At 48.9% G+C, this 144,179-nt stretch overlaps 1 non-coding gene across 1 annotated transcript; it reads left to right on the top strand.

Moving 5' to 3' along the window:
* The first annotated feature begins 11,154 nt into the window (after positions 1 to 11,154).
* TRNAK-CUU (transfer RNA lysine (anticodon CUU)) lies at positions 11,155 to 11,230 on the top strand. Its single transcript has one exon. It is a non-coding gene; the product is annotated as a tRNA-Lys (tRNA).
* Positions 11,231 to 144,179: the final 132,949 nt, after the last annotated feature.

The raw sequence follows: 144,179 nt of genomic DNA on the forward strand, positions 1-144,179 counted from the left end.
CCGCTTCACGCCTCCTACCTACAACCCTTGGCGCACGGCTGACAATCGACCGATATGCTACGCCTGCGGTCTTCCGCGCCACGTCGCGCGCCTCTGTCGACGTACTCTGCATGCGCCTGTCCACCCTCTGCCAAACTACCCTGATGCAGACCGTACCTTTCGCCCACGTTTCGGAACACAACCTCAGGAGACCTCTCCTGACCGCGAGCACGGTCGCCAGCCCTACGTTTCCCACCGCTCGCCTTCGCCTCGCCGCCGCTCATTGTCGCCCATGAGGCGTCGCAACGTCCGCGCCGATTCGGAAAACTAGCAGTCGCAGTTCCGGGGGCACGAACTGCGCACTCATCTCCCTGCTTAAGTCCTCGCCTTTCCCCGCCGAACTTTCTTGACGTTTTTGTCGACGGAGTCAAGACACTTGCGCTTTTGGACACTGGGGCCACCGTTTCTGTTATTCACGAAAACATCTGCCGCTCGCTTCGCAAAGTTACAACCCCATATTCTGGACTCTCACTCCGTACTGCCAGCGCCGATACCTTCTTCCCTCTGCCGCTTGCACAGCACGCGTCGTCATCGCCGATGTTATGTATGTTGACGAATTTTTAGTCCTCCGTGCCAGCTCCCATGACGTCATCCTTGGATGGGATTTTCTCTCCCTGCACAGTGCCGTCATTGACTGTGCCCGTGCGCATGTCGTCTTCTCTCCACTCTGCGATGCGCTCCTCGACGAGCCTCCGATTCGTTGTGCTGCTAAGCTTGTTGTCGCCGAGGACACTGACATTCCCCCTAACAGTGCCGTGCTTGTCCCTGTTTGCGCCGCCTCAGTTTTTGACGCCACAGTTCTCTTCATGCCTTCCCCTGTACTCGCCTCTCGCAGACACCTATGTCTTCCCTTCGCCGTCATCGTCAATCACCACGGTGCTGCCGCCATCCTCGTCTCTAACACCTCATTCTCCGCGCTCTCCCTGCTCCGTGGCGAGTGCCTCGGCCATTTTGAAACCGCTGCTTTGATCTCTTCCTTCGACACTGATGTAACCTCCTGCAGTGCCGAAGTCGCTGCCCTCACCCCACGTGGTGCTACTCCAGCTTTGTCATCGGACATTTTCGACCGCTGCATTGACCGCGCTCTCGACACTGCTCACCGCGCGCAGCTCCTTGCCCTGCTCAACCAGTTTCGCTCATCGTTCGACCACCAGTCGACATCTTTGGACCGTGCGACCACTGTCGAGCACCACATTGACACCGGAACCCATACTCCTCTCTGTCAGCGCCCCTACCGTGTGTCGCCTCCCAAGCGCCGCGTCATAACTGAGCAAGTTGACGACATGCTACAACGCGGCATTATTCAACCTTCCGCCAGTCTTTGGTCGTCCCCAGTCGTCCTGGATAAAAAGAAGTATGGCTCGATACAATTTTGCGTGGACTATCGCCGGCTCAACAAAATTACGCGCAAAGACGTCTACCCGCTACCACGTATTGACGACGCCCTTGACTGCTTGCAAGGCGCCGAGTTCTCCTCCCTGGATCTCCGTTCCGGCTATTGGCAAGTCCCGATGGCTGAGTCCGACAGTCCTAAAACGGCGTTCGTCACCCCTGACGGACTCTGAGTTCAACGTGATGCCATTCGGCCTCTGTAACGCTCCCGCAACGTTTGAACGAATGATGGACAACATCTTGCGCGGCCTGAAGTGGACTGTTTGGCTCTGCTATTTAGATGATGTTGTCGTGTTTTCGCGCGATTTTCCGACGCATCTCAAGCGCTTGCGCCAGATACTGAGCTTCCTCACCAATGCTGGCCTTCAACTTAATCTCAAAAAATGTCACTTTGGTGCCCAGCAGCTGACAATACTCGGCCACCTCGTCTCCAAATACGGCGTCCTGCCCGATCCTGACAAACTCCGTGCTGTCGCTGACTTCCCTAAACCGACTTCTACAAAACAAGTGCGCCGATTTGTGGGTCTCTGCTCCTATTTTCGGCGATTGGTTCCCAATTTCGCCTCCATCGTCGCGCCCCTGACGAAACTTATTAATGGTCCCGCCGACCTGTCTATGTGGGACTCGGCCTGCGACGACGCTTTTGCTGCGCTCCGTCGTTTTCTCACCTCACCACCTATCCTTCGACACTACTACCCCAGTGCCCCTACTGAAGTGCACACCGACGCAAGCGGAATCGGCCTCGGGGCTGTCCTTGCCCAGCGCAAGCCCGAATTTCCTGAATACGTCGTTGCGTACGCCAGCCGTGCCCTCACCAAGGCTGCGTCGAACTACACCGTGACGGAAAAGCAGTGTCTCGCCGTAGTGTGGGCTCTAACAAAATTCCGCCCATACTTATATGGCCGCCCATTCACCGTCGTCACCGATCATCACGCTTTGTGCTGGTTGGCTTCACTCAAAGATCTCTCAGGGCGCCTAGGCCGCTGGGCCCTCCGTCTTCAGGAATTCGATATCACCGTAGTTTACCGATCGGGCCGCAAGCACTCCGACGGCGACGCCTTGTCCCGCTCCCCACTGCCCTCTCCTGCGCCCTCTTCGCCAATATCTGCATCCCTACTCGCAGCGCTCACTACCATGGACATGTCCTATCAACAACGCCAAGATCCATGGATTTCATCGTTGCTCGACGTACTTCGTGCACCCTCTACGGCCTCCTTCCCTCGAGCACTTCGTCGCCAGGCTTCCCATTTTGCCCTTCGCGACGGTCTTCTGTACCGGCGCAACTATCGTCCAGATGGCCGCAATTGGCTTCTCGTGATTCCCCGACATCTCCGCACTGAGATTTGTGAACACCACCATGCCGATCCTCAGAGCGCTCACGCTGGCTCGCTGAAAACGTACGAGCGACTACGCCAGAGGTACTATTGGCGGGGCATGTACAACTTCGTTCGTCACTACGTTCGCTCCTGCACGGCCTGTCAGCAGCGGAAGTCGACACCTCGCCCTTCGACTGCCCCGTTACAGCCAATACCGTGTCCGGCTCGCCCTTTTGATCGTGTGGGCATCGACCTATATGGGTCACTTCCCTTCACGACCGCTGGGAATCGCTGGATCATAGTCGCCGTGGACCACCTCACTCGGTATGCTGAGACCGCTGCCCTACCTGCGGCTACTGCTCGCGATGTAGCCTTCTTCCTTCTTCATCACTTTGTCCTGCGTCACGGCGCTCCTCGCGAACTTCTCAGTGACCGCGGCCGTGTTTTCTTGTCTGAAGTTCTTCACGAGCTTCTTGCTGCGTACCACACAGTCCACAGCACCACTGCTGCTTACCCCCCTCAAACCAACGGCCTCACCGAACGCTTCAACCGTACTCTTGGGGACATGATCGCCATGTACATTCACTCCGACAGCTCCAATTGGGATCAGGTTCTTCCGTTCGTCACCTATGCATATAACACCGCCTCTCAAGCAACCACCGGCTTTTCCCCATTCTTTCTTATATTCGGACGCGAACCTTCTTGTATGTTGGATACAATCCTTCCCTACAACCCCGACAGCTCGGAATATGCTTCCCTCTCTGACATCACCCGCCATGCTCAGCAGTGCCGCCAGTTGGCTCGCTCCTTCACCGTCAAGGTCTCCGTACCCATGCTTCCGATCAAGACGCGCCCGCGGTTCACTTCTCCACTGGCTCACTGGTCTGGCTCTCTGTTCCGAATACGTCCAAATTTTCGGCCAAGCACATCGCCCTTACCGCGTCTTGGAGCGTACGTCACCGGTCAACTACATTATCGAACCGGTGACACCTTCTTCGGACCATCGCCGCCGTAGCCGCGACGTCGTCCACGTCAGCCGCTTGAAGCCGTATTATAGCCCACTCGTAGTCTCCTCTCCTTGAGTCGCCAGGATGGCTCCCTCTTTCCGCCGGGGCACTTGGAATGAAGAAGATGAACCAGCCCCGAAGCCAACGACGACGAAGCGCTCGCGCCGCCGGTTGGATGCACGTGCTGGATGGAACACTGCCGCTTGTGTCTGGTCTCTCGGCTCTCTGCCTCGTAGATTGCCTGTGCCAAGGTCTTCGTAGCCGGCGCTTCCATCGTGCCAATAAACCGCTCTACACCAGTATCAGTTGAAAAAGCTGTGGTAATGACAGTCAGCAGTACATTTCCGACAAGAAGGACGCTTGCTTCGTTTTTTGGAGTAAGAAAATCGGTAAAAGGAACCAATCCTGTATAATACTCGTACAACTCCTTCCAATCTTTTCGAGAATGCCTTAGCTAGCATTCTATGAGTAGACACATCAGTTACTGTGTTGATAAAAGCGCAATTCTATTTTTACTTTGTTGTTTTCATTGTATGTCTGTAACTGTTCCTCTCTCTAATGCCTATGGCCCCGAGGGTACATGAAACAAAATATGAAATAAAAGTCCTACCCCAAGCTTAGTTATTACTCTTACAGCCGGTAGCGAGCGCACTTTGCTCTGATCGCTTTAATAATAATAATAATTGGCTTTTGGGGGAAAGGAAATGGCGCAGTATCTGTCTCATATATCGTTGGACACCTGAACCGCGCCGTAAGGGAAGGGATAAAGGAGGGAGTGAAAGAAGAGAGGAACAATGAGGTCCCGCAGTGGAGGGCTCCGGAATAATTTCGACCACCTGGGGATCTTTAACGTGCACTGACATCGCACAGCACACGGGCGCCTTAGCGTTTTTCCTCCATAAAAACGCAGCCGCCGCGGTCGGGTTCGAACCCGGGAACTCCGGATCAGTAGTCGAGCACCCTAACCACTGAGCCACCGCGGCGGGTCTGATCGCTTTCGCAAAACGCTATTTATCGAAGCACTGCCGCGTGCTTCCAGTAAGCAAAAGGCCATAACGACACTGCGGCTACTTTTTCATCTATGTACTGACAATCCTGGAGGTTAACAAAGCATGTTTACTGGCACTACATCGCAAGGTCATATACTGGTAGGTTTACCGCTGTCAGGCACATTAGTTTACATCGCGCTACCTGTGGCGCTCTGCAAAAGCGAATTACAAGTCTCATTTCCCCGGTGACCGCAGACAAACTTCGAAGCTGTGACTCGCTCTGCAGATACTTGCAATTAAATGATAAATTTCTGACGATTTAGGTCAGTAATTTGCTGGACTAACGAATGGCGAATAGTAAGGCTTAATAAAGAAGAGCACGCAAGCGCAGCTGTCTCCGTTATGGCACCACAAAATTACTGCTCGCCCCACTGCTTTTCAGTTTGCAACATGCATGAAACGATTCTTGCAAGTGCAAGTGACTTAAAAAGTCACTGTTACGGTGTGGGGACCTGCCCTGCAGCCCCCTGAGTTTGCTTTCCCGCGAGGCACCGTGCAGCGGCGGTCTCACCTCGAGGCTGAGCGCATTCCCTTGTGAGTTACATTAATTGGCAAGAGAGGGCGCCAGCATCGCTGCGCGGAGACTGCTAAAGCCCGCGCGCGGGAGAGGGGCTTCGGCTGGTATCGTCGGCCCGAGCGGACGTGTGGCTCGCGGCTCCGGGAGACAGGCTCCTGTACTCGTCCCGTCCGGCCTTCGGAGGATATATCCCTTGCCCTAGCGCTGGCGAACATTCGCTCGGGACCTTGCTGGTGAGTCGGACGACCTCGATTCATTAGCGTACCTTGTTGCTAGCTGGCGTTATTGTTTCTGTAGCAATAAATGCCTGTTTGTGTCAGCCAATGTGTCGTTCCTTTGTTCCCCCAGAGCAAGGCCCGCCGTGGTCGGCGAGCGCTCGGTAGCGTACGCGATCACGGGGTGGGGTCCGGGCGGCTTTGAACCGTGTCAGCCGCGATTGAGTGGGGATAACGTACTTATCTCCCCAATTCAAACCCCACATCTGGACGCCCAACGTGGGGCCTGCTCTTGGAACATTGGTCGACTGTCGGTTCGGTTCGAGGAACGCTCTTTGTCCGGACTTGACAAGTGGTAGGCCTAGAGTGAATTTTGATCTCTAGGACCTGCGGCATGCTTTCTTGAGTGCGAGGTGTATTGCGCTGCAGCATGTTTGAACTTATCGACATGCTCAGCACATTTTTTTCCCTGGAGTTTCTTTGTGAGAATCACTTGGTCCGCATCGAGGGAGCGCGAGGCCTAGCGCCTGCGGAGTCGCCGAGCCCGAAGCGAGTGAGTACGGAATCCGCGTGGGTGGTCCGAATTTCTGTATATATTTTCTCTACTGTCTCTTTTTCGAGTCTCGGAGCCGCGGCTCCGGGAGCCTTGTGGCCTGGGGCCACGGGTGCCGCTACGAGCTCGCTGGCATTGCAGCTCGGCACCGGGCGCTCCGACACCGTCCGATACGGTGGGCGCCGACCGCTTAGAAGCTGCTTTGTGCAGTGACCGGGGTAGGACCACCCCACAAAGCTGATGTCTCCTCGTGGCTGCGCGCACATAAAAGGCGGTTCACATGCAAGCGAATTGGCGAACAGAGCGAACAGCGTCGCTGCGAAGCGGTTCGCGAGCTTTCGTTTCACATGCATCGCCGCTGCGCGTTTCCCACCGCTTCGAAAACCAACGTTGCTGGCAAAATATATGCGCCTACAACCGGTTTTGGTGGCCTGCAAACACAAAAAAGCGTAATATAAAAGCATTACTTTGTCAATTCTTTTTACATTTTCTTTAAATAAATATAATTCTTGCATTTTAAGCATTAAACAGCACTTTATAGAACTTATTTTTTGAACAAAATTTCGTACGTGCGGCGTACAAACTCGCGTGGCAACGCCGGGCCGTCATAGGTTGAGATGCGGTGCTGCCGCGTCGCCGCCGCGAAAATTTCCAACTTGCCCCAACCTCGCCGCTCCAGCCGCTGGAGCTTTCTCCGCCGCTTGAGAGAGGGTGTACTCGCCGCCGCGGCGGAGTTCGCGAGCGGTTCGCTTGCATGTGAAACAGGCATAACCCGTTTCGGGTCTTTGTTGTGGTCACGGTCGTTGTCGGAGTGGTTGTTAGGCCTGAGGCTTTTCGGAGCTGCCTGCACCACGTTAAAAGAGACACGACCACCGGACCGTGTCGTTGAGAGGGGTGCACTTTGATGCCCGCTCGTTTTTTTAACCTTGCACGAACTGAGCAGTCTCGTTCAACTCAAGAAAGGGCTTTGTTCACTCGAACTTTGCGTTTGCACAGCCGCCGACAAGTTTTGCTAGCGAGTTAGGCATTGTGCCACGAGGCCCTTGCGGATACCGTTTTCCCTCCCGTGACCTACGTTAAAGGCACGCCGAGAGTGTTTTGGCAATTTTGCAGATCCGGTGGAGCCACCCAGGCTTGCTGACCGGTGCACATCGTCTCGCTGACACCTGCTGCGACGGAGCGGCCTGTATCCTGTTCGCCGCATCCATCCGGGGCAGCTGTGGCGAGACCAGTCAGCAGTCACCTCCGGCTGCTGCTGCCCTGGCGACTACTGCCGGATCCTGGCCTGCAGGTTTCCCACCGGCCTTCGATTCGCGGGCCTGCGGACACGGTAGTCCGCGGGCCATACGAGTCGTCCCAGCGGAGACCTTCACGCCGCTTTCGGAATACCGCGGAAGTCGGCGGGGACGCTATCGGCGTGACCTCCGCTGCAAGACGTGCCTCAAGGACATCAAGACCAGGAGACTCCTCCATAGCATGTTCCTTCAGGCGCGTGGGTCTATTTAAGTTTGGTGGATGTGGGGACCCGCCCTGCAGCCCCCTGAGTTTGCTTTCCCGCGAGGCACCATGCAGCGGCGGTCTCACCTCGGGGCTGAGCTACATTAACTGGCAAGAGAGGGCGCCAGACGCTGCGCGGAGACTGCCTTTACTTTTTAGTCAAGTTGTGTGGTTGTGCGGTATCTTTCTCTCATGCTTATTTTGTGTTGTTACTCGTGCCATTTCATTTATATGCTGCCTCACCTATAGCAATGAACCATTTGGTTGTTAGTCAGCGCTGGTGTTTTGTGCTTCTCTTGTGTCTCGTCTTTGATTGCGCTGTTTTTCCAATTCGTAAAACATGTACCAACCAGCACGTATTTGCCCTCTTCTGGAATTCATTTCTTCTACATCGGGCACTTTTCTACCCTCTATATGCCTCCGCTGTTCAGTTATATGTGTCAATCTTTTGGCCGCAACCACATGCCGGGCTCGTCTTCTCACGTTTTCAACCAAGAACTCTTATCTGCGTCCTGATATTCTCAGCTTATTTGGGGGACTCGCACCCTCAGATGGTCATGCAAAGCGTGTCTGCCGCATTCTGCGATCTGAGACATGGAGGCAAGCCAGGTTCTACACCGAGTGCCTGAGCATCGCGTGCAGAAGCGAGGTATCTATACAAGCCGGGAACAAAAGATTTGGACAAGACCTCCGTTTGGCATCTAATACAGCAGAATTCATGTGGCGCCAGATAGTTCCCTGGCTTCCACGGAAAAGGAGACCTCCAGGGCCCGTCCAACAGGAAGTGGTTGTGCTTGGCAACGTCAACATCGCTACGAAAGTCAACAGCCTTCTCAAGCAGGGACCGAAGTTCTATGAACATCCGCGTCTGGACAAAACTGAGCTACGTTCTCTTGTGCGGACGGCTGCAAAAAGGGCCACCATAGATGACGCCAACAGGTGCATCTTGGAAGAAGTTGAGTGCCTCCCAAAAGACGTCAAGAAAGGAAACACACGTCTTCTCACCTCCGCTGCGGAAGCCCTCAGAGATGCAAAGGTGAAGCTGCTACAGTCAGACAAGGAAGGTGGCTTTGTCATCGTGTCTAATGGCCTGTACAAAGAAAAGGCTCAAGAAGCAGTCCAAGCCAAATTCAAGGAATTAAAGTCCGTCAAACCTTCCAAGGTGCAAGAAAAAGCGGTCCAGCTTTGTGAACAATCCGGCCTCTCGAGGCTGGCTTCGTCTGTAGGGGCATCGAAAGGATCCTGCCTTTCTATGCTCTTCAGTGCGAAGACACACAAGGATCAGTGGCCATTCCGCGCAATCGTGTCTGAAAGAGGCACGTGACAACGTGAAGTCGCTGTTTTCTTGCAGAAGTGCCTTTCTCACCTGGAGGTGGACGACCCATTCCTCATCAGGAAGCCCGAGACTGTTTCAGACTTCCTTCGGGAAGAGTGCCCACCACATGTAAGCGCTTTCTCGATTGACGTGAAGGACATTTACTATTCCTTGCCTCAGCGCTCTGTGACCGCGGAAGTCAGCCTTTGCATCGACCGCTTTGGCGTAACAAAATTCTAAAACGCATGTCGAATGGACGTTAGCAGGTTTTTAGAATTGCTAAGTTTTTACATGAGATCAACCTTTGTCACTATAGACAGCAAGTTTTTTATCCAAAAACAAGGAGTCTGCATTGGCTCGAGCATCGCTCCTGTACTAAGCGATTTACTTCTAGCAAGTTATGACAGGCGTCTTCGAACTAAGCTCGATGACGCGCCCATTGTTAAGATAATGCGATATTTTGATGACTTTCTAATTTTATATCGCACTAATGACGCACAGCAAATGGCTGCAGAGATTTTTGACGTGTTCTGTTATGAACTTAATGACCTCCAATTGACTTCAGAGCTCCCCTCTAATAATAGGCTCAGGTTTTTAGACATGGAACTGACAATTTCTAACAACCATATTTGTTGAGCATACTCGCCGCGGTCCAGGAAGAGCCTTCTCCCTTTCCGGTCAGCTCACTCGAAGATTGTTAAGCGCGGTATTACTAAGGCGTGCCTAAGAGCCGCACTGCAAAGATCATGTCTGCATCAGACAAAAGGCAGTTTCCACGCACAGGTGAACAGGCTATCTGCAGCAGGATACCCCACGAAGATGGTGTCAAATGTTGCTGAGTCCCTGCTTGCAGAATGTAGTCTGCGAAAGATCAAGGGCACCGATGCGGGTCTGGCAAAAAGAAAAAGAACAGTGTGCATCCCGTATGTGCCCAAAGTTTCGCACAATCTAAAGAAGATAGTGAGCAAAGGAGGCATTAGGCTGGTTTTTTCAGCCAGGAATAAACTTAGCGGATTGTGCAAGCGTGTTACTGAGGATAGAAGCAGAAAAGGCTGCCAGAAGAAGGATAAGCGGAAGGTCGTTCAGTGTCGTGTTGGTGTCGTTTACAAGATCCCGACCTCTTGTGGCAGTTTCTACATCGGTGAGACGGGACGATGCATCAATGATAGACTGCGTGAACATGCAAAAGATATAGAGAACAAGTCTCGCAGAAACCATCTTGCTGTGCACTGTGCTGAGTGTGATGATTGCGAAGCGCACCTCAATAAGACCACTATCATCGCCCGTTATAAAGATGAGACCACAAGGCTCATTTCGGAGGCTTGCCATATCAGAAAGCTCGGTAACTCCTGTATCAGGAGCCCATCGATAAATCTACTATCAAAGGAACTTGCGTATCTCAATCAGTGACGTGCCCCTTTTTTAGTCAAGTTGTGTGGTTGTGCGGTGTCTGTCATGCTTATTTTGTGTTGTTACTCGTGCCAATAAACCATTTGGTTGTTAGTCAGCGCTGGTGTTTTGTGCTTCTCTTGTGTCTCGTCTTTGATTGCGCTGTTTTTCCAATTCCTAAAACTGCCAAAGCCCGCTCGCGGGAGAGGGGGGCTTCGGCTGGGATCGTAGGCCTGAGCGGATGTGTCGCTCGAGGCTCCGCTCTTCGCCGGCGGGGCGAGGAAGCGACGGGGAGACAGGCTCCCTACTTGTCCCGTCCGGCCTTCGGAGTATATATCCCTTGCCCTAGCGCGGGCGAACATTCGCTCGGAACCTTGCTGGTGAGCCGGACGTCCTCGATTCATTAGCATACCTTGTTGCTAGCTGTCGTTATTGTTTCTGTAGCAATAAATGCCTGTTTGTGTCAGCCAATGTGTCGTTCCTTTGTTCCCTCAGAGCAAGGCTCGCCGTGATCGGCGAGCGCTCGGTAGCGTACGCGATCACGGGGTGGGGTCCGGGCGGCTTTGAACCGTGTCAGCTGCGATTGAGTGGGGAGAACGTACTTATCTCCCCAATTCAAACCCCACATCTGTCCTCGCACCGCCGGCGAAGAGCGGAGCCCCGAGCGACACGTCCGCGCGGGCCGAAGATCCCAGCCGAAGCCCCCCTGCCCCCTCTCCCGCGCGCGGGCTTTGGCAGTCTCCGCGCAGCGATGCTAGCGCCCTCTCTTGCCAGTTAATGTAACTCACAAGGGAATGCGCTCAGCCTCGAGGTGAGACCACTGCTGCATGGTGCCTCGCGGGAAAGCAAACTCAGGGGGCTGCAGGGCAGGCTAGCTCAGTCGGTAGAGCATGAGACTCTTAATCTCAGGGTCGTGGGTTCGAGCCCCACGTTGGGCGCCAGATGTGGGGTTTGTATTGGGAAGTACGTTCTCCCCACTCAATCACGGCTGACACGGTTCAAAGCCGCCCGGACCGCACCCCGTGATCGCTTACGCTACTGAGCGCTCGCCGATCACGGCAGGCTTTGCTCTGAGGGAACAAAGGAACGACACATTGGCTGACACAAACAGGCATTTATTGCTACAGAAACAATAACGCCAGCTAGCAACAAGGTACGCTAATGAATCGAGGACGTCCGACTCACCAGCAAGGTTCCGAGCGAATGTTCGCCCGTGCTAGGGCAAGGGATATATACTCCGAAGGCCGGACGGGACGAGTACGGGAGCCTGTCTCCCCGTCGCTTCCTCGCCCCGCCGGCGAAGAGCGGAGCCGCGAGCGACACGTCCGCTCAGGCCGACGATCCCAGCCGAAGCACCCCTGCCCCCTCTCCCGCGCGTGGGCTTGGCAGTCTGCGCGCAGCGATGCTGGCGCCCTCTCTTGGCAGTTAATGTAACTCACAAGGGAATGCGCTCAGCCTCGAGGTGAGACCACCGCTGCACGGTGCCTCGCGGGAAAGCAAACTCAGGGGGCTGCAGGGCAGGTCCCCACAACGGATATTACAGATGGCCGAGTATATCTCAATTATCGGAGCGTCGTCTTCGCGGATGGCCTGACGACAAAAAACAGTAAGCACTGGCATCGTACAGCCGATAGAATATCGTCCACTGGGGGCCCATTCTCAACCTGGGGGAGCCTGATTTCGTTATAGCCCTTGCACAAGACCTTTCGGCATGTCGCATAAAATAGGGAGTCTGAAATAAAGGTATGAACGAAAGAGGTTTTAAGAAGACGACGAGGGTGGCGATAAGGACGACGTGGATTAACGGAAGGGTAAAGAAGATGAAGAAGGAGTATAGACGGGTGGAAATCGCAATAGACGGGTGTAAATCAAAGAAAACGGGCACCAAGGTCAAGCTCGTGCACGATATATTTATATGTGTAAGATGTGTTGTATTTCGTACAACCCAAACATCTGTAAAGCGAAAAGGCCGCTCAGAATTTAGCGGCGCATTAAATAGAACACCCCGTTAGAGCGACTACCATGACTTGTTGTAGTGTTGAACCCGGGGTAAGGGTGACGTGCCAGAATTTTGAGTGTGCTTCAACAGTCATCTCTAGTTACCAGTGCCCCAGCTGCAAACAATAGCAGGTATCTCCGATACATTACAAAGGAAAACACCGATGAGCACAGGTAAAAAGAGGGATGTGTTCAACACACCAATGGACCTACAAAGAACTTTATCGGCATGGTCAGAGTCCGTAAGTAGCTCGGAAATTTGCTCGAAAACAGGCGTTTTCAGATAACCTTAAAATCTTGGAGGGGACCTTTGGAGCCTCCTAGACATTTATGTAAATTCCAATATCAAATACAGCTTTCAAGGCTTCTACCTCATGCAGCATAGTGCTGACAATTCAATACCACTGTGGGATTTTAGATGCGTAGTACATCCCGTTGATTTTCTCAGCCATCGGTAACAGGTGGTATGAGTGGAAGAAACACTTTATCGGTCACATTTGGCAGTGATGCTGTAGTGTCGGCCACGGCAGCCATTATGTTCATGCAGAATGCCCCGTGAGTATACAGATTGGTCGAAATTACAAGTTAATAAATTGTCACTGAATTGCCCGTTGTTTGCTGCTGGCGGCCAACAAATGCGCCATTTGCTGAATATCTAAGAAAGCTGGGCATAGCAGAGTTCATGAATAATGAACGGTGGAGTTACAGGTAAACCAATGAAAATACGGCGGGCCTATTTCCTGAGATCGCCATTCACACTTGCGTGTGTTTCGGGTACACAGAAAATAAAAGAGGGGTAATTGGTGAAAAAAAGAAGAGGACGTGAAAAGTGGTGAAAAGGTTAGGAGCGACCCGCAGTCAATTTTATTGCGTCTGCCGTTCCAAAACAAACCGAATTTGTAAATAAGTAAAAAAGACATGCGCTCTTCTCCCGTGATTCCAACTTATTTCCGGTGCCACCTTTTACAACTTGTTTCACAAGTGGTAGTTGCGGCTTCTACCCAGCAAAACAGCAAGCAACTCGCAATTCGGAGCCACCGGCAAGCTTCCCACAAGCGAGCGGTACTGGGAGAACTCGATACCGGTTACCTGAAAGTAAATCACTTCGGGCAATGCACAACGCTCGCCAGGGCTACGAAATCCTACTGAATTTCATTGCGCATACTTTGCCGGCGATTCGGTATGTATAATGAGCTCGTTGCAGAATGAAAAAAAAACAATCTCTCTAAGCGTGAAGGCATCACGCGACCACTCAGTGTCCGCGGATGGGTCTCCACCATGGGCAGAAACGAGCCGGCTACGAAAATCACCCCATTACAACTCCACCCGCCGCCTCCTGAGCGGGACATGGAGTTTGCTCCAAGAGTGCGTGCAAGTGGCATAGCCGTCTTGTACAGCTCCAGAATGCGCTTTCGAAGGAGAAACAGCAGCGCTTGGGGGGTACGGCCTCTCCTGCTTGGAATCACCCGAGATCGTTCATCCATAGCTGCTCTTTTGCCGAGCGGTTTACTTCCTGCAAATAGCGGAACACAACCTGCTATTATGACCGCCATGGGAAACAGCGAATATAGGGGGCTTCGAGCCGACCGCCCTCTGAAAGGATTATGGTGGCTGCCTGTTTGCTTGAGGTCCGGTTGATCTCTGTTAACCGTGATGGCTTTTGACGGAAGGTGCACACAGAGGTATGCTTACAAGTACACCACTTCTCAGTTTTTAACGCCTGGAAAGCTTTTCCACTGAAGGCGCACGCGACTGTCTTTGAGCGAGGCACGTTTCGTAAAACCTGTAGTTTCATTCACAAAAGCTTTCTTTATATGTTCCTCCACAGCAGATATGCTTTACATCGTGTTGCTAAAATGCAAATGGCGCGGGGTATTATACGTAAAGTGTACAGAGGGCGGACCTGGCACCTTTCTAAGGGAAAAAGAATTTGCTTTCACGTATCATAGCCGGAGTGTCCAACGCCACCTGCACATACAGGAATAATTAAAGGTCTTGAAAGGGGGTTTGTACACATATAAGTCAGGAGAAAGGGTTCACGGCGGGCGACACAAAACGACGAGCAGGACTGCGAGCAGCGCCGACGGCCAGTCTCTCACATATATTAAGGAGCCTAAATTAAATTTTAAAGGAAAAACGGGTACCCGCCGCGGTGGCTCAGTGGTTAGGGCGCTCGACTACTGATCCGGAGTTCCCGTGTTTGAACCCGACCGCGGCGGCTGCGATTTGAGGAGGAAAAACGCTAAGGCGCCCGTGTGCTGTGCGATGTCAGTGCACGTTAAAGATCCCCAGGTGGTCGAAATTATTCCGGAGCCCTCCACTACGGCACCTCTTCTTCCTTTCTTCTTTCACTCCCTCCTTTATACCTTCCTTGACGGCGCGGTTCACGTGTCCAACGATATATGAGACAGATACTGCGCCATTTCTTTTCCCCCCAAAACCAATTATTATTGAAAGGAATAAGTGGTGAAGAAGATGACGCGAGTTAACCGAAGAATAAAAAAAAGGAAGAAGAAGCATTTGTTGAGATGGGGAGAGATTATTGGTGGAGAAGCATACGGTGACGTGGAGAGAGATGATTGGTGGAGAAGAGAAGACGACGACAAGGCTTACGTGGACTAACACCCAGGCTATAAAAGGGGGAGTGAGAGCGAGGCCCGGGGGGAACAGCAGAGAAGCGGAGGCTCTGGCGGGTCAGGGACGCATCGGCTGGAAGAGAGCGACGCCGGCTACTGCTCCGGTGAGCTCGCGTTCTATGACATCGCATCGTGGACTTCCTGCCGTGTCTGAGCCCGTTCCGGGGAGTCAACGGAGGACGCTACCACCTGCTACGGTCAGGGGTGTCTCCAGCGCTGTTGCCACCTATCCGGGTGGTGCCCCCCGCCAACAACACCGGCATCACCTCCACAGGCGCTTGGACCTGGAGCTTGTACGACGCAGCCAGCGACGCCAGCCCGAGCACGTCGAACACTGCCAGCGACGCCAGCCCGAGCACGGCGAACGCCGCCTCGACGCCGCCTACTGGATCCATACAACGCCGCAGCCAAACCGAACCAACCGTGAGCACGAACGCCGACCGCTAATAGTAGAACACTAGTAGTAGACGCTAGTAGCAGTGTGCCCGGGTCGTATGTATCTATAGCTTTTGTGTGTTGTGTTAGTTTTGTGTTCTAGTGTGTGTGTCGCGTAGGGTGTATTAAATGTTCGTTTGTGCGGGTACACACGTCGCCTAGTCCATTCTTTCGGTCCGAGTGTTCTCCGGAGAGATCCGTGGCAAAGATAAGTGGCGAGCCTGTGCCAGGATACATTTCCTTTTTTTTGCTTTGTCTCGGATTTTTCCGGTCTCTCGACGGCAGAAAGTATGGACTTAGCGAAAACCTTAGAGCTGGCGCTCAAGCTAGGGTTAAGCAAGGAAGAGGCGATGCGTCTCTGTGACGAGGAGAAAGAAGAGGCAAAAAGGCAGAGAGAAGAAAGGGCGCAAGCACGCGCAGACGCTCGTGAAGCAGAAGAACGCGAGGCGAAAAGAGCTCGTGAGGCAGAAGAGCGAGAAGAGAAAAGAGCTCGCGAGGCAGAAGAACAGGAGAAAAGAAGGATAGAACGGGAGAAGGTGTTTATTTTGTGGAAACAGGCGCATGTGGCGAGAGGATATCAGGAGATCACGGACAATGATCAGCGTTCTTTAGCGGGTACAGAATCTCCTAGACCAGCCAGAGTTTGCCCAAGGAAGCTGATGGCTCCTTTTGATGACACAGGAGATGATTTGAATGCATATCTGCAACGATTCGAGCGGATAGCTTTGAGGCAAGGCTGGGAGCGCAGTGAATGGGCCACGGCATTAAGCATGTGTTTAGTTGGAGAGGCGCTGAATATGTTTGGAAGAATGCCCGCTGCTCATTCCATGGACTACGAGAAAGTAAAAAAGGCGCTCCTACAAAGATTCAGGCTTACGGCAGAGGGTTTTCGTGCGATTTCGCACCGCGAAACCTGAGGATTCGGAAACCGCGAAGCAGTTTTCCTGCAGGCTGACCGACTATTTTGACAGGTGGCTTGATATGTCAAACACAGAAAAGAGCTTTGAAGGGGTTGGTCACAGAGGAATTTTTAGCGTGTTGCATCTCACAGCTGGCGCTATTCCTAAAGGAAAGAAAGTTGTGTTCATTAGAAGAGTTCGCCGACACTGCAGACCAATTCCTCGAGGCTCAAGGGCTAAGAAATTTGAGTAAGGGAAAGGAGGACACCCAAAATGTCCTGGAGACAGATGCGGCAAAACCAAGAGCTTATGGCGGTGCGTCTAAGGCGCCAGTAAGGTGTTTTCTCTGCAGCAAGGTGGAACACCATGCAGCTGACTGTCGGACTAGTAGCGCTGCCCAGAAAACACAGGTTGTGTGTCAAGGTTGTAAGAGGAGGGGTCATACTCTGGACGAGTGCCGATACAGAACGCAGGACCGAGCTGCATGCTTTGTCGACTCAATGGTAGAACTTGTCACGCCACCCGAAGTTCCAGAGCTGAAAGGAGAGCAAACGCCGCTGGAAAATGAGGCAGTGAGTGGAACACCCAAGTCGAAAGCAGCAATGCCAGTGGTGGTTGGGCAAATAGGGGACCATCCTATATTGGTGCTTAGAGACAGCGGAGCTAATACAGTCTTGGTTCGTAGAAGCCTGGTGAACGACGAGGATCTTACAGGGGAAGCGTTGGCCGTCACTCTGGTAGACAGCACAATAAGGTACCTTCATAAAGCCAGGATTTTAGTGTCCACGCCATATTATACTTGGCAGGTAGCGGCAAAATGCGTACACCAACCCATCTACGATCTCATCTTGGGGAACATTACGGGTGCAAGAGGTGTCGAAGACCCCGATCCCGAATGGAGGATGCTCGACGTTGAAGAACATCCAAAGGAGGAATGGCCTGCGACAGCTCTGACGGGTGCAGTCAGTTTCTCGTCGGCAGTGGAGACAAGAGCTCAAGCGACAGCCCGAGCAATGCAGCGTCCGCTCTCTGCTCCTGTTACGATGTGCCTGAGCGTAACACCGGGAGAAATTGCAATTAGGCAAAAGGAAGACCCGAGCTTGAAGGCTTGCTTCTAAAGAGTCGGGGAAAAGGTGAAAAGAAAGAAGAGTCGGTCGTCATTCGAGTATCAATTGGTAAATGGTCTTTTGCACAGGGAATGCGTATTTAGTTCAGGAAGGCGTGTCCAACAGCTGGTGTTACCAAGAGATATGCGAGAGACCGTGCTACGCTTAGGACATGACGCCATTATGGCCGGACACCAGGGTGTTCAAAAAACGGTGTCTAGGATCACCGAGGAGTTCTTTTGGCCGGGTGTTCAGAGTGATGTTAAGCGGTTTGTTCGCTCATGTGACATGTGCCAGCGCACAGTTCCGAAGAGAGGAGTTGGTCCTGCACCTCTGGGAAAGATGGCAGCCATCGACCTACCGTTTCAGCGAGTGGCAGTTGACATTGTGGGGCCAATCTATCCAGTATCCGCCAAAGGCAGTAGATATGTGCTTACTCTGGTTGACGTGGCCACTCGTTATCCTGACGCTATTCCTCTGAGAACTATTAACAGTATCCAAGTGGCGGAGGTTGTTGTGGAAATGTTTTCGCGTTATGGGTTCCCTAGGGAAATTTTGAGTGACCGGGGCTCGAACTTCACTTCGGAACTAATGAAGGAGGTTAACCGCCTTTTGTCAGTGAGGCAGTTACTGACGACGCCTTACCATCCCATGTGTAATGGCCTTGTAGAGTGGTTCAACGGCACTCTCAAAAATATGATCAAGAAAATGTGCCAGGAGAGACCTACTGATTGGGATAGATATCTCCCAGCTCTTTTGTTCGCTTACCGCGAAGTACCACAAACGAGTCTTGGATTCTCGCCCTTCGATATGTTGTATGGGAGAACCGTTAGAAGTCCACTTGCAATACTCAAGGAGATTTGAGCTATTAAAGAGATTGCGTCAGATCTCAAGACAACTTACACATACGTGTTTGAGAAGCGGGATAGATTGAAGGAAACATGCAGGCTTGCACACAAAAACCTGGAAAAGGCGCGTGAATGCCACAAAGGATGTTATGAAAAGAAAGACTTTAACAGAAATTCGAAGCCGGGCGACAGGGTTCTTGTGTTGCTACCCATGCATCATGATAAGCTAATGATGCAATGGAAGGGCCCGTACCTTGTGACGCGGAAGAAAAAGGATGTCGATTATGAGATATTGATAGATGGCATTAAGAGGGTTTTCCATGTTAATATGTTGAAGAAATATGAAGAACGAGGTCCCGTATGGCGGTACGCCCCCAGGGAAACTTGTTCGGTAGTGGCCGAGGAGACAGGTGATGCTGCCGAGGTGTCCACGTTCAGTGGGAAGAAAAACGCAGGAGGGGATGAGGTACTGAAGAAGCCCAATTTGAATGCAGACAGAGGATTACAGCCCTACTCGAAATCAAGAGGGAGACGTTTTGGGATGGGCCAAGCCAAATTGAGGTCATATGTCACAAATTAGACTTGTATAGAGATAGAACTGAATGGTCAGCTCTGGGTGCCTCGGATATATCATGTTGTTGCTGTGTTAATGTGTCTCTGGGTTTTGCCTTGTTGTTGATGTTATTGTTGTTGTTGTTGTTGCCATTGTTGGTGTTATGTGATTATGTAAGGGAGTGTGTTGTGGACACGAACATGTTTATTAAGGACTCTGTGCGGACAGCGGCAGTGGTGTGTTCTGAAAACGCAATTTGGTGTGCTGTGTTAGTGGTGTGCTTTTGGTGTGTGATGGACATCTGCGGTGTGGTGTGTGCTGAGTCCAGAATCGCCACAGAAGATAGTCGGCCTGCTGGATGGCTTGAAGATGAGGATGACGTGAGCAGTTTTTCATGGCAAAACTCTTGAGGGAGGGGCCCTTGTCACATATATTAAGGAGCCTAAATTAAATTTTAAAGGAAAAAGGGGTGATGAAGACGACGCGAATTAACCGAAGAATAAACAGGAAGAAGCATTCGTTGAGGTGGAGAGAGATGATTGGTGGAGAAGCATACGGTGACGTAAAGAGAGATGATTGGTGGAGAAGAGAGGAAGACGACAAGGCTTACGTGGACTAACACCGAGGCTATAAAAGGGGGAGTGAGAGCGAGGCCCGGGTGGAACAGCAGAGAAGCGGAGGCTCCGGCGGGTCAGGGACGCATCGGCTGGAAGAGAGCGACGCCGGCTACTGCTCCGGTGAGCTCGCGTTCTACGACATCACATCGTGGACTTCATGCCGTGCCTGAGCCCGTTCCGGGGAGTCAACGGAGGACGCTACCACCTGCTACGGTCAGGGGTGTCTCCAGCGCTGTTGCCACCCATCCGGGTGGTGCCCCCACGCCAACAACACCGGCATCACCTCCACGGGCGCTTGAACCTGGAGCTTATACGACGCAGCCAGCGACGCCAGCCCGAGCACGTCGAACACCGCCAGCGACGCCAGCCCAAGCACGGCGAACGCCGCCTCGACGCCACCTACTAGATCCATACTACGCTCTAGCCCCACCGAACCAACCGTGAGCACGAACGCCGACCGCTAATAGTAGAACACTAGTAGCAGACGCTAGTAGCAGTGTGCCTGGGTCGTGTGTATTTATAGCCTTTGTGTGTTGTGTTAGTTTTGTCTTCTAGTGTATGTGTCGCGTAGGGTGCAATAAATGTTCGTTTGTTCGGGTACACCCGTCCCCTAGTCCATTCTTTCGGTCCGAGTGTTCTCCGGAGAGATCCGTGACACAGTCCAAAACAACCAAGCGATCTCGTGCAGCGCGGCGAAACTTCGTCTTTCAGAGGCGCCTCGTCTTCATCGGCGCTTGGTCAATGATCTGCTTATGCGGCATCAGGCGCGGCCGTCATGGTTCGCTACAACTGCCCCGGGAATGAAGAGCCACCCTGGCGATCTATGGCGAGGACAAGATGAGCGGGTCGTAGTAGGTCTTCAGGCGGCTGACGTGGACGGTTTTTCGGTCGCGATGGCGCAAGTCCGAAGAGTGGTTGAGCGGCTCCCTGATTGTGTTCACAGGCGACGTTTGCTGGACGACGCGATAAGGGCCGTGGTATTGTGTACGGAATTTCGACGACAATACTGGTGGTGTGCCTGGAACCCAGAGCCAAACTAGGGATCCTATCAGAAAAATGTGTTGCCTGCTATCGTGATCGTGACGATGCTTTTGGCGGCCTTGGGATGCCGAGGTAAAAGAGCGCGCCAACTGGCGGCATTCCTCCGCATGCTTTGCGACTTCGGAGAGGGGCGCCCACTCGGAGGCGTTAGAAGTATATGGCAAGATGGTATCCATCGTGGACGACGGCTCACGCACATACAGCAGGAAGAAAGGGGTAAAACTGGTGGTTGACTGCGTGGCGGTGTTGTACGCGTACGTCACGAAAGGAAGGACAGCGTCCCAGTTGGTCTGATCCACTGCAACGTACATCGTGAGCATATCTCCGAGAGTACGATTTAAGCGCTGGGTTAGCCCGTTAGTTTGGGGATGGTAGGCAGTGGTGGTCCGATGGACGATGCGACATTCGGTAAGCAGAGCTTCAATGACGTGGGAAAGGAAGACGCGGCCTCTGTCACTTAGGATCTCGCGCGGCGCGCCGTGACGAAGAGCAGAGTAGCAGAATAATGCAGCAGGAACATCGCAACTTCGCGGGCAGTAACAGCAGGAAGGGCGGCTGTCTCGGCATACGGGGTGAGGTGGTCGACGCCGACGATAATCCAGCGGTTCCCAGAGACCGCAGAGGGAAGCGGGCCGTAATGGTCAACGCCAACACGATCGAAGGGACGTGCCGGGCAAGGGAGCGGTTTCAATGGGCCGGTCACACGAGGAGCCGAGGTGTTCCGCCGCTGACAGGCGATGCACGATCGGACGTATTTCAGAACATAGGCGTACATGCCGCGCCAATAGTGGCGCTGAGAAAGTCTTTTGAAAGTTTTCAGAACACCAGTGTGCGTACACTGAGGGTCGGTGTCGTAAGAGGCGCAAATTTGAGATCGTAAACTGCGGTGAATTGCGAGAAGCCACCGCCGACCATCAGGCATGTAGTTGCGGCGGTATAGAATGCCGTCCTGGAGGGCAAAGTGCGGTGCTTGACGCCGGAATGTTCTTGAAGGCGCAACGTTTTGTGATTGAGACATGGCGTCTATTAGGGAAGCAAGCCACTGGTCTTTCCGCTGCTTCGCAAGCATATCAGCGACGATAAGAGACGAAAGCACGGGATCTGTCGCCGAGGAGCAGGCAGCGTCGCTGGGAATGGGAGACCGAAACAAAGCATCGGCGTCCATGTGCTTACGGCCGGAACGGTAGATGACGCGAATGTCAAACTCTTGAAGGCGAAGAGCCCATCGAGCGAGGCGACCGGGTGAGTCTTTAATAGACGATAACCAGCAGAGCGCATGGTGGTCCGTGACGACGTCAAACCAGCGACCGTACAGATAGGGCCAGAATTTTGTTAGTGCCCATACAATAGCTAAGCATTCCTTCTCCGTGACGGAATAGTTGGATTCAGCTTTGATGAGCACGCGACTCGCATACGCAACTACGTATTCTTCAAACCCATCTTTTCGCTGAGCCAAGACAGCTCCAAGGCCAACGCCACTCGCATCCGTATGGACCTCGGTAGGTGCTGTTGGGTCAGAGTGCCGGAGTATGGGCGGCGAAGTCAAAAGATGGCGCAGGGTAGTGAACGCTTCATCGCACTCGGCCGACCAGCCCAACATGTCATTGTTTCCGCCACGTAGCTTGGTCAGTGGCACAATGATCGACGCGAAATTGCGTACGAAGAGCCGGAAATAGGAGCACAAACATATGAAGCTTCGAAGTTGCTTGAGCAACAGAGTTTTAGAAAATTGCGATAGAGCACGATGCTTGGCCGGGTCAGGGAGAATGCCTTCTTTGGAGACGATGTGCCCCAAGATGATCAACTTCCGAACGGGGAAGTGGCACTTCTTGAGATTCAGCTGCCGGCCTCAGTCAGGCAAGTCAAAACCTGTCGTAAGCGTGCGAGGTGCGTGGTGAAATCGGCGGAAAAGACAACAATGTCGTCCAAGTAGCAGAGGCATATCTGCCACTTGAACTAATAGTAGTAATCATAATTGGTTTTTGGGGAAAGGAATGGCGCAGTATCTGTCTCATATATCGTTGGACACCTGAACCGCGCCGTAAAGGAAGGGGTAAAGGAGGGAGTGAAAGAGGAAAGGATAATAGGTTCTGTAGTGGAGGGCTCCGGAATAATTTCAACCACCTGGGAATCTTTAACGTGCACTGACATCGCACAGCACACGGGAGCCTTACCGTTTTTCCTCCATAAAAACGAAGCCGCCGCGGTCGGGTTTGAACCCGGGAACTCCGGATCAGTAGTCGAGCGCCCTAACCACTGAGCAACTGCGGCGGGAACTTACCCAAGATGTTATCCATCATCCTTTCGAATGTGGCGGGTGCGTTGCACAGACCGAATGGCATCACAGTGAACTCATAGGGGCCGTCGGGTGTAACAAATGCTGTCTTTTCTCTGTCAGGTACAGCCATCGGTACTTGCCAGTAGCCGGAACGTAGGTCAAGGGAAGGAAATTACTCAGCGCCTTGGAGGCAATCAAACCCGTCGTCGATGCGGGGAAGAGGCTAATTGTCCTTGTGGATAATTTTGTTGAGGCGGCGGTAGTCGACACAAAATCGGATTGAGCCATTTTTCTTCTTTACAAGTACCACCGGCGAAGACCAAGGGCTGTGAGACGGACGGATGACACCACGGTGTAGCATGTCCTCAACTTCTTCACTAATCACGCGGCGCTCTGCTGCCGACACACAATATGGCCGCTGTCGAAAAGGCGGGTGAGAACCAGTCTCTATGCGATGAGCGACGATGGAAGTCCGGCCTAGAGGAGTGTAGGCGACGTCTAAAGCGGAGCGAAACGTGCGCAGAAGGGCTGATAGCTGCGTCTGGTGGGCGGAAGGAAGAGCGTCGCGATGGTGGCTTGGAAAGCGGCGTCGGGCAATGGATCAGGTGACGAATCGGAATGAAGAGCGTTGATGAAGGGACGGCGGGAGGTAACGGGGGCATCCAGGTCAGAGAATGTGGACAGGTTGAATTGAACCACGAGATTCGCCACGTAGCAGGGTAAGCGGGCAAGAAGATGGATTTTTGATAAGCATCTTCGTGAGACCTCCGTGAACATCAAGAACCGCAGATGGCAGCGGCAGGTTTTTGTGGTCGACAAAGGAAGAAGACGGCGTAAATAAACCGGTGACGGCCGGCGTGGCAGGGCACGAGAGGGATACAAGCGCTGAAGCCTCCGGAGCGACATGGACGTCTTCAGTGACGGTGAGCTGCTGCGGACACACGAAATGGAGGTCGTCGGCCAGTTCGTCGCACAATGCAGAAAATTCTACCTCAGCGCGGGCGCAATTGATCACGGCGTTATTTTTTGACAGGAAGTCATACCCGAGAAGCACGTCGTGGGAACAAGACGGCAAGACCAAGAATTCCACACTGTACAAAATGTCGGCGATGACAACCCGCGCTGTGCATGTGGCCAAAGGTGCTTTCCGCTCTTCGGTTGCAGTGCAAAGCGACAAACCAGAAAATGGCGTCGTCACTTTCCGTAGGCGACGGCACAGTGTCTCATCAATCACTGACACAGCAGCACCCGTGTCGCCAAGCGCGGACACACACAGACCGTCGACAGACACCACTAGAATGTTCGTGGAAGAAAGACGAGGCCTTGAACTGTTCGAACAGCACGCAGTTCTTGCCTCTGGGACTGCGGAACTTAGTTTCCCTCGTCAGCGGACGTAGGGCGACGGCGCATAGGCTACAGTGAACAGCGACGTGGGGTCGCGGATCGACGGGTCGTATACGGACGCTGGTCGCTGGCATACGCTTCCAGAGGTGGAGCAGCCCGAAGCAGCTGGGGTGAGCCGGCAGAAGGCGCAAACGCTGGAGGGGCGACCATGCGGCGACGACAGTGGAGTGCCACGCGGCCGGAGAAAACGCACCAAAAGCATATAGGCCGATTGTCCGGTGTGCGCCAAGGGTTGTAATGTGGCGAAGAGGGAGGATGAAGCGGGACCGCTGGTGGGACCGGTGCCGGACGCAGGACAGGCGGACTGGGTGAAAACGCCACAGGCCGATGCTGCGCAGCCACGGCGGCGTATACGTCAATGGCGCCGCCACAGGAGTGGAAGGGCTATAATGTGCCGCGGCTTCAGCGTACGACAAAGGAGGGATGGAAGCAACTTTAGGCAGGGTAGGAAGAGCCTCGGCGACTTGTTCTCGGATGACGCGCGGAAGCGAAGGCTTAAGAGAGAGGCAGCGTCAGGACTCGGGTGGACGAGAGAGAGCTGACGAGCAACTTCTTCGCGAACAAACTGCTTTATCTGGGGTAACAGTGGCGTCAAAACCCCCAGAGGCTCTGGGTTCGAGAGTGGACAGCGAGTGAGAAGACGGCGCTTGCGTAGTTCGTCGTAGCTTTGGCATTGGGTAAAGATGTCGACGACGGTTGCTGGATTTTTGCCCAGAAGCATCTCAAACGCGTCGTCGTCGATGCCCTTCGGGATGTGATCGATCTTGGTGCGCTCCGACATCGAAGAATCCACACGCCTACACAGGTCCACCAAATCCTCAATGTAGCTGGTGAATTTTTCACCAGGCAGCTTAGCCCGAGCATGTAGGCGTTGCTCGGCGCGCAACTTGCGCACCGCAGGCCGGCCGAAGACGTCGGCGAAATTCTGCTTGAAGGCGGACCACGATGTGATGTCAGCCTCGTGGTTGCGGTACCACAGATTCGCAACGTCCGTAAGATAGATGATGATGTTGTTCAGTTTGAGGACATTGTCCCATTTGTTATGGGTGCTTACCCGCTCGTACGAGGTTAACCAGTCTTCGACGTCATGGTCCCCGGTTCCACTGAACACAGCAGGATTGCGCTGGCGCAATGCTCCAGCGTAGACGTCGGTCGGAGGCAGGGCGGCAAAAGTGGGGCTGGAATCTTTGGGCATGGTGATGACCGGAAGCATACGACTTCGAAGCTGCAGGGTGTCAGCAAATCCGCACCTCCACGAAGTGAAAGGGGGTTTGTACACAAATAAGTCAGGGGAAAGAGTTCACGGCGGGCGACACAAAACGACGAGCAGGACAGCGGGCAGCGCCGACAACCAGTCCAAAAAAACCAAGCGATCTCGTGCAGCGCGGAGGAACTTCGTCTTTCACTGGCGCCTCGTCTTCATCGGCGCTTGATCAACGATCTGCTTATGCGGCATCAGGCGCGGCCGTCATGGTTTGCTACAGTTTAAATGAACTGAGAAAATGCTGACTGTTCCGGCGTCGCTAATTTATTTTAGGCATCGGTGGATGTGGCGAGTCTAAAAGCACACTGAAAAATTCTGATAGGCGACTGTGTAATCTGTCATGCGAAAATGGTGTGAAATTGTGCGTGTTAGCATAAATTTATAACCGTCTCTTTCCCTCGAAAGCTAAAACCGTTTCGCACTCATTAGCGACTGAGGGTTCGCATTCGATTTAATTTTGCCTGCTTTTATGAAATTTTATGTTTTACTCATGAATGACTAATTCAGAATCATTGTTTGGTTCTGTGATGAAATTAAAACGGCACCTTTCGCGCAACACTCGATCTAAAATAATTATTATTATTTACCGGAGTCAACTTACCGGATTTACTTACTTATTTACCGGAGCTCAATAACTCAATATTGCCGGAGCTCATGGAACTTTTACTTTCCCGGACACTGTCTCGATCAATGAACTAGCTTCACATATTCTGCGAATGACATGTTGCTTTCGCCGAATTTTCGTGTTTCCACATTTTGCCCTTTTTAGAGGTATGGGGATTTAAACGGAATCTTCACTGCTTCATCAGTCGGCGGCTGAGCATTTCATCCACAATCACATTGAGGTTGTTTATGCAATGTGGTCACAGTCACTTGGAGGATTTAGTAATTGAGGTGATAATAATTGGTTTTTGGGGAAAGGCTATGGCGCAGTACCTGTCTCGTATATCGTTCGACACTTGAACCGCGCCGTAAAGGAAGGGATAAAGCAGGGAGTGAAAGAAGAAAGGAAGACGGAGGTGCCGTAGTGGAAGGCTCCGGAATAATTTCGACCACCTGGGGATATTTAACGTGCACTGACATCGCACAGCACAAGGGCGCCTTAGCGAGTTTCCTCCTTAAAAACGCAGCAGCCGCGGTCAGGTTGGAATCCGGGAACTCCGGACCAGTAGTCGAGCGCCCTAATCACTGAGCCACTGCGGCGGGTAGTGTAATTGAGGTACAAAACTTGATTTCAGTCAATAAAACTTATTGAATATATTTCCGTTGACGACAAATCTTCAGATTTGTCATATCACCAGCACATGGCATGAATACCGCAAACCAGCTAGAAAGTTACTTTTCATTTTCTCCTGCTGCGACACTGACGTCTGCGCGAGAATTTCGTTGCTCCGGGTGAACCTGCTAGCATCAGACGCAGGTGTAGATGCGGGTGGAACACTTTTTCACGGATTAAAATGAAACCGAGGCGCCATAAACCGCGAACACTGGTTTCTTGCACAAAGCTTTCGTAACTGAGAGGTTACAATTATCTAGACGCTTCTAAAGCGTTGCCCACACTAGCGACAAAAACGCTCGCGACACACCGCACGCGGAGAGCGCCCGCGCGGCAGACGCGCACGCGGGCAAGTCCACAGTCGCGTTTTGCGGCACGCGGCAACGGCGCGTAAAGTCACGCGCTGTCTCGTTCCATTCGATACTTCTCGTGACAACGCGCTCTCCGTACTGCCGATTTCGTTCCATCGGAAGTGTCTCTGTTTTCTTGCGCCACTGCCGACCACGCTTAGGCATGTCGGATACAGACGCGGAGCTACTCGTGACTGCACGGATAATCACGAACAGTTTCCAAAAACGCTTCCATTGCGACTTCTTCGACGACGTCTCGGTCAATGTTACTAGACCAGGTTAGTTTTCAAACTCCGTTGTGGTGCGCGGAACTGCCACCGCATGTGCGAGTCAGTGGCGCTGCAGTCGTATCAGGCTACAGGAATCCAGGCAAAACAACTCGCCGTTGCCGCCGTCCAAGCAGTGCGAGCTCCCGACGTCGTGGCCGCGGCGTCACATTGTGAAAGTGTCGTGTCTGTTCGGTGCAAGTGTGATGATTTGTGGGCTGTGCTCTTAAGAGGAACCATGCCGACGTGCTGCGTGCCCGGCTGCACGAGTGGCTATCGAAACGACAAGAGCAGTTCAGGCACTTTTCACCTCCGAGCGACGAAGGAACTTTGGCTGCGTGGAATAGAGCCATTCCACGTGTGGACAAGGACCTCTCAGCAAAGTCGAGAGTGTGCGACCTTCATTTCCACGAGCAAGATGTGCTGAAAACGTTCACACACGTAATTGAGGGCAAAACCGTGGAAATTCCGCGAGGGAAGTGGAGCCTCACGAAAAATGCGGTACCGAGAATTTTTCCCAATCTCCCGTCATATTTATCTAAGCCGCCAGAAAAAAGGCGCAGAGAAAGGCGGGAAAAACTTGCGCCTAAAGTGCATGAAGAGCACTACGTCGAATGCACTGAAGGACAAGAATCTCCAGGTGGATATGAGCATTTTTTCCCAGAATCTTCGGGCGTTGACCCACCTGCTATTGATGAACTGAAACATGTGCAGTTGCCTCCCCGCTGGCGCGTGATAGTGCTCCACAGCGGTGACAACGAGCAGGTTGCATTTTTCTCTTTGAAGCTTTCTGACAAAACTTTGACAATTGAAAAATGTGTAGTCGTAGGCTGTGACAGGCTGGCGACAGCAAGCGCTTACGGTCGTAGAGCGACTGCTTTCCTGAATGTGCCCGTCCCCACGCCGGATGTCCTGTCCGATTTCTTGAAAAAAGTTGACAAGCTTCATGCTTGCCAAGAAAGTCAAGGCCATTCTCTCCACTGGAATTCAGAAAAGTGCAAAGTGCCTTCTCCACAAGAGATTTGTACCTCCTGCAGGGTTCACAAAAAGAAACTGCTCAGAGAAGGAATGCGGAAAAAAAAAATGTAGCTGCCCGAAGGAATAACAAAGTAAAGAATCTGCAGAAAAAGCTTATGAGAGCTGCAGCCAGGAAAACTTCATTCATGGAAAACATCAAGGCTTTGAAAACGCAGCTCACAGATGAAAGGACCAACAAGATTGCCACAGCAGTGAGTTCTCTTCCTCCTCTTCAGCAACTGGCATTTCAAATGTCACTGAAGCAGCTACAAGCCAAAAGTCCAAAAGGAGTCAGATACTCCAGAACATGGTCACTGAACTGCCTTCTCCTCCGTATAGCAAGTCCAAAAGCATACAACATGATAAGAAATATGAAACTGCTTCCCTTGCCTACTTCCAGCCGACTAAGTCAGATTATTTCAGGAGTGCCATGTGACTACGGCTACAATGAAGTTGCCTTGAAAACAATTCAAGCCTTCTTAAAAGACAAATCAACTGTTGAGAGGCTTGGTACACTTATCCTGGATGAAATAAAGCTGAGACAGTCAGTTGATTTCAATAAGTCAACGTATAAATTTGACGGCTTCGTTGATTTTGGAACTCATGGAAATCATGTTCGTGCCACTATTTCATAAATGGGTGCAGCCAATTGCATGTTTTGCAACTAGAGGGGCTGCTCCTGGCTTCGTTCTGGCAAAGTTAGTTTTAGAATCTGTACTGCAGCTAGAGCGTCATAGTGCTTCAATTATTGCAGTAGTTAGTGACGGAGCTGGCAACAACAGGTCAATGTGGACGCATGTGGGAGTGTCCGGAAAAATAGACAGAGTAGTCAACAAAATTCAACACCCTTCCCTCGAAGATGGACGTTTTTTGCACTTCCTCTGTGATGTGCCGCACATTGTGAAGTGTGTGAGAAATAACCTACTGAGTCACACATTTGCAAAGGTATGAAATACTTTCTTCTCATTCACTTCTTTATTTTACTGTATATTCATTAGTACCGTTGCCCCTGGAGGTTTCAATGCTTTATTAATTTTTCTCAGGCTGGCTCAGATCTGATAAACTTCGGCCATTATCGGCTGCTTCACAACACGGAAAAGGACCAGCAGTTGAAAATTGTGCCCAAACTTACAGCATCTCATGTAAATCCGGGAAAGCTCGAAAAAATGAATGTGCGGCTGGCAACTCAGGTACGGTACCACTGCCTTTTTATGCTAGTCGTGAAGGGTCGTGACGTATTTTTCTGTATGCAAAAAGCTTTATTTACTAAGCTTTTGATGCATCCAAAAAGATCCTTCTTTATGTTTTACTTTCAGTTGTTCAGCAGGAGCGTGGCCATTGGCCTGAAGTTCTATCGAGAACAACAACACCCAGAGTTTCATGACACCCTGATAGTTTTACTCTCCGCATGAACAACTTGTTTGATACGCTTAATGCAAGGTGTCCAGCTGAAGGTATCCGAAAAGGTTCTGCCAAAATCAAGGTGAGACAAATTTAATTTCTTGTTTACATTTTACAGAAGACCAAATTATCCTGACAAGCATACTTTGATTTATTGCAGGTGATTAAAGACTTCCTTGAGATGCTTGATTCCACTGAGAGGAGCAGCATAGTGCAAAATACTAAAATGTTTGCCTCACAAATGACTATGGAGTCGCTCAGAGTGACACTGTTGTCAGTCTTAGACATAATTGCTCTCCTCCATAACCAAGGTGTTCCATATGTTCTGACTGCAAAACTAAATCAGGACCCTCTGGAGGTACGTGTACTTTTTTCTTTGTTGTATGGGCCTTTTTCTTTGTTGTGAATGTATTTCATACAACCATTTGGATGTCACTCATATCATGAAAAAGCTAATATTATAGAATCTCTGACATCCAAACCAATTAGATGGCCTTCTTAACCTCAAAAGTTTGCATGCACACTTTCCATGTTGTCAGTGCTGTTTTTGACCTTTGGTAATTGCTTTGAACTGTGCAACATGCCTAAAAGTGTTTTTGTTTTTGGATTTCTAGCGCTTCTTTGGAGTGGTGAGATGTTTCGGAGGTCACGAAGATCACCCAACAATCACTCACTTCGGGCAGATTTTTAGGCTTCTCAGCCTCTGCACACCTCTCAAGGTGGCAATAAAAGGCAACTGCACAGGTGAAGTGGACCCAGTCCTTGTGGCTGTTGATGAAAACTTGAACAGTATGAGCCTTGATGCACTTTCCAAGAAGGAAGCCCGTGAGGAAGAACAGAAGAAGATCATCAGTCAGAGTGACTTGCGTGAACCAGCGATGGACGACAGGCTCCAGCACAGTTACAGCCGCCCCACTGCCAAAGAGAGTGCCCTGTATTATCTTGCAGGGTACGTTGTGAAGAAAATCCAGAAGTTCACCAATTGTGACGATTGCCTAATAGACTGTGTGTCAACGCAGCATGTGCCGCCAGCAGCTGTACTGACCGAGATGAGGTCATTCAAGCCTGGCGCTCTGCAGCACCCATCAGGTGCTTTGGCTGATATGATCAATGTCATTGAATGTGTCATTGAAAAAAAGACGAAGACCAATGAGGTTTTCGGAGATTTGTTTTGGTCTATTCTACAGGAGCTTTCAAAAACCGCTCTAGTTCGAGTAGGATGCAGCCTTCATTATGAAGAGCTGAGTGCTCGCGTTATCAAATTTTATTTAACCACCCGCATGTATTTTATTTAAAGTTTCTACACCAGCGTCAAAGCTCTAGTGTGAATGTTAAGCAAGCTAGGAAGAGAGCCAAACTCTTGTAGCGCTAATTGGAAAGTGCTGTGAAGGCAGCCTAATAAAAAGATGAATTTTCAAAAGCTTATGCTGTTGGAGTCTGGACCACATGTTATGCCTGATTTCTTTTATGGCAAATGCGTACTATGTGCAACCATCGGCTGTAGTCCTATATCGCCCTAGAACGCTTGAGCGCACAAAAAAAAAACGGGAGGGAAGCTGCGAGCCGCTGAACCCCTCATCGTTACTTTCTCCTGGCTTTTATCATTTCTATACGTCTGATATACTATCTGCATCGGCCCATCTAGCAGAAAATACCTTGCAGCTGCATCACTAAAAACTTTGCTATAAAGATTTCTAGAAACATCGCCGAGGGCTTCAAAATTGTTGCGCTTGTTTTATTATTGGTGGCTGACAACTTGAATCACATTAAAGGTGCTCAAAGCTCTACATAATGCGCGACCCACTGCTGTCGCGCTGCTAGACCCGAGATCGCGGGTGGGCTTCGTTGCTGGCCGCATTTCGAGAAAGCGGCATACAAAGCACGCGCGTGTGATACGTGAGCCCAGCGCAACATATTCGCGGAATTACTCAGGGAGATAAGCATTGGGTGTCGCTCCATTCTCTTTACCTGCGTAGTTAATTTTTCCGCCGAAAATGTGTGGTTTCATAGCATCTATTCTATGAAACGGAGCGGAAAATAAGGCTCACACGCAGCGAAACTACGCCTCCGCGAGCAGACGACGCGAGGGACTTGGAGCCTGATACGACGCCACTGCCACCTGGCGACGGAGAAGGAAAATGTGCCATCTCCAATGCATGGCTCGAAAGGGAAGTTTGAAAACTAACCTGGTCTAGTAACATTGGTCTCGGTGGTAGTGTGGGATGGCTTAACAAAAACAGCCCCCTTGACTGGAAATGGCCTCAGATTTTACGGCGTGCGTGTCTGAGATTTACGAGGGGAGTGTCACGGAGCCCATAGATTATGATTCTTAGCTTATGCCACAGGTGGCGCCACAACAGCGCGGCTCGTAAAGCGGCTCGCTTCTGATTGGTGGTCGTTTTGCGGCTGCCGCGAAAAATTGGTCTCGCGCGTTTGCCGCGCGTTGCTGCCGCTTTTCGTGAATCTTGCCGCGCGCGGCGTGTAGAGCGCGTTTTTGTCGCTAGTGTGGGCGTACCATTAGAGACACGTCCGGAATTCTGATCATGAAATAAATGCGAATATTGCAAATTCTGGCAGACAAAATTTCACAGACTATCTCGTCGTCAAGAGATGTAAGCATAAAATTCACTGCAGGATAGCCGTACCGCAATATAGGACCGCTCATTGGTAATGATAACCGCATAGGGACTTGAGAGATAGAGAGAGACGCCCTTTAAAGAAAAAAAGGAGTGTTGATCAATAGCCACTCTCCTTCCTTTATCTTTTCTTCCCTTGCGAAAGTGCGCACGTTTTTTTTGTACCTTTTTATGCATGCCCGCGACCAGCGTCCGCCATGCGCTCAGGAAGAGGGGATGGAGCCAGCACGTGCTACGCAGAATATGTGGAACATTCACCTCAGCAGGACGGCGCCTTCACCACCTCCGCCGACCACCACGTCGAAGAGCAATTATTTTGAGCTGGTAGATGGCCATGCTCTGCCGCAATGTTTTTTCGTTGTAAAGCGTGGCACATGACAGTGTGCTTTGCCGATGGACGAATTAGTGCACCGTGCGACTTTGGATGCGGCCACACAGTAAGATGGTGGAGTGATTTTTTGTTGTAGTTGTTTTTGCATCGAGTCGAGGTGGTCCGCGTGGTTCTTCTGAAGCCCTGCCACGCAAGGACATCCTAACTCTTCTCGAGACCCCCTGCTGAGTTTTAGCACCGGGCCGATGATTTCGGAGGAGGGGGCTCTTGACGCAAGCGCTCTTCTAAAGGGACGCGCGAATCAAGAAAAGAAAGAAGTGTTGCATATGCGCTCGCCCAGGTCTATGCCGCTGGTGACCCCTAAAGCATAGTTTTTCCTGATTAGTTATTTTTTTAGTGTACCCAAATTTCCTGTCAAAATTCTGCTGAACCGTCTGTCGGCACCGCTGGTAGAACCTCGCTGACGGCGCTGAAGGGCTTCGAGCACTCGGAGACCCGGGTCGGCGTTCCTTCGTCGTCGCTAAGCTTCATTCCTCTTCTCTCGACTGGCCTCCTCGTAACGGCGTTGTGCGTCGACTTGCCTCGCTTTAGCCTCGGGGTTCGTCGCAATCCTTTCGTGCCGGACTTCTCTCCCTCGAAACTCGGGACCTTCCACCCTCCGCTTGCGTATGGCTTCAGTATCCATCGGGAGGACTTCTGAATTAGCCCGACGACGCCGTGCCCGTTGGCGCGCCGACTCTGGCTAGCGCTCCCGACGGGCAGCCTAGAGCGCGCGACTTTAGCCATTTTTCGAACATTCCAGAAATGACCGCCGAGCGCGCTCCTCCGAACCATCTGTTGGGCGCGCGCTCTCCGATTAGCCGACTCCTCTCCTCCTCCTCTTGACTCTGTCCACCTGCGCCTGGCGCCCGCTCCCCTTCTCTTCTCTACGCTGCACCTGTGCTTGACGATTGCTCTCCCCTCCCCCTTACGCTACACTTGTGCTTGGCGTTTGCTCTCGCCGTTGCTAGGCTATGCCCTTTTCAGATCGCTGAGCCCGCATTACTACGCCTTGTCTCACGAAAGCGTCGTTCAGGAACAGCTTCGAAGTCGAAAATTTTCAGAAAATAAATCTACAAATAGAAAGGGCGTCCGCAGCGAAGACACTCACAAGCTGTTGTGCCGTGCAGTCTCATTCGGATCATGCATCGATAAAAAAGTGCACATAAATTGTCGACTTGGGCGCTCAAAAACAACGTATCTCCTTGTCAGCGACACGCTTCGTTTCTCTCCATCTTTCGAGTTTTTAGCACACCAGATTTGCGGACGCAGTGCTAAAGACATCGAAGGTGAAGTACGTTCCTTCATCTCTTAGTGTTGTACAGTACCGCCTTAGCCTTTAAATCTTAGCCTTTAAGTCCACCACAAAGAGCAAAAGGCCTCCAAAGGTGAGGGGAACGGTTCTCCTAACCCTGCTGAAGTTTGCAGTATCAAGAGTTACCATAAGTGCCCTGCAAGACAACTAAGAAGGAAAACCCTTTGTGTGGCTACTTTTTCAAATGACAGCCCAGTTAGAGGTTATTTTCCTCCTCGCTGCTTTTGCCTAGCAAGGTCAGGCGATCTCATTGTCATTAGGGCCTGTTCTTGTGGTTGGCATTTGCGCGAAGGATGATGCCGACGACTTCCATTGGAAAACGAAAAACTTTATGTATATTAGAGTACCATAGATGATACAGTCAGGACAGAAAGAAGAAAGGGAAAGCAGCAACATGGTGGAGAAGCCCTGTCCAAAGCTCCTGGCGAGAGCCCCCAGGTTCCCGCCAACACCTCTTAGAACATAAAAAATGCCGGCGGTTTAGCTTTGGTTAAACCTGGAGTGACGCGAGAGCTACAGATGGCCGAGTGGACCTTGGTCCCGTGACCAACCACGCGACGAACCACGTGATCAACCACGGCGCCGCGTCACCGGCAGCTGCTCCGCAACACGTGACCAACCACCTGACAGCGTGGCGGCGTAGCCACAGCGTGGCGCCGCCGCCACCGCCAGGTCGGAGGCATGCTGAAGGCTCGAAATGCTACCATAATGTAGTTATCGCTACAAAAACAGGCCGCCACCGTCTGGAAGACGTTGAAGTAACGAGCGTTAGATGTTTGGTTTACAACATGAAGAAAGTGAAGAAAAACATGCCGCTCGTCTCGAGAAACGGAATGTCATAAATACCATTCGGAACGGGGTGGATTGCCACCATGCTCGGCTGCGCGTGCACGCACGCCGCCTAGCGAAACGATAGCCACCTAGCGCCATCTCTCAGAGAAATTACGATGCACGTCCACCCATTGTCGAGTTGCGAGTGACGTGTGTGACGGATGCGGTGCAGTGGAAACACTAGAACACCTGCTCCTTCACTGTGCCGCGTTCGCCGATGCTCGTCGCGATATGGTCGCGGCCTATAGGGCGCATGGCATACTATTAGACTCCATCAAGACGCTATTGTGGCCGCAGGGCAATGCGCGCACTCGTGAGCGAACTTTGGTGAGCCTCTGTGCATTGCATGAACACACGGGCTTGACGTCCCGCCTGTTCTCCGTCAGGTAGTTACACGCAGTGACCGAACGCTCCGCGAGTTCTACCTTGAACGATTAATAACTGGACGCCCCACTCCAGTTGTAACCAACACAGTGCTGTGCGCCTGTGTGATTTAAATCTCTAAAATGAACTTATCACGCGCACAACCTGGACAAATTTCTTATTGTGTAAAGAGTTTGTGCATATTACTTCTCCCCCTATCCTCTCTTCCTGTCCCCTCACCTCTTTCATTTCAATTCTCCATTCTGCCTGCTATACTTTACTTCCGCTGCCCCACCTCAGGTGCTTCACTATCGATGGAAGATGCTGGGGCTAGCAAAAATATTTTCCTTCCTTTTTACAATTATTTTTAATAAAACCACTACCACCACCCCCTCAAGATCCGTCCGAAACGGAATTGGGGGTTCAAGGTAGGCCTAGAATTCGGCTTGCGGTGCGATATGGTAACGCTTCAGTTAGTAATTCTATGTATAAAATGTCTACCTATTAATTATTTGTGGTTTTATTTCTATTCCACGACCCATAAGCTTCTATTTGTCTACCAAATTCGGTATACGGTATACAACAGTCCTCGGATGGGTGCCCGTTGTCGGAGTATATATAGCGGAACGAATGTATATAAGTATAGCGGTCCCGTAACAGGACAGTTGTCCTACCCATTTTAGAACATGTGTTGGTGAGGAGGGGAGGAAAAGAGATGAGATGAGAGCACCACCAGTTTTAACGGCAGCCATCTTGGATTGCAAAAACAGAACCTATGCCGCCATTTCATCCCCTGACGTCATATTCACCTAGTTCCACCCCTGTGCATCATATTGGACCGTGACACCATCAATGGCACGTTGAATTTGGTTCTACAATGCACTAAAATGCTATTGTGCTCTACAATGCTATTGCTATGCCACAATGCTATTGCATTCTACAATGCACTACAATGATATTGTAGATCGCGCTTGAAGTCGCAATGCGAGATTCGCCGTTTTCAATTTGCAGCCACAGATGGCGCTTTGATATCAGGATGGTAGGAGGCCTTACGAAATTTCGAAACGTGATGAGGATTTGCAGCCACAGATGGCGCTGTAATCAAGGGTGCAGCAGACCCCCCGAAATCTCTAAACGTGATGAGTAAGAGCTAACGCTCTTAAAACGCAACGGAATCGTAGCATAGCATCTTCCCCTCAGGAAATCAGACTGCGTTGACGAAAGGTGGCAGGAATAGACGGTCATTTGCCCTGTGTTCTTCGAAACGGCGCCAGCGAGCAGAAACAAAAACACATGGCCAAACGAAAAATCGTCTCGGCGCCGCCGTTAGACTGCAGGTTCATGCAATGAGCGTAGCTGAGTTGTATAAATTTCCGAGCAGCTCTGGAACTATGTCACACCGCCCCCGAAGCGGCCGGTTGCCTTAAAGACACGAAACCGTAGGCCAGATTTCGAAGGCGCGGCACTGACACTGACCAGGCACAATTCGTGTTCCCGTCTTTACGCACGTCGCACAGAAGCGGCGCCGTTTCCCAGACGTTGAATACGTGGCGTTGGCACACACCCGCACAAACAAAACAAAAAAGAGCGTTTCCCTGAGAAGCTGTGTGGGTGAAAGTGCCGTTCAGCGTTTCCTGAGGCAGGGATCCTCCAACGGATCGCTGTAACTCACGTAACGTGCACCTGTATACCCATTCGGCGCGGGCATTCGTCGGCGCTCCCATGCCGACCGCGTCGACAAGCGGCTCGCAGGCCGGTGGGAACACATATATTTCGACTGCTGCGTAGCGGTCTTGAGCTCAATGGCTCTACGGGCGCCTAGCAGCAGAATGGAATAAGGCGAAAACAAGTGCGGGCTTCTAGCAATCACAGGAGCATTTATTTCAACAGAAGTAATGTCCTTCAGCGCTAAAGCGCCTTGTGAACCTAAGAAAACTAGCAGCGGAATAAATAAAGTGCAGTAGCACTAGTTACATGCTAAAGGCATTTGACCTAAAGGTCTCTACCATAAATGCTTTGTCCTAGAGGCACAGAAGGTAGTTGTCATGGAGGCTTTCATCCTAAATTTATGTGACCTAAAAGCCTTTAACGATATGGCTTTACCAGGCCAAAGGCCTTTAGCAAAATGTCGAGCATACACATGAACTTCGGAATTCTTAAAAATCGCCTAGTAGTTCTACCGCACTAAACCTAAGTGCCAAAACAAACACAGCTGCTTTGTTTGACACTTTCGTGTAAATAAATTCTTGGGCAAACGTGGAGTGACCACTGAAATGGAGGTTATTGCGATTTTTCTAGCTATAATCCGCGCTTGCAGAAGTCTCTGTGTAGGCAGGCTACAGCTACAGCCACACTATGCATTTCTTTTAAATAGGCGCTGGACAGTGAGGAAGTGCTGGCACGCATTCTGTCATTTCGCGTCGTCTGTGCACATTTGCGCGGGAGCGCAGTACAAGTGCACAGCGATATCTCAATGTAGGCGCCGGTAAAAGTAACGGGCATGCATGATTACTTCGCGGAGTATGGCCGGCCTCGCTTACAGTGCCTTGTTACAATGGTACGCGACAGCGGGCTTCCGGTTGGTAAAGTGCTTAATTGTAATGCTTGGATATTCGTGCACGTGAATCGCTGTATTCTTCCAACATAATTTGCCGACTGCGGCACTCAGGAATGCTGCGCTACTGAAAATAGTCTGCAGATCATTTAAAAATGCCGGGAGGAGCGGCTGCTTCAGCCCCACTCCGCACTCAGTACACGATTCCAAGCGTTTTCCAACTGCTTTACAGACTGCCTCTTCAATTAACGTCTCTTTGCAATGACTCGAATTTCAAGCAAATAAGTTGAGACGGAAAAGTAGAAAAGCAACGAAATGTAAACAATACTGAAGTCTGTTGTTATCCACCTAAATAGTCACGTCACATGCGTTCAACACCCACAAGAACGATAAAGTTCTTATCGGGCGGGCTTGTCAGAAATTGCTCTACCGAAGTGGCTCGTCAATGAACTAAAATCTCAGTTGGGGTATCTTGCATGAATGATTTTTTTTTGCTGCGGGCGTAATTACGCGAGTATCGAATACCTTCTGTATAAAACTAAAGCACGCGTGCACACATTGTATCATTGTATACTATTGCTTGCACTTCCAGTTATTTCAAGAGAACAACAATCAACAGCGCTGAGAGTTTGCAGAAATCGAATTAGCCACATTTTCCTACATTCTGAATAAATCGACAAAATATTGTGCAAAAGCAATACCGTGACAGACAACAGCCTAGCATTCTCGGCACGTAAGCTAGCTACTGTAAATACGACAATGTTTATTAATTACAAAAAATCGCATGTTTGCAAAACTTTTACTCGCTTACTATCTTTTCAGCCCGAAACCGCAATCACTAAAGCCCACACTGAAGCTTGCAAAAAAAAAAAATTTCTCTATGTATAAGGTGTCATTCAAGCAGCATATTCACGCCATGCACCAACAAAAGGACGACAAAAAAGAAACGTTCAGCTCTCTTCAATAAAGACAAGTTCCTAGAGGCTGAATGCAAGAGCTTAACTTTGGAACCTGTTTCGAGTGAAAGAAATCTGGTCGATTGGGCAACTTTATTTCAGGATATAAAATTTCAAACGCTGAAAGCCACGCAGTCGGGAGCTACAAGATGTTTTCACGAACTCTATAAGAAGAACACAGGGAACCAAAAACAAAGGCAAATGCGCCAACAGCGAAGATGAAAATAAAAAAAAACACCTTCACTAGTTTGTACCATCGCTTAGGTACAGGTTTGGAGAAAAGTTCCCAGGCCACAGGGTTCGTTTTCAGCGGTCTATTCTGCCACTTATGATAGCAGTAGAGCTATCACGGCTCACAGAGTGAGATTAATACCCCTGCTACTCTCTACAGATATTTTGGGCTTTGGGAGTGTCGTAACTACCCTACTTTAGCGCTAGAAAGCAGACGCTGTAGCCTGAGAACTTTTGACCAACCCTGTACCTGTGGTGTTTCAATCCTAAAGCTCAGACAACTGACGCTGACTTTTAAACACCAGTATTGATAAACCATTGCCTGCGTTATTTATTTCCCGATATTTTACTCATTTCACTGATGAAGTTGCATTATTCACATGATGGACCAGACTGTGTACAGTAGTGATTTATTATTAGTGCTGTTGCCAGCACCATAAGAAAGCTGTTTTCAGCGTACATTAACCTGCCTTAGCACTTCGTTAGGAATCACGGTTTTTGTGGAGTTTAACGTCCCAAAGCGACTTAAGCTATGAGGGACGCCGTAGTGCACGGCTCCGGATAATTTTTACCACATGAGCTTCTTTAAATTACACTGATATCACACAGTGCACGGGGCTGTAGAATTTCGCCTCCATCGTGATGCGACCATCGCGGCTTGTACCGAACCGATTTCATGAGCGTTAGCAGCCGAGCGCCATAACCACCGGACTCCAGCAGCGGGTACTTTCCTTGTGTACAGACTTCTGCTCTCTTTGGTTCTGTAAACGAAACAACATCTTTTTGGATGTGACTTTAGTGCAACAGTCTCGGTTAAGAAAACAATAGACTTGACGGCCGCTATTTCAAATGGAAGAACCTCTTTTCTTTAATAACAGGCGGTGTTCTCACTGAACAAGAGCAGCTGCCTATCAATTATAGCAATGAAAAAAGTCGTCCATCCAAACACTGCTAAGAACCACGGTTTTCCTTCCTCATCGGGTGTCAGTAAGGTTGATGAATTGTCTAGCTTAATCTAATGGAGCGGCGAACACATGTTCTTGATATATTAGGCATCAGTTCATTTTTTTCTTCCTACCTCCGAGCAAGCGACCTGCCAAGGCAGGGGAGAGAGCGAAACAAGAGCGGAGGGCAGTGGTTCATGCAAGGCCGCCAGGGTTATCGATCCCTCGGGGCTCTCCGAAACATTATGAGCGCCGGGTGGCAGATGGAACGCTCCTCTTTAATCGTTTCGCTAAATTGATTTCTCACTGTCTGGGCGCACCCTCGTTCGTATTTCACGACCGCTCCCCCTGCAACATAATTGCTGGATCATTAAGCCTTGCAGGGCTTGCCCTTCAATCAAGGCACAGAAACTACGACCGCAAATCGTGCATGTGTAGGGACGTAGGGAAGCACGTGGGTGAATGAAGGAAATAGCTTTGAGATTTTTTTCCGCCTTTTGACCTGCACTGTGCTGCTTAGGTGCGAGCGAAAAAAAATCATTCTCTTTTTCTTTAGTAACAAACTCTTACAACCTTGTGAGAAAAGCGCGGTATTACCTTACGTGGTTCCTCCCTTGACACCGATTTTTCTTGGCAACCGAACTTTTTGAGGGGGCGTAAAATTCATAAAGCTCATGAGATCAAATACACGTCCGGTGAACATAGTGGCATAAAACAAATATGAGATTGAGATGAGAGACATTATATTGCTCCACGCAGATGAAGTGAAACATGCCTTAAGGATATGAGCCTCTTGGTAATATACTTCACTCTAACAAGCTGAATTCACTTATTTTCTTGGGCTGCCCTTACATGTTCAATTCTGTAAAGGCAAGACCTGACGTATTTTCTCGAAACAAATGTCTGTAAGACGATATGTTGAGTTCTTTTCCTACTTTATCTCTGTCCTGCTCAAGCCTCTACGATTATGCTAGCAGTACGTTGTAAAGAAAAATAAGAAAGTAAATAAATACAAGTTTTAGTTTTCAGCACAAACATCGACTATCTGACAACGTTCTGTTTGGCGGTTTATCACTACTGGACTTGCCACTTCATAGAATTGAATAGGTAACACATCTTTACACCTAATCCACAAGGACGCAAGAAAACATTGAACTTTACTGATAATAACTCTGTTCACAGTGGTTTAAAATTGATTGTGTGCATCCTAACCGTACAATCTGACATGTAGAACCACACTTCTAACCCAATAAAATAGAGCAAGCGAAACCGCAATTTTTTCACATTCTGCGCACAAATTTCGTAGGACGGAGTGGGTATGTTCGACTCAACACACTCTTTTTTTATTTTATTTACATAATACTGCATACCTCATGTGGTCCATCCAGGAAGGGCAGATAACAAAGCATATTTACAAACGCCATAAAGTTATTACTTAGACAAAATGTTTGACACATGACGCAAATGAACGAAACAAGTCAAAGGAAATACATTGCACATCAATCTGCACATCAAAATTCATTACTAAGATTTCTTTCAAAACTATCACTTGATAAAATCTGTTCAGGCAGTGCAATCCATTCGGTTATTATGCGCGGAAAGTATGAGTATTTAAACACGGTTGTTTTCGCAAAATATGGTGTAGGGGGATGGGTATGTTGGTAACGGGTTTTTCGTGTAGTAGAAGGTGTAACATAAAGTGAAGAAGAAATTCCAAACTTTCCCTGTATGAGTGAATGAAGAAACGTGAATCGAGCAATTTTTCGTCTTATATGAAAAGGTTAAATTTCGTTGGAGGCCATTAAAGCAGATGGGGAATCAGTTCTCTTGAATTTATTGTAAATGAAGCGCACAGCCCGCCTTTGCACGTTTTCTATTTTTGCTATATCTTTATTTGTGTACGGGTCCCACACTATAGCCGCATACTCATGTTTGGGCCGAATAAGAGAGTTATAGACTAATAGCTTGACTTGACTGGGTGCTCCTTTGAGTTTGTGTTTCAAAAATCCAATTTTTTTTTAACGCAGATGAACCGATGTAATCAACATGGTCGCTCCAGTTATGCTGTGAATTTATTAAAACGCCTAAATATTTGTATTTTTCGACTTTCGAGATAGTGGTGCCGCAAGCAGGGTAATTAAAGTGTATAGGACGTTTTTTTCTTGTCAAGCGCAAAAGCAGTCTTATCAGAATTGAAGACCATTCCTTATCTGTCACACAAGGCCACAATTTCGAGGAAAGCATCATTCAATAATATTTGGTCAGCCACAGAACTTATTGGGGTGTACAGCATGCAGTCATCGGCAAATAGACCAATTTTAACATTTCTCTCAATGGAACAGACAATGTAGTTTACATAAACCAAAAATACCAGTGGACCTAGTACACTTCCTTGGAGCACTCCAGATGTCACTGGAAGTAACGTGGAAGAGATGCCGCCAATATCCACAAACTGTGTTCGATTTTTTAGGTAGGAAGCAATCCAGTTTACTAAGGTCAAGGTCACGCCTATTAATTTCAGTTTTTCAAGAAGTTTATTATGGGGAACTTTATCAAACGCTTTGCTGAAGTCTAAAAAAGTTATGTCCAGTTGTCCAGATTTATCTAATACGGAACTAAAGTTATGGATAGCAGTAACCAACTGCGTGACAGTTGAAAATCCTTTCCTGAAGCCGTGTTGAAATGGAGACAAGCATCCTTTAGAGTTTAATATTTCAAGTATGTGGTTAGCGATAATGTGTTCGATTAGTTTGCAGCAGGTACTCGTCAAAAAAATCGGACGGTAATTGCTTAAACACGCGCGGTGCCCCTTTTTATGCACAGGCACAACTCTGGCTGTTAGCCAGTCGGGGGGCAATGAAAAAGACGATAAGGATAAACAGAAAATTTTTGTTAAGAAATGAGCTAATGATTCAGCATAACGGCGGAAGAAGGCGTTTGGTATGTCATCTGGACCATGCGAACTTTTGGTATCTAACCAGAGTAGGGGATATAACACGCGCGCCTTCGTAGGATACAGTGATTGATTCTTCAGGTGGAAGGTCAAACACATGTTCATTGGCACTTTCGTCAGAAAATACAGAATGAAAGTAGTAATTGAAATGCGTAGCAATTGATTGAGGACACGTAATCACGTTGTTATGCACAGTGATTTGATTTATTTGCTTGTGGGAAGTTCGAAGGTGATCCCAAAATTTATGGGGATCATTTCGTATAAATTGTTGAAGACTCTGTAAAGCAATGTTTTTTTCCTGATTTAATGCTAGAAGAAAGCTCTTCTCTTAAAATAGCTAACGGACTAGAACTGGCGTTCTTAGCTTTTTTCAGCCGTTTAAGCCTTCGTTTTAGGTTAATAATGTGCCGATTTATCCAGGGATTTGCTTTCTTTAAGCTCTTCTTCTTATCGGGTATGAAGCTATTGATACAATATTTACAGAGTTCCTAGAACGTGTTCCGTAACTGTGATACACTGGTTCCCTCAAAGCTTTCATAAGCCAATTCCAAGTAATCAAGGGTGGATTCATCCAGTGCTTTTGAATAATCTTTTACGTTCTTATGCTTTGCTTTTTCTATACGTCCGTGGGCTACAGGTAAAGATATGACTACTAACCTGTGATCAGATATCCTGTCATGAACAGATACTGTGTAATCACAATAAGAGCGTTTTATGAATACTAAATCTAAGATTGACTCAGTAGAACCATCTATTCTTGTTGGTTCGGTGACTATTTGCTGAAGGTTGTGAGACAACATTATATCAAAGATAGCGTCACCATTATCGAACATCCAAGGTTTTCGTTAGACCAATTTATGGTTGACACATTGAAATCCCCTGCAAGTATCAAATTTTTATTTCTGTAATTGAACAAGAAATCTTTCAGCTTATGGAGATAGTCCAGGTCTGAATTATGGCCCTATACAGTGCACATAAGATGAAAGTGTAGCCAAGATACGTGATTTTAAGAGCAAGGCTTTCATAGTTTTCTGGTGAATTTAGAACTATATCGGAAACATTCGGTTTTAATAAAATGGCTACGCCACCTCCTCGTGACCCCCTATCACGCCTAAATACAGTGTATGGTGGAGGAATGTTGCAATCATTAGGGATATCACGGTGAAACCAAGTCTCGGTAATAACAACTATATCAGGGCTGTGAGTAAACAGAGCGATCTCAAGGGCAGTTGCCTTGTTCACTAAGCTTTGGTCATTTATGCTTAAGATAACAAGGTCGCGAAGAGCAGGTTTATGTAAGGTGGTCTGTCAATCAGAGTTACTAGAAGAGAGAGGAGAAACGCTAATCCGTTGTTAAGTTGAATCATTCCAAGCATACATACTGTTGCCGATTTTGAGCTTGTCATGAACGAGATAAGCCTTCTTTCCATCCTTCCTTTCGGTTTTGCAAGATTCCCAGAGCAATTTTCGTTTTCTTAGTGTCTGCTTAGAATAATCATTTTGTATGGAAAAAGCGAACCTTTAAGTTTACTAACATTTGCATACAGGGCCTTTTTTCATTAAAATCTTGGAAGAATGCGATTACAGGACGGTTTGAGTTGTTATTTGCTTTTCCTATTCTATGTATACGGGCAATGGATGACGTTGAGACACCAAGGTGTCTTTCAAAGACCCCAGAAATCACCTTATTTCAAAGGTCCTCTTAAGTTTCAGAGGTATCTTCCATTATGCCATGTATAATCAAATTTGAGCGACGACTCTATCCTCCAGGTCAGTGAGCTTTTGGTGTTGCCTGGAAAATGACTGCTTTATCGTGTGGGATACACTGCTATCCCCTCCTCGTCCCCCGCGCTAGCGGCGATCGTGACTTACACGGGTGCGCTGGCCACCAGGCATGTGGGGAGTAGGCACCCCAGCGACTCTGCTCATCTCCGCCCCAGCACTGACGTGACGTCACGGCAGCGCGCTGCCTTCTGCGGAGAGGGTAGCACGGCTAAGCTTGACGGCAACGATTTGCTGCCAGGGAGGCAATGACCGTGGGGATAAAAGGGAGGAACGCGCGGCGGGAAGGGACTCTCGCTGCCGGACCGTACCTAAGTGCCCCACGGACCCCTCCGCTGCCCGCCGGCCCCCGAACACCAACGCCAGACGCCGTCAACGACCTGGTGAGCTGCTGAACAACTATTTTAGGGATAGAACATTATTCCGCAGTGTGCTTTACCTCGCGTTAGGATAATAAACTGTTTCCTAGCGTGCCCTGCCGTAGCCTATTTCGTCCGGAAATGCCGTGGCTGTGACTCTGCGCCACGGGTTGGGGAAACGTGTTGCGTTACTGAATAACGCCTGCGTGTAGCTTGCACGGAAGCTCGCCTTCCCGGCCGGCTGGACGCAGAGTGACCCCATAATCGAATTCATATGCTGTTCGATTGCAGCAAGTGGTTCTATAACGGCCTTGAAGTCGCCAAAAAGATGTTCTATGCGATCTAGTTTAGTTGCTAAGGAGCTGAGAGATATATCTAGCTTACTTTGGAAAGCTTTCAGATCCGAAATTTGCTCCTGCATGATGGTTTGGGATTCCATGATTTCATCGAACATTTCCTGAACAGGTGGGCCGGGGTAGCTTTCTACATCACCGCATAAGAACAGTTTGCAAACAATTAAGCATTCATATGCAATGCACATCAAACGCCGTGGGCACGGCAGGACCAGCAATATACGGTTATCGCTTTTGCATGAGGAGTAGCAACCAACCTGGATAAGCAGAAGGGGAGGCATGCTTAGAGCCGGTTTTCCGTGTGGTCCGCCGTGCCCAGTGAATTCGAAGCGCTGGGCATCTGCTCTCATACCGGTTGTTGAGGATGTCGTCACTCCTTAACTGAAGTGGCCGGCAGGGGGCCGGATGAGCCTTGCTGCGTCATGGACAAGTGGATCGGTGAAAGTTGTACCAGTTGATACTGGCAAGTGGGTGTGGTTGTAGCACGAGTCGTTTTCATCGGCGAAGCCAAGCAGCAGACCATGGATAAGCAGAAGGGAGGCATGCTTAGAGCCAGTTTTCCGTGTGGTCTGCCGTGCCCAGTGAAGTCGAAGCGCTGGGGATCTGCTCTTATACCGGTTGTTGAGGACGACGTCACTCCCCAACCGAAGTGGCCGGCAGGGGGCCGGATGAGCCTTGCTGTGTCACGGACAAGTGGATCGGTGAAAGTTGTACCAGTTGATACTGGCAAGCGGGTGTGGTTGTAGCACGTGTCGTTTTCATCGGCGAAGCCAAGCAGCAGAACCTGGATAAGCAGAAGGGGAGGCATGCTTAGAGCCAGTTTTCCGTGTGATCCGTCGTGCCCATGCGGACCACACGGACCACAGATGCATCTGGGAAGAGCACCCTCCGAGATTCGACCAAATGGCCATTGAAAACTGCAGAATAAATGCACAACTGCGGCAAATACTGCTATAGAAAAAAATTCGACATCACTTCGGCGTGACCAGTAAAATCTAAGATCCTCTCATCTTCATTGTTAACAGGATTGCATATTTTACTGCTGTATGCACGTCCACCCGCCGCAGTGGCTCAATGGTTATGGCGCTCGGCTGCTGATCTTGGCTGTAGTGGTGATTTTGATGAAGGGTAAATGCTATATCGCTCCTTTATTGTGCGGCGTAAGTGCTCAGTAAAGAACCCACGGCAGTCGAAATTTCCGGAGCCCTTCACTACGGCGTCCCTCATAGCCCGAGTCGCTTTGGGACGTTAAGCCCCTATAAAGCATGAAGCGTATTGCAGGTCCAGACCTGAGAGGACGCCATATACCCCTTGAATGCATGCGGGCCAGGTAGTTCTTAATTTGTGAATTTTTGAAACGAAAGCTTCACTACCCAAGGGAAAGCCAACTTCGCCATGGGTTGCCGGTTGAGCCAGAGGTCAGTTGTGGGTATTGGCCTTACCATATGTTGTCCACCTTGGTGTCGCATGACTTGGCCTTTTACCTTTCGATTCGCCGGTAGAGGGCGGTAGCATAGGCCTCAGCGTTCATGGGGTGACCAACCTCTCGCAACTAACCATTAATTTAACTGGCACCTGCCAGTGCGGCAGAGTCGGCGCGCCGTCTGTCCAGTATGCGGAACGCACTCAACGTTACAGATGCCAAGCTGCGTCTACTTGCCCGATACACTGTCGCGTTCGCTGTCTAACCAAGTTCAGCCGTAGTTAAACCGCAGCTATCTATTTTTTGTACATCTCTAGAATTTACCCAATCAGCAAGCTTTTCATAAAACCTTTGGAAACCGTGTGCATGTTTCTATAATATTAGGGATCTGCGTATTATTTTAAAACGGAGAGCTTAACTAGTTGTATTGTTAGGCTACAAACCAGGGACGATGAGGCAATTCGTCTCTTCTCGTCGCGCTGTGTTTGTAGTCAAAGAGTCCATTGTTTTCAAGCATGACACAGTTTTTGCGAACGCCAGCGTGCCCGGTAGTTAAATGCTCTACCGTGAGTGGAACACGTCTGGGGGGCTAGTTGGTGCGTACCCCAACGCCCATGCACAAAAATGGGCCCAAAGTGTTTATAATGAGCGATATGCTCTTTAAACTGCTCCTACTCGATTGACATGCTCATTACATTTCCATAGCCCTCATCCGCCATCACACAAAAGAACAGATCCGATAGGCATATTATGCATTGCATGGTTAGCATTTCCTAACGCGTATCTCGACCGAATTGCCGAAGTATAGTCGAACACTCTTCTATCCCATAGGAATCAAACGTTCCTAAACGGACGCCCTAGCGCATCGTCGCGAAGCGAGGACGCTGCAGCACTCTGCTCGGGTAAGCGCACATAGCCTGGCATACTTATTGTGCTAAAAACGACAAAAAAAGTAGCAAGCATCCATTTCAAGGAGGGCTGCCGTCGCTCAGAGAGCCGGATTTACAGTGTTTTGGATGCACTTCCCGAAGTGCTGTTCCTAGTTTTCTCGCATCTTCCTCGACGGAAAAGGGTTCAACGTTCTATCGGGCTACTCAAAGCATACCCAATCGGTGCCGTGTGTTCCATGTCAAAGATATTCAGTCAGCTGCTTCTTCAGCAACTTCCCTCGACTAAGCTGCCACCTTACCTTTTGTTCTTCCACAATACGATAAAAGGAAAACCACGAAAGTCGAGTGCCGTTTCATCATGCCCTCGGACCGGTCGATATGGAACAGGCGTTCGACATTTCCTTCGGGTTTCATGAAGCACGCCACTCATGGAACATTCATTTCACGCAAGTGGACATTTCTGGACAATCTCTTTCGAGCACAAAACCGAAACATTTTTTACTGATAAGCGTCTCCTGGCCTACATACTTTTGCACGTCTGCACAGCATTAATATAGACCATTTCAATGTTTATGGCTTGATTGAGCACATGGGGGTGTTGGACCATGCCGCGCATGCGCAGTAGATATCTGTATAAAATCTACCAATCCGAACGCTGCTGACGGAGCCCCTTAAAAATATGGCTGCGCCCAAAAAAGGCAAATGAGAAAAGGTGTATATGTCATTAGCACTGTAATATAAGATGCAAAATGATAGTTGGAGCCGCAGCAACATGCTATCTGCATGTTCATTCTACGAGAATTAATTTAGAAAGCACAAAGTACCTTTATGTAGCACTCTAAAAGGATATCATTTACAGCATTCCAATGATTGTGAGCATAATAAAGAAGTGAACATGATCAAAGGATCAAAATTGTTTAGAAGAGCAAATGGGAGTTCTATGGAGTATTTAAGTGACCGGTTATTGAAAGAATATACACTTATTTTTGTTGGCATGTTTTCATCTCTAAAATGATGCAGAAGACACTACTGTGCATGAATCACCAGGTGGTATAATTTGTACGTGAATTTTTCTGTCATGCTGTTTCTGTTTCGACAGCTGAACAATGATTGTGACGTTTAACTGCTTATAGGCCACATGAGGCCTGAAAAAACAGCAAATCGCCGACATTAGTTCTGATTCCAGATGTTGAGTTCGGCTGCTTTTAGCATCGCAGCGAATTAAAATGACAAAGAAGCTATTACATTGCAGTTTCTTCATGTCTCCCGTGACCTATAAGCATAGTTTGATATCACAGTCATCGTTCGGCTGTTGAAACCGAGACAGCGTGAGAAATAAATTCTATTATAAATTATTTAGCAGTTGTACCAGAATACCACGCGGTAATCCATGTACAACAAAGCATAATGCATCATTACAAAGCAGAAAACATTCTCCCATACGTTAGGTCCATTAAGCAGCAGGAATAAGACCAAGACACAAAATACAAGAGTGAAAAAAAGTACAATATTCGTTCCTACTCTACATGACAAAAATTGTCCCATGAGAATGCAAATTTAAAGGAGTACATAATATTTGACACTGAGCAGTAATGAGACAGTTACCTATAACGCATATTACTGTTCACAAAAGGGTGGACATTGGTTGTCATTTCAATTCTGACCGTTTTGCATTGCCTGCTATTTACCACAAAAAAGCTTTACACCAAATCCGTGACTCTCCCAAACAAAAGGACTGGTTTTTCTTATTACATAATTGCCACCTGTCTTTTCCTGCACTGCTTTCCATGCACAGCTTGGACCACCCATAGGAAATAGAGAGCGGTCAGAATAGGACGCTTTAGAGTTGGCTGTTCGACAATCCTTGTTCGGTAACAACATAAGCTGTGAATGTCATCTTTTGCAGCCCCCTTCACTGAACTGCTACTGCCAAAATGCAACTAAATTTATACCTATGCACATGCTCTCCTGAGCTGTGTGTAAGTGTTACCTGGATTCACAATAGGCAGCTTGCTTCTAACAATCTAAGACATCATCAGAAGCAGGCTGCCAAATTCAGTTCTCAAGAAAGGTATGCTGTGGTGTAGAAATTGAGTGAATAATAATATTGCGAAGAAAAGCCATATCCGGTTTACAGGAGAAACAAAAGAAATATTTCTAAAACTAAATGGTTTCATGCTACATTCTTTTATAGTAAAAAGTAAGTGGGATAAACGTGGTGGGATATTAACCCATTAGAGATCAAGAAAAATCTACACGACCAATTCTGTTTAATTTTGATGTACGATGTCTTTTTAGTAGATAGAAGACATTCCTTCAAAATCAAGAAAATATCTTTATTCCTTCAAAACTTACAGAGGTGTAATTTTTATAGTACGCTGAGTTCTCCCCATTGCAAAACAAACACTTGCTCCATGCTGCTACTTAGGTGCATGAAACTTGTTGAAGCACTCGTTATTCAAAGAAAGTGTTACATTGCACTTCACACATGCTCACATGGACCTTTTACGGTAATATTGGCACCGCAGCTGCTTTTTTAATTTATTTCGAAAGTGGCCTCCCTTGTCAAGTACATTATCAACTATGATGGAGGCTGGCCGTCTGCGAGTGGCGTTATGTTTTGTGCCGAGACACAGGTAATAAATACTACGTGATGTTTCCTTGAAAGGCAAGGAGGTCGATTTGCTCATCTGCAACCTCTTGATAAATTTTACATGCATTCCCCACGGCTACGTTTGGCATCTGCTTAAACAAAAGCCAACATCACTTCTTGCCGCGAATGCGAACTCTATAGTTGTTTACGGCATGATCTAAGAGGTCTACGCCTCCCATGCCGCTGTTATAGCTGCTGAACAGCTTCGGTTGCGGAACATTCACCCTTTCGTGAACTGCAGACGACCACCGCTTTACAAAAGACGTGGGTTCAATACCGTCGTAGTTCGTAGCCATTGTTACAACACTGCTGTCCTTCCACTTTACGAGAACCTCACTGACAGGGTCGAAACAATAAAAAATTCTCCTCTCTGCTTTTTTCCCTTTCTTTTTCAGCTGGAAGAGGGGACTTCATATGCCGGTTCTCGTGAAGAGTGCCTGTTACCCTAAACCCCTTTTCGCGCAGAGTAACAAGGAGATTCCGACTTGTAAGAAAATTGTCGAAAAAGACTACGTGGTCACTAGGATCAGAGGTTGCCTCAGGCAGACAGAGAACAGCGCGAGTTCCCAGTGGATTCTTATCAGAGTTGAGAGATTTTCCACAGTAGGTATGAAAACCATAACAGTAGCCGTCAGAACTGCACACCATCCAGTTCTTGTACCAAAAGCGAATTGGCTTGCCACGCATAAATTCTTTGAAGAATGGTGTCCAAAATATTTTACCATAGACTTGTCTACAAAAACGTTTCCGCGGAAGATACCATGCTGATGAAAACGCTCGTTCAGTAGGTTAATGTGGGGACGTATTTTGAACATCCGATCAGTCGTCTCCCTTATCAAGTCATTGTTGGCGAGGTGCAAAATATTTTTTTATCTCAAGAAATCTATTTCGGCTCATGCACTTAGCTACGCAAGGCACTCCAAAATCTTCATCAACGCACCATTAAAGTTTCTGACGAGGGAGGCTTTGGTAGCCAGACAGCAAAAGAATACCAATGAACCTGTTCAGATCATCCAAGTCGAGAGCAAAGCCGTGTTCATTTTTCTGCATTGCGTAGTTGTGAGTCTGTATTATTACATGAGTGAGTATTTGATCATCAAGAATGGTGCTGAATGCTTGACTCGTAGAATAACCGCTGTAGAGAGACCGCAACATGGATTTGTGCTCCGCTGCCCCGTCAGTTGAATTCTCCCAGATATATTAAGGTTTATTCCTGGTCCAGTTCACGGCAAGAACCTTTACGCGCTTCAACGCAAGGGCGCACTCGTCATCTTCTCCATTTCGACACCAATGAACTTCGAGTTTCCCTGCAAAAAATGGTTTGATGTAAACGACTTACACGGCTTCGAAGGCTATGTCTTATAGACTGTTTCACTGAAAACAGGAAGCAGTGACATTGGTAAAAACCTGCTCCCGCGTAGGGTGAACTGCACCTCGAAGGTCACTTGGAGACATCTGCGCAAACTGATGCAAATATTCACAGTGCACACTTCCTCCCCTTCCACACTGAATCGCCAACCTTCGTGTATTCCAAACCCTGTCCGATTCTCCCCGCTTCAGCCCCGCTACATACCGTAGAGGCTACTACTGATGTAAATAACGAAGAATAATAGTGTTTGTTGGTGTCGCGGTCATTGACGCCGAACAAGGAGAATACGCAAAGTGCCTAACTAGGCGCTACCATACTAAACAGAAAAAAACCGTTCGTACCAGAAACATCATTCACTGACATAGCACCCATAGAGTCTTCCTTGCCTTCCTCTTCATCTGTTTCTGCTGATCGGTCTGGAGGGATTTTGACCACATACACATCATCCCCAGCTTTCTGAGCAATGTCTGCTGCAGCCTCGAGTGCTTCGCTGAGCCGACAGAACGGTTTCTTGCCGAAGAAAACACCTGGATCTATAGTATCGGCTGCCTGCAAGAGCGACTGCCAATGTGGACACACGAAGTCCCGCTGTACTATATATAGTACAGCAATGTTTACTCTTATGAAACACAAAAATCGCGAAATATATTAAAATTTCACAGCACTCAATGCTTACTACTGCTCTTCTTGAAGCTATATACAACGAAATTTTATGAAATATTGATTATTCTAGCCAGAAGAACAAGTTTACAAAGCACTTACCTGTTCGGCTGGTGGGAATGAAGATTGGCGATAGTGGATCGTAGACATATACTCCGAGGAGCGCTACGAACACGCTTGCTTGATTTGGGAGTGTTGCCGGTTCCCCTGCCGGCGGATTGGCGAACTACTCAGAACGAAATACTCATATTCCAATTAAAAAGAAATGGAATTGTAGCTGCACTTTTAAAACTACAGCGGTCCCAAATGGGTTAACAACCAACTGAAAGCATACACTTGAATTATGCAAACGCTTGATATGAGACCTGCCTTTGTAAACATTCTGGTGTAACCATATTTAGCTTGTAATTCAGATCTTTTAACTGATTGCATTATTCTGAAAATAAAAATTTGCAAAAGGAGGAGGTTAGTTCATGTCGGCAATTCCAGCTATTCTGTGGATCTGATCTTCATTTTGCATATCCCGCAGTAAAATAATTCACTCGCATAGAAAGCAGTATTTTCTATCATAAATATGCTCATGACTTGGGGCAAGCCAATGGTGTTACCTGGCTGGCAGATTATGAGGTTGTCTGTGCAGAGATGAGGAGGTATCGGGTAGGCGCCACCCATCCTTGCCAGTCTGAAGTACACAGATGTCTGTGTATAGACTAATAGTAAATCGGTCAGTGAGACCGAGCACACCACTGCTTTCACACTAATGAAAACAGAAGCAGCAATCATGTCGGTATCTTTAAAGAGTAGCACTCTGGTAATCTAGCTTTGAAAAGATTGCTAACCGCAAAATACAGACAGTATGACTTTAAAACAAATGCAATGTACAATTTGAAAAGAACTGTAAACACCATCCAGCTCTGACACATACCCCTGCCAAATTGAAATATTTCATGACAATGGATTTACTGTTACATTAGCCTGTAACGATATTATTCTAATACATAATATTTATTGCCAATATAATGCACGACATTCACAACCGCTTCTTTTTATAGAACTAATTCACATTCTGTGTTTTACAAGTGGCTTGTAATTGCAGTCAGAAAAATAGGTGCAGTGAAAACTGAGAACAGCTGTCACTCCACCTCGATAGCTGATAGGCAGCACAGAATATCTACATCTGGTTCTCTCGGACTGGTACCTCAAACACAGTATTTGCAATCACGAAACATCCGACAAGAGGGTGATGCCGACAACCCCTTTTGTTAAGGAGGAGAGCACTTCGTGAATTCTGATCGTGCTCCATTTAGAAAAATTTTCGCTTTCCTGCTCTAATAACCGCTTGGTTGATAGTGCTGAAATTGTTGTAAAAAGACAGTAGGTGTATTAACAATGCCAAATTACTTTTCAAGCTGCTCACCAGCATAATCATTTGCCTGCATATAAATGACACCATTCAGTTACACGCACATTAAAAACTCACGATATTCTAGTGCTCTGGTATTGACATCCCTAAAGCATTGTTTCAGTTGCTGCAGAAAAACAATGAGATTACAGCCAGACGAATGAATCAGCGCCAATACCACACGCATGACAAAACACATTGTAAAATAGTAAGCTCTTTACGGCACTACCCTACAGCGCAAGTGAAAGCCCCTATTACATATCTCGGCGAAATTTAAGAGCCAGTACTTTTTTCATTGAAAAAATTTGGCGAAACTGCATGTGTCACCATTGAACACATAAAGTCCTTTGAAATACAATTATTTAAAAGCACAGCCGGAAAAACATGCGCAGTTTGCGATGGTACAGCCGGATGTGTGCAATTAAAAAACGAAAGCATTCTTAGGACAGTGCAGCGACATGCTGGAAGCTGTAAAGGTGTGTTACTATTTTTTCCTTTCTAGAGATTCATTACTATAGCAGTCCAGTGCCTAAAACGCTTAATGCTCACTGTGAGCGAGCAACGCCGGGAAAGGAATTCAGAAAAATGATTTTCGTGGCGATAGTCACCGGCAACATTTCTTGTGCCTTTGACGTGCGCAACTCAGACAGCTGTAGCTACATTGCCATTTCTCTACCAGGCGCAAAACGGCTGCGTACTGTGTGCATTTGTAACGTGGAATAGGCAGGTCATGTTTTGTTGTGCTTGGAATTCTACCCTATACACACACGCACACGCGCGCACAGACCCACACGCATACACACACGCACACACAAAAGCACGAAAAGCTAAACGCCGAGAACTACTGCCACTAGAAGCATACGTTGTTCCAACATAGTGCTTTCCACACGTTGGTCCCATTCATCACAATATAACTGTCGCTCCTGGAACTTTGTGCAGCGAGATCCTGAGTTCCTAAGGGTAGTGACTGCTCCTAAAGGCTCTGGATGTTGCTGCTGCGTTGCAACGCGCATGTTGTAAAGAAGGCCGATGTCTACATGTAACCGGTAGCAGTAAAGTAATATAGCTCAGACCGAGGAGTTAAAATCAGTGGCTTGTGTCTGTAGTGGCTCATTTTCTGGTTACTGGGGCACAAGAGTACGTATGCGCGGAATTTCACACACGCGGGACACAACAGTGACGCACCGCTGCCGCGATACTCATGTGAGGAAGTGGCGGCCGGCAGCAGCAGCTTATTTGTATTCATCCTAAGATACGAAGGTGCATGAAAGGTTATTACCTGAGCTTTGCTCTGCATATAACAGCGCGATATACAGCGCACTGTCTCGGTAGCGATAAGCAATAAGAGCAGAGAGGGGGGGAGGGGGGGGGGGGAGGGAGCATGTTCCAGTACAGGGGGAGAGTACATCACATGAGAGAGACAGGGTGCCTGCAGGGTGCTGCGTAGGCACCTCGAAGGGGCAACAATAATCATCAATGACGACTGCAGTAAATTAACGCGAAACTCTGGAAATACGCTGAGTGTTTCGAGCGCATTTGGTTGCTAGCCAGACGCAGATGAGTCCCGGAGCCAACAAGGGTTCGAAACACGTGGGTTATTTGCGTCGCAACCGCTGCTCTAGCTCTCTCAGACGAAGCGGCCTAATGGTAGAGGCGTTCTCGTGCGATCTGCCTTATCAAGGCCGTGGTCTGTGCATTCCGAAATGCCCGCTCACTACACAGGGCGCGACCATCCGACACGATCATCATCAGCACGACACAGACGCTGGCCGCATGCTAGTCAAGTGGAGCAATGAGAGGGTCGCATCCGTTGGAGGCCTGCACATGCGCGTGGCGCCACTGTCGGTCTCGAGGGAGCGCGCGCCGGCGCCGTCTTCGAGACCGGCCTAAGTCAATTTTGAGCTTTCGGCCGGCTGGACTATGCAACGCTCACACGCACTTTTATCTCGTGCGGTGCGCTCCGTTTGCTTCAGTACACATATGTACGCAAGCGACGCAAATGTCCTAACCTTAAGAGGCTATGCCTCAAACACAGGCTCCTACATTTTCATTCCTGGGCATCGGCTGAAAAGTGGCGGTTCAAGTAAAATCGAGGCCACCAGCTCTGCCTCAGCGCCAAGTGTGAGGGGGCGAGGAGAGGTTTTGAATACGCGCCAGTGGGCGCGTGCTGCTGGTTCGCGTTCGCGCGCACATCAATATCTCTGCCGCGCGTTGGTTGTCTGCGATGCGAGCGCCTCATCGCAACCAGTGGCAAAACTAAGCGCGCCGCGATGAACCAGACGATGAAAGAGGTTTCTAGTAGGTCTTCTCGGATGAGAGCGCCTGATCGTGGCGAACGCCTCATTCGTCGCCGCACGCCTACTTTTGCCGATCGCCAAGAAGCGGCGCTGGCAGCCTTGACGAAATGCGAGACGGTCGGCATCCAATGACCTTTGCGCCGCTGAACAGGAATGGAGAATACAGGAGGCGATGCCTCAACATAAAAATTCGAATCTCACGTACGCCCGTGAGACTCACCCAGACCTTTTGCGCACTGCGCATGCGTACTGGCACTCGTAAGAGCTCTATGTACATGAAGCTTCTAAGTACGTGCAACTAAAACTGTCTGCAGTCGATACAACTTAAGAGCGCAGCGGCTTTTCCCCTACAAATGACCCCCTTCCAGCCAATGGCGTCGGCCGATACTCATGACCCCGCTAGCGTGACAATGCAGAGTGCGGCGCCACAGTGGAGAGGGAGGTCTATCCCTGACCATAAAGGGAAGAAATTATCTCCCTTCATCTACCACTCCATCCTATGTCCCAGCAGCAGGGTGATGAGAATCGACCGACGTCAATGGTAGGAAGGGGGCCTTTTGAAGGGGAAAGCCGCTGTGTTGTTAAGCTTTATCGAAATATAGTGCATCGGCATTTCAAGTTTCAAACGAAACGCGGTAAGTTTAACACAAAGCTATACTGTGGTTTCATTTTCTCTACCGAAATAACATGGCGGGCTTAATTCTTGGACCATCAGGAGATAGCGCTGTCCATTTCGAATATCGTCCACGGGATCCATTTGTCTTCCAATTGGATCCGAAGGGGTCCAATTTGAAATCGCAACTGGACTCACTAGTTTTTCCTTTTTTTTACTTGGAGCCGCTATGCGAAGAGCTGTCGAAAGCGTCAAGGTGGATCCCTACAGCAAATGTCTCTCCCGAACTTGCAGAAAGGCGACGCCAGTTATACATTGGGCGCGTATCATTTCTTCTGACGGGGCATGTTGGGAGTGTTGACTGTCTCGGAGGGCTGCAATATACTCGGAGACTGTTTCTCCCTGTGCGTGTCCTTTTCCCTGAAATCACTAACCTTAAGGATAATAATCTAAGATGTGACAAATTCTATTTTAAGGAGAGCCATCGTATACTGATACGCATCCGAGGCATACACGCCCATTGTATTTGTCGCGATCGGTAGGCGGATTGAATCCGTACATAATAAATGTGGTTGGCCGTCACCTATGAGGCGCAAATAAGGAAATAGATTTCCTGCTCTGCTGATAGCCGGGATAATCCTTGTAGCAACAAATGCGTCTGAAATTTCTGATACTATGGAAGCAATGAGACTTCGGGTCGGCCCGGCCTTAGCAACAGAGGTGTGGCTGCGTGAATGTTGAACACGGATGCAACCTATCTGGGCAAAAAAAAGTCGAAGTCTTTGTTTTCTTTATGAATGATAGATTTTCTAGCGTACAGCTTCACGAAGGCTGGTTTACCTTATAGGCCGTGCTGGAAAAGGCGTTTTTGCGGTCAGACCACCATGTGCTTCCTCCTCTTCGGGAAGCGGACGCCATCGCTGTACACTTGGATATTGATTCTTCAATTTTCGTTTGCTTCTCTACAGAACTATCGTATGCTAGACACTTTCGTTCAAAATTTCTGTAATGTCTATCGATGAGCATGGATTGCATAACTAGAGTTTCGCACGCCTGCTACGATGAGACGCCATACGCTCCCTCTCCTGTGGGGACGCCGATGTTCCGTTATACCCCACATTGGGATGTAGATGTGGCGGCAATCCGCCATTCAGGAAGACGGCGAAAAGGGATTCCAGAAGACCGTGGCGTGGGCGTATGTAGACATCGAAGAAGTCAGGGTAGGGAAGTACCGCGTACCGAGGCAATTGCCGATTTTGACCGTAGATAGAGTAAAAAGGCTTGTAGTTAAGCGCCGGCATCATTGCAGGAGATGTATGCGAACGCAGCATACGGGAAAGCGATATCCCTACCACGATGATCCGGCCAAATGTACATTGATGGCGTTTAGGTGGCAATACGGTTGAGGCGCTCGGAAAGGCCGTTTGTATTGGGGCGATAAAAAGCGGTTACCTTATGTTTATTGCATACCAGGCGCGGACACGATGACCTGTTAGCTTCCAGCAATAGGGGACGCGACGGACGACGCGATCCGGCCCACTATCAGGATACATCTACTTCTTTTATCTACTTAGCGTGTGGCTCCAGAAGTGGGCGCAAGGGTGTTCAGCGAGGTGGCGCACCGCCCATGGTGGATATAGCGCCCCTCAGGACTACACCCACCGGAAGTAAGATAAGTCAGGTGTTTATTGCCTTAAAATCTGCCCTAGGCGCATAACATAAGAGATGGATTTTAATATAAATAGCACAAATATCGGCGTGATTACTCTGAATAAAATTATTAGTTACAAGTTGTAAAAATAGGGATGGGCTTGTGGCAGAAGTGATGCTGCGGGGAAGGCTGTTCCAATCCGTGGAATTTCAAGAAAACAAAAAACAAGGCAGTGAAGGTTTTGTACGCACATGTGGGCTCTTAGCATGTAGTTAAAGCTTAGTACGATGAGAAATGAGTGCTCCAGATCTTATGTACGGTGCTGAATAATGACGAAAAAAAGGACTTGTAATAAAGCCAAAGTCTGGACACACGAGATCGACATGCTAGCACTACCAAGCCCGATTTTGATTTCAGAGATCGAACGCTTACGGCTTATAAGTATAGGGCACGAAAAAATCTAACATCAAATCTTGAACTGTTATAATGCGTCGGTGAGATACGCTTGATGCATGTTCCAGTCAAAAATCATATTCGCGATATGGACTGACAAGGCAGTTATAAGAATGTAATTTTGCGTTTGGCCGGACATTCGCGTGCTTCGTTCTAGAAACCCGCAGGTGCTGTTAGCTGCCGAGATATTGTTAATGACATACGCGCGCCAATATAGATCGTGAGATAGCTAGATACTTAACTTTTAAGGTAGATACTTATAAGATTTCACGAGTGTCAGTGGCGGTAAACAATGCAATTGTGAACGAAATAAGGTTTCTAACGAAATAAGGCTTAACGAAATAAGGTTTCTAAGCAGGGGTCGCGATCAGGTGGCACGTGAAATTCTGAAGGCTTTTATGATTAAAAAGGAGGGAAGCACTTGAGATAGCGATTTTTCGATATCCCTCCGTAGAAATGAAGTTTCATTTCTTGAGTGTTTTGTGACGTCATGTTAAGTACGACGTTTCAACCCTCCTTTTCTAGGGGCGTCTGTGGTGTGTGTGTGGTGTGTTTTTTAATTTTTATTGGGTTTATCTCTTAAGTGTTTGTTGTTTTTTGGTTTCTGACTGCTTTTGTTTCATTTGTATGACTCTGCTTTTGCTACGATTGTTATTTGTCAATGGTATTTTATGTATGACTGCTTTTGCTTCTCATGTATGACTGTGCTATTGCTACGATTGTGTGACACTGTTTTTGCTAAGAGATGAGTCCATCCTTTTAGTTTTTAATTCTTTTTATCAGGATCTTTAACTTTTTTCTGCAGGGGTTAAATATTTTTGTTCGTTTTCCTGATGTTGATGTTTTTCTTCTACGTGCTCGGTTCGGAGCGATAATGCGATGTCACATGCTTGAGCAGAATGTTTATATTTGCCACCTTCCCGCGCAATTCACAGTTGGTAGTCTGCGCATGTGGTGTCTCTTTCTTGTTACTGTGCTTGTTTGCGCCGCCGTTCATTTCATCATGCACCAACTCGCCCCTCAGGCCATTATTCTGAATTCCGAATCTTTCGAGTTGGTGGGCTTCTTCAGCCTGCTGGATGAATGTGTCGATGTCAGCATAGGCGTCTTTGTCGTGTTCGTCGTCACCCGTGAGTATCGGGGTGTCCTGCATAGCTGTGACACAATGTCGGTAGACCAGCTGGAAAGGGGTAGACAGGTTGTCTCCTGCTCTGCCTTATTGTAGGCAAAGGTTGCTTACGGGAGAACATCGATCCACGTGCGATGTTCAACATAGACATGATAGAAAGCATATGTGTGAGCTTTCAGTTGAGGCGTTCATTCAGTCCATTTGTTTGCGCACGATAAGCACTGATCTTTCTGTGACTGGTGTAAGCTCGATGTGATTCTGTATTAAGTCAACCGTAAAGCCTTTGGCACGGTCCGTGAAGACGAGCGAAGATGCACTGTTACAGAAAACTACGGATGTTACAAAAAACTGAGCCACTTCGACCGCCATTGTGCTGGCAGCGGCTGTGTCTCTGTGTACCAGCTGAAGTAGTCTGTCGCTACAATGATCAATTTGTTCCGCGATAATGATACTGGGAATGGGCCTAGCAGTCCCATGCCCGTTTGGTGGAAAGGTGCTGTAGGCGGCGTATGGGTTGGAGAAGCCCCGCAGGTTTCAAGGCGGCGTCTTTCGCCGCTGGCAGTCACAGCTCGACTTCACATAGTGCTGGACTGAAGACAACAATTTGGGCCACTAGCATTTCGCACGGATGGGTGCGAAAGATTTGGGTGGCACCCATATGGCAGCCGACGGTTCGTCGTGGAACGCATGCAAGAGCTTTGGACGTAGTTCGCATCGTACAACTACAAGAAAGTTTTCCTTCTTATGTGCTGAGTTCCTCTTGCAGACGACGTGATAGCGGAGGCTATACGAGCACAGACCGCGTACAAAAGCCTGTGGAACAGCTAGGTCAAAGCCCTCTAGATGCTCAATGAGAGGGCCTAACTTGGGGTCAGCCCACTGAAGCTAGGCCATATCGGACGACATGAAAACAGCAAAAATCGGGAACTCGTCCTCGGTGCCAGGCGGGTCAACGTGGACAGGAGCATGCGACAAACAGTCGGTATCGTTGTGCTTACGACCGGATTTGTAGGCAACTGTGATGTCATATTCATGGAGCAGGAGACTCCACCTCGAAAGCCGACCCGAGGGTCTTTTAGGTTGGCAGCCCAACATAACGAATAATGATCACTCTAAGCTCGAAACGTGCGACCATACAGATAAGGTCGGAACTTGTTGATCGGCCAGACGACCGCAAGGCGTTCCTTCTCTCCGGCGGAGTAGTTTGCGTCATGTACCTTGCTTTCGTGAGGGAGAAGCTAGCACACTTAATAGCGTTCTCACTGAAATCTTGCCATTCAATTAGATTACCGCTGAGACAAAGATTACTGGCATCGGCATGAATTTTGGTGGCAGCTTGTTCATCGAAATGGGGGAGTATCGGGACAGTATAGAGCCACCTGCGTAGCTCGTAGAAGGCGACCTCTTAATCCTCGTGCCAGGCACGACAGTATCCCTGGTAAGTAGTGTAGGGGCTGCGCAAATGTTGAAAAGTTTTCGGCGAAACACCAGAAGTAGGCACAGAGTCCCAACAACTTTCGAACGGACTTTTTCCGGTCGAGAACGAGAACTGAATTGTGCCGCAGCACCAGTCCTGCTCTGGTAGGGCGTCCTCAACACTGATCACGTGACCAAGATTAAGTAGCTCCTCAAAAGCGAAGGGGTATTCCTGTGGTTTTATCATCAGGTGCGCGGAAGGAAGGGCTTGTAGCACCATTATCAATCGTTTGAGGTGTTCCTCGAAGCTAGGAGCAAAAATTACGACATCGTCAAGGTGCTGTTATGAACGGGATGGACATCAGCCAAAGTGGATTCAGGCGCAGATCCTGTCGACCGGGCTGACCACGGTGGCGGCAACAACAGCGGCAATTTCGGTAGCGTCAGGTGGCCGACGACCGCACAAAAAAAAAGGATGACTGGCTGGGAAGAAAGTTGAAGAGTTATTCCCACGCTCGGCTCGGTGCGAATGACCTTCCTTTGACTGGTACCTCGAGAGACTTAACCGACGGTGGACAGACGACGAGGGAAGAGGGGAACGGTGTCTTGCCGTGATTAAGCGTGTCTGACAAGAGTCAGCCAGACCGGAGAGAGCCCGACGAATTGTAGCCCACGCGCCTCACCGGTGTTTTCCATAGACAGGTGCCGCTTGCAGTACTGTTGAACCACAATGCGAAACAGCTGCCGGCTTGCGTTTCCTCCTCGCCTATTCGACGAGTATCTTCGCGTGTTAAGTGCTATGCTGCGTGACTCATCCGATCTGTGCCTCGTGTTGAATTGGCCACCGCCTGATGAAGGGGCGGAGATTTACTGTATTTAAAATGCGTCCTGAGTGGGAACGAACTTTCTGGGCCCTGACGACAAGGCTCGTCTAGTCGCTCGACGTTATGAATTTTTAATTTTTAACTGTTTACACTTTTATATATTATGTGAATAAGTTTCTTCGAAGTGCCAGTAAACTCTTTTTTATCGTTCTTGCCAAATGTCAAGCTTCCATCCTTCCTCGTCCCTTCTCCGGCCCAACCACGCTACCCTGCATCACAACAACTGGTCATGCTACGCGGCCCGTAAAACAACTGGTCATGCTACACGGCCCGTAACAACTGGGGACAGCGGTGGGATGCTGCTAACCGACTCGTAACAACTGGTGCCATCAGTAGCAGAGAAGCGAGCTATAACAGTACAGGAATCATGACTGCAATTTTAATTCAGAGAGAACGGTGTCCATCTTGCGTTGGAAGGAAGCTGGCGCGGAACAGAGGCCTAAGGAAAGCATTTTGATTTATGGCCGTCAGAGGTCACGAACGCCGTCTTCTCTCTGTTTTTTTTATACTCTTCGATCTGCCAGTAGCCATTCTTAAGGGCGAGTGAGGAGAAATATTCAGCATTACGCAGTAGATCTAAGGCGTCATCGATACGCGGTATTGGGTACACGTAGCGTTTTGTGACACGATTTAATTTCAAATAATCGACGCAGTACAGCAAGGTGTTGTCTTTTTTTCTTCACCAGTACAACAAGTGAAGTCGAGGGACTGATGGACGGTTGTAAAACGTCATCGGCAAGCACTTATTGCACTTGGCTGCGTGTGGCCTCTCGTTCCATCGGCGCCACTCTGTATGGGTGCGGGAATAGTGGGCTTATATCCCCGTCGATGCACTGTGGTGTTTGGTTACTAGGGTGCGCCGTACCTTTGAGGACGTGGTAAAGCACCCGGAAAAATCCTGAGAGAGCTCAAACAGGCAACGTCTTTGACCCGCCTGGAAGCCGGAATTGAATATTAACGGTAGACAGAACATTAGCTGCATCTCGTCCTGCTGGGAACATCGTTTCCAGAGAACATAATTCAGTGGGGTCAACAAAGTCGGAAACACAGGCGACAGCCGTTCCTTTCGCACTGGGCTGAAACTCGGTTCCGCAATTGGTAAGCGAGATTATCGCACAGCGATGCCTTAAGCGAACAAGCCCTCTTGCGTCGCAGATCCGCTTCTCGAGCAGAAGTCTACCGTTTCTTTCCGCAAGGACACTACAGTCACCGGGCGAGTCGCTTTGCACTGGCACCATTATGCTGACTCTCGACGGCAGCGTCACGTCGTCAGTAACAACACATAAGGCGGGCATTTCGGCGTCGTCTGGGCCGGTTTGCGCAATGCCTTCGGTCGGCGAAAACATCACGCGTGGACTTTGTAAATTGATAACTGCTCGTTAGCTTTTAGGAAGTCTAGCGCGAGTATGACGTTTCGCGAACTATGAGGTAAGACCATTAAGTCACAAACGGCGATGAATCCGTGGATTACAATGTTCGCAGTACACCGGCTAGCAGGACGCCTGTTAGATTCCCCGAGCTGTGCGAATCTGAGGCAAAGTCCACGCGGTTAGCACTCCTTTATTTCCGTTGCCAGTCCAATGCTCATGACCGAATAGGCCGCTGCCGTATCGACCAAAGCGGTAACTGCAAAATCGTCGATAGCGACCAGTAAGTTCATAGCTGTGTATCTGTTGTTAGCATCATTTGTCCTCGGAAGAAAGCCGTCACCTGCTCGTAAGCGCGATCAGCCCGTCAGCGGACTCACCTCCGCAGGCCGCCGCGTATTCTAGATTTCCCGACGGGGCTCGATGAGCGGCAAGAACGGCTTGTCGAGGAACGGGTGAAAGGCGAAGATAGCGGGAAGAGGCTGGTGAGCAATAGTCGGAATGAGGACTATCAGGGTAGCTCCGGCAAGTAGGGTAGCTCCGACACGTCGACCGGTAATCCCCGATTTTGCGTTGGCGTACACCATTGCGTGGGTAGGCACAGGGCCCTCGAATCAAACCACGAAGGTCAGCCTGGCGATAAGGACACAGCTGCAACATGTGGCCAGCCTCGCCGCAGTGGTAACTAAGGGACCGGAGGTTGGGCTCCCTCCACACGGTAGTCCTCTGGAGTCGCGCTTCGGCCAGCAGAGGAACACGAAAGGAGCTCGGCTGGAACGCAGGTGAGTTGGCGCTGGAAGAGTTAAGGCCGCTGTTGTGCCGGAGTACCGTAGCGTACGTCTGCAGAATGAGCGCCGGTAGTAGGGCAGCAGGCGCAACTGGTTGAGGGACCGCCTGCATCGCTTCGTCTCGAATGACTTTGGCTAACGACGGAAACTGCGGTTGGCGGCTGTGCAGAGGTATGCATCTGGCGCACGTCTACTCTCACGACACATCGGACGAGCTCCCTCAGGGCACCGGGGCAGCCGCTGAAATCGGACGTAGGCACGGCTGGGGACAGTGTCCACGTGGCGGTTCTTGTAGCGAGGGCGTCGTTGCAGGATTTTTCGACGCTGGTGGCCTCTGCTAAAAATTGAGCAGCGACGCCAAGTGAGTTACGCACAAACCCAGCGTATGGTTCTGCCTAGATACCGTGCATCAGGTGGCGCACTTCATTGTCTTCGGGCATGTTCGGATCCGCCCTATTCAACAGGCGGGTAATGTCTTCATAATACATCGCGACGCTGGTTCTTAGACTGCAGCGCAGCATTGGCTCGTTCCCAACGGTCATTGTTGACATAGGTCACCAGCAGCTCGCTACGAAACCACTCCCAAGAAAGTAGCGTTGCCTCGTGATTCTCATACCATGTCCGCGCCGAGTCATCGAGAGCGAAGTAAACATTGTGGAGCTTCCGCTCTGTATCCCAGCCGTTGTACCTCGTGACGACTTCGGATTGGTCGGGCCAGCCCTCCCCGTTATTGAACACGTCGCAATGGAAGGTCGTTGGTGTTCGTGGCAGGAGAACCAGGAACTTAGCGGGTGAGCTTCCGAGGCTAGCCGTAGTAGTCGCGTCCACCCTCTACATGCCGGCTGGAGGTCTGGTCGTAGGGGATAAGGGCCTGAATTCTGGTGACTGGCAAAACCTGGCGACCGCGATTAGACGTGAGGATGCTGGGGCAGCCGCAGCGCGAACTCCATATGGCGTCAAATAAGGACGCTACAGCGGTCTACACACGAAGATGTGTAACGGAATTAGCGTGACGGTGTGAGAAGGCCAAGGTGTTGAAATGGTTGAAATGACAGTCCGATGGGCGGGAACGTTGGTGAAACAATATTGCACGGCATGTATTCCAACGCAGAGAGATAGTCACTCGCGAACTCAGCAGCGCAAATTAGTTTGAAGCTTAGCTTGACGAACCGAAGCGTCACGAGTAATTGAGTAGCCGAAATGCCTTTGAGGCTAGCGGTGTACAGTTGGTCGGACCTGTCGACGGAAAGCAGTGAGAACAAAACGACGTAGATGACCACCGGGGACGTGATACCAGATGTTGCCGGAGAGAAGGTGAGATGCATCTAAAACCGTTGATTTTAAATTCGTTGATTGCCGTTGATTTTAAAACGAGCCCGCCTGACGCGACGCGTAGACACGTGAGAGCGCATCCGCGGAACTGTTCACAGGACATTTAACGTACCACAGGTGTCCCATAAATTGTGAAATAGAGGTTACATGCTGTATTAACCGTGGTGTATGTAGCCTGTGCTGGGGAAAGGTTAAGCACTTCGTGCCCGCCAACACATCAAAAAAGCTCTTTCCGAGAGGTGGCGCAAGTGCCGAATGCTTAGGCTATTTCGAGCAGCTCGCATCGGATTACATTGTAGCGCGTCTCAGCGGGCTTAAGCATGTGAGAGCAGGAAACTCAGCGACGCTAGGAGTCATGCTGGAACTGTTGCCGCAGGGTGCGGACGGCTGTAGCGGAAGCATCTATGGTGAGACTCACGGAATGTCGGCCAGAGCGTGTGCGAGCGCAGCAGCGTCCGCAAGAATTTTCGTGGCTGCTTGGAAAGATGCTCAGATGGCTGTCGCCCACTCGAGATGAGTGGTAGAAAATTGCGTTTATTTGGGGACTTCGGTGCGGGGCAGGGTGATTCCGACGGCAAATTTCGGGCAGCGGGAAGCGCCAGTAAAAATTTAACCGGCTAAGGATCTCTCGGAGCTTCCGGAGCGATTTAGATACACGAAAGTCAAGAACGGAGAGCTAACAGCTAGCGAAAGGCCGATTTCTCTGCGCAGTCATATAATGGCCACGGGACTCGAAGTCACTCGCGGAGAAAACGGAAATTGTGGTTTAATAAGGAAGCCGTGCAGATCAAGTCATGAAATCAGCAGGGGCATGAATACGTATGTTTTGCCTGTTCCACAGTTGAGAAACTGGCGACAGGCAGACCACAGAACACAAAACGCTGGCCGCTAGTGACGTCGTTGGCAAATTTTGCAAGGTTTCAGCAGCGTTCCGCATACGAAAGGTGATGTGAACGTACTCAAAGAAATAAAAGTTTTACCACAAACGTCTTTGGGATTACTAGGCCGCAGTGGTGGCCTATTGGCTTGAGCATCCACCTCGCATACGGGAGGTGCTGGGTTCGATCCCCAGTGCCGCCGAGCATCCATCGGTAATAGAATGGGTTCAGGCTTTCCGCTGCCTGGTTCTTGGCTTCTTTAGGGTGAAATTCTTGGGAAATGGCTCTTTGACCGTGTCTTAATGAATATTACGTCGTTCCATGGTGCTCCTTGGCCAAAAGTTGCCTTTGCGCCATGAAAACTCGACATCATTATCTTTGGATTTACTAAAAACTTCATAGGGATCTGGTGATAGGTTTTAGGAGGTTTCATCTTGAAAAATACTATGCCCTGCCGGGGAGCCAGAAAGTCGTGGACAAAAGGCAAGGGTATCCATCCGGGACGATGCAAACATTTAGTGCTTTATAGTCGGCGTTGGGGCACCAGTCGCCGAGGTCACAATTCAGCACAATATGCAGCTTTGCAGACCAGCTCTTGAACGATTCATGAACAATTCCCAATTACAGCAAATGGTCGAATTTGCGACTAGAAATGGCGAGATAGTGTCCAGAAAGGCAGGGATAGCGAGCAAACACTGGAGGGCCGGTAGTCACGATCTGATGTCTCACGGTCTCGTAGACAGTAAGCGCTAAGCTGCTGGGCCTGGTGATGGCGGGAAAGCCAGCCATGATATGAGAAAAGTTGTATAACGGCAGTTATCAAATGGCCTGGGGAGAGAGGATGGTGGTCGTGGCTACAGTTACGAAGATGCCAACCACTGACAAGCGGGTGGTTTCGGTCCGCGAGTCGCAGCTACTGGAGTCAACCTGGTAGGCAATAACATAAAAAAGTAAACAGGAAGTTGTGAGGTAATGCCAAATTGACGATGAGTGAGCGGTGTCGGTAGGTGGCGATCTGGGAGGCGTATACTGCCTGCAATGGTGCTCTTGTCTCAGCAGGCTGATCATCGAGATGTGATGCAGGCACGACGCTAACATGGGTGCATGTGTACAGCCTTCTACTGAGTCCTTCATTTGAAAGATATTCCCACACTGCTGGAATGCTTTCGGTGCTACCATCTCGCCGAACCTTACATCTTAGCGCGCGGCCGAGCTTCTTGTTCCTCTCAATAAGTGCGGTCGTTCGGCGAGTCTCGCCCGAGTAAACGTCCGTGCTGTACCGCTCCTTGCTACATTAGTTCTTGGCAATAGATCGAGGTCCTAGGGGTCACCCCATCCCGTTGACCGCTACCATATTCTTGATGGTGTTCTCCAACGCACGAAGACAACATCCGTCCACAAAAGGAGCCGCTGCCTGCGAGACCTCCAACCCGACTTTGAGCCACTGACAACTCTGGTGCGGGCCATGACATCCGCTATGTGCGGCCAAAGATGTCAATACTCCGGCGGTGCCTCGCCATTCGTCCTTCTCGCATCTCGGACGCCGCCATCATTCCACGGCGGCAGCTTCGAGGCTCTAGAGATTGATTCGCCGGTTTTGACCGTGTGGCCGCATTGAGCCAATGGGACAACCATCGGAAGCTGATGAACGTAAATTTCGCGTTGCAAGACTCGACAAAGATTTGCTTCGAGAACCATGAGGCATACTTCTCCAACTGGATAACTTTGCCTCGAGAACTTTCGCTAAATTCAACTCAAGTAAGTGAAAGAAATGCCCTGAATTTGCCCTTCACTCGAGGTCACAGCAGCCCAATGAATGCGTGGCCATATTTTTGAGCACATGACACGACTTTTCAAGCTGGCAGACACTGCTATGCCCGAGGCACCTCATGCGTGGGGGTGAGCGAGCAGCTGTTTTCTGGCCACATTCGCGACCCGCCTGTAGGAGCCTAGCCAATATGCAAATGTTGGTAAGTTGCGGCACCATAGGTTCCTGAGCACCCATGGAGACATCTCCGCACGGGGATGATGGTGAGCAGAGTGTCACCATGGGCCTGAGGACCAGCACTTTGCCATGCATGGCATCGCTGTGTCCGGCGAACAACAACTTTCCTCACAACTATCCTGTCTCCTCCATGGCTTTTTTTTCACTTTTCATAGTCGGCTAGGGTTAACCTTGTGTGGCCAACGACCGTCAGTTTCACCATATTTGGTTTGAGATGAATTGTACAGCTGGCGTGGACAGGACTTGCTTGCAAGTTCCTACCCCGTCCTCTCGTTGTTCTCTTTGTTGGATGGCTAGCTCCAAAGCCGAAATAAGCGTACATTTCATAGCTGCCCTATCCAGCAAAACGATCGCTCTCAAAAAGAGTGGGGACCTACGAAAGAGCAGAGTTCCTGCAAAAAGAAAGGAAGTTTTTCCTGGGTTCCATGTTGTACACAGTGAAGATACAGACCTACCAGATAGAACATACCTCGTTTCATTGTTTCTAACTCTGACTGACGCCTCGGGCATGAGTTACAAGGTAGCAAAGCTAGCCAGTGGCGAACTTCTACAAATCCGCGACAAAATTCCATATTCCAAACTCCCCACCATAGTTTCCTCTAAAGATATGCCCGAATCGGGAGCTACTTACCTGCCAGTGAGCCCAGTGAAAGACGGAGTATCCGAACACGATTTTCTTATCCTCTCAGAAGAAGAAATGTTGGAGGGTCAGAGAGACAAAATCGTTACCGATATCCATCCTATAAAAATTCGCGAAGCCAACAAGGAAACATCGACAAATCAAATAGTCCAGACTTTTGCCTCCAGCCATCTTACCAAATTCATAGAAGTAGAGCACCTTAAAACAACTGTAAGACCATATATTCTAAATCCCCGACGGTGCTTCATGTGTCAAAGATTCGGCCATGGGGCCCAGAGTGGTCGCGGCCGCGAAACATGTGCCAAATGTGCATCAAATGATCGTGAACCCGTGGACCACAACGCTGTACCACAGTGCGTCAACTGTGAAGGGGAACAGCTCGCGTACTCGAGGTCGTGTCTGACCTGGAAGAGAGAGAAAGAGACAGTGACTTTCAATACAAAGGAAAACATAACATATCAAGATGCAAGAAAATAACTCTCCTCAACAGAGGAAAAACAATTTTCGCCGATGTGGTGCGTAGGGGTGGCACACCACACCGGGCTCCGGCCAATGCCCGTGCAAAGCCTGAGGCAGAGTCACCTCCAACCCAGGCGGATGCAGGAAAGGCTGCCCTGAAACCTCTGAAAAAGGGCCTACCGGCCAGTCAGTCAGCCCCCGGTAAGGCTTCCCCCAGTTGGGGGAGGCCAGAATCCGAACACACGTGGGTGTTACGCGGGCATCCACAGCCTCTAGTGAGGCGATGGACACAACGCAGAACTCGCCCCGCAGCAGCGGCGGCGCAGCTCCCTTGAGCGATAAATAAAAGAGAAGAACCCAGTAATGGCACCCCTAAAACCGGTATCTGAAGTTCTTAACCACTCTAAAAAATTATCAAATATGGCGTTCCTTATACAGTGTAACTGCGGAGGACCAATAAATAGCTAGTGACATAACAGAGCTTTTAAACACATTGTCTCCGGTGGCATTATGCTTAAAGGAGAACAATTAAGGGCCTAAACAAAACAAATATTTTAAACAAGCATAATGTATTTTACTGCGACAGAAAACAAGCGAGTAAACTGTCTGGAAGTGTAGCATATGTCATCCAGACTGGTGTTGCAACCCGCGAAATCAAACTTAAAACCAAATACGAAGCTGTTGCAGCCACCGTCCTTCAGTTTAAAGAATCACAATATCCACTATTTATCTTACAAAAGTAGCACTTCATGATTTAGAAACCTTTCTGGAGCAGCTTACAGAGCCATACCAGCTAGTGGGGAATTTTAATGCCAACTTCGCTTATTGGGGAAGATTTATTGTAATTAATAACGTCTGCCCCCTAAATACCGGTGAAACACATACTGGTCACTGAGCATAGGAAAATTTGCTCCACAGATTTATCTTTGAGGTTACCCTCTGTTTTATCTACTTTAAATGGGATTTTCATCGACAGCCCTTACAGCAGCGAGCACCTCCCTTTACTTATCCGTTTAACATCTGCACATGAAGTCATCCCAAGAAAACCACGACGTTGGATGCTACACTCAGCCGACGGGGCACTGTTTAGACAAAAAGGCCGGACTAGATAAAACAGTTTTGAATAATCTCAGCATAGACGAAATAAATGAATTTTTCGCAACCTGTTTTCTAACCGCTGCACGCCTAGCAATTCCTCAGTCTTCCTGAGTGGTGAAACAAAATCGCAAAATTAGGTAAAACCAAGAATGCCGAAACACCAAAAAGAAAAAAACAAATCCTGTGGAATTTTTCTTAGGCACCCAACGCAAGATAATTTGATACAATTTTAATAGTGCTGAGCAAAAGCCCGATATATCCGTCCATAACGCCGAAAAACATCTTGGCATGGTTACGTGTCGACTGAAAACAGCTTAATTACATCAAAATAAATGTGATCGATGGTAAAATACAAATTGCAGGTGCTGCCCAATCACAGTCCCTTTTCGGTCTGCCCCTAGTATACAAGAAAATTAGAAGAACAGGCAGAGATTTTGGGTGAGATTTTGGAGATTTTTCTGGAGCCTCCAGTGCATCTCACTATATAAGATCATTCCTAAAATACAGAAGCACAGCTGGAAAACAGACTGCCAACAAGTGGCGGTACAAATGAATCTTTTAATAATTTACATACAGTTCAAGATGGACCCGCCACGGTGGCTCAGTGGTTAGGGTGCTCGGCTACTGATCCGGAGTACCCGGGCTCGAACCCAACCGCGGCGGCAGCGTTTCGATGCACGCGAAACGCTAAGGCGCTCGTGCGTTGTGCGATGTCAGTGCACGTTAAAGATCCCCAGGTGGTCGAAATTCTTCTGGAGCCCTCCAATACGGAACCTATTTCTTCCTTTCTTCTTTCACTCCCTCCTTTATCCCTGCCTTTACGGCGCGGTTTAGGTGTCCCCTCACAAAAATGAACAGAGAGATTCAATTAACTGCTTAAGGAGTATTTATCGAGTCTAAAAAAAGTCTGTTAATACTCAAATCCTAATGAGTTTGGTCTATAAAAAGTCATAATGTTCTTGACTGATATGAACCATAATAAAGTTAATTGACTACAAGTGAATTAAAACTCAAGAAACAAAAAAATAAATTTATAGCCGGTTTCTCAAAAGTGGTTAAAAAGCCAATATGTTCTTGATTGATATGACCCAATAGCAAGTTAATTTACCATAAGTTAATTAAAAATGAAGTCACAAAAATCACTTCGCAGCCAAATTCTCACAGGTCATTAAACAGTCAATATATTCTTGACTGATATGGCCCAATGCTAAAATAATTGACTTAAACTTAATTAAAACTCAAGCAACAAAAATCAAATTTACAGGCAATTTTTTACTGATTATGGAACCAACCGCAACGACAGTTGAAACGATTCCCGTTTCAGCTGAACAAATTTTATTCATATTATATCAGCTATGGGAGAGGTCACGGTGTTGAAGTTGGTCGTGGCTGGTGACTTGAAAAATATTGTTCAAGATGTCGCTTGGCAATGTGGAATTTAACGTATAACTGAAAACAATATTCTTTTTTGGTACCATGAGAGAACTGTGGTATTAAACTTTACCTCAGGTTAGAATTAAACTGCGCAACGTAGCAGAGAGCTAACTTTTGTTACTGATTCATAAATGTGACAGTACAATAGTGTGGAAGTAGCAGCCCTGCATACCGGGTTTTTCGCGAACACTTTCGAAAATATTCAAATATAGTATTTTTTGGTCAATCTATGGCTTTGGCGGCATCGTATTACCAGTGTTGGCGGACATCAAAAAACCAGTGAATCGTCTTTAGCAAGCTGGTTAACTAATTTTTATTTTTTAACCTTTAAATATTAGAGCTAGGCGTCTAGCTGCAAATATATATTTGTAACCGGTCGTTAGTAATAGCCACATCAGTTTTTAGAATTTACAAAACGCGATTACGCTTGGCGCTGTATGCTTTCGAAAGCAAATGCGAAAATAGCGCGATGCAGCCAGATTTTGTCTAGAAACAGCGGCGAGGGTAATTGCGTTTCTAAATTCTAAAAACTGAAAATCGCTATCACTATCGACCGGCTACAAATATCTAATTGCAACCAGTTGCCTATCTGTGATAGCTAAAAGTTAGTTATCAGAAATTAGTTTACCAGCTTACTACTTGAAAAAATTCAACAGCTTTCTGTTGTCCCCCGACACCGGTAACACTATGCCTCAAGAGCAATATTTTTGCCCCAAAAATCCTCTACTTGAAAATTTTTGAAAGTCTTCTCTGAAACAACTGATATGATGGCATCATCTTGATTGGTACATGGCGTATAAATATACAGGATGTTAAAATACCTTGAGAGAGCAATATTCAGCCCACCAACTGAAGGCCAAATGTGCGGCATACCTACTGCAACATGTACCCTGCGCCTGCGCCTCGCGGACTTCCTAACGCCACTTACGCCGTTCAAATCAAGCGCGCAGTCTGACGGGTCACGTGGCAGGACAAGTCTCATCCGGGTACTACGCGACCACGCCATCCGTTTTGGCGTGCTGCCGTTTGTGTTTGATGTTCTGAAGTTGAGAGATAGTTTTGTGTTAATGATGTCAAAATTTCGGCTCCAAAGTCGTGTTTGGGCTGAGTGGTGATCATAGTTTTCGGCGCCGCTTGTAGAACAACCTTCAGCCCTTCGTGTACTCCGTGAAAAAGTGACCGCGCCGGGAAGCCTGCTGGCTTTTTGTCTTGACAGTACATTGTTCTTCAGCAATGGAAGCCGCTGCGTCTTTTATCTTACCGGAACCGCATTACATAAGAAGAAAACGAAAACTGGAAGGCCGTCGAGTCTTCGTTTTCAGGTAAGTCCCGTAATTTTGCCAAGGAATGCGCGCAATTTTGCTTGCGCTAATTAACGAGCTAGCACTAAGGAGAAAACTAAAGGGCTGAGGCACTGTAGCGTTTGTTACCCGTCGACATTGTCCACGGTTATTTCTGCAGTGGCAAAATTCGCTCTACACAGAGTCACTGTCTGGCCTGTCGGTTCATAATGTATCCGTTTCGACGCGAACGCCGTGAAAATATCCTAAAATCATTGTTCGACGTGGTTGTGCACTGCGGCCTGCACGCATGTTTTTCTTCATTATCCGCTCGTAGCGGTTTGCTGATAGCGCACGCAGTTTGGCCTTTTTAGCGTTGCATTCTGTGCTGTGCGTATACGCTTCGATATAGTTTCATAATGTAGCTTTGTGAGCTTTGAACACAACTCTGCGATGATTACACCGGCTGTCGAGCTGAGCCATTATCCCCTGAACAGCTTTCACGCCTGCGCCCAAAATTTTTACGTCACATCCGGCAGGCTGACACTTGGAGAAGCCGCATCGCCAGCGACATGATTTTAGTACCTGCTGTTCTTTCTTTCACGCTCCCTGCGCCGCGCGGGCCCGTTGGTTGCAGTGGCGTGGTCGCGTTTGTCGTCTCTCGTCGTTGTTTTGCGGCAATTTTATTCCCGTGTGCAATGTGCAGTGGATACTAAAATGCCGATCAAGTGTTCTGTGCCGGGGTGCAGCGGCAATTACGATACGGGCATGAAGATATAAGTGTTTTCTTTCCCAAAAGACGGCGACACTTTCAAGAAGTGGTTACGCGCCATTCCAAGGAAGGACTTCGTGCCCACCTCGTACACTAAGGTAAGTAATGTTTATGGTACTGTTATGTGCTCCTGGTGGCTTTTACTTAATCAGCACGTTTATTGTGATGCTTCCGGAGCCCAGACAGATTGATTGTGGCCACATTTCTTTGCTGCAAACACGCTTATAGACAAAGGGGCTAGCATTAGGCTATTTTAACAAGTGAATTCTGAGATGTTTACGAAGCATTTGTACGTTTGTGCAGGTTTGCGCCGATCATTTCGACGCTTCATGCATCGAGACGACGACATCGTACATGGATCCATGAACAGGAGATGTTCTTACAGTTCAGTTGCCAGTACCGCGGTTGCGCCGTGGATCGGTGCCTACCGTATTTCTCAACTGCCCTTCGTACCTTTCAGCACCAGACAACATCAAGAGAGAATTGCACCTGATGCTAAGAGGAGCCGACTAGAAGCTTCCCAACTCGCCCATGTGGTCAAAGGATCACTGGCATCATATGAAGCGGAGCAGGAGAGAGACCAATTTTCGTCACTCCAAGAACTAAAGGCGCGCCGGCAAGTGGCCACAATGTCAGTGCAGTGGACTGTGATTCATAAAGAAAAGTGTACGATGTTTTTGAACATCACCAACGATTGTGAACCTTGTGAAGGCGTCATTGACAGTGTTCGAATACCTCAAAGTCTCAGCCTGCTACCAAGGATCCGCGATCAAGAATCTTGGTAGCGCTGTTGTAAAAGACTCGGTCTACAAAGTAAGCTCCTTGTTGGAAATTTTGAACAACCTGTGCATGCTGCCTGACGAGTCTGTCAAGCGTTGCAGTTCTCGCCACCTGTTGCTTGCAGTAAATTCTCTTCTAGACAAATTGGAAGCATGCATTTTGAAAACAAGAAAGGGGCTGTGAAATTTTTAAAGGAACAGCTAACACTGCTCTCTGCAGAGCGTATTCAGTACAGCACACAGGTAATTGTGTTTGCACGCATTCTCCACACAATATCGCCCCATGCCTACAAGTCTTTGAGGAAAAAAGTACACTAGCATTGCCCCATCCGAGCACTATTAGGAAAGTGTGCTCGTCTGTACAAATGTGCTCAGAAATTGATTCCTGTGATGCAACTTTTATTCAGTATGTTTCCCAGAGATTTACACATCTGCCAACACATGAAAAGACAGTTACGTTGATGCTTGACTAAATTCTTATCAAGCCTTGTTTGGATTATAAGGGGGCAGCATATGTGGTGCTGCAGTGAATTCCAGCGAGGCAGCCACATCTGTACATGTGTTTATGATACAAAGTCTGCTGAGCTCATTCAAGGTGGTAGCACACATTCTTCCGGTAAAAATCATACAGGGCGACCAACTTCATGTCATACTGAAGACGGTGATCATACGCTTAAAAGAGATTGGGTGCAGGGTCATGGCCATTGTTTTTGCCAATAACTCTCTAAACAGAAATGTAATGAAGATATTTCTGCCAAAGTCAATGCTTCGTCATGTTTATCCACAACCGGCAGATCCAGATCGGCCAATATTTATGTTGTAGATGCTGTACATCTTTAGAAGTGTATCAAAAACTATTGGCTGAATCAGTAAAATGCGGGGACTTGGTTTTTTTACCCACGGTTTCAGATTCAGACAATGATGTTCGGCCTGAATACAAAATGACTGCCTCATTTAAGAATCTGAGAGATTTACATAAAGAGGAGTCATCTCTACTGATAAATATAGGTATGGCTTGACATCCAAGGCACTTAATCCGAGCAACTTGGAACGGCAAAATGTGAAGCTGGTACTGCAGGTTTTTTAATCGCACGTAGCCACAGCCCTGGCAGCTCGCAGCGGTGAAGCTGATTTTCAACATGCGGCAGCAACAACAGATTTCATCAAAATCCTTCTTCGCTGGTGGAGTATTGTCAACGTAAAAACGCCAAATAAAGGCTTCCATCATCGTACTGTTTACAAAGAACCCGTGTCTTGCAGTACATATGACCCAAAAGTAGCTTTTGTGAATGGTTTCATCACCTGTCTTGATGTCTGGGAATTTTATGGGCACGACAAAAAACCATAATAAGTGTGCAACCCTTGCAGTAAACCGCACTGTAAGCTCTGTCCAATGATCAGTGCGGTCACAGAAGTTCGTAGCACAGAGTCATCTTTCTCATTCAAAAATTCAATACTGTGACACCAGCAACGTTGTCTACCTTCTAGACTGCGGTGTGTGCCGTGAGCAGTGCATTGGGCAAATTGAAACTCCTTTCCGAATGAGAGTAAATAGCCACAGAGCACACATACGATCACTGCCAGATCTGCCTCTTTCAAGACACGTAACCACCAGAGGCCACCCATTTGGAAGCTTCAAGGGCACCATATTGCAATCTGGCTTCCAGGCACATTACGGCAAGGAAGCCTGTGAAGCATACCAAATTTTTAAGCTTAACACTTTGTCTAGTGGCATTAATGAGAGCGCCGGCAAACTGTCCTGCCTTTCAGGCTAAAACTTCCTGCGATGGTTTTGTTCTGTGTTTTTTATTTTTTTCGTGGGCATTATTTTGCGACCAAACGTGTGTTCCTTAAATCTACTATAGTGACTTTTTTTATAATACATTCTTCTATATTTCACAGTGTAACTTCCGGTCGAGGTATTCAAATTCTTCCTGTGGTTAAACGCTAATTTTGTGACGCTCGTGTCCCATGTGTATTCATCCTACTATTATTGTTGTGTTTTTGCTGGCAGCTGGATTCTAGGTAACACTTGCTTTTTAACACAGGTTTTATTCACACTAGTGTTGTATTTGCATTCATTTGTGCCCTTTTAAGATTTCGCTTGTCATCTGTCTGTATCCTATTATTGTTATGTTGTTGTGAGCACTGTTTTCTAGGATGCAATTAAGTTCTTCGGGCATTTCCTAACACTCTGCGCTGTCTTTTCGTAAGCTTCTATGGTTTCCCGCATTTCTTCTGCTCAAGGATACTACAACAGTGATATATTTGTGTGTGTATGTCTTGTGTATTCGTGTCTCCTGTTTTTCCTTCTTTTTTTTCTCTTTCTGTCGGCATGCTCTGCAGTTTTCTCTGTGCATTATTTCTTGTTTGCTTTCCTGTAAGCAAGCATTTCCATCTGGTCCTCGTATGGAAAGTTCATCTGGTATTAGCGCCTCGCATGTCACGATGTGGGCAGTCGCAGGCTGTGCCGCCTCCTTGGGCCATCTTTAGGAGTGGTACGGGACGGCACAAACGCCCACAATTGGCGGACACTTCTCCTCTTTTGTTAAGCCCCCACCACGTTTTTCTTTATTTGTCATTGCTTTTTTCTGTATCTTTTTTCGAAGTAACCGCGTGCCAACCCAGCCCGGCCTCTCTCTTACACCTCGTGCGAGTGCAGTGAGTTCACGCGTGCGCGACGTGGCCCCTTTTTTCCCTAACAAGGGATAGGTGTCTGTGCTGTGTTCCCCTCCCTCCCCCCGTTTTTTCGTTGATTTTTGTTTTTTTAAGCCCTCTGTGTCCCATGCTATAAGAAGACGCGTCCATGCACTGCATGATCATTCTTGACAATGACCAGTCCCTGGTCGAAATGTTGAATAAATTCGTTACGATTTTCAATGTGACCTCCCCAGTTTACTATACTTTTAATCAGTGGCCGTGAAGAGTTTCACATCCCTTATATATATATATATATATATATATATATATATATATATATATATATATATAAGCAGACAAGTTAAGGGAAATGAGGGGCTCGTTTGACAAATACATGAAGGAAGCCAACAGTCACCGAAACCAAAGTGCATTCGGGAATGCTTTTTTAAATTTATAGTGCGGATTGGTGGGAGAAAAATACTTCAATTAAGCTTTGATCTAAAGAAAACTACGTATAAAGCAGCAGAAAAACAACCATGCCGCCAGTGGGATCCGAACCCACGACCTCCGAATATCGCGTCCGGTGCTCTTAACAACTGAGCTACGGTGACGGCTGTCCAATCTGCTGCTCTCGTGGGTATTTATTTTTATTGCGTGTAAGCGAACCTTGAGAGTGTTCACCAGCGCCACCCTCGTCCATACCGGCGGACCTAGCACGTCCTGTATTACCGCGAGTGTTACGTGGAACGTCGTATAACGCCGAGGGCGGACACTGTGCTAGAGCCCTCTTATGCTACCTATGGCATCAAGACGGCCAGAACCGAGACCCTCGTTAAGCTATTAGCAGACAAGTTAAGGAATATATATATATATATATATATATATATATATATAGTCACGGAACCAAGGTCTGAGACACCATTCTCCGGCAGGTTTCCCAAAAAAGTCCTCAGGGCGCGCGTGCAAAACCTTCACCTCCTTTCCTTTTTATCCTACCTAGGGCCACCTGGCGGCATTATTCCCCCGTCCTGAACTAATATTGAAAACCTTTAGGGCGCTGCGAGATAACTGGAGGAGTTAACAAGGAAGCCACAAAGGAAGGGGCAGGATGGCTGGAGACAAACAGGCTTAGTGCGACAAAAAACAACAATCTGCTGAGGTGCTGTCAGCTAGTGCGTGAAATAGGGCATCATGCGGAGTACGTGCACTACTTCAGGCTGGGGTCGATGGCGAGCACTCTGCACATAACTGTCGGGCAGAATTTCATTAGTCACATTCCTGATGCTGCGCAACACTCTGTAGGGGCTAGAGTAGCGGCATGGGTGTTTCTACGACAATCCTGAGCGTCGGACTATGGTCCATACCCACACTTGGTCGTTGGGTTGGTACTCGACGTGTCGGTGTCGCTGCTAGTAGTCGTGTGGATCTGCCCCCTGCTTTCGCCTGATGTGTATGAGGGTCAGCTGGCGAGCTTGCTCCGCGTGTTTGAGAAATTCCTCGGCGTGTGGCGTGAGCGCCAGGTCGTCGGTACTGCGCGGAAATGTGGCATCCAGCCTTGTGTGCACATAGCAGCCATAAACGAGACGTAATGGCGTAAAGTACGTTGTTTCTTGTACGGCCATATTTTGCCCGACAGCCACGTATTGGAGGATCTCGTCCCAAGTCTTATCCTGGACGTCTAGTAGATTGCGACTATATCCGCTATGGTTTTGTTGAGTCGGTTGGTGAGACCAAGTGACTGCGGATGGTAGGCAGTAGCATTGTGTGGTTGGTGTGACTGAATTTGAATATCTTATGCATGAGCTGCACTGTGAAAGCCGCATCTCTTTCTGTGATTACGTAGGACGGGGCGCCGTGTCGTAATACAATGCGGTGCATGAACTGCGCGATTTCGGACGATGTGCCACGCGGCACCACCTTGGTTTCCGCCTATCGTGTCAGATAGGATTTCGCTACAATGATCAACTTATTACCCGACAGCGATACCAGGAATGGGCCCAGAAAATTCATGCAGACTTGGTCAGAGGGCGTGCGAGGCGGTGCGATATGTTAGAGCAAACCAGCGCGCTCCGGTGGAGGTAACTTTTGGCGCTGGCATTCACGTCAACGGCGGACGGTGGATGGTGGCGGATAACGGCGGCGGATGGTGGCGGCAAGTTTTGTTGGATAATAGGCATGCGCACTCTAGCGAGGGTGCGTGTAAATCCTAAGTGACCAGAGGCAGGCTCGTCGTGTGAGGCAGAAAGGATGTCGGCACGAAGGTCTGACGGCACGACGAGGAGATAGGCGCGGCCACTGTGGCTCGAGTTTTGTAGCGATAGGTATATTACGGTATTATATTCCGAGCCTTCGGAGTGAAGGCGCCGTGGCGGTGGCGGCGTCGCCACTCTCTCACGTGATGCGGAGCAGCTGCCGGCGGCACGGCGATGGGGCTCTTCACGCGGTTCGTCATGTGGTTGATCACGTGACCAAGTTCCACTCGGCTAGCCGTAGCTATCGCGTCACTCCAGGTTTAACCAGAGCTAAACCACCGCCCTTTTTTTTCTTGAACATGATGCCATTGCGCATGCAGAAGGAGGAAAGGTTCCGGGAAAACATTCGACGTACAGTATTAGTGCGGGCCTGCAAATGGTCAACGACAGATGGAAAGTTCGTTTAAGCTGGCTGCCTCGCCAATACGTCTGAATCCTTAACCACTCCAAGCAAACAACTGTCGTCCCCTGTGCCATTCTCACTTAGCTCGACCGGTGCGCGTGAGAGCGTGTCGGCATCTTCGTGCTTGCGTTAAGATTTAAACTTAATTGCGTAATCAAGTTCCTGGAGACTGAGGTTCAACCTTGCTAGGCGGCCTGATTGATCTCGTACATTGGCCAGCCAGCACAATGAATGGTACTCTGAGAAGACTTTGAGATGGTGGCCGTACAGTTAAGTTCAAAATTGCATCATCCCCTCACAGCGGCGAGGCATGCATTTTCCGAGACAGAGGAGCTGATTTCGGCACGAGACAGAACGCATCCCGCATAAGCAATCACTCGTTCTGCGATATCCTGGTGTTCCGCTAGTACAACACCCAAGCCGTTTTTGCGATGTAGATCGCGGGTCTTTTGTGCAGGCGGCTGCGTAGTTCTGTGAAAGCCTCCTTTTCCTCGGTAGCCGAGACGAACGGGATATCGACCCCCGTTAAACGGGTCAGGGTTTCGGCATTAAGGGAGAAGTCGGCGATGAAGCGACTGTAGTAGGGGCACAGACCAAGGAAGCATTTGAGCGTTTTCTTTGTAGTAGGAACTAGAAATTCGGCTATGGCGCCAGTCCTGTTGGGGTCGGGTTGCACATCCGCAGAGCTCACAACGTGCCCGCAAAACTTGAGTTCTTCGTGAAGTGGCATTTTTCAGGCATGAGCTCTAAACTGCCTGAACCCAGAGCACCTAAAGCAGTCCGCAGGCACTCAACATGTACTTCAAAGTATTCAGAGAACATAACCACGTCATCCGGATAAACGACACAGATTTGCGATTTGAGGCCACCAAGGACAGTACCCATCATTGGCGGAAACGTTGCTGGCGCCGAACACAGACCAAATTGCAGCACCTTAAATTAATATAAGTAATCGGGAGTAATGAAGGCAGTTTTTTTCCTGATCCCGCTCATCCACCTCAGTCTGCCAGTAACCTTTCTTTAAATCAAGCGAGGAAAAATATTTGGCGCGGCGAAGTCTGTTATAGGTCAATGCGTATACGTAATTTTGATCGTGGTGTGAAACTTTCGGTAATTTACGCAAAATCACAATGTTCCATCCTGCTTCTGAACGAGAACGGCAGGCGACGACCACGGACTCTAAGGTTGTGGAATAACGCCGTCAATAAGCATCTCCTTCACTCTTGTTTGGATTGCCTCATGTTCTTTAGGTGAAATACGGTACGGATGTTGGCGTATAGGGCAGGCATCGTCGTATGTGATGATGCGGTGTTTCGTATTGGCCGTCTGTTGAACTTTCTAAGAAGACGCAAAGCACACTGTGTATTTGAGTAGTAAGGCACGCAGAGCGCGGTGTTTAACCGGCGATAGCCCTGATCTGATGTCAATGCGTTCGAGAGACATGTTCAGAGGTCTCATAGCTTCTCACGTAAAGCATTCAAGAACATCGGCTAATTGGTCGGCGAACGCGATCGCTGTAGCGCGGAAGTGGTGCCGAGTTTAGTTTGTAAAATGTGTAACCAGTAGTTGTGACCTATCATTATATACGTGGACGAGACTTCGGGCCGAACAAATGCCATGCGTCCGCAACAGTGAAAGATTGCCGTCTGCGAGTGGTGTCCCGTCATGGAGCCCATCGTAGTCGACACTGAAAAAAAAAACACTGGCGCGTAGCGGAACCAAAACACTCTAGGAGGAAACTCAAAGGATGAAGCTGCGTGGGCGAATGACATGAGTGCCATTGGCGTTCTCTGTAGAAAGAATTACTGAGCGCTGCCCGAGATCGATAATCGCCCCATTCTCGCGGAGGAAGCCAAAACCGAGAATCGGGTCATGAGAACAATCATGGAGAACCAGGCAGCTGATATTGAAAGTAGGGTTGCGGATCTGAACCCGAGCTTTACATTGGCCAAGCGGAATGACGATGTGGCCACCAGCCCTGCAGATTTTGTCTTCTAGACCACAGTGTCGGAACTTTTTTTCCCACTTCAAATTGAACAATCGGCTCCGGTGTGCACCAACGCGATAATATTAGGTTTGTTCGATTCAGGAGCAGTTCTCTGCACCGCCGGCACCGGTTCACGGTGCGCTGCACCAAAGCCCTCGATTCACAGCGCCCCCTTCACCATTGTCCGCGATTGATTTGGGTGCAGCCGTGGTATCGCCGGGTTGCAAGGAACCTTGGCACTGTCCGCGAAGGAGGTGCAGGAAAGTTGTGCACATGCAGACAGCTTTGAGCAGACGACGCGCAGATGACGCTAACATGCTCGTAAGTATTGAAGGTGAATTGAGGGAGGTATTCGCTGCCGTCGACGGGCCCTGTGCCATTTTGCGACAAAATGACGCTGAAATTTATGCGACAGCAGGTAACTTTCTGTGTTTTTTTGGTGTACCTGCTACTTGTAACAGATAGCTTATAAGCCGTTCGTGTGCGTGTGAGTTCACACAAAACATTCTTTTTAAACGGCACTACAATGGTGTGTGGGCTGTTGGGAAAAATACGGGCAGGGCAAGTCGTGGGCGTGTTTTGCCGGCGCCGGTCCCTCTGCTCGCTGCTCTATCATGCAGGCAGATGCTCCTGGTTCGCTGCTGACTGGACATTAATTCTGCAGCGGCTACGGGGGTGCCGGGGCTCACGCACAGCAGCCAGGTGGCTTTTAAACTGCTTATAAAGAGCTAAATGAGCGAGGCGGGCTCCCGACAGTAATTGGTGGGCGCCCCCCTATAGGCGTCGGAAAATATGCCTGCCATTGAAGCGCGCCGAAATTTCTTCGAACGACTCTCTAGATTGTCTGAAGAGCCTAATGAAATCGAAATTCAAGTAGCAAATTCAGCCACGCTTTTACAGTACTTCAGAATTCGGCTGCAATCGGTCCAACCAAGTGAGTTGCGGCAAGGACAGCACGGAGTCGGTTTCCTGCTATTCACTTTCGTAAGAGTAGAACTGCTCCATAACAAGGAACTATGTGATGTCCCCGTCGTCGACCATGGCCAAATCGATGGTCGACGCAAGTCGTGCTATGCACGAAAGCGACCGCACACAAAAAAACACACACAAGAACTGCACCACTGAGCACCTCCACGGCGAGCAGACGACAAGAGCTGCCTGCACGCGCTCGATTGAAAACTGTCGCACAGAAGGTGCGGCGCTGCTGACGCGCTGTATCTGCACCACAGACCTGGTTCTGCACTGCGCTGGCACCAGCGGCACTTTTTCAGGACCGGTGCCGTGAACCAGTTCTGAATCAAATAAAGCTATTGTGACCGTCGCCGGAGACAGGTATGCCGAGTGAAAACCGATCCTCATGTTAAGAAGCTGTGGTCGTCGATGTTGCCAAATTTCTGTCAGCCAGTCGCCGCGGTGGCTCAGTGGTTCTGATGCTCGGCTGCTGACCCGAAAGATGTGAATTCCATCCCGGCCGCGGTGGTCGAATTTCGATGGAGGCTTCATACTAAAGACCCGTGTACTGTACGATGTCAGTGCACGTTAAAGAAGATGAAACAGACAAAGCAGATGATTCATCGCAAAGGAGATGGCCTTGCGCATCAGTTGTATGGCTATCGCCACGAATGTCTGTGACCTGATAGCCCTCGGACTGTTTTCGCCAGTGCTATCGTCCTCCCGAATAATCAAATTGCTGGCAGCCCATGATCGCGCCGGTATATATATATATATATATATATATATATATATATATATATATATATATATATATATATATATATATATATATATATATATATATATATACAAAGAAGATGACACAGACAAAGCAGATGACTCACGACTAAGAAAATGGCCCTGCGCGTCAGCTGTATGCCTATCGCCACGAATGTCTGCGGCTGACCTGAATGCCCTCGGACTGTTTTCACCAATGCTCTCTTACATTTGGTGGAAGTGCTGGGTGACGGCCCTGGAATTGCGCCACCGTACTCTCCCGTCACCTGCGGTGCCTAACGACGTTGAACATCAAGCCGTGCAAGTGGGCTAAGCTGTTAACTGCGTCGCCTCCCGTTGCCAACGGGACCCGGCCATTTTAAGCGGTACCGATGAGCAGGATGTGAAAGACTGGCTCACGTCTTACGAGCGGGTGATCGTTTGCTACAAATGAGACAATGCCAAAAAAATAAATAACCTAATTTTTTTTATCTCCCCGGCGTGGCTAACCTGTGGTATTGGAACCGCGGGGTGGACATCCGAACTTCGTCTGCTTTCAAAATAACCTTCTCTAAAGTGTTCGGTCTTCCTGCTGTTTGGGAACTTCGCGCCGAACAACGCATGTGCGAACGGTCTCAGCAGGCCGGCGAAAGCTTCACGAGTTACATCGAAAATGCCCTTGACATATCCAAGCATGTCAACCTAAACATGTCGGAAACTGACAAAAGTAAACACATTTTGAAGGGTGTTGACGACGACGCCTTTCAGATGTTAGCGCGCGACCTGAGCACGTTGATGAAGTCGTCACCCTCTGCCAAAGCTTTGCTGAGCTGCGGAAACAGAGGCTCCTGACTCGTCAGCGCCCCCCACAGGCTGAGTCGCTTGCTGGGCGGACGCCAGCACATGACACCTCCTCTCTGCTGCAACAAATCAAAGATTTTGTTTGGGAAGAAGTAGCGCGTGAGTGTTCTCTTCTGCTGAGCCCTATAGAGCGAGCTCCATATTTGGCTCCGTCTCTTCGACATGCCATCCAAGAGCAGGTTGCCGAGAGTCTTCCCCCCCATCCGCCACCACCTGTCGCCGCTCCACTGACATACGCAGACGACGTCGCCCAACCGGCGCCCCCTACCACTGCTCCGCTGACATACGCGGACGTCACCGCCAGACCTTGGCCGCCTACCTATCCTTTGTCTCCAACACCTGCGTAATAGGTGACTCCTTCTCTTTGGCCGGCTCCGCCTGTTAGCAATCCCTGCCGCACCGTCGATAACCGGCCTCTCTGCTACAATTGAGGCTTGCCTGGCCATGTGGCCTGGATTTGCCGTCGTCGTCTCCCAGTCTGCGTACCGCCTCCTCAAGCTCCCGCGTACTGGCCATCCTACGAGTCAGTACTCCGGGCCTCCTGAGCCGCCGTCTGGTCGTCCTTTTTCTAATCTATTCGGCCCTTTGTAGACACCGTTCACCTTCAACAAGGTGTTGCTCCGTTTCTCCTATTCTACGTCGCCCCATTAGCACTGAGGAGGAAAACTGGATGCCGCAGTTCCTGAGGCGAGAACTACGTCCGCGTTGAACTTACCAAGACCTCGCTTATCCCCTGCTAATCTCATCGAAATTTCTGTCGAGTGCATCTCTGTCTTGGCCTTTTTGGACACCGGTGCTGCGATTTCGGTTATAGACGAAAAGCTTTGTCGTTCGATGAAGAAGGTAAAGACGTCTATTGCTGGACTACCACTGCTTGCGGCCAGCACTGAGCACATCAAGCTGTCCGCAGCATGTACTGCTCGAGTTGGATTCAGGACTCCCTCTACACGATGGAATTCGCCATGGTGCGTTGTTGTTCCCATCCTGTAATTCTGGGCTGGGATTTCCTTTACCGCTATGAAGCTATCATCGATTGTGCTCGAGTGGAAGTTGGGTTCTGTTCTCTGCCCAGTATTTTGCTGGACACTACTATTTCTGTTGCCTGTGTTAAAGCCCTCACCGCCGAACACAAAGACATTCTCCCATGCTCCTTTGTTCTTGCTCACCTGTTTTGCGACTCTTTTGGTGACAACACAGTCCTCTTAACTTCAGGCCGCACTTTTCTGCACCGCAAGTGCACCACAGTCTGCCTGACACTGTACTGGCTGTGTCCGCTGGCCTCTCAGTACTTTTGGTCTCTAACCCGTTTTTCTACCCTACCGCTCTGCGCCTTGGTGAATGCTCTGGCCCATCGCGTCTGTGCTCATCCGCGAGAAGACCGACGTTACACGACACCTCGCCATCAACACGCTCAGCCCACCTGCCTCTATGACAAATTCTTTTTTTTACCGACTTGTTCTTGCGCTCCATCGACGCCGATCGCCTCCGCCACAAAAAAACACAGCTTCTCACTCTCCTTTACCAATTCCGCTCTTCGACGCTCACCAAGATTCCTTGGGCCCTACTTCTACCGTCACTCATCGCATGGACACTGGCTCCCACGCGCCGCTGCGGCCGCGCCCCTATCGTGTGTCTCCAAATGAGCGCCAGACGATCGCAGATCAAGTCGACCAAATGCTTCATCTTTTCGTCATTCAGCCCTCAAGCAGCCCTTGGGCACCGGCTGTTGTCCGTGTGAAAAATAAAGAGGGCACCATACGCATCTGTGTCGATTACTGCCGCCTTAATAAGATTACACCTAGACGACGCTCTGGACAGTTTGCAGGGGAGTGAACTCTTTTACTTTCTGTGTGCTGGCAGGTTCCCATGGAAGTGGCTGATCGCCACAAAACAGCTTTTGTGACCCCCTTCAGATTGTATGAATTCACTGTGATGCCGTTCGAGCTTTGTAATGCCCCTAAAACCTTCTAAAGGATAATGGACGTCATTTTGAATGGGCTCAAGTGGGAGATGTGCATATGCTACCTCGACGACATTGTCTTTTCCTCCGCCTTTCAAGCTCAACTGTCCCGCCTGAGGCACGTTTTGACCTGCGTCTCTGACGTCGGCCTACACTTCAAGTGGAAGGAATGCTGTTTTGCTGCGCGCCAACTAACCATTTTAGGTCACGTTGTCTCCAAGGAAGGCGTTTCTCCCGACTCAGGCAAACTTCGCGCTGTCGCTGCCTTCGTCAATCCTACTTCCATCAAAGAGCTGCGCCGCTTCCTAGGCCTGCGGTCTTATTTTCGCCGATTTATTCGAAACTTTGTTTTGATTGCTGTTCCCGGAAGTTTCGATTTATCGCATTGGCTTCCGTCTTGCGACGATGCCCACAATACATTGCGTCGCCTCCTCACAACTCCACCCATACTGCACCATTTCGACTCGAGAGCTCCTACCGAGGTCCACACGGGCGCCAGTGGTGTTGGGCCCACCGTGGCACTCCAGCGCGGTCCCAGCCTATCTGTGGTTTCGATGAATACGTTGTTGCCCGTGAAAGCCGCACACTTACGAAGGCTGAATAAAATTACTCCGTCAGTGAAAAACATGTTTGTCCACCATATAGGCCCTTGCCAAATTCCGCCCTTACCTCTATGGCCGCTCTTTTGACGTTGTGACGGACCATCATGCGTTTTGTTGGCTTTCCTCCTTGAAAAACCCATCCGGCCGCCTTGCAAAGGGGGCTCTTCGGCTGCAAGAATATGACATTCGCGTGCTTAATCGTTCCGACAGCAAGCATCAAGACGATGATGCCCTGTCCCGATGCCCAATTCCAGCCGAGATAACCAGCCTTTCCACTTCTGGCGCCTGTACGTCGTCGCTTCAAATAGCGACATGCCCTCAGCGCAACGTTTCGACCCCTGAAACACTTTCCTTCTCTACTTTCTATCCAACCCCACGGCTGCTTCTCCATACTGTGCCCTCCGCCGCCATACTTCCCACTTCATGATACGCGATAAGCCTCTATCGCTGGAACTACAGCTCTGACGGCCGCAAGTGGTTACTCGTTATTCCTCGCCACTTGCGCACGCAAATATGCACCATTTCCGCACTGACCCACAATGCGGTCATGCGGGAGTTTCAAGCCATACCCCCAAATCCGGCTCCGCTACTACTGGCGCGGTGTGTGCCCCTTCGTAGTTAAATACGTACGCTCCTGCCTCACCTGTCAACGTCGCAATGCCTCTTCTCGTCGTTCTGCTGGAGAGTTGCAGCCGCTCCCTTACCCACTATACCCTATCGACCGGATGGTCATTGATTTCTACAGCCCGCTTCGGTACACTGCAGCCGGTAACCATTAGGCTATCGTTGCAGTTGATCTCACGAGGTATGCATAAACCGCCGCCATTCCGTCTGCAACAGACTCACGAATTGTTAACGCGTCCTCGACTTTCCGATGGGGAATGCTATCCCGTGCAGGTGCGAAGAAGAGAACAAAAGAAGAATGAGATAAACAAGGCAAAACGAAGCCGTATTTATAATTTAAAGGAAAAGGGCCAATAAGAAACGGACACGAAAACAAGGAAAACAAACACTCAACACGCGTACAACACTACAGAATAAAGGAAAGCGTTCACCCTGTATTGAGCGTCTCAGGTGAAGCGGGGATGCCTTGTAGACAGGACGGAACGCTGGTTGATGAACTGCGACTTGGCGCTGGCGTTGCTTTGGTGGAAGCGACGAAAGAGAGCCAGGTGGAATTAGGAGTGGAGAAAACTGCAGGAAGACGATGGTGGTATCCAGTCCAGAGCCCGAAGAACTTGGCAGCGGCAGGAAACACGTAGCCAGGTCTGGACGACGGCGTCACGAAACGCCGGTGGCCTAAAGCAGGCTATCCAATAGTGCCTCTCGGCAGCACGGACCCTCAGTCCGTTCGGCTGCCCTCTTCACGCTTGCAAGGAACGCAGTAGGCTCGCGTCGGTGATCCAAGGGAGGTCACGGCAGCACGGACCCAACGTCCGAGGGCCCCCACCCACGCGCTTGAATCACACGATCTCCGCTGCGCTGTCTTCCTTTACATCTCGGTGTTTGGACACGTCAGCTGTCCGCACCTCGTGCTCGCCCCGCTCTTTGTCGCCGTTTCCTCGCACACACCTTTCGCACGGACACACGCGCAACGCTGGGCTGGCACACGCAGCGCTCTGCTGTCCGACGCAACACTGTCGACAGACCGCGCTCACAAATCATCCGAGGATCTTCTATGCACCTCAATATTCCCCCCCCCCCCTTCGAAAAAGTTTTTTCCACATGAAAAAAACTGCCGTTGGTGCACACAACACTAATGTTCACGTGGTAAACGTACATTTTAGACGTCGTTGATGTCACTGAAGGCACTTTACACCGTGACACATAGAGGTACATAGTGACGTACCAAGAGGGAACATGGGGCTCAAGATTCTACTTATTGCACAAGGGAAAATATAGAAACCTTACACATCATTGGACACACACTTTCTACACGTCCGTACCATAAAGACTAAATTTACACACTAAACAACCCATAACAGAAAAACAAAGAGAATTAAAAAACTCTTAGACACTCCTAGACTACATTTACCCAGGTAACCATTGCAAACACACGGGATAGCAGCACTGTACATTGGGCATCACCCTCCGGTTATTCACAAACAACTCATGCATTTGGCGCCTACGTTTTCGGTGCCCTTGATGTATTCTACACGAAAAGTATACTCTTGTAATGCTAAGATCCAACGCACTACCCTGCTGTTCAAGTGCTTTGCCTTTGGTAAATATTGCAAGGCTTGGTGGTCAGTCTGAATGACGAAAAACGTCCCGTACAAGAATGTGTAGAATTTCTCAACAGCGAGGCTTTCGCCAAGCTCTCGCGTTTAATCGCTGAGTAGCGAGATTTGCGAGGTAACCACTGTCGACTCGCATATGATACCGGATGGAGGATTCTATCACGCTCCTGCAGAAGAACGGCGCCTGTGCTGACCTTGGAAGCATCTGTGCGAAGCACGAACTGCTTACTGATAACAGGAGCTCTTCATAGGAGCCTTGAATTTAACACGTACTTGAGCTCGTCAAAAGCGGTTTGCCGTGGTTGTGTCCAAGAGACAAAGTTGGGTTCATTTTTGCATGTCATCTCCGTGAGCTGTTGGACTGTGTCGGCATATCCAGGGATGAAATTGCGGTAGTATCCGGCAAGTGCTAAGAAGGAACGCACTTGTCTCTTCGTCTTTGAAAACGGTACGTTGACAAGCTTTTCCACCACCATTTCAAACGATCGGATGGTTCCTTCTCCAAACCAGTGTCCACGAACGGAGACTTTAGTGGCTCCAATTTCACTCCTCTGCGGCTTGATCGTGGCGCCGGCCAAAGTGTTCCAAAGGCGTTCGTCCCAAGCAGAAGTTGCTAAGAGGAGATCGTAGATGTAATTAACGACGTTGTCCATGAATTGTAATAGAATGCGCAACAGGCACGTAAAGATAGCCGATGCTGTCTTAATGCCGAAGGGCATATAGACGAACTGATAGTGAACGAATTGGGTAGAAACCAATATTTTCGGTCTCGAAGCTTCCTCCAAGGGTACCTGCCAGTATCCTTTTGCAAGCTCAAATTTTGAAAAGTATACATTGGTTCCGACCTCAGTAAATATTACATCTGTCCTTGGAATGGGCTCTGGATCAGACACAAGAACCTCATTGATGCGTGAAAGGTCTATGCAAGTCCGATAGATGTTTTCTTTCTCTTCAATCAGAACGAGAAGGGAGTTGTATGAAGATTTGGAACGCTCAATGATCCCTAATTTGATCATCTCGTCTATTTCCTTTTTGACCACGTCCATGCCAAAAGGCAACGGGTATTGCGGGGTATTCACAACTTCAGAAATCGAGGGCCTAAGTTGACACTCCCCTAGATTAGTCTTCCCGAGAATCATGAAAAATATGTCTGCATGCGTGTCAAATAAGCTCCCAGTGTCCTGCTGTTTGTCGTCATCGAGCTTGGTGGAGATCTGCACAGCTTCAATTCGTTTACCGTGGTCCATGCTGAGCGTAGGCAGTTGTTCTTCTGAGTCACCTTCTTCGATTACGACAAAAGATGATGCCTGCAAGGTATCTCGGGTCACACACTCTTCGTACCGTTTGAGCATATTGATGTAGTATAGCTTCTTAGTGTGGCCCAAGTCGATTCAATAATCCACGTCGTTCTTTTTGCCAAGAACCACGAATGTGTCTCTCCACTGCATCAGGAGTTTATAGTGGCTACTCGGTTAAATAATGAGGGCACGATCTCTAACCCTCACCTGCCGCTTCTTGTTGTTTATGTCATAGTATCTCTTCGGAGACTGTTGGGCACGCCGCTGATATTGATGAGTCGCTCTCACAGTTTGCTCGAGACGTTCTCTTAGATCGAGAACGTAACCATATCTTGTCTTCATGTCTTCTCCGAGCTCTTCCTTTGTCCAGAGCGCTCTGAGGACTGCGAGCGGTCCTCGCACATGTCTTCCAAATATCAGATCAAACGTATAAAACCTTAAACTCACCTGCGGTACCTTTCTGTATGCGAACAGAAGCGGGGCGATATAATGATCCAAAGCTTTGGGCTGCTCCTGACTGAACTTCCGCAGGATCTCCTTGAGTGTTCCGTTAAATTTCTCCCCATCCCATTCCACATTGAATGGTAAGCGGTCGTGCTGAGATGCTTCACCGCGAAGAGATCGTCGAGCTCTCTCGTCATTTTGAAAGTGATACTGGAGCCCTGGTCACAAAGGATCTCTCTCGGAAAACCTATTCGCGAAAACATCTCCACCAAACCCTCTGCCACAGTCGCTGAATCTACCTTTGGTAGAGCCACGGCGTCTGGATACCGCGTGGAAAAATCTACGAGAGTGGCAATATATCTATTTCCTTTCACCGATGTGCTCGACAGCGGACCGACAATATCGACAGCGACCTTTTCAAATGGAATGTCGCTAAGAGGATAAGAGGCATGCGTCCCAACGGAGCTTTCCCTACTTTGCCTTTCGGGCGCGTCCATTGACAAGAGTCGCACGACCTTACATACCTCTTAATCTCCTACTGCACCTCTCAGCCAGAAGAATTCTTCCAGAACTCAATCTCTAGTCTTCTTTATGCCCTGATGCCCCGCCAACGGGCTATCACGGGCAAGCTTTAACACCTGTGATCGGCAAGGCTTGGGAAGTACTACCTGTCGAACCTCTCTGCCAGAGGCGAGATGATAGAAGCGGTACAGCAAACCCTTTGCGACAGAAAACGAGTGCGAAGTGCCGTGCTTGTTAAGGAACACCTTCCCTACGTTCACCCAACAGGCCTTCAATGATTCATCGTCTCTTTTCTCTGCTTCTAACATTTCCTTGGATAAGCTCATAGGACCAACACTTAAAGCAGTACTTTCCATTCTTCGTCCAGAAACTTCCTTCCCAGCCAACACCAATTTTGGGCCCTCGCTCTCTACATTTTCACTGGCTACCCTGTCATTGTGGGCCCTCGCTCTCTATATTTTCACTGGCTACCCTGTCATTGACTATGTCAGAACATAATTTAGCAACGTCCTCCGATTTCTTCCAATTAATATCTGGATTTGGCGGCTTACGGGCTTCTGGTATATTTTCAATTATGACATCGTACAATGGCGTCTCCATGCACTTTACCAGGGCTGTGCCAGTGAAATAAGGGGAATCGATATAGACTTCTTCCTCGGGAATTTCCAGACTACGGCCATCAACCAGGAACACCGTAGATCTCGAACCAGTGAGAGCTCAATCAGGAACTAAGGCTCTGCGCACCACCACTGTATTGCTCCCCGTGTCCCGTAACACACGTACGGGTAAGCTCGGAGCTCGCCCTCTAGTACAGGCAGATGTTGGGCGTCTGCAGGCTTTTTCCGGCCAAGTCCAACCGCCACCTTATCCTCAGCTGGTTCAAGCCTATCTGCTGTTGTGGACGCAGTTTCAGGCGCCACACTCTGGCTGAACACAACAGGATGACAGCTTCTGTTTTGCGTGATTTCTTGAGCAGGAGCTTATATCGTGCCCTATTTTTTCACAATAAACGCAATAAAGCTGTTTTGGCTTAGAGCGACAGTCGGGAGCCTTATGTACAGGTCGATTACAAATGAGGCACCTCCCTAAATGTCTTCTTGATGGAACATCCTTCTCTCTCAATATGCCCACCTCAAACGATTCTATGAACGAGGACAAGTTTCTTTGTCGCTGGGACTCTAAAAAGTTGTCTGCTGCCTCAGCCATTTTGTCCAGCATCTTGCACTCTCTTTCTTGAAGAAAAATCGCCAGACGACTATGACAGTTCCTCATGAACTGTTCGGCCACCACCACGCCACGTAAAATCACTGTGCGTTGTGGCTGTTCCCGACATTTTGACCCATCGATCAAAAAGACTGTGCAAACGTCCTCAGTATTGCTTTTTTGTTTCTTTACCTGGCGGCGTACTTTTATAATAGTAATAATTGGATTTCGGAGAGAGGAGATTAATAATAATTAATAATTGGTTTTTGGTGGAATGGAAATGGCGCAGTATCTGTCTCATATATCGTTGGACACCTGAACCGCGCCGTAAGGGAAGGGATAAAGGAAGGAGTGAAAGAAGATAGGAACGAATAGGTCCGTAGTGGAGGGCTCCGGAATAATATCGACCACCTGGGGATCTTTAACGTGCACTGACATCGCACAGCACACGGGCGCCTTAGCGTTTTTCCTCCATAAAAACGCAGCCGCCGCGGTCGGGTTCGAGCCCGGGAACTCCGGATCAGTAGTCGAGCGCCCTAACCACTCAGCCACCACGGCGGGGCAGAGGAAATTGCGCAGTATCTGTTTCCATATATCGTTGGACACCTGAACCGCGCAATTAAGGGAAGGGATAAAGGAGGGAGTGAAAGAAAAAAGGAAGAAAAAGGTGGCGTAGTGGAGGGCTCCGGAATAATTTCGACCACCTGGGGATCTTTGACGTGCACTGACATCGCAGAGCACACAGGTGGCTTAGCGCTTTTCCCCCATAAAAACGCAGCCACCGCGGTCGGGTTCGTGCCCGGGAGCTCCGGATCAGCAGCCGAGCGCCCTAACCACTCAGCCAACGTAGCGGATGGTGTAAGATGCCACAACGGTAGGGTATTGGTCAAAGTTTTGTGAAGACTCAAAGAAGAAGGCCTCAGAGCGACTTACTTTCACGAAACTTTTCGCGATAACCTTCTGCTGTAAACCGAAAATGTTGGAGCACGGCTAATTTTGCCTTATCTTAGTCTATTGAATCTTTTAGAGACAATCGACCGAACACACTCAGAGCCTCCCCAGTAAAAGACATACTCAGAGCTGTAGCCTATTTTTCCTTAGTGCAGGTGTGCCCTTCTGCGATACGCTCAAAACGTTTGAGGTATGCGTACAAATCATCACTTTAATCGTCGTAAGGCTTCATCAATTTGTGCGGGCTAATACTGCTGATGGCCCCGATGAGGATTCACGATTACCCTCACCAGCTTCTGCGAGCCTAAATTGGAGCTGCAATGTATGCTCTTCAGCCTCTGCAAGCGATTTTGCATGCTCGCGTTCAGCTTGTGCTTTACGCTCCTGATCCTCTGCTTGCGCCTTGGTGTGCTCGCGTTCGGCTTGCGCTTTACGCTTTTTAGCCTCTGCTTGCGCCTTGGTGCGCTCGCGTTCGGCTTCTGCTAGCGCTTTTGTAGCGGAAGCTACACTAGGCTACCAGTCGAGCATTTCGCGGTACATGGGAGAGGCCAGTTGAGGGCATGCGCCGTAACCATGGCAGCTGAAGAGGAGCAGAGGGTGCGCCGCGCGCTTGCGCGCTTCGTCGCCGCCGTCGCCGTGGCCGCCCGCCCGCTCCACCGTCGAAGGTGAATGTGACGTCACGCGGATGAGCAGTTATGCGCATGCGCCGATACTTTCGTAATCAGAGAGACCCTACAGCTGTGCCGCGTTCGTCACCGCCGCCTTGCCACACGCTGGTCTATCACCCGAACCGCGCGTCGTCGCATGCGCAGCACTGCGTATGAAAGGTGGAGATGTAATCAGCGGCTGTATCGCAACGCTTGATATGGATGCACTGAAGGGGAGTCCAGCCGCTGCTAAAAGGCGGTAGAGACAAGAGAACATTAACTTTTCGAATCATTAGATTGTCGCCTGGCAGTTGGCTTGAACCTAATGAGAAAGCAGAGTCTGGATGTACGTTAAACAAGATATCACCGCTGTCAGACATCTCCCTTCAATCCAAGTGAATAGTGGTGAAGCCTGTGTTCGGCCTCTGGAAAGCGGCATTATCATTCAAGGAGACTACGTGGCGCTGGGAACATCTATCAAGCAGAATATTCATGTAGCTGATACGTGTATACCAGCCTACAGCACAGTTCCATATTTGTGTGCGACATTCGGAGATTTCAACAGGAAACAGGGCTCTCTTAGTCAGTGTATGCGAGAAACGTTTGACTTTAATTTAGCTTCCGACCAACAAGGGCGGAGTACACAATCGGAAACTACTGTAGACCTTGTATATCAAAGAGACTACCAAATCGAAATACTGTATAAACAAAATTGTGACCGCTGCATGCTACTTCACAGATCATAGGGCAGTTTTCGTCTCTGTCAAGCAAAATGAATACAAGAGGTGCATACCCAATGTCTCTCATTGCTAAACCTAGAATGACAACAAGCTCAACCAGGGAAACGTTCCTCCCGCTGTATATCCTAGTATAGCGAAGTTAAGCCACTGTAAATTTTTTCATGCTCGCGTTGAGCCTGCTGTTCGGCTGCACGTGCTGCGCGTTCCTTGTCTTGCTCGGCAGCCACCCACATGCGCAGCTCGGCGTCTTTCAAGCCCAGGTGTTCACCCAACTCGACCAAATACTTTTGTGTCGCCATCATTTCTTTTTACGGACCCACGAAAGGAAAAAAAACAGCTTCGTCCTGTCGCGCAGACGCCAGTTGTCGCGAATTGGTAGCCCGTCCCCGACTTCACAAAAGGGAACGCTGTCGCGTGCAGGTTCGAACAAGAGACCAACACAACAAAGAGATTAAAGAAAACAAAACGAAGCCGTATTTATAAATCAGAGGAAAAGGGGCCAATAAGAAACGAACAAGAAAACAATTAAAACGCACTCAACAAGCCCACAACATTACAGAATAAAGGAAAGACTTCTCCCGGTACTGAGCGTCCCAGGTGATGCCCGTGAAGCGGGCATACCTTGTAGACAAGACGGAACGCTGGTTGATGTACTGCGACGTGTCGCTGGCGTTGCGTCGGCGGAAGCGGCGAAAGAGAGCCAGGCGGAATTAGAAATGGAGAAAACTGCAGGAAGACGCCGGTTGTCTCCAGTCCAGAGCCTGAGGAACTTGGCAGTGGCAGGAAACACGTAGCCAGGTCTCGTCGAAGGCGTCACGAAACGCCGCTGGATTAACGCAGGCTATCTAAGAGTGCCTCTCGGCAGCACGGACCCTCAGTCCATCGGCTGCCACCTCCACGCCTGCAAGGAACGCAGTAGGCTCGCGTCGGTGATCCAACGGGGGTGACGGCAGCACGGACCCAACGTCCGAGGGCTGCCACCTCCGCGCTTGAGGGGAACGCGCGCGTTCGCACGGAGAGTCAGACGTGCTGGTCGTCGGCTGCGGAGATTTTTCAGCCGGAGCAGCGGAAGTTTCCGCCTGACCCTAGCAAGATCATCCCCAACGTGCACCGAAAGCTGTCGGGAACATCTGGACACCAGTTTTTTCCAAGGTGGGCCCGGTTAAACCCCCTTTTCGGGCAACACATGGCCCGATCGGGCCGGTGGCGCGGCTAGGCCTAACGGCCGAACCGGTACCCGGCACATCGGGGCCTCTGGCCACTGACGCCAGTATGGCTGCTACGCAAATCTCCTGCCGAGGCTACGACCCCGAGAACATGCACTGGACAACGGTTAACCCAGCGGAAACCGAAGGCCCAGTTTCGGCAACGGTTACCCCAGCGGCACCCGGAGGCCCAGATTCGGCAAGATTTCGCAGCGCCGCGTTGAACGCCGCAGTGCTGCGCCGAGCGCAAGACCAAGCCTTAAAGCCGGCGTCCGTAGACGCGGCCGGCGTTCACTCCGGAAACCAGCAGTCACCCGCCCCGCGCGCGGCGGGCCGCAGTCGGCGACTGCTCACGAAGTGGAAACCGCCTGTTATTCCCAAGCCTGCTCCAGACGACTACGTCGTCGTCATCAAGCCCCGGACCGCGTCTCGTTGTACGAGACTTTCCAGGAGACCGGCTACGGCCGGGCGTTCACGGCTCTCCTGGGCGCGCAACCCGCAACAGATCTTACCATAATACCGGTAAGAGAACAAAACCTCATTATTGTTCACACTGCGAAACCTGAGCTAGCCGACCGTATCATCGGCGAATTTGAACTTAATGGACCCGACGGGAAGGTCCCCCTTGTGGGGCACCTGCGCCAAGACGACAAGGACGTCTGCTACGGCGTCATTACCGTCCGTAACTCTGAAACTACGGACTCGCTCCGTACTAGGCTCCAATGGCGCTTCGGCACCATCGTGGAAGTGCGAAAATTTGGGACATCCAACAAAGCGAGACTGACTTTCGCCGGAACAGAGAAGCCACATTTCGTGCACTACGACTCGGAGCTTGTACAAGTTAGGCCTTACCAGCGAACCATTCCAGCCTGCCGACATTGCGGTGTGGTCGGCCACCGCGTGGACGCCTGCCCCGGCCAGAGGCTGGACCGGTGCGGCCTGTGCGGACAGCAGGCTCTACTCGTTGAGGGGGTGCGGGCCCCTCACCAGTGCAACCCAAAGTGTTCAGTGTGCGGCGCGGCCCATGCCACGGGGGGCCCAGCGTGTACTGCTAAATATCGCGCTATCCAGCCCACGCAGGCCGAGCGCGGGCGTAAATCGAAGCGAAACCGACGCAAGCGTGGCAAGCGTCGCCCGGACAAGCTGAAGGCCAAGGCTGCCGACCAAGCCATGGACCAGCCTGTGAATTCCTCTACTGGGAGCCAAGAGAAACCTCCAGCTGCGCCACCGCCGCCTCAAGCCGGTGCAGCGAAGCCCCTCGGACCTCCCCAAAACGGCGGCTCCAAGACGTGGGCAAACGTTGTCAAGCAACACTCCCAGGTGAGCGGCGCCGGCAGGGCAGCTTCTCCCTTCGCTCCCCCTTCCCAATCCCAACAACGGCCAATCTCTGCCGAAGAAAAAGAAATATCTGCTCTCCGCGAGCAGGTTGCAAATTTTCAAAAGCGCCTCGCAATAGCGGAGGCCCGCCAAAATTCCCCCAACCACACCTCTGCCTCACCCGCAGCAGAGGCAATGGAAAGCGACGCAACCCCTTCAGGACAGGCTGCGCATGCCCTCACGGCACTCGAGGCGAGAGTGAGCGCGCTCGAAACTCAAGTTAACAACAGAATATCCGCATTGGAAACGCAAATCAATGCCACACTTACGGCGGCACTCAACAAAATTAGCCACCTTGCGGCATCTATCCCGAACCTCATAACCGCTCAGTTCGCTCAACTCACCCGCGCTCCCAAGCGCGCTGGCCCGCTCAAAACCTCCGCAGGCCGGCAGCTCAAAGCGTCTAGGCGTCGAATCGCCGGAGAAGAAGAAGAGGTCCCCTGTGCCATCCTCAGTACAGAGAACGCTCCTCTCTTTGGAGCCACTGGCTCTCAAGCCTCCTCTCTCCAAACTCACAGCTCTACCCTTGATCATGGCGGGCGCCCCTAGAAATAGGAAGCATCCGCGAAGCAATTCGATCCCTATTCAAATTGTACAGTGGAACTGTCGCGGATTCAAGGCACGCACAAAGCGAGCCGATCTACGCCTTTTCCTTACAACGTTCCCAGAATTACCTGCTGTGGTGGCCCTTCAGGAGCCAGGAAATGGCGCCACCCTTGCCAGTTACACGGTGTACCAGCAGGATGCGCATAGCTGCCTCTGCGTACATAAAAATTACACGGCCTCCCAGGTTGACCTGGATCTTAGCGCTACTTTCTCCTATGTAATGGTGACGATCCTTCTGCTACGCAAACAGGACCCCCCATTGCACATACTCAACATTTACTGTCCCCCAAAGCTACCAAATGTTACATTCGCAGATATCTTCAGCCGGGCTTTGAAGGTCGCGAATCGGGATCCCCTCATAATCGTTGGGGACTTTAATGCTCCCAGCACCTTATGGGGGTACACACGTGAAGAGAAACGCGGACGCAAGTTGGCGGAGCTTGTTTCCACACTGGGCCTTACTCTTCACACGGATCCCGCGGAACCCACTCGTATAGGTAACTCCGTTACACGCGATACGTGTCCGGACCTCACCTTTACGAAAAATATTCGCTATGCAGATTGGAGGAACACCGAGGAATCCCTCGGTAGTGACCACTGCATAATTACCACTACAATCCATACCAAGCCACTCACAAGACCACAGGCCAATGCAAAACTACCCGACTGGACCAAATTTAGGAACAGTTACACCAATCCTCAATCGATAATGGACCAAGGATACTCAACGTGGTCCCAACACCTAGTATCCCACTTGAAATCAGTCGAGCAAAATGTTCAACTCTCAGAGGCGAGCCCGGCGGTGGATAACCACCTCCTCCACCTCTGGGAGGCACGACACAGCCTAGTCCGCCGCTGGCGTCGTCAAAAACACAATCGAAAACTCAAAATTCGAATTGCGGATATCACCCAACAGGCGGCACAATACGCGGTCCAACTCGCCGACTGCAATTGGGTGCACCGATGCAACACTGCAGCTCGGCCAATGTCGAGTCGGAGTACGTGGCGCCTCTTCCGCGCTCTTATTGATCCGGCACAAACCCGTACTGAGACACAAAAACAGCTTCAAAGGGCTATACATAACTTCACTGGAGACACGGCCAAACTGGCCGATGCGCTCCGCGACCAATATTTGAGTATACACCAGGATCCCCGTGGTCAGGCGTACTCGTATGCCGGTTCCGAGAACGCGGATTTGGATCAACCGTTCCAGCTCCATGACCTAAAAGCAGCCCTGGCTAAAATGAAGCGAGGTACAGCACCAGGCCGGCACAAGGTGACGGTGAAGCTTATTGCCAACCTCCCAGATCCCGCCTACGAAACTCTCCTCGATTACTTCAACACTATCTGGATTGGAAGCACACCACTCCCCATAGATTGGAAAACGGCCCTAGTAACTTTCATTCCCAAGCCAGGTAAAGCCATTAACACTGACAACCTCCGGCCCATCTCCCTCACTTCGTGTGTGGGGAAGCTGATGGAGACTATGGTCCGCGACAGATTGTCGGCTTTCCTGGAACAACAAAACATTTTCGCAGACACCATGTACGGTTTCCGCCCACACCGGTCCGCACAAGATGTCCTGTTGCAACTTCACAAGGAGATTCTCGACCCCGTCGAGCACCCCAGCAATGATAAAGTATTCGTCGCACTTGACCTGCGGGGGGCTTTCGACAATGTGACCCACGAGATCATCCTATCCCACTTGTCGCAAACACATTGTGGGCGCCATACTTTCAATTATATCAAACAATTCCTTACAGATCGCCAATCCTATATCCGGCTACAAGACACAGAATATGGCCCATATCAACTTGGTACACGAGGGACCCCACAGGGAGCTGTCCTCTCGCCATTACTATTTAATCTGGCCATGATGAAGCTCCCTACCCAGCTGGCGGAGGTCGCCGGTGTGCAGCACGCTCTGTATGCGGACGACATCACCCTCTAGGCAACACAACAATCGGTTGGAGACATCGAGACCAACCTGCAACAAGCGGCAGCTATAGTGGACGAATACGCTCGTCGCTGTGGTCTTGAATGCTCCCCGAGCAAATCTGAATTTGTGCACATACGCCCCAACTCAAAGTGCACAACCAAAATTGCCCTTTCCCTACTTAGCGGACCGATACCTGAACACGCGGAGATCCGGGTACTGGGGCTTTTCATTCATCATAGGCGCAAGATGGACACTACCCTAAACAAGTTACGTAAGGTGGGGGACCAGGTGGGTCGGATGCTCCGCCGGGTGTCCAATAAAAGGGGGGGACTACGATGCAAAGATGCCCTGCGGCTGGCCAATGCATTCGTGACCAGCCGGATTTTATATTCGGCTCCCTACCTCCACCTACGCAAATGCGATGAGAATGCCTTAGAGGTAGTTCTCCGCAAGATTTATAAGAGAGCGCTCGACCTCCCCATAACGACGTCCAACAAGCGTCTCCTCGGTCTGGGGATGACCAACACCTTTGGGGAGTTACGAGAAGCTCATCTTAACAATCAATACTTGCGCCTAAGCAAAACACCTGCGGGGAGCCGCCTTTTAACCCGCGTACGCATTTCCTACGCAACACATACAGAAGAACGGGTCCGCATCCCTGAAGCCTGGCGCTTTGCACTCCAGGTGCGACCCCTTCCGAAGAACATGACTGCAGACACCCATGATGGTCGCCGTCTCGCGCGGGCGGAGGCTATTTCTCAACAATATGGCCACAAGCCAGGTGTCTTCTATGTGGATGCGGCCGGCCCACACCATGGGGGTTGGTACACGGCGGCCGTCATCCACCAAAACACTACAGTTCAGGGCCTTACTTTCCGTGCCCCAAACATTACATTTGCGGAAGAGATCGCCATTGCACTGGCCGCCGCAGATCCAGAGTCCCGAGTCATTATTACGGACTCCAGGGGCACCTGCCGCAATATTGAGCAAGGGTACATTCCAGACCGTGCTTTCAAAATTCTCCACGCATGCGATTACACAGGGTTTCCAACCCATCGTACCATCGTGTGGGCTCCGGCTCATGCGGGTCTTGAGGGGAACGAGGCAGCCGACGCTGCCGCCCGCGCGCTTACTCACCGGGCGTCGCCTCATCCGCAGCCTGATCCGGAATTCAATTTCAATCCGGCCATCACCTTTAAAGAGATCACCTCTCTTTATCAAAATTTTCATGGTCTCTATCCCCCTCCCTGTAAAGGCCTCACCAGGGTGGAGGAGCGCTGGCTTCTCCGCCTCTATACCAATACTGTACTGTTCCCGGCAGTACTTAAGCACTTCAATTCTTCTTTCTCGGGCGCGTGCCCACACTGTGAGGAGTTTTCGCACACCTACCACATGGTGTGGGCATGCCCTTCCAATCCTGCCTACCCACCCCACCTCCACCCCACTCGAGAGGCCTGGGAAGCTGCCCTGCGCGGCTGCTCCGAACTCCATGCCCAACAGGCATTGGTAGCTAGAGCCCGAGCCGCTGCGGAAGCTACAGGGATCCCGGACTAGGGCTCCCTCCTAGTGTTTGTAAGGGACGGGCCCTTCCGGCTCGCCCCATCGACCTCTCACTGTAAATAGAAATAAAAGATTTCCTCCTCCTCCTCCGCGCTTGAATGACACGAGCTCCGCTGTCTTCGTTTACACCTCGGTGTTGTGACACGGCATCTCTCCGCTCCTCGTGCTCGCCACGCTCTTTATCGCCGTCGTCTCGCACACACCCTTCGCACGCGCACCCGCGCAACGCTGAGCTGGCACGCGCAGCGCTCCCCTGCCCGACGCAACACTGTCGACGGCGCGCGTTCCCAAATCCTGCGAGGATATTTTATGCAGCTCACTCATAGCAAAAGTTTCCTCCTTCCTTTTGCAGTAATTCCTGCTTCGTTGCGGTGTAGCTCGGGAACTGCTTAGAGACAGCGGACACGTATTTTTTCCGATGTCGTCAAAGCCCTGCTCACCCAGTGCACAATCGAACGACCGCCGCCTACCATCCGCACACCAACGGCCTCACTGAGCGATTAAACCCACCCTCGACGATATTCTCCCTATGTTTTTCACATCCAGTCAATCTATTCGGGATCTCGTGATTCCTTATGTGACTTTTGTATACAACACCGCTCAGCAGTACACTACCGGCTTCTCTCTCTTCTTGCTTATTTACGGTCGCCATCTGTCTCCTACAATACACACTATTCTGTCTTAGCAACCTGACGCCTGCGTGTACACCCTGTTTCCGAAGCCACGCAACACGAATACGATTCTCGCCAAATCGCACGGTCATTCACTGAAACCCGGCATCGCCAGAAAGTCCGCAACAATAGCACTCACACCAAATCGCATTTCTCTCCTGCCACGCTTGTGTGGTTTCGGATACCATCAAGTAATCCTGGACTACTTGAAATTCCTCCCCAAGTACCACTGCCCCTACCGCGTCCAGGAGCGCACATCTCTTGTTAATTACGCCGTCGAACCCCTCATGCCATCTCCCGATCTCCGCTGCCGCTGCCGCGAGACAGTTCGCATCCAGCGTCTCTCAGCCTTGCTACAAACCCACCATATTACAGTCGCTGTAGGTCACAGGATGGCTCCTCTTCTCCCCGCGGACGGTTGTAAAGAAGATGACAAAGACGCCCCGAATGTCTATGCCCGGGCTGGCTGCCCTCAGACCGTTTTAACGCGATAGTGTTGTAGCCCGAGTCTCAGAAAAGCCAATGTCGTCGGCGGCGTTGGCCATGAGCGGAAAAATTCGTCAGTGGCTTAGCTCAGCTATGCCATGAGATACGTAGCGAGAGCTGCAGTTGCCCATGGCCACGCATGTTGTCGAGGTGTTTGTTAATTGTTACTCTAATGTAAAGAAGGGCAAAAGTATTCGGTGAAGCACGTTGATTATTTATCTAATTGTTTTGACAGAGATAAACAGTGGCCGATGATCGTTAAGGTAACACGCAGTTGTCTCAATGCTGCTACACAGTATTGATACCCCCTGGAGACCGACACCTGAACCGCGGCCGTAAGGAAAGGAAAATGAAAGGGAAATTGATCTTAAGGAACGGAAATTAGAGGTTTTTCGCAGAGGTCAAAGTGGAATAGCTTGCACAGGTCATGAAAGTGGGTTCTGCCGTGGTGGCCCAGTGATTAGGGCGCTCGCCTACTGATGTGGAGTTCCCGGGTTTGAACCCGACCGCGGCGGCGGTGTTTCGATGCAGGCGAAATGCTAAGGCTCCCATGTGCTTTGAGATGTCAGTGCACGTTAAATATCTCAGGTGGTCGAAATTATTCCGGAGCCAACCTCTTTTTTCCTTTCTTCTTTCACTCCGTTTTTATCACCTCGCCTACGGCGCGGTTCAGGTGTCCGCCGATATGTGAGACAGATACTGCGCAAATTCATTTTCCCCTAAACAAAATTTTCATGAAACGTCAGTGAACTTTGATTGGTCCAGCGGAACGCTAGGTGTGATCCATGCGACACCTGCCGTGGAGACCGACACTCGGACCGCGGCCGTAATGAAAGGAAAATGAAATGGATATTGGTTTTAAGGAAAGGAAATTACACATGTCCCACCTGTCTCACATATCCCGGTGGACACCCGAACTTCGCTGTAAGGGAAGGAAGGTGAAATGAAGGTTGGTTTTAAGGAAAGGAAATTACACCTGTCTCACATATCTCGGTGGACACATCAACCACGTATAAGCTAAGAAAAATGAAGTCGTGCGCCGCGCACGTGCTGCTTCTCTCTGGTTTCGCGCATGCGCGCTATTGACCTCCCAGGCTCACGGCGAAATGCTCGACTGGGTAGCGTAGTGTAGCTCTCGCTACAAAATATCAGAGGCATTAATAAATAGAGCCGAGTAGGAAATTGGACGAGATGAGGAATCGAACCAGGGCCTCCGGAGTGCGAGACGTGCACGATAACCTCTCCGCCACGCCTGCTCTTTTTTTTCTTTATAGCATGGAAATTGTGCCCAAAAGAAAAGTCTAAGCACGCTTACGTCAGAAAACACCAGGCCACGCCAGCTCAATGGTTTGGAATGAAAAAAGGCGCTTTTACTGAATACAGTGTTTTCTTAGAAGGGTGCTTTAGAGAAATGTACTGTGGTTTGTATTAGTAAATATGAGCATGAAAATTACAGGAGTCGCAGGTAAGCGAGTAACAAAGTACGTTTCCGCAACTTTTTCCATCTTCGCTTGGCGCGGACGTAGCGCCATCAGGCGGCGCCCAAAAACCACTCCCTCCTCCTCATCTTCGCAATGTACGTCACTGACCCAACAGATAGCGCGCGACGGCAGCGCTTCCCGCTCGTCTCGTTCGGGCGCAGTGTGGCCATGCGGGCACGCAGGAATCACGCGGTGAGCGGCGAACAACGCAGCGCACATCCAAGGCATCCAAGGCGCGTTCACCACGAAGCTTGAGGCTTGCTTCCCGTTCGTTCGGCGCGGAAGCTGTGCTGGCGTTCGTGGCATCGGGTTTGTCAAGAACGATGTGCCGACGAACTACGAGTGCAACTTCAGTCACGCGCGTTCGCCAAGGTGCTTGGCAGCGCTTCTGCGTGGTTCGTGGCTCCGCGCGTCCGTTTCACCGTCCGTTTTACTTTCACTTTCGAGTAAGAGACACATGGTACAGGAAAGATGATAACACAAAGGAGTGCCTTGCGGCTGGTTACAATCATCTTCACTACACTTGCCTTAAATAACAAATATCACTACATGGCATTTGCGGCCCCAAAAGACGACGCTTGTGTTGTTGCGAGAACATTCTGCAAGAAACTTATCAAGGTGAAAGTCAAATGCAGATCCTGTGACCTGCACCTGTTTATTGATGTCTTCATATACGTGTTCATAATTAGATATTAAAGATCTTCTAAGAAAATGTACGCTGTACGCTACTGCTGCTTTTGCATGTTGGTAATGCGGCCAGGCAGACACGAATTGGGGTAATCATTGTCCCCGTAAAATCAGAAATGAACTAAAATTCATTTATTCACTTTTTATTGGCTAAAGTTAGCATGCATGTTTATATTGGAAACTTGGAGGCAGTTGCTTTTGAGATCTATTGCATTTTGCACAATTTTATTAACGCGATTGTGTCCTGAGAGGCGCATGTCTAAAATTTCGTCCCAGTTAGTCTAATTACGCATGCCAGACGGCGGCTCTCAGCGTGAAGCGCCTCCATCGTGTGACGCAGCTGTTGCGTATGGCACACCCCCTAGCAAGAGTGGGCAGCGAGTGGCATCGCGTCTTTCTACCGGCTGTAGATGCGATCGCTTAAAGAAATAGCTCTACCTTATCGCCGACTCAACACTGGTTCATCGGTTTCGATCACCAGGGAAGAAAATGCTGGTCCAGAACGAAAAGTCATCCGTGTCGCCGCTTGTTGCACGATCTTGTAAGGTAAGGTGGAGTACCACACGCAACAGCTGCGTCTTGCGAGGGAGGTGCTTCACGCCGAGAGCCGCTGTCTCGCAGGCGTAATTAGACGAATTGGGACGAAATTTTAGACGTGCCCTCTCAGGACACAGGCGCGTTACTAAAATTGTACAAATTCAAATCGCCCTCAAAAGTAACTACCTTCAAGTTCTCAATATAATCATGCACGCTAACTTCAGGCAATAAAAAGGTAATAATGAATTTTAGTTAACTACTAGATATATGGGAACTGTTATTACCCCAATCTGTGTCCGCCTGGCGTCATTACTAACGTTTAAGAGTGGCATTAGCGTACGGCGTTTCACATTTAAAAAAAAAACAGTAAAATCTAATTTTGAACACGCTGCGTATGTAAACACACACACACACACACACACACACACACACACACACACACACACACACACACACACACACACACACACACACACACACACACACACACACACACACACACACACACACACACACACACACACACACACACACACACACACACACACACACACACACACACACACACACACACACACACACACACACACACACACACACACACACACACACACACACACACACACACACACACACACACACACACACACACACACACACACACACACACACACACACACACACACACACACACACACACACACACACACACACACACACACACACACACACACACACACACACACACACACACACACACACACACACACACACACACACACACACACACACACACACACACACACACACACACACACACACACACACACACACACACCACACACACACACACACACACACACACACACACACACACACACACACACACACACACACACACACACACACACACACACACACACACACACACACACACACACACACACACACACACACACACACACACACACACACACACACACACACACACACACACACACACACACACACACACACACACACACACACACACACACACACACACACACACACACACACACACACATATATATATATGGAAGCAATGAGGGGGAGTTTGCTGTCCCCACGCCCTGCAGACTTCGTCCTCTACAGTGCTCCCCGTCACTGGGTTTCACAAAACTTTACGCTCCTGGTGCAACTTTTCAGCGCTTGTAAATTTTGTGCGGGTTCAGGAGCTTTCAGCCGTTTGTGACAAACTTGGAGTAAACAAACGTACGGCGATGAATAGGCAGGTGGTTTTGTCTCGTTAAAAGACACTTTACTGCAAGTCTAGCAAACGGCTTTCTAGGTGCATGGAATGTAAATGTGCCGACGGCCGGTCCTAATGTAAACCTAGATATGGGATATGTACGGCGGAAATACACCCTCCGGCTGTGCATGGGTGGTGGTGGCGATAGTTGTTTTGTTAAAATAACAGTAAAAAGCAAGGAAAAGATTTTTCCTAGACCCGGCATCTGCCATCAATACTGACGCACCTGAGCTGGGGCAGCGGAAATAAAGGATAGCAGGCAGAATGGAGAAATGAAATGAAAGAGTTGAGGGGACATGAAGAGAGGATAGGGGGAGAAGTATTATGTACAAACTATTTGCACAATAAGAAATGTGTCCTGGTTGTGCCCGTGATTAGTTCATTTTAGAGGAATTAAAACACACGCGCACAGCACTGTATTGGCTACAACTAAAGTGGGACGTCCAGTTATTAATCGTTCAAGGTAGAACTCGCGGAGTGTTCGGTCATTGCCTGTAACTACCTGACCGAGAACAGACAGGACGTCAAGCCCGTGTGTTCGAGGAATGCACAGAGGCTCACCAAAGGTGCAGTGGAAACGCTTGAACACCTGCTCCATCACAGTGCTGCGTTCGCCGATGCTCGTAGCTATATGCTCGCGGCCTATAGGGCGCAGGGCATACTACCAGACTCCATCAAGACGCTAATGTGGCCGCAGGGTAGTGCGCGCACTCGTGAACGAAATTTGGTGAGCCTGTGCATGGGTTCGATATCGGTGGCGTGTGTTATTTAGAGCATCCTAAATCACTTGAGAAAGGACTCTCACCTGAAGACACTTTGTGTAACTTGGCGTACTGCTCTGAAGCTTAACTCAGCAGATACAGCGCGTTGAAGACGCGGGCATTCTCCTGAAAAAGCCAAACTCACAAGTGGTCATATCGCAAACCAAGCGCATGCGCGTCGCATTTAGGCATGTAGTGAGAATGCTTTGAGGTTTATGATAGGTGACGCCAAAACGCTGCAAGATTTAAAACACAGGGCTAAGCTCTAGAAACCGCCTTTCATCTATATATTTCTGCTTCATTAGCCTGCACTAATCAATTTCGAACATACTATCCCGTAGGCAAACATCAATGAGTTCAAGCCTATTTTCCAGGTTGATTAATCCATCTGACTTCCAACTGATCTTGATAATGTTTTAATTCCTAAAGTATGTGCTCTAGCACTCTAGATACAAAGGAATTGCACGTCCTCGGCAAAGTGTACACCGCTTTTTAAATCCTCTGAAATAATATAAGCTTCTGCTTCGTCTCTATAGACGCTGCTTTGATACTCTTCAAGTCCGAAAAAAATTACGGAGGCACTTAAACTCCGCCTTAAGGGTATGACGCGATAGCGTGGTGGGTGAAGTTTTATATATTCAGAAGGTCAGCCTCTACTTTACATTCATACATCCATAGAAGTCGTTGTGCCCCTCCTGGCGCTGTGGTGCACTGGTTAAGCGATTCGCTGCCGACATTGTTCTGGCGGCAGCTATTCCATGTGTAAACTGCTGGAACTGAAGTGATTTCGCTACGAGAGTGGTTGAATTAAGCTTGTAAGTGGAGAGTTCAAGGTAGTGTTGCGGTTATTAGCTGAATGCACTTTGGTGCATATCATGCCAGCTATTGTTAACCTACGGCGACGTTGATCAGCAGGACCTGTGCTTCATAATAACCTCACTGACTGTCCACTTCATTATTGAGCCATTTCAATGTGTTCCCTTTCTTCTACCGGGAGCGGGAGTGCACTAATCTTTCACTTGATCAGAGGTAATTTTCTGGAGTGATGCGCCTTTTGCAGGTTGAGAAGGTTTCATAACGGTGCACAGTTAGGAATTGACGGAACTGAGACCCTCGACTACGTAATCTAAGGATTGCGATAGGAATTTGACAATGCTATACAAGTGTCGCACTGCCTTGATAATTTCATTAAATAATCTTTTCAAGTTGTCCAAAAGAGCCACATTTTTAGCTGTAGACAGTATGATCTTTCCTGCAGGCTGTGCTCATCTCCACTGAAGAGCAAGAATAACGCCCTGTAGAATTGTAGGAAGAAGACGAAGAAGACGGACGTGCTGACGTGTCCACGTGCATTTCGCAGGTCATAGCTGCTCAGATGACCAATCTTCTGCAGGCTTCCACCGCTCCGCTCTTGTCTTCTTTGGCTTCGGAAGCTACCCCTCCTTCTGTAATTATCGATTCCGCTCCACAGGGCCAAAAACAATGTGAGCAACAAAAGACCTCTCAGGCCTCTCCTTCGCATAGCGTTATGGACGCATCCTCTATGGATTGTATGGATATGGAGTCTGATCTCCGCGCCCAGAAACGAAGTGGGTCTCCTCTGAATATTGCAGGCCCATCTTGCCCCCAGTCAAAGGCAAAGAGAACTAACGCAAGTCAAAACGCTAAGACCAGTATTCTAGAAAAGGCAGTCGCGGCTGCGGCACTTCCGCCACGATAGGGTTCTTAAGTGTACTCCAGTGAAATTGTCTATCTATATTCTCAGCTTCAACAGATTTAAATTGCCTATGCACTCAGCTTCTACCGGATTTAGTTGCTTTACAGGAAACATGGCTAACTTCAAATTTCAATTACCATCTCAAGGATTACCATCCTTTCCGGCTTGACCGGTCATCACGAGGGGGAGGGTTGTTAGTGCTCATATCTACAAAGTTTTGCCACAGGGCATGCATTTCTTTTCAATATGCGGACAATGAATGTGAAATCCTTGCGGTTGACCTTAGTGTCCCAGGTCAACAGCCCTTTACGGTAGCTAATGCATATTTCCCTTCTGGTGTGCGTGACACTCGGCCCCTTGACTCACTCATGTCTAGTAGCCGATCTCAGGTTCTTTTACTTGGCGACTTCAATTCGCACCATGTATCTTGGGGGTTTAAAACAGATAGCTTCGGTTCTAGACTATTTGATTGGGCTTCTGGCTATAACTTGATCTGCAACAATTCCGGATTGCCTACGTTTGTCCGCAGTCAATGCCGCTCTGCCTTGGATTTAACTTTTTCCTCCCCAGGAGTCTCTGTTATGTCTTGGGCGCCTGTTGACTGTGCAACAAACAGTGATCATCTACCGATTAGTTTCAAGTTTGCCTGTAAATTAACTCTTCCTGAGCGACATCAGCGCACGTTAATAAATTACAATTGCTTTAAAGACACGATAAAATCAGCCCTCCAAATCACTTCAGACACTCGCGCTCAGAGAAGTGCCGAAAGGAAGGCTGCACATCTATGCTCGGTACTGGACCATGCAAGGCAAAAGTCTGCATTTTTGCTTAAGAGCACAAAGGGTGCAATCGCGAACAATTGGTGGAATGCTGAGTGCACGCGTGAATATAGACGACGAAAAGCAGCTTGGAAGAAACTTCTCATCAATCAATGCCCAAAAAATTGGCTGGATTATAAATATGTTGCAGCAACATTTAAGCGCACTGTCGCCCGTGCAAAGGAGGAGTATAATACAAATCATTATGATTTCCTTTCCCAATCAGGAAATAAACGAGCTTTATTTAATTTCCTGAGGCGCAACAAGGTGATTCCTCCGGCTGCCAACATTGAATCCTTTGTTCAGTCCCCTGCTGACATCGCAAAGGCCTTAGAGGATATTGCGTGTGGCCTAGAGCTTCGCTTTACATCTGCTTTACCTTCTCCTACTATATTCACATGCACCTCAAGTGATTTCACTGAGGTCTTTATGCCTGAGCTGCCGCAAATTGTTCTGCGCTTATCCCCAGCGGCTCCTGGTCCCGATAGGGTCACTTCATCTATGATCAAAATATTGTTCAATGAATCTCCTGCAGACCTGTTGGCTCTAATTAACCATTCTATTAAAGGTCCTTGGATACCGCATGAGTGGCGTCTTGCTGAAATAGTTCCATTGCTTAAAAAGCAAGGGGAGGGCTTAACTTTAGACAATATACGCCCTATTTCGTTAACATCGAACCTTGTGAAATTGGTGAAAAGTGTCCTTCTCAGCCGTGTCATGTCATTCATTTCAGAAAATGCTGTATTGAATCCATGCCAAATTGGTTTCAGGCCGGGTTGTTCAATTTGGTGTGCTCATACTCACCTTGAGAGTCGTATTAACTTAGCTCGCAATAGGAAAAAGTTTGCTGCGCTTGTCACCTTGGATGTCAGTAAAGCATACGACAGCGTGGAGCACTCGACTCTATTACTAAGATTACAGGAACTCAACTTCCCAAGCTATTTTGTAGCCTGGATATCTGTTTTTTTTGGAAAATAGAGAATTTTACTGCTCCCAAAATAGTGTTTCCTCAAGGAGATTTCCACAGACAAGAGGTGTTCCGCAAGGATCAGTTCTCTCACCTGTTCTTTTTAACATTTTTCTAAGCTCAATTCCATGCATTCAAAATGTGAAAACTTATGTGCACGCCGACGATATTGCATTTTTTGCATCAGCAAGTGACATTCACACTCTTTATCAAATCCTACAAAATTACCTCAATGTTCTTGACAACTGGCTAGGAAGAATTCATCTGTCCCTTAATGTGAAGAAATGCGCATTGTTAGTATTTCCAGTTTCTGTTCCAGTAAATATCTGCCTGGTCTATAGAAATAACATAATACCTCAAGTTCAGACGGTGAAGTATCTCGGTGTAATATACGACCCTACTCTCTCCTGGCGGCCCCACATTGAGCAAGTTTCTGCAAAAGGAGTTCGGGCCATTGGCATCCTGCGCAGGCTTTGTAGTGCTAGGTCAGGCATGAGAAGGCATACGATTCTGATGATTTATAAAATGTACGTCCGCCCAATTTTGGAGTTCGGGTGTGTTTTATTCTCAGGAGCTCCTGCCTATAAACTTTGCCCTTTTGTGCTTTTGGAGCGTGAGGCGTTGCGCCTTTGTCTGGGGCTTCCAAAATATGTAGCCAATGCTGTTCTGCACCTTGAGGCTCGAATGCCTTCGTTATCAGCTAGGTTTCACCTTTTAACAGTTCAAACATTTTTAAAATTGTGCGACTCACCTCTTCACGCTTCCAGTATAATAATTCTTAGTCAACCTTCCGCCTTTTTTAGTGCTGCCTGGTCTCGATTTCATACCCCGCAGATATGTTACGTGCAGTCCCTCCTTGATCGCATAAATATTCATTTCACAGATGTCCGCCAAATATTTAACAACTCCTCATCTGTCCAGATTGAATTCGATGATATTTTCCCATCGAATGCAAAGCTGCAGCCCTTCCCACTTCTTCAGGGTCTATTGCAGGACCACCTAAGGTCCTTTCCCTCTCATGTTCTTATTGCTACTGATGCCTCGCAGGATCGCGAAAAGGCAGGTGTGGGAATTTTTTCGCCTTCACTGGATTGGTCTTTTTCTCTCCGTCTTCCTGACTTCACTCCAATTTTCCTGGCTGAATTATTAGCAGTAATCTTAGCCTTACGAAAATTAAAATCTACAGTTTCCAAGGTCGTGGTTATGACAGACTTTCTGTCCATTTGCTCTTCCTTATCCTCACCCACTGACTCTCGGCCGTTACGCCTCTTTAAGTTCCTGATTCCTCTCCATCTAAATTCGGTAAGGTATCTTTGGGTACCCGGTCACATGGGCTTTCACTTAAATGAGGTTGCAGATTCCTTAGCAAGAGCCTCTCTCTGCGGCCCAATTGTTGCTGTCCTGCCATCATGTGCATATACAGCTGCGGTGAGGTTTCGCAGCTACACAATATTTCAGGAATTTGCTGCCTCGGCTCTTACATCATCTCCCGAATATCAGCATCTTCTGCATCCTTGGAGTAGCAAAGACTGGCGCTCACGCAGACTAGAGGTCTCTCTCACGCGCTTGCGTTGCCGGGTTCCCCTTCTTAATTTCTACCTTCACAGATCTGGCCTGGCAGCTTCCCCACTGTGCCCTTTTTGTGCCGAACCTGAGACAATAGATCACTTCCTGCTGTTCTGCCGCCGCTTTTCTCATTTGAGGAAGAGTATTTTGCAGATTCCATTTCATGAACTGGGCTTGCCTGTGTCTTCCGCGGTTGTTCTTTCCATTGGCGCTTCTTTGCTTGGACGAAGCGACAGGAGTGTGCGCTCTGCTGTGCAAAATTTTCTTCAAGAAACGCAGCGACTCCCATTCTAATTTCTTTTTCCCGCCCTCAATCATTACGACATTGCAACATTACAGGCATTGTGTACTATTATGCACATTAAGCAATTGTCCCGTCTTTTATCTCCAAGTTAACTGGACCCCTTTCCTTCCATTTTCCAATCTCTTAGACTACATACTATTACCACTCCTTTTCCCGTCAAAACTTTCCTGTATCCATTAAGTAACCGCCTGTGTCTAGGCCACTCCCCCGTAGTGGGTATGTGCCAGCAACGTCTGAGGCCTTCCTTCCTTCCTTCCTTCCTTCTTGCTGGCCGCTGCTGTTTTCTGCATCTTCTGGTGGTTCCGGCTTGTTCGTCCTTGGTGAGCCCGTTCTACATTGGGGGGTTCTGGCCAAGGCGTAGTTTAAGACGCAGTTCATGTGAACCTGAGAGTGCGTTTTGCTCCCCAGGTGGAGGGTCGGCAGCTTGGTTTGCCAGCTTGCCAGCCCAAAGCCTGCCACTTGAGTACTTTCACAAAAATGTCATTGATGCGGTTCCCGTGGCTATCGTCCCAATCGGTGAGGGTGTGATCAAAATGAAAACCCTCAAACTAATTCAAAAAGAGCTAAGATCATTGACTGCCCAAGACCTTCAGATCTCTGAGGTGCGTCCATTTGGCCGTCGAGGAATTGTGTGCAAGTCCTCGGACATCGCTTGTGTTGCAGACTTGCTTAAGTGCAAAAATTTCAGCTCGCTGCCGGTGAAAGCATTCATTCCCGAACAGCTTGCATGTGTCAAGGGTATCGTAAGAGGTGTCGACCTAGCATCATCCCCGCAAGAAATTCTACAGGAATTTCAGGATGCAGGCGTTGGGGTCCTTTCAGTCTACCGCTGCAGTAGAGAGGTAAACGGCTCGCGTGTTGCTACTGAGTCTGTAATAACAACTTTTGCTGGCTCTTCCTGCCCTGCTGAACTTAAAATCTGGCCGATTGTATACCGTGTGGACCCTCTAGAACCCCGCCCTCTTCAATGCACCAACTGTTGGCGGTTCGGGCATAGCGGCAAAGCATGCAAGTCGGAGACCCGCTGCCGTTTATGTGGACAAGGTCATTCTGCTGATAACTGCACTTCAGAGCAGCCTCATTGTTGCCTCTGCAGCAACATTCACTCAGCCGATGATGCCAACTGCGCAAAACGTAGTGAAGAGCGTAGCTTGTTGGACATTATCAAAGAGAAGCGGTGCTCAAGAGCCAGTGCTTACGCTGTTCTTAACAGGAAAAAGATTCATATGCTAGTCGTGTGCGCGCTTCTGTTGGGGACATTGATTCCAACTTGACTGCCTCAATTGTGACCACAGTCGAAAAAGCTCTTAATAATGTGGTTGAGCGAATGGTAAACACTTACTCTGAGGCGTTGGCTCAGTTTGTTGCAGTTCAATCTGCGTCACCATCAACACCCGTCCTGGCAGCAACGTCTGCATCTGTTTCAGCTTCTGCAGCTTGTTCTAGCCGCTCTACATCACCTTCTGAGGCTCCCTAGGTCCCACCTAACATCTCTGTTCCTAGCAGTGAATGTCGCAGTGACATCTGCACAACACATGTCTAAATGTCGTGCCCTACGCAGAAGCGCCGTGCTTCCTCATCACCATCTAATTCTAGTTCTCCCCAGATGAAAGCTAAAAAGGGACCACCCAAACTTCATCCCCATGTTGATATCCTTAAAGAGGCGGTTTCGGCCTCTTCAATTGGTCAATAATCATGGCAGGTATCAAAGTATTACAATGAAATTGCCGTTCCGTCTTGTCTTCTCTTCCAGATCTAGACAGACTTATTCACAAGCATAAGCCTGATATTGTACTTTTACAAGAAACGTGGTTATCACCGTATAAATTATTTTCAATGAGAAACTTTCGAGTTTTCCGGTCAGATCGAAATGTTGGCAGGGGAGGTGGCTTGGTAACCATGCTATCTAAGAAATTATGTCACCAGGCATCTATCTCTAAGAAAATTGTTCTCCCTGACTGTGAGCTTTTAGCGATCAAAATTTCATTTCCGCATTGTGCTGATATTACAATTGCTAATGTCTATTTCCTTTTGGTGTACACAGGACAGACTGTTTAGACAGCTTGGTGACTGGCACAAACAGTACAGTCATCGCAGGAGATTTTAATTCTCACCATAGTGACTGGGGAAGTCGTACTGATTTCTGCGGCCAGCTTCTCTGGTCGTGGCTGTCTGCAAATGCTGCACGCTGCTGCAATTATAGAGAAATAACCTTTATGCGAGGGGTTTCTCGCTCAGCCATTGACTTAACATTATCAGCAGGTAGGCTAGATGTGACTGATTGGTCGACAGATAATTCGGGTACATCTAGTGATAACTTTCCTATTACTTTCACTATCCGGTTATCTCCTCTTAAAGCTAGTTGTGTAACCCATAAATTTGTCAACCACAAAATTTATAAAAATCTGATGTCCGCCTCACTTGCCTCTATACTTAATACAAGCCGGGATGACAGAGCTCAGCAGACGGTTTCATTTTTGCAAAATGCAATAGACCACTCAATATTCGCGGTGCCGCAGCAGCCACTAATAAACAGCCGTCTCCTTGGTGGACAGAAGAATGTGAGAAGGCCTATCGTCGCAGAAAAGCGGCCTGGAAGAGGCTGTCCTGCAACCAGAGTCCGGCTAATTTGTTAAATTACAAATTCTTCTCTGCATCTTTCAAAAGACACTTCCAAAAGCCAAGGAGGAGTACAACCAAAATTTAAACACATATCTTTCAAACCCTCGTCATGGGAAAGCCCTCTATAGATTCATGGAACGTAACAAGAGTTCTGTCGTCCCTCTTCTCACTAGTTCAACAGTGTTATCACCACAAAAGGCTCAGGAGAGCCTGGAGTGTATTGCTCAGGGATTGGCGTTACGCTTCCAGACGCAGAGCAACGTCCCTTTGTGCACAATTTCACCCTCTTCAGATTATACCGAGGTTGACGCATCAGAGCTCCTCCCAGTCCTGGCAATGTTGCATCCTGCAGCTCCTGGACCAGATGGTGTCACTGTTGGTATGATTAAAATTTTAGCCCAGGAGTTTACAAGCGCCCTCTTAGATATGGTCAATGCTTCTCTGGAAAATGCATGGATTCCAAGCATTTGGAAGACGGCGAAAATTATTTTATTAATGAAAGATGTAGAAAAAGGAAACGTCTTAGATAATAATCGGCCAATTGCGCTGACTTCAAATTTAGTCAAATAATAGAAAGAATAGTGCACAGTCGCCTCACAAAACATGTTCATGACATCAACGGTCTCAGCTCAGCCCAGATTGGCTTTCGTAGTGGATGCTCTATATGGTCCGCGCATGTGGATCTAGAGAGCAGAATCCGGCTCTCGCTACGCAGAAGAGAAGTTTCAGCTTTGGTCACTCTTGATGTAGCAAAGACCTATGACAGTGTAGAGCATACTATTTTACTTAACCGACTTGCTCAGTTACATCCTCCAACCTACATTTATGCGTGGATATCTGAATTTCTGAAGGACAGATTCTTTTACTGCGCCGAGGGAACCCTATGTTCAAATACATATTATCAATCAAGAGGTGTGCCGCAAGGATCGGTGCTATCCCCTCTGCTTTTTAATATTTTGGTCAGTGGCATCCCCATTCGTCCTGATATAACAGTTTTTGTGTATTGCAGATGACATAGCTTTTTTCGTCTCGGCCAGAGATGTCCACTCCCTTTACCACATTCTGCAGGGATATTTGGATGCTCTTGGAGTATGGTTGCAGGGTATTAATTTATCCCTGAATGTAGGACAAATGCGGAGTTTTGGTATTTCCTCCAGACAAGCCTTTGCACATTTCATTAGTCCATCGCTTTCTCCAGATTCCACAAGTGGAATCTGTAAAATATCTGGGTGTTACTTATCACCCAGCATTAGATTGGAGCCTTCATATAAAGAACAATGCGTTTAAAGGAGAACGCGCTCTAGGCCGGCTGACAAGAATCGCCAATAAAAAGTTTGGGATGCGCCGCGACACGTTAATATTACTATACAAAGCCTACGTAAGACCTATACTTGAATTTGGTTGCATTCTGTTCTCTGGTAGCGCAAGCTACAAGATTCAACCCTTAATCATACTGGAAAGGCGCGCTCTCCGCCTCTGCCTTGGTCTCCCAAAATCAGTTTCAAACGCCCTGCTTTATCTGGAAGCCCGTATCCCTGATCTAACTACCCATTTCGACCACACCTTCCCATCTCATGCGAAACACATGCCAGCAAACATTTTAAACGGTATTCTCTCGGATCACATAGAGAAATACCCCCATCATACGGTGCTTGCTACCGATGCCTCCGTCAACTGCCCAAAAGCTGCAGTTGGCATCTTTTCGCAGGATTTGTCATGGAGATATTCCGTCTGCATCCCAGATTATATTCCTATCTTCTTTGCAGAATTTTTGGTCTTGCTATGGCCCTTTACAAAATTCCATGCCATGTGTCTCATGTTATTATTCTCGCTGATTGTTTGTCAGTGTTAGTCTCCCTTGACACTTCACAAGAAGATTTTTTGAGCCGTATCCTGCGATTTTTTGTCCCATGCACTTTGAAGGTGGTCCGTTTTGTCTGGGTCCCTGGCCATGCAGGTATTCATTCAAATGAGGTGGCTGATTACTTAGCAAGGTCGGCTCTTGACGGGTCAGTGACACATCCCGTCCCGAATTTCAGCCTGCTGGCGATTTCCAGGTTTCAGCGGTTCCTGCATATATCAGCCAGGTTACGAGATCCCTTACTAAATACCACAGACTATCAGCACTTAGCATATAATTGGAACGTCGTTCGTGTAAATCCAGGCTGTGTGAGGTAACAATGACGCGGTTGCGGTGCAGGATTCCAAGTTTGAATTTATATCTATGCAAGTGGGGGTTGACACCGACGAACCTATGTGACGCATGCGGGAAAGTTGAATCTTTAGGCCATTTTCTACTCTACTGCCCAAAGTTCGCACTTCAGAGAAAGATTTACCTGGAGGTCCCTCTCTCCAGGTTAGGGCTCCCTTTATCTTTGCCAGTATTATTATCGTTTGGTGCGAACGCAAGGGATTTGCATTGGGTTCTATTTGTGGGTTTCTCCACGATTACATAATTGCAACTGGTAGGTTGATGTGCTAATTCTTTTAAAGTTCTACGAGCTCTTCTTCTTCACCAAAATGCTGTCTGTTATTTAACTGTCAATTTTGTTCTCTTGTTTTTATTCATTGCTTTTCAAAATTCACGATTGGTGCTACATTTTTGTCATCATCTTCCATAGAAACTTCTTTGTTTATTCAACTACACCTTGGCCAATCCCCCCGCGTGGGTATGTGCCATATACCTGGGGTGACGAAGAAGAAGAAGAAGAAGAAGAAGAAGAAGAAGAAGAAGAAGAAGAAGAAGAAGAAGAAGAAGAAGAAGAAGAAGAAGAAGAAGAAGAAGAAGAAGAAGAAGAAGAAGAAGAAGAAGAAGAAGAAGAAGAAGAAGAAGAAGAAGAAGAAGAAGAAGAAGAAGAAGAAGAAGAAGAAGAAGAAGAAGAAGAAGAAGAAGAAGAAGAAGAAGAAGAAGAAGAAGAAGAAGAAGAAGAAGAAGAAGAAGAAGAAGAAGAAGAAGAAGAAGAAGAAGAAGAAGAAGAAGAAGAAGAAGAAGAAGAAGAAGAAGAAGAAGAAGAAGAAGAAGAAGAAGAAGAAGAAGAAGAAGAAGAAGAAGAAGAAGAATTGCGCCACGTGCAGGAACGCAAGGGACAAACAAACGGCTTTTTGTCGGATCAGGTAAGAACGCCTTTTTTTATTCCCTCAACAGTCTTTCGCCAGCAACTTCCACGCATGGCACCTTAACGCGTACATCCCATCGGTGGTTTTTCTGCGGCGCACTGCTTGTGCATCAGCTCACGGAGAGCAATCCAACGCTGCTTGTTACGGCGCAGAAATATAGGTGCTTGTTTTAAGCCTTTGACATACTCGCCTTGTCATAAGGCTATGTGCTTTTGTTTTCTCCACTAACAATGAGTTCTAGTGGTCTAGGTGTAGTCAAACTAACTAAAAATTGGTGTAGATGTGCAATCACATGCGCCTGCAGAATGTAAAACAGAATTTAGACGCTTCGGTGAATATATCACCAATTGGTGTGGTGGTGGCTAGTGTGACAAAAGCTTAAGAAGGTAGTTTTCAATTAGAAACTTCTGTGAAGATTGATTTGCTAAACAGCTTGTTCAGTAGAGCAGGACGGGTGGCTTGGCTTTTCGCTGAGAGGCCACAACGCTGAGCATTGCGCGTCATTTTTTCGATATGGAAGACAATCACAGGCATCAGAAGCATAAGTGGCGTATATATATATATATATATATATATATATATATATATATATATATATATATATATATATATATATATATATTAAAAAGCAAAAGGTAGCAGTTTGCCACTTTATGGAAGGTTTAACATTTTTTACAAAAGCAACAAATTATCCACAATTAGTTCCATATTGTGCACACGCGGTTGAAGCTTCATGGCGGATTTCCCACCAAATTGTCTTGCCATCAACGGTATGAAAAGAAATATTGCTTTGTAACCTTTTCACGCGTAATGAATAAACATATTGAACAGCTGCTTTGTTTATTGTGTTAAGAAAAGTTATCACCTAGAACAATTTATTTTTAAGTAGCATTAGGGTATTTTCCAGCGCGTTTCATTTATGTTCCTAAATGTAAACAATAGCGTAAACCTGTAGCACGCGTGCCGCTTTAGCAGTGGATGGCACTAAGCTTTTAATGGACAATCTGACAAAAAAGATGGCTCGCCATAAGTTTTTGGCGCTTAAGGAAGCGGTTAAAATGGTCCTTAACGCTGATTTGTCGAGAAAAGTAGATATTGTAATCGTGCTGGCGAAAAATGCGGATGCTATACTTACAGATAAAGAAGAGAGATGCTGACCACAAACTGTTCGTTTATATTGTTTTGAGAGATGAACAGATGACCCTGAGGGCTATCTGCATTTAGAAGAGATCGGGGTGACACGAGGAAAATTGAATTGTACGGAAGCGAAAAGCAGGCTGTTCAGTCTCAGAGCGGTGTGGCCCTTTGTATTTATGGCGCCGCATGGCTACACTCAATGGGTAATGCGTTGTTTCGAAGGAGCTTTTTGCCTCGTGACCTTATTTTACCCTCACGTCATGAAAACTGGTCGCTGTCGGCGTGGGCATATGGACATGAACGGCGGACGCTTTCTGACGAATGCGGTTTGTATACTTTTGACATCAGCACAGCGTCGTCTGGTCCCGTCGCGTACTAAGCCGCTAATCAATTTGAAGATAAAAGACGTTCTTGTGATGATATTCGGTAACTCTCTACAATTTATAAATTTTTTCTTAATTATTATAAGAACTTACAGGTGCATTCAGAGTGACTTATAACGATTCAGGATACTAGCACCGGGTACACAATTGTTGCAAAGATTTCGATATAGTGTTTCGAATGTTAGCTTGCATTTTGGATGAGCTTCACTTTCACCCGCGTTATCGGTTAAGTAACGAGAAGCAAGATTCAATTCGTGGTAGTGCCTTTCACGGCGTGAGCTTATGAGTTTGAGCATCGAAAGGTTCTACTTGTGAGGCCAGTTTTAACAACTGTGAAGTTCAATATCATTTACGTAACTTAAAGTGTACAATAAACTGTGTTCATATTTATTTCTGCATCTCCGTATTTATTCTTTTGTTCAATTATCAAAACTTTCTCTTAGATCAGATTTCGATTTCGATTTATGGGGCTTTAACGTCCAAAGCGGCTCAGGCTATGAGGAACGCCGTACGTTAGGGCACCGGAAATTTCGACCACCTGGGGTTCTTTAACGTCCACTGACATCGTACAGTACACGGAAATCTAGAATTTAGCCTCCATTGAAATTCGACTGCCGCGGCCAGGATCGAACCCGCGTCTTTCGGGTCAGCAGCCGAGAGCCGTAACCACTGAGCCACTGCGGAGGCTACTCTCTTAAATCCAAAAAAGTTGTCCGCAGTTACTTTTCTGCACTTATTTCGTAATGTAGGGTGATCTTTTCACCTACTTTCTAAAATGACCTGATTCTAAAACAAGAGATGGCACAGAATAGGACCAGGCATAACGTAAAGATGACTGAATTGGGACAGCTTGACAAAGTAAACAATTTTGTGGAGGTAAGCAGAGGGGCTTAGCGCTTCTATCAGCGTTAGCTAATTGCCATTAGCAGCAGAAAGGCCTTGAATAGCAGACGCTACGACCACCTAATGCTTGCCCACAACTATGGTGGGAACAGAGGAGGCTGGTTTTGTCCCTTCCGCACGCTATCTTCAGACGTCTTTCGCATGACGTCTTCAAAACCCAGCGCACACCACGTAGAGCAACCTTGCCGAAAGCGCCCACACTGCAGTCCGGCTGCTAAATCCCGGGTTCGTTCAACAGATTCGAGGTCCCTGGTTCTTCAGGCATCCTTCTTCTATCCACCCACAAGGCAAGTGGCGCTTACTCGGCCTGGCCAGGGAAGAAGGCGCTCAACAAAACACCGCCGCGGTGGTTACGTCGCTCGGCTTTTGACCCGAAAGACGCGGCTTTGATCCAAACCGCGGCGGTCGAATTTCGATGGAGGCGAAAGTACACGTTAAAGAACCCCATGTGGACGAAATTTCCGGAGACCTTCACTATGACGTCTCCCGTACCCTGAGTCGATTTCGGACTTCAAACGCTCTAAACAAAGTGTCGCGGTAACGCAGCCACTGGCACGCAATTGTCGAGGTATTCGGGGCGTGGGGTAGCAACTGCCGATCAATGCTTCTGCTTGAAAAAGCCTACGTTGAAGCAACCTTGCGCTACTGTCTCTTGTATCGTAGTAATGATAATTAGCAATCAAACAGTACACGTAGCATACGGTCGAGCCGATCTGTATCCTCCTACTTCGTCGTCTTCCCTCCCCCCATGCGCGCGAGTGCGTGCAGCGCACTTGCCACACTTCATCTTTATCACATTTCCGCCGCATTTAAAAAAACAAAATGTCTAGGGGATGTCATAGTCTTTGAACCATGCGGGCCGCTTCTTTTTGCGAGTACTTCGGCGCGGCGCCGCAGGAGGTGAAGCCGCAGTTGCCGCTGTGGATTTACTACACGAGGGTTGAGGAGCTGCTGCCGATTCCGGAGCGGGCGGAACGGCTGGCATCATATGGATTGAAGGCGCGTCCGAAGAAGGACCCTGGACCACGGTTCCGGACTGTGGACTGGGCGGCGGCATTCGGTTGCCGTCGATAGGCGGCGAAATATCAGCGAAAAGGGCCGCTGGAGCTGAGGAGGACAGTTGCTGCTGAACTATTCTGGGCGAACCGCAGAAAACTTGGACGAGTGCTACACTCGCCCATCATCCAGCAGATAAGATGCAGGTCCACGCTGCTCCACAACCTTCCGAGGCTCCGAAAACCGAGCTGACAGTTTGCCTCGCACATTTGGTTTGCGGACACGCACGTACTGGCCAATCTGAAAGTCACGACACTGGGCGCCACTCCGCTGGTCCGCATAAAGCTTGTATTGCGCTTGTTTCTCGTCAAGCCTCTGCCGCAAAAGCTTAAGCGCTTTTGTCGGATCCATTGAGAAGGACTGATCCGGCAGTCCTACGACGTTAAGTCTTGTGCGGGGCAACCGGCCATGAAGTAGGACAGCTGGTGCAATTCCTGTCTTGGCATGGGGCGTACAGCGGTAGACACCGAGGTAGTCCACAATCGCTGTACGTAGGTCGCGTCGCTCGCACAGAGCTAGCTGAATGTAGGACTTAAGCACCCGATTGAATCGTTCAACAAGTCCATTAGCTTGGGGATGGTACACTGAAGAGTAGCAATGGCCTTATCCCCCGTTCGCGGAGGAAAGTTTGCATGACCATTGATGAAAATTGAGGTCCGTGGTCAGAGACAATCTCTTGAGGGTAACCCTCACGAGCGAAGAGGCCAAGCAGGAATTCTTGAACGGTTTGAGTTGTGATGGCATCAGCGAAGACAACTTCTGGCCACTTACTGTAATAATCCATGAGAGTAATCGCGAAGCAGCAGCCACTGGGAGCTTGGTCGAAAGGCCCCACGATATCAATGGCAACCTTATCCCAAGGTTTCTCTGGGAAGGCGACAGGTTGCAGAGGAGCTGCCACCGGACGAGCCGATTTGTCACAGGACTGGCACACGACGCATGTCCGTACCATTTCTTCGACGTGCTCGTCCATTCGCGGCCACCAGTAGAGCTCTCGCAGTCGACTTTTCGTGCGGCTGATCCCGGGGTGTGACTCGTGCGCGATGTCCATGAGGCGTCGTCGCAAACTTTCGGGAAGGACGAGCCTGTCACCTCGGTACAAGACGCCTTGCACGGCGGACAGCTCCGAGCGCAGGAGATAGTGTGGCCTAAGGTTCTCCGGTAGGGATTTCTTGTCCGGCCATGTCGCCGATGTAAACTGAATGGCTTGAGCAACTGCCGCGTCGCTGATGGTTGCCTCTTGAAGCTCTTGTAGAGTCACGGCTGGCGATAGCAGGCAGACGAAGTCGTCGTCACTGGCGTCGAACTCACTGGGCTCACTGCACGATGTGGTCGGTAAGGGAAGGCGAGACAGAGCATCCGCAACAGAGTTGTCATTGCCTTTGCGGTACTCTACAGTGTAGTTGTAGCACAACAGGCGAGCCGACCAACGTGAAATGCGCAACGGCCGATGGCCCGTTCCTTTCGTCGACAGCAAAATGACAAATGCACTGTGGTCGGTGCGTAGAACAAAAGGCCGGCCCCACAAATACACGTGCCACCGTTCGCACGCCCAAACGCAAGCTAGGGCCTCACGTTCACCAGCAGAGTACTTTCTTTCTTGGGGTGTCAAGGTACGGGAGGCAAACGCAGCAGTTTGCAGGGAATGGCCGTTGTCTTGCTGAAGAACTGCCCCAAGGCCATATCCGGAAGCGTCAGTCGTTACGACCACGGGAAGGGCAGGATAAAAAAAATGCAACACCTCACATGACGTCAACATGGACTTCAGTAGTTTGAAGCTTGAATCCGCAGCAGCAGTCCAAGTGAAGGCAGAGTCGCTGCCTCGAAGTAGGGCGCGCATAGGCTCAACGACGTCGGAGTAATGCGGGATAAACTTGGAGTAGAAACCCGCAAGTCCAAGGAGGGAGCGAAGCTCGCTGATGTTAGATGGAGTCGGAGCCTTCGTAATCGCCTCGATGGCAGAAGAAAGCGGAAACAGTCCTTCACCGCTGACAACATGCCCCAAGAAAGAGCTTCGGAACGTCGAAGACACATTTGTGGTTGAGCTTGAGTCCGGCTTGGGACAGGCGCTCGAGAACAGCACGAAGGTTGGTCAGGTGCTCCTGTCGGGAGGTGCCATGGACTATGATGTCGTCGATGTAGAAGAGGACACCTTTGCACCCTTTTAAAATTAAGTGCATCATCTTCTGAAAAGCCGAAGGCGCCGAAGCAAGGCCGAAACACACTCGCTTGAAGCGGAAGAGGCCATCATGGGTAATGAATGTGGTCAATTCCCGACTCTCAGGGCTAAGTGGTACTTGATGGTAAGCCGAGGCAAGGTCCAACTTCGAAAAACGCTGTGACCCGGCCAAGCAATGTAGAAGTTCTTCCGTTTGAGGCAAAGGAAAACTGTCGACCCTAATAGCCTTGTTCGGCTCACGCAAATCGAGGCACATTCGGATGGAGCCATCTTTTTTCCGAGCCACGACTATGGGTGAAATCCACTTGGAAGCGTCGACCCGTTCAATGATGTCTTGAGCTTCAAGCTTCTGGAGTTCCTCGGACACCTGCTGACGAATGGCAAACGGCAGCCGTCGGAACTTGCAAGCAACAGGAGAAACGGAATCCTGCACTCTGACTTTGTGCACGTAGCCACGAGCAACTCCGAGTTCCTTGGAGAAGAGATGTTCGAAGTGTGGACGTAGCTCAGGAGGTAACAGAGGCGTATCAGGTGTCATGGAAAGACATTCCAACGATGCACCTTTGATCTTCATTTGTAGAGTGGCAATGGAATCCAGGCCCAGCAGCGTTGTGCCTCCCGAGACAACGTACAACAGGATGCAGGCGATACGGTCGTGGAACTTTGCTGTGGCAACAAAACACCCTTGTACTATAATCCGAGACTTAGAATAGTCCAATAGTTGAACTGCAGTTGATTTAAGCGGGAAACATTTAGCGAAGAATCGGTGGTATAGATCTTCAGAAATAATTGACACAGATGAGCCGGTGTCAATCAGGAAGCGGATGAACTTGCCTTCAATCAGGACTGAGGCGAAAATTCCGTGTTTTTGACTTTCAACATTGAGAATAGACGCCCTGCTGGAGCCATCCGGCATCGACGATGTGTCAGCAGTATCTGCAACTTGCGGAACTTGAACAGGACGGTCGGACGACTTGCAGAGAGAGTCCAAATGGCCCACCTTGCCGCACCGACGACACTTGCGGTTGCGGGCTCGGCATGCAGGGTTGTTCGCTAGGTGAGTTGTAGAACCGCAGCGGTAGCACATGCGCTCTGGTATTGCAGCAGCAGGTTGTGATGGTTGACTTTGGCACTTGCAGCAATGGGCCCGAGGTGGTGTTTGTCTCGATCCACGCTCACATCTCACACGATGTACTGGAGCGTCTTCCTCAGCCAATTCCCTGGCTTCCCGGGAAGCTTGCTCACACTGTCGAGCAAGGAGCATGGCGCGCGACAGAGTCAAGGAGGAGCCTTCCATGAGTAGGCGCTCACGCAGATGGCAACTCGAGGTCTTCTCCACCAGCTGGTCCCTGATCATATCGTCCGCCATGGTCCCAAACCCGCAGTCGCCGACAATGCTGCGAAGGACAGCGACGTACTCATCGGTTGTCTCTCCTGGCGCCTGAACTCGACGGCGAAAGCGATGACGTGGTGCGATTACATTCACGGACGATTTGTAACGCTCCGACAGGATGGATATCGCCGCATCAAATTCGTCAAGGCGGGGCGCCTCGTCACCGGAGTGCGAAGCCGCAGCTGTAGGCGCTAGAGTGGACGACGGCGGCGCCAATGTATAAAAAATGCGCTGACATTCCAGTCCGAGGCAATTCAGCAGGATGGCCTTCCGCCTGTCCGCGCCCAGAGTAGAGGCACCAGAGGCCAGCATGTAATTCCGGAACGCCAGCTCCCATTGCTCCCATGGAAGGGCAGGACGACCAGGAGTCGGCAGGAAGGGTGGTGGTGGCTGAAGCCCAGAAAAGCTCATGACGGATGGTGAGCAGGCCACGTGAAGGTCCCGAATCACAACAGCATCCTCGTCGTCAAAATATGTTGTATCGTAGTAATGATAATTAGCAATAAAACAGTACACGTAGCATACGGTCGAGCCGATCTGTATCCTCCTACTTCGTCGTCTTCTCTCCCCCATGCGCGCGAGTGCGTGCAGCGCACTTGCCACACTTCATCTTTATCACACTGTCTACCAGTGCTTCAAAGATTATCTACATCAAGCAATAAGACTCTCAATGCCGCACGGAACAACTGCCTGCGAAAATGTCTTGGCCTCCCAAAGGGTTCATCTGCATCAGGAACAGTAGCGGAGGCAGGATGTCTCCCACTAGAGGTAATTGCCGCCCAGGAAACTATGCGTACCCATCTCCGCCATGTCCTGAAAGGGAAGAAGCACATCCTACACCGTGTCCACCTAACTCACAGCAACTCTAGCTTTGGCCAGGCAATGCAGCTCCTGCCCCTTCCTACTATTAATCAGCCTCAGAAACTACTACCTCTGGCCTTTCCTCCATGGACACTCTCTCCTCTAAAGGTGAAGAAGTCTGTTCCAGGTGTGAATGCAAAGAGCCGCATGCCACAGGCAGCACTTCTGCAAGCTACTCTCTCCTACTTAATCGAAGAATATACGCAGCACACCCATATCTTCACCGATGGTTCAACTACTAAAGAAAAAAGCTGTTTCTTACATCCTGCGCCGAACCGCCGGCCGTTGGGTCATCTTCACCGATTCAAAAGCATCTCTGCAGATCCTGGCCAACCTGCTGAAGAAAACGAATCACCAGCCAGTTTCCCTGGACATTGGGTATACCCATCATTTAGCTATTGCCGCAGGCCACTGCATAACATTTCAGTGTGTACCTGCTCACTGTGGCATTATGGCTAATGAACAAGCAGATGAAGCGGCCTGTAAGGGCCATCAACATCAGAGATACATTCGAAGTTTTCTCACGAAATCTGCTGCGTCCCAAATGGCTAAAAGTTTTGCGTACGAAGAAACGTATCGGCTTTGGAGTTTGCCGTCACATCAGTACCAATTTCTTCACTCAATCGACCCACATCTTAGATCAAGACTCTCACCCAGAATTCCTCGACAACTCGAAACACTTTATCACCGACTTCGTCTGAATGCTGCATATACAAATGGCCTGCGATACCGTTTTGTCAAATGAACAGTCCGCATTGTGACAACTGTGCTTCGATAGAAACTGTGGAACATATCCTGCTTGAGTGCCCTGCGTATGCTAACGAGCGTGCGTACTATGAATATTGCATGCAGAAGCTCTGCCCAGTGCCCCTAACAATGGACAAAGTTTTAGGCAATGAACTTTCTTTTTACATATTTAAAAGACATTGTACATCTCGATAAGCTCTAAATTCACTTGCAGGTTACCTTCATGCATTCTTCTTGCAGTGAACTTCGTCAGCCCATTCGTCGGACTATGCACTCCATCATTCCATAGGTTACATCAATACTCGCCACTGCATCCTTAGTACCCATTTCATGGCTGCATTTATTTTCGTTTTTTTTTCTTTTCTTCTAAACTTCTTTATCTCCCAAATTCCCCTCCCTACGCAGAGTAGCATGCCAGTGATATTGAAACGCCGGCTAAATTCTCTGTTTCTTCATTAAAGAGTCTCTCTCTCATTCAATTTTTAGCATGACGTCTTTTGCTTACCACAACCACACGACAACGCAACCGTAATCTTTACCGGGAAACATACGCGCGGAGAAGGAATGTCCTTCGCATTGTTTGCAGGCGCCGCTATATTACATTATGCGGTTTGCACGTCACACGTGAGCATCGAATGACGTCAACCCCTTTCGAAGCAACTGCCAACCCATAGTTTTAAAAAAGCCTAATGTTTACCGGAACACGCAGTTATAATTGTCGGCACAGCGCGTCAAAAATATTCGTTCCCTTACAGCGTGGTTTGAGTGTCCACTGAGATATGTTAGTCAGGCGTCAATTCCTTTCCTTAAATCCAATTTTCATGTCATTTTCCTTGCCTTACGGGGCAGTTTGGTTGTCCACCTAGATATGTGCGACAGGAGTAATTTCCTTTCCGTAAATTATCCTACGGGCCTGGCGTCGCGCCAAATGGATGATGGCGCTTCGTGCGCTCCTGACAACGATGCTCTTTAAATGTTTTAGCTTGTTTTTATTTGATTTTTTATTTCCTTACAGTCCGGTTCGGTTGTCCGCCAAGATGCAAGACACACTGCGCCGCTTCCCTCCCCCAAAATCCAATTTACAGGGAAAGCTTTTTTTTTGCCTCCACTATGGCGCCTCGTCTTTCACTCCCTCCTTTATCCCTTCCCTTAAGACGTGGTTCAGGTGTCCACCGTTATGTGAGACTGATACAGCGCCATTTCCTTTCTCCAAAAAACAATTTTCGAGGGAAGTATTCGGTTTTGTTTGATGAGAGTTTAAAGTCCTAAAGCGACTCAGGCGTATCGGCTTTAACAGAGAGCGGTGTGCAGCGGAGTTGTATCTATGTGCGCTTGGAAGGCCTCCAAGATGTGTTTAGTGCTGAAATGCATGCTTGGCAAGGCAAGCCGGTGTGTACATTTTATGCAACGCGTTGCACCAGACTCTGTTGTTAGTCAAGTTTGCATGCACCCGCGAACGAAACGAAAGTGCAAAGCGCCGAATATCGGAGTAAATCTCGTCAAGGAGAACGCACTGAGTGCGCATCCCTTATTATCAACTTAAATGAGAGACGCCGTATAGAAGGGCTCCGGAAATTTCGACCACCTTGGGGCCTATTCTCGACAATTCGCTATTTTGTTCAAATTGTGACGTAGGCGTGACGTAACTATCAAGGCGGTGCCAGGATACGTACCCACAGAATCTGATTACGTGAGAGAGAGAAAAAAAGTAAAAATTGATCTAGAAATAAATGCCATCGTCTGCTACTATTGGCGCCAAGTACGAAACAGAACGCCGCTCCGGGAGCTTGCGCTGAGCTTCTGCGTTGCAATTTTCGGTGCATACGCGTCGAGGGGCAGTGCGAAGGAGTGAAATATCTTGCGACCTCTTGCGTATAATGTCGGATGCCCGGCAGCAGCTAAGGACCGACTTAGGCTACTCAGTGCGAAAAACTCGCACCTCGGTTGTCAAAGGATTCATCGAGTTCGATGCGGCGTTGCGAGCGAGGGCACAGCCTAGACGACTTTTCAGTCGAGGTGAACTGATGGCGTCACACGTGTGCGTACTGTTGCGCAGAAAAGCTGGCGAACATCAGGAAGGGGGCCAGGGTATTCCGGGCCGAATGGTATTCCGTGCCGTACGTGCCGAATGGGAGCGGAAAGTGAAAGCTTTGGCCGGCATGATGCCTTCGTGGAATTGCTCCTCATAACGATCTACGACAGCTCCGCACATTCGCTTACTAGCCAAAGTTGAATGCAGGAACTGAGACTAAGGCAGTTTTCTGGAGGAAAAGTCATCTCGTCCGGGACAGGAAAGGAAGCAACGAGAGCTATATTTTTAGAGTGTTGGCGCGCCATTGCTGAAAAGGCGCCCGAAGCGGCACCTAAATCCGCGCAGGCCAGCATTCCCTGCCCGAGGACAACGCTCGCATACTTTTTAGCGTTGTAAACTCTGCGGAAACCCACTGTTTCCTAGGCGCCGCGTCAGCTACCGTCATGTCAGCAAGGGTGCTAAAGCTTTTAATCGCTACGTATCGGCTTTAACAGAGAGCGGTGTGCAGCGGAGTTGTATCTATGTGCGCTTGGAAGGCCTCCAAGATGTGTTTATTGCTGAAATGCATGCTTGGCAAGGCAAGCCGGTGTGTACATTTTATGCAACGCGTTGCACCAGACTCTGTTGTTAGTCAAGTTTGCATGCACCCGCGAACGAAACGAAACTGCAAAGCGCCGAATATCGGAGTAAATCTCGTCAAGGAGAACGCACTGAGTGCGCATCCCTTATTATCAACTTAAATGTGCAAAGCCGGGGAAAAAATTCTTTTCTGGCATTAATAAAAAACAACATAAAACAATGCGAACGCCCCCCTCCCCCCTCAAACACACACGCACAACATAATTTGAATAAAGCGTAACCTCACAAAATTCAGTGATGTACTCATATTTTGCTTCGTAAGCCTGCACGCATGCACTTTTGTGATGTAAGTGGCACATATATTTCTTCATAAAAATGACAAATGCTGTCAGCAAATTTGCTTGCTTCTCCCTTCCTAGAAAGGCAAATTTTTTCAACTTGTTCAAGTGAATGCGTAACACTTACGACCACCACACAGAAGCAGCTACACTATATGTGCGATGCAGTGCGCACAACACTCTGTGGGGTGGGCCAAAATTATTTTCTTGAGCACTTACAGGCCGCCTCACCTTCCTTGCTGTCCACACAAGCAACACGAGTCAGGCAGCGTCTTGAAGTTTCTTCGTTGTAGAATAACAGTTATGCAACTACCATAAAATCAAGCAGCTCCTTTAGATGCCTGATCAAGTACAGTAAAGCAAGCTTCGTTGTAAGAGAGAAAGATATATGCCAGAAAAGGTGGAGAGGTCGGATAAGGAAAAGATCTTTCACCTGTTATTCCACAAAGGGGCCGGGGAGGAACATAGATGTAGAGAGTAAATATCGGTGGTGACACCATATTACGGTAAGACGCATGCACTGTGCAAGATACTTGCTTTATTTGCTTGGTTTTATGGGGTTTATGATCTCAAAGCGACTCAAGCTATGAGAGATGCTGTAGTAGAGAGCTCTCGATAAATTCGACCCCCTCGGGTTTTTTGCCGTGAACTGGCATCGCACAGTACACGGGCTTCTACCGCTGCGGCCGGGATTGAACCTGCGTCTTTCGGGTGAGCAGTCAACCACCATAACCACTGAGCCACCGCGGCAGCTTTATTTGTGTGATGCAAGAAACTTAATTTAATGTTCATGTCCGCACACTCATTACCTAGTACACGTCACACAAATCCCGAACATGTGTTTTGGGGCCAAGCATTCAAGTTGGTCTTGCGCGCAGTGTTTAAAGAGACAACTAAGTGGCACCATAAGCTGAAGAGCTGAAGAAGAAAACACATGACAGTAAAGTTAATAGCACTACAGACAAGGAGGAAATTAATTTATTTCCATACTCTGAAGGCCCGTAGGCATACAAAGAACAGTGGGGGACACATAAAATTGGTAACGGCTTTTTCGAATTTAATACAGCCAGCTATTGTAGCAATAGAGGCAGGAACATGGAAGGAAAAACAAAAGCATAAGATTAGACAGAAAATAGGCAAGACATTCAATGTTGTTGTCGCCCACAAGACAACATATGGGAGGCACCAATACAGACAGCGGTAGTGTTCTGGTTAGGGTACTATTAAGATAAAGGTCTCCAGGATGCACAATAAGCTATCTAGCCAGCGACGGTAGCCACTGGCTTCCGGTAGGTTTTTTTAATGTGTGGACCACGTAGGATGTATTCATGATAATTAATAAACCACAGGAGATTGTTCAACACGACATAAATTATCCTCACAGGACCATACAATACACAGCTAAAAGGAGAAGTCAGCAGTAGGAATTGCAACGATACCGTGCATGTACACCCCTACGTGAAGACTTCACGCAACAGGGTTCACTTTTTAGCTGTGTAGTGGGGTATTCAAGGCACCAACTATGCTGTAAAATTCTGCAAGGTGAGGAAAAGCCTTGTTTTAGCCTTTCAAGGCCCTTTAAGCTTCAAGAGCACTGAGTGTTGCACTTCGGGGATCAAAAGAAGACCATGTGGCCTGAAGACTTTTGATTATAACCCTGCAAATCATTACAATTGAAGACAGCTGGCGCACTATTAAAAACCAAAACAGAAATTCCAAATACGAAGCAGAACAAGCATTCCAATTTTTGATCTAGGTATTGTTTACAAACATACATACTGGAGCAGTTGCTATGCTGTTTTATTCTGCCAGAAAAATATGTGCTGCAACCATAAAAAGCACCCTATTTAGAGGACGATGGATGCTAAATTGGATTGAATTAAACAAATCAGTGACAATTAAAGCAAACCTCGAGAAAAATGAGTTCGCAATGTACGCTGTTGTGTACACAGTGCCATAAAGGGTTGAATGCAATTTTCTCGTGCATTTAATCATTTGCATCTTTTTTTGCCGAACATCAGCATAGCCACGCATGCACAGATAACTTTACACAGAGGTGGGATTAGACATTGGTGGCACTGACACAGTTAATCGCAAGGGAAGGCCTGAGTACTGGGTAAAGTAGACGGTAAACTGGTGATCAGGATAGATGTAAGTGAAACTGGTGCATTTTATTGACTGAACAAATCAGCTGTAATACAAAGGCAGAGAAAACTGCAATATGTTAGTGGAAATTGAGTGCACTGGAAAATATATTGCACATAATTTGAGCCCTCTGAAATATTAGCTTGTTCTAGAAAAAATAAATGCTTTGCGGCCAGTTTCTTTTAAAGCTCAAGCAAAATTTCGAAGCAAGTCAGCTGTAGAACAAACTTCCTTTCTGCTAAGTATCACAACAAACACATTTGTTTTTGATACACAAGATTTCATGACTGCTGCAGGACATGTGATGGCAATGACAGTAATGAGCCGACTGCTGCTGCCACACAGCAAAAGTGGTAAACTCCCGCACACTTCAGGGTCACAGAGGCATTTTTCTCCGGTAACAAGACAAGTTGCAATGTGTGAAAGAAGGGTGATGCGGTATATGTGCGCCTTGATAATGTCCATTTCACGAAGTGCCAAATCCAGCAGATTCCTGTGTTGAATAAAAAAATAGGAATGCGTCCAGTGATGCCCCAGTGATACCAAAGAAACATATGGTGAACAGATTGTCTGGAATGTTTGGCAAATTCGCCTAACAGCATTAGCAGCAGCCAAGTACCAAAGTGCCAGTAACAAGGCTGGTAAAAGCAGGGCCTTACACAGCGAAACTGGTCGAACCAGCAGACAGCCGCCTTGTCTTTCATTCATACAAGCTTGGCAGATGGAAAACATGAGAGAGTTGCCTCACTTTTTGCTCACAGGAAAACTAGTGGATTGCTGTATCACTACACATAGCATTTAAAAGCAACAGTAGAAAACAGACACAGAGGCAAAGAAATGTCAGGAGACAAATCTTACTTTGCTGTGTGAGCACACACAAATGACACATTAGGGACCTCCCATCGGACGAACAGTTGCCTACAAAATCAGACTGCGCCCTGAGCAAGGTGTGATAAATGACTGCATACACATCCCCATGTTTTGTGAATGTCAAGAAATTTCAGTGAAGCAGTAATAATGTCATGGATCACAAACTTTTAACAGAAATCAAAGAGAAGCACTGGTTCAAAGCTCTGCTGGCAGGAGAAAAACATTTTCGTGACTTCCTCTGTTCCACTGCACTAAAGCACCAACATGCACATTCTGCGTAAAGAGTGCACACAGCAATTCAGTACATCAAGATTTAGCAACTGTTCAGTAGCGTTAAAACATGTGTTTAGGCACACATTCGGCCAATTTGCAGATGGTATGAGAAAAGTTCCTTGGACGCTTCCTGTCACGTGAATAACTGCAGCACTAGAGTAAAGCCTAGTCTACACATCAAACGCATCTGTTATTACACACTCTAGTGACAAACTGAAAGTAAAATTTGGTCCTGTTTAAAGAGCAGCACAAAAATCATAGACTTGAACAGCTTTCTTGCTGTGTGCAATGAAACTTGAAGCATAAAAAATGTTCACATAGGCTGATCATAGCATGACTACATGTGAAAGCTATGGCAGTGAGTCCTGTAGCTAAGTGCGTATGCATGCAATGTGTCGCACAGTGCAAGTTGGTATCGCCTTTGAAAAGAATCTTGTTCCATATGTACAGCACTTGACACCTGTGAAGCCATCCAATGCAACCCTTCCAAAGAATGATTCTTTGCTTGAATAGCACTCTAGCTGAGAGGTGGACGATGTTGAACCTTGAAGCAGCATTCCCCAGCACATGACTTCCTAGGATAGGAATTATGCATCGAAGAGGCACAATATACACATGTCACCTGGAAGGCAATCAACACTGTCTTTTGTGCGTGAGATTGAGTTCAATGCAAGTTTCATACACACAAGAGAAAAGACTTTCAAATACGTGACATCACAGGGCTGCAATCACCAAACTAAAATTTCACGTATGACTAACTACTACTCAAATAAACTGCTTTTGTAACAGTTATATTTTATTGGTCATCTCTATCAAAATGATGGAGGAAGTAAAACAGAACTGTGAAAACGGCTTGACTACGGCCAGACTGATGGGTATAAATAATTATTACATATTCATTTTGTTGTGTTGCAGTGAAGGCAACTGCTACAAGGCACCTTTTAGGGGAAGGCCCAAGGTTAACTTTACCTCAGAGTATCTAGCTGCATTAATATCTCACTACACGAATGCTTTTGCAACTGCATTTATCAAAAGGCAGATGCCAAGCCATTGTGTTTGTGTGCAACGAAAGAAAACCATAGACATGCAGACGCCCTACGAGCCACCCACATCCGCATATTGTGGTAATCTGAAAACTCGTGTGTTTTGCTTTACAGACTAGACTATTTTGAAATGCTGTTTTTATTTGCACAAGGCTTCTTCTCTTAATAGGCTACTCATAAATGTGCCATGTGATTCATAGCTTTTAGCAAGTGATCAAAAAAGGGTAGGAACATAAGGGACTTGTTATGACACATCCGAAGAAAGCTACCAGCCATCAATATGAATAACCGTGCATGCAGCCATCTGAAGAATGTCAACAGCAATTTTTCGTTGCTGTTTCCCTTACCTCATCGATGTTCGAGACGATGTACCCGGCACATGTACGCTATCTTGCTGACACCGCTGTCTTCAGAAACTGCTCTTATGCACACAGACACTAATGCACACAACTTATGCACATAGATGATGCACTGATGAGCACAGTCCCGCAGACAAGCCGAACACATTCTGGAAGCATGTTGCTCAGCCGGCAGACAACCTTTTGTGCCACCCTCTCATCACTCACGTAGTTGAATATCAGGTCAGCGACAGCGTGTAAATAGAGGAAAACACTGGACTAATTGGTGTCCAGACGTTCACAGCTACCGATCGCGCCTTGAAACACACAGGATCAGAGTAACGGCCGGAGCACCTACAATCCCATGTTTAAGGCAGACCAAGGTACTCACGCGCTGCCTCTTGCCGCAAAGCTTCTTGCACAGCCACCACACCATATATCTCTGGCCAGGCCGTCAAACTCACGAACCGTGCAGTCCTTCGAAAACACTGAGGCGCACTCACGAATGCCTCGCTTCTCGCAGCGCGTGCCAACGAACGACACCTACGGACGCCGCCATATCCGCGCTACAGTGCTCTAGAACCTTGGGTTCTAGAGCTTGGGTTCTAGAGCACTGCATCCGCGTTGTAGCAACCGCGACCGCGCGGACCGATAATTTCTTAGCATGAGAGAAGCGTTTGAAACGGGAGAGCAGTTAGTCCTCACGCGGGTGTAAAATAACGTGTGATAATTAATGCTCTAAAAGGTTGCTTAATTAAGAGGAACCACTATAACGCCGTTTCAATGCTCCTACATTCAAAACAACCATGTTTCTGAACATTTTATTACTTCAATTAAGGGCCTACCAATCTACGGGGAGCTAACAGCCGTATAAATCAGTGTGGTCATAATTCGACTATGTCCACCATAATTCAACCATCTTGCGGCCGTCCCAAAATACGGCGGCCAAATGTGGTATTTTTCAGCAATGGCAGCATTTCCTTGCGTCGCGAAACGTCCTTTTGACTTCATTGAATTATGCTTGCGTATCACGTGATTCTCGTGACATTCTCCCAGCCAATCACATTCTAGGAGGCAACCCTTCACACTACGAAGTTTTTTTTTTCTCAAAATTGCTAAAACGAGTCAAGTGCTTTCTTTCCTGCCAGCTGTAGCTTCGGATCCCCTCTACAGACACTTAAATTTACCAACCTGGCACCAAGTATACCTGTGCTAAAAATCAGTCTTCAAGGACACGTCATTTTGACGTCACAGCAGAAAGCGATTTCGAAGCCTGACGGTTTCACGCCACAAATTTGAAACTCGTGACTTGCACGTGATCGCCCTATGAGCCAATCAGAGAGACAATATGGCGCCGAACGGCGGCCATGCGTGTCGAGAATAGGCCCCCTGGTGTTCTTTAACGTGCACTGACATCACACAGTATAATTTGACACCCACAGCCGGTTGCATGGAAAGGAAATGACGCCTGTCACACGAATATTGGTGAACACCCAAACCGCGCTTTAAGGGAAGGAATATGAACTAGTGGTGGTAGTGGTTTTTTATTAGAATAACAGTAAAAGGGAAGGAGTGAGTGAAAACAATTATTGATTTCCAAAGGGATTCGCGGATCGAAGGCTCCGTCGTCTTCGTGCTTGCGCCGGCGACTAGAGTCTTCTTTCAGCAAGGGTGGGCCCCTATTCCAAGGCTCCACTGAGTCGTGCTGCACCGGTCGCGTGCTCTATAATGGCCCTCTGGGCCGTGAGCTCGCTGCTGGTGAGACGGCTCTCCCATTGCTCCGCACTCGGGTGTTTGTGTTTGTGAAATGCCTCGTTACGTTCGCATTCCCATGTGATGTGGTAGAGTGTGGGTATGGCTCCGCACCACGGACAGGTGTCTCTGTATTGTGATGAGTACATTTTGCTTAGTATATATAAATTGGGGAAGGAGTTCGTTTGCAATCTGCGCCAAGCAGTGGCCTCCTCCCTTGTCAGAGCTTTGTGTGGTGGCGGGTATCTAATCCTGACCTGAGCTGGGGCAGCGGAAAGGAAGATTAGCAGGCAGAATGTAGAAATGAAATGAAAGAGGTAGAAGACAGGAAGTGAGGATGGGGGGAGAAGTAATATATACACACTATTTACACATTCACAAATGTGTCCAAATTACGCGCGTGATTAGTTCACGTTGCAGGAATAAAAACACACGTGCACAGCACTCTGTTGGCTACAATGGAGTGGGGCGTCCAGTTATTAATAGTTTAAGGTAGAACTTGCGGAGCGTTCTGTCACTGCGTGTAACTACCTGGCGGAGAACAGACGGGACTTCAAGCCTGTCTGTTCGAAGAATGCACAGAGGCTCACCAAGGTTCGCTCACGAGTGCGCGCCCTGCCCTGCGGCCACAATAGCGTCTTGAGGGAGTCTGGTAGTATGCCCAGCGCCCTATAGGCCGCAAGCATATTGCGACGAGCATATATATGAACGGGAAATTGGTTTTAATGAAAGGAGACGACGCCTGTCTCAAACACATATCTTGGTGCTTTTCCACTCCTGGGTTTGGCGACGACACCAAAATTTAGGTGGACGGCCGTATTTCGTATACTGCTTCGCTGCAAAAATGAAAAATTAAATAAATATCAAATAACGAGAAACAGCTAAATAAAGCGTCGTCAAAGGTCCCACGCAACGTCATCGTCCGTTCGGTGCGACGCCAGGCCCGTAGGACAATTTAAGGAAAGGAACTAACGCCTGTCGCACAGCATATTTGGGTGGACACACAAACCGCGCCACAAAGCAAGGAAAATGAAATGAAAATTGGTTTTAAAGAAAGGAAGCGACGCCTGACTCACATATATCAGTGAATACCCTAACCGCACTATAAGGGAATGAATGAAAAACTTTATTGGTTCCTTTAGGAAGTAGTAGCGGTAGAGGACGAAGTCTTCGTCTTGAAGCTTGGGTCCTGCTTGGCCGTGGGTGGGCCCCTAGTCCAGGGCTCCACTGAGTCGGGCCACCTCGCTTGCATGTGCTATGAGGGCCCTTTGGACCCCTAGCTCGCAGCTGGTGAGCCGGCTCTCCCATTGCTCCGCACTTGGTGTTTTGTGTTTGCGGAATGCTTGATTTCTTCCGCACTCCCATGTGTCATGATATACTGTTGGTTTTGCTCCGCACCATGGACAGTTGGCGCTAAACTGTGTGGGGAACATCTTGTTTAATATGTATAAGTTTGGGAAGGAGCCTGTTTGCAGTCTTCGCCATCCTGTGGCTTCCTCCTTGGATAATGCTTTATGTGGTGGGGGGTATTGGAATCTTAGCCCCTTATTTAGGTTTAATATTTGCGAATAGCTGTCCCCGCAATTATTCTGGGGCCCCTCCGGGGTTAATGACGTTCCTGCTGGGCTGGTCATTCCTCGAGCTAGGTTGTCTGCCCCTTCGTTGCCCCTGAACCCTGCGTGACTCGGTATCCGGATTATGTTGTGTATTGGTCGCCCCTCAGAGAGCAGAGCTCTACTGAGGATCTTGAGTGCCGTGCTGCTAATTCTGCCTCTAGTATAGTTCCGGCACGCCTCCTGTGAATCCGTTAAGATGTTAAGGGACCTCCCTGTCCTATATCCTTCATTCGCTGCCAGGGCGACAGCAATCTCCTCTGCCTCCGTTATGTTAGATACTTCGGCTGTGAGGCTTGTGATGTGTTCTCCGTGGTAATTTACAACTACTGCTACCGCGCTATTTTTGTGTGTTTGGGGGTATAGGGAGGCATAAGTGTAGACTGTGTTGTCCCGATGCCCCTTGTTCCTCTCATAAAATTCTGCCCTAACCTGGCTCCTGTTAGCATGGAGGTTTGGATCCAAGTTTCGGGGGATAGGTTGTATGCATAGCTTCTTTCTTAGCGGGTCTGGTATTGTGGCCCTGCTATTTTGTGGCTTTTCTATTTCCCGATCTACCTTTGTCAGGAGCGCCCTTCCAGTCGTTGTGTTGCTAAGTCTTCGTATTTGTGCCTTGAGCTGGCATCCTCTTAATTCTTCGAAGGTGTTGCTGATTCCGAGTTGCATGAGCTTGTAGTTGGATGTATTTCTTGGGAGATGAAGAGCTGTTTTGTGTGCCTTCCGGAGTATAGTCTCCGCTTTCTCCTTCTCTGCTTTGATAGTCACATGGTACGGTAATGAATATGTTACTCGGCTAACCATTAGGCTGTTGACTAGCCTGAGTATATCCTCCTTCATGCCATACCTTTTGTGCGCTACTCTGCTGATCATCCGGCCTACTTGTCCTGCCGCTTTGCTTAGCAGGCTGAGTGTATGACTGCACTTCCGGCTTCCTTGCAGCCACATGCCGAGGATTCTGATCATCTTTTGTTCCGGGATGTTCTGGTCCTCTGGTTGTATTTCGAGTGGAGCATTCGTAGGGTGCCTACCCACTCTGAGGAGCTCAGATGTTTCCGTGGAGCATTTAAGTCCTCTTTGTTTTGTGTATTCTTCAATGCAGGTGGCAGCCTCTTGAAGCACCTCCTGCTTCTCCCCAGTGAGCCTTGGGTGATCCAGATGGTGATATCGTCTGCGTACAGTGCATGACTAATCCCCTGGACTTGGCCGAGTTTCTTGGTGAATTGACCATCGCTATGTTAAAGAGTATTTGCGAGATTACTGAGCCTTGCGGAGTGCCCTTGCATGGCGTTTGAAAGGTGTCACTCCGCAAGTCTCCTAGGCTTACCGTCGCTGTTCTGTTCGTGAGGGAGCTTCTAATGTAATCATGGACCTTCTTCCCGCAGTTGGTGGTGTTAAGTCCTTCCATAATGGCGGCATGGGATACGTTGTCAAAGGCCCCTCTAATATCGATGGCCATGACAACGTTCTCCCCGTTCTTTGGCATTGTTTCGAGTACCTCTTCTTTTAGTTGTAGCAAGATGTCTGGGATTGATAAATTTGCCCTGAATCCGAACATGGTGTTGGGGTACCATTCTCCGTCTTCTAGATTCGTTTGTATTCGTCGGGTAACTATTCTCTCGTACAGCTTGCCTAGGCATGATGTTAGCGAGATCGGTCTGTGGTTTTCAAATTGGAGTTTCTTGCCGGGCTTGGGGATCATGACGACTACGGCGTGTTTCCACACCGCTGGGACCGTCCCTTCTTCCCATTGTTTGTTTAGGTATAGGGTGAGTTGGCTGATTGCTTCGTCGCTTAAATTTCGGATTAACGAGTTATGAATCTTGTCCGCCCCTGCTGCCGTATTTTTTGTTGTTGCCCTTATGGCCTCGACGACCTCTTCTCTTGTGATGGGTCTGTCTGTGGTTCGGTTTTCTTGGCCCTGGTAGTCGCCTTGGTAGCGGTCTACCTGGTCCTTCCCGTAGCATTTCTCTCGTACTGCCTGGAGCAGCTGTTCTTCTGTACCTTCGTACTGATGAATTAGCCTTTGGATGGATTTGCTGCTTTCCGCCTTGCTTTTGCTCGGATCCATGAGTGTTCTGAGGATTTGCCACGTTCTAGCCGTGCTGAGGGTGCCATTCAGCGAGGTACTAAACTGCTGCCACCCTTGTCTTGCCAGCTGCGTTGCATATTCCTCTGCTTGCCTGGTGATTTCGGCAATCTTCTTCTTCAGCTTTCTGTTTAGCTTTTGGCGCTTCCACCGCTTGATCAGGCCTCGTCTTGCCTCCCAGAGCATGAGGAGTCGCTTGTCCAGTTCTGGTGCTTGTTCTGTTCGATCCACTTCTTTAGTGTAGAGATCCCTGATTTGTCTAAACTGTTGGCTCCAATCTTCTGCCGAAGTTATGTCGTCCTTAAGTTGTTTGCAGTGGGTGCGGAAGGCATCCCAGTCAGTTAGGTTGTTTGCAGCGGGTGCGGAAGGCATCCCAGTCAGTTAGGTTTGCCTTGCCGATCTTCCTTTTGATGCTTTCTGCCTCTGTGCTGACCCTAATGATGTAGTGGTCGCTGCCGAGATTTTCTTGCAGGTTCTCCCATGCGACTAGCTTAGCGCCCCTGACAAAGGTTAGGTCGGGACATGTGTACACGCTTACGCTATTACCCTGTCTAGAAGGCTGAGTTTCATCTGTGAGTAACTCGCAGCCTATGTTTTCCGCTGCTGTGCAGATGCCGCGCCCCTTTTTATCTTCGATCCTGCTGCCCCATTGTGGTCTTTTCGCATTAAAATCCCCTGCTATTGTTAGGGTATTCTGCCCTGCAAGCTTCTTTGCTTCCGCAAAAAGCTTAATGAAGTCTCCCTTATTTTTAGGTAGGCTGTACACATTTACTATAAAAGTGCTTTTTGCTTTTCTTTTTCTCTTGGGAATCACTTCAGTTATTATGTGTTCTAGCTGTGTGTCTTCAAACTCGTTATGAGCTATGGTTGTGATTTTGTTGCTAATGAGAGTTGCTGTTCTTCCGTTTTCCTGACATGAGTATCCTTTTAGGGTTGGGGTGCAATTTGTCTCTTGTAGAAGTATTAGATCTGGTGGGTTTCCTCTAGTGTTAATTGCTGTAAGAGCCCTTGCTTACGCCTGTAGCTCCGGCAATTCCACTGCCATATCTCTAGTTGTTGTTGTCCTGCCATGTTATCGTATTGGTACTGTTGTTTGTTCTCTGGGATTCTGATCCAAACCTGCGCTCATTGTAGAGGCGGTCCCTAGCGTCATTTACTGTGTTCTGTGTGTTTTGACTCTTTACATAGTTGCGGAAGCTCTGATCTTGCAGGACTATCTTGATTTAGTTGCTGCATCTGCTGCTACATCTGCTGCATTTGCTGCTGCATGAATGTCTTTAGATCGTATATTGTTGAGTTCCCTCCTTCATTAGTTTGTAAACTTTCTACACTCTGTTGTGGGGGTGAGGGTGCCCTGACAGGCGAGCAGCCTGCCTTTCGCATCCCTTGCATTTCCGCTATTAATTCGCTTATTTTTTCTTAAGCTGTCTGTTTTCCTGTCGGGTCTGCTCTTGTTCCTTCCTGATGTTATTAATTTCGGCAGTAAGCCTTTTTTCATTTTCTGTTTGTGTGTTTGTGTTGTTGTTGTGCGGAGCAAAAAGCGTCTTGGGAGGGCCGGCTCCCCAGCTCACCTTGACTCCGCCGCTCTTCTTCTGTTGCTGCTTCTGCTTCACCCAGGACTGCTGGCCGCCAAGAGGTGGGTAGGACTCGTCCCGCTCCCGGCTCCGGCCCTGGCTGCTGCTGCGCCCCCGGCTGCGACTCCTGGATTCGCTCCGGTAGTCACCTTGCCGCTCCTTGTCCTCGTTCGGGAACCAGCGCGGTCTCCGTGCCCCGCCTCTGCTTCGGCTGCGGCCGCGTCGCTGCTGGCTCTGGGGTCCCCATCGCAGTTCGTTGATTGGCTTCAGTCGTTGTGCACAGTCCTTCGTGCCCGCCGCGTGGGAGCCCCCGCATAGCAGGCACTTGGGTGTACATTGATGTCGTTCTTCCGGATCTTTCTGGCCGCATTGTCTGCATGCCTTGATTCCCGGGTTCGGACAGACGTCCGATCGATGTCCGTGTTGGCAACAAACGTAGCATATTTGCCGCGTCGGCCTATAGGGGTAGCACCACATCTCTCCCCTGTAGTACAAGACTTGCTTGGGGAGAATGGGGCCATCAAAGGTGATGATGGCTGCGCTCGATCGGCCTAGCATCCTTGCCGCCAGGATCTTCACCCCTTGTGCGCGGGTTCGTAAATTCGCCTTGAGTTCTTCAGCCGGGGTCCCCGGGTCCACTCCATGGATGACCCCGCGCAGCGTTCTCTCCGGCGCCGCCACGTGTGCGTTGATTCCGTATAGCTATGCTCTCCAAACTTCAGTTGCGTGATGCGCCTGATTTGTGAGCAGCGCTTTCGTTATCGGTACTGATTATTATGATATTCGAGTCGGTGCGCAGTCGGATGATGAGATCGTCTGCCTTGCATCCGTGTACGGTAGCCGCGACCACAGCCCGCGCCACTTGGTGCGTCTGCAGGTTCTTCACTGCCAGTCCTTTCGGCCGAACTACTTTTAAATCATCCCTGGGAAGCGGAGGCAGCCTTCTCCTCGGCGCTCCTTCTCCCTCTCCTTGTTTAGGTGCAGCTGGCGTGCCACCTGTGCTCTTCGCCGCGCCTAGGGAATTTTCGTTCCCTAGCGCTTTTCCCGCCAAATCTCCTGCATGGCTTCCACGTTGGCGTTTCCTTTGCCGCTTGGACATGGCTATCTCCCAGTCCGCGTCCAAAACCTTGTTCTGACTTGCCTGTAGCGTTGTTGTCGCTGGGGTGCTGCTTTTTAGGGCTTGAAAGGCTGTCGCTGGTCCGTAGGCGAGGGTCTCCACGGTAGCGTCTTGATAGTCCTCGTCCATATTTTCTTGGGTTTCCGCCATAAAATTCGTCTGGTCTTTTAGCGGTGCGCGTTCTACGCTGGGATTTAGTGCATGGGTCATCGCTCCGTCGCCTCTACCGCTGGCCGAGGCAGGGAGGGCCGCAGAGCCCCGCTACTGTGTTAGGCCTAATAGGCCTAACTTCGGTCGGCCACGTGGGAGATCTTCAAAACCGTATATATCCAAAAATATTGGACCCACCGGATTGAAAGAGGTATCCTCGTGGCCCGCTTTGCTTTCGGCGTCGCCTCCCAACAAAATTCTGGCAGTCCAGTCGAGTTAACCGGTTCAAAAGTCCCGAAAACTGCAGAGCGCATGTGAAGTGCGTCCGCTCTCCTGGGCTGCCCGCAGCGCCCTCTCCTATAAGGGAACGAATATTTTTGACGCGCGGTGCCGACAATTATAACTGCGTGTTCCGGTAAACATTACGCTTTTTTAAAACCA

Source organism: Amblyomma americanum, chromosome 6 (assembly GCF_052857255.1).
Source record: "Amblyomma americanum isolate KBUSLIRL-KWMA chromosome 6, ASM5285725v1, whole genome shotgun sequence".
Lineage (NCBI taxonomy): Eukaryota > Metazoa > Arthropoda > Arachnida > Ixodida > Ixodidae > Amblyomma > Amblyomma americanum.